At 44.0% G+C, this 113,526-nt stretch overlaps 4 protein-coding genes across 6 annotated transcripts; all 4 read left to right on the top strand.

Moving 5' to 3' along the window:
• The first annotated feature begins 2,982 nt into the window (after positions 1-2,982).
• LOC126541485 (PC-esterase domain-containing protein 1A-like) lies at positions 2,983-33,786 on the top strand. 2 transcript variants are annotated; one of them, XM_050188244.3, is made up of 7 exons: positions 2,983-3,208; positions 3,277-3,356; positions 4,748-4,971; positions 8,350-8,563; positions 13,113-13,282; positions 22,860-23,019; positions 33,472-33,786. In XM_050188244.3, the coding sequence occupies exons 1-7, from the start codon at positions 3,133-3,135 to the stop codon at positions 33,688-33,690; spliced, it is 1,143 nt and encodes a 380-aa protein (XP_050044201.1). In that variant the 5' UTR covers positions 2,983-3,132; the 3' UTR covers positions 33,691-33,786. The 2 variants fall into 2 exon arrangements, with proteins under 2 accessions (XP_050044201.1, XP_054932654.1); XM_055076679.2 differs by lacking the exons at positions 2,983-3,208; positions 3,277-3,356 and adding an exon at positions 3,579-3,783.
• A 6,469-nt stretch (positions 33,787-40,255) lies between these two features.
• LOC126541479 (oxysterol-binding protein-related protein 9-like) lies at positions 40,256-92,302 on the top strand. Its single transcript, XM_050188227.3, has 20 exons — positions 40,256-40,548; positions 40,702-40,752; positions 40,821-40,899; positions 41,055-41,140; positions 41,343-41,447; positions 45,255-45,332; positions 45,847-45,897; positions 45,971-46,049; positions 47,535-47,627; positions 48,444-48,552; positions 54,813-54,919; positions 66,033-66,062; positions 67,432-67,594; positions 71,883-72,045; positions 74,085-74,169; positions 78,997-79,268; positions 84,899-85,021; positions 85,340-85,431; positions 87,574-87,709; positions 91,721-92,302. Exons 1-20 carry the CDS (start codon positions 40,366-40,368, stop codon positions 91,790-91,792), a joined length of 2,157 nt encoding a protein of 718 aa, XP_050044184.1. The 5' UTR covers positions 40,256-40,365; the 3' UTR covers positions 91,793-92,302.
• LOC126541480 (uncharacterized) lies at positions 58,315-60,623 on the top strand. The gene has a single exon (XM_050188229.3). It carries the CDS (start codon positions 58,467-58,469, stop codon positions 60,585-60,587), a length of 2,121 nt encoding a protein of 706 aa, XP_050044186.2. The 5' UTR covers positions 58,315-58,466; the 3' UTR covers positions 60,588-60,623.
• A 3,422-nt stretch (positions 92,303-95,724) lies between the features above and the next one.
• On the top strand, positions 95,725-110,603 carry LOC126541494 (pyroglutamyl-peptidase 1). Of its 2 annotated transcripts, XM_050188260.2 has the most exons (6): positions 95,731-96,430; positions 96,696-96,737; positions 97,205-97,371; positions 97,714-97,824; positions 104,358-104,485; positions 107,761-110,603. In XM_050188260.2, the coding sequence occupies exons 1-6, from the start codon at positions 96,400-96,402 to the stop codon at positions 108,008-108,010; spliced, it is 729 nt and encodes a 242-aa protein (XP_050044217.1). In that variant the 5' UTR covers positions 95,731-96,399; the 3' UTR covers positions 108,011-110,603. The 2 variants fall into 2 exon arrangements, with proteins under 2 accessions (XP_054932655.1, XP_050044217.1); XM_055076680.2 differs by lacking the exon at positions 96,696-96,737 and having other exon boundaries at positions 95,725-96,430.
• Positions 110,604-113,526: the final 2,923 nt, after the last annotated feature.

Below are 113,526 nucleotides of genomic sequence, written 5' to 3'. Positions count from 1 at the left end.
CACAATCCCACTTGCCCCCTTCACAGGCGGGCTTCACCACGTGACCTTCATTATTTGGCATGCAAGAACACGGCACGCATCAACCATCATCGGCACTCTCGCACGCTTTCCCCAGCACGCACGGGATACAGGGCACGGAGCATAATCTTACTGCACTTGGACATTATAGTCATAAAATAAGTCAACAAAGACACCAAGCACAGCGTAGGGGAAATTACTTGTACTTAATATTTGAATTAAAGAATTGGTAAATTAATGGAAGTGGATGAAAAAAAACTACTTGCCACAGGTCGGACACGAACCCATGACATTATAGGGAACATAATGCTGACACCTACGCCAAAAATTGGACTAACTATATATTTGCTTTCGCAATAAAATATTATGCATGACGCTGCTATCGCAAACACCAGAGACCAGCGGTGCTGGGGGAAGCCCAGTGTGCCAAACCGCACACAATACACACGAGCGCCGGCAACGTGTCCCTATACGACGTCCGCCAAAGGCGTTTACTACGGCGTAGGCGATTCGCGTGGCCAACGCCGTAGTAGAGACGCCACCGTTGTCTTCACTCTGTACGGAGCGGTGGTCGAGGAGGACATCGAGACCATCGAGTTTCCTACAAAAAATTTTTGTAGGAAGCTCTATGATCGAGACATCCCTAGCAGCCGCCGAAGAACGCCCCTCCTCCTTCGCCTGATCACCCTGCCTCGCCAACATCCTCTAGGAGGTGTTGGCCTCGCACGCCACAGGAGAGGGCACGCATACGGGCCGCGTTCCTCGCTCGCGTGCGCGCCACTCCTTCTCGCCGCTAGGCTCCACCCACCGCCGCCGCGTCGGTATGCTACGCGATGCTATTTTTATACTCTGTTTTCACTCTCTCAGCTCTCTCCCCCCAGCTCGGCGAAGCTGCGCACGTCAAGAGAAACCAAGCGAGCTTCTAACAGCTCCACTGTAAAAAACCTACCAGCATTATACCCTTCAAAGTGGACGTAGAAGCGAAGCTGGTGGGGACGTTAAACGACGTCACACAAGCACCGCCACCACGAGCGACGTATACGCCACGCGCGCAGGCACATGTGCGGGAGCGCCGCACACATCCTCATTCTTCTAGGCCGTCAGCTAAGCGCAAGTGCCTTATTGAACTCAATTAATGTTTAAAAGTAAATTGCTTCAGAAAATGCGTAATGTGCGACTTACACACAAGCTGCAGACATGATAGCATCGAATTCGAATATACGAGAAAACATAACTCTGTTACGCAGAAACTCGAACACGAAGCCGTATTTGGGCGAACCGTGTTCTGCGTGAGCACGCCAAGAAAAATCCCGACCAGCTAGCGGCTAACAGCTTCGCTCTGTAAAATTACTCTGGCGTAGCGCTCCTGGGAGTCTGTACACCAATACTGGCTCTCGCTCATCGCGGACGAGCTGCTGGTGTGGTAGAGCGGAAGGGAATCACTAAAGCTTCTCCATCAGTTTGCGCTTAGTATGGAGGGGTTTTAGGATCCACCATGACGACATCAAAGAGCCTTGGGCGCAACCAAGGCCTCATCAACTTGCCCGTACTTCTATGTACCGGTTTCCGACATGTGCTGTACGCGGTGTTGCAAAATTTCACGGGTTTCGCACCATGCTACGCAGCGTGGCACTTTCGTGCCACGTGGCATTTGCTAGTCGACGCGAAAAGTACAGCGACGTGCGAGCTGTGTCGTTCGCTGCTAGAAATTTAACATTTTTCACAAATTCACATGTGAAATAGAAGCACATATGATCTGTGTCTTCACTCTACGTAACCCAAGGGCATACGGCGGCAACGACTAAGCAACTTGCTCGTGTAGAGGATACCCATATGCACACGACAAAAGTGGCTGGGGTCCACTTGTCGGGCGGAGAGTTGGTTATTGCGCTCGTGCCATCACTAGCCAGTCGAGTCGATCCAGCCCAACCTTTTTAAAGCGCACGTGTAAACGTTGGCGTGTTGTGTGGGTATATAGTTAGTATCCAGTAGCGATTAACCGGATCCCATTGTCTCATCTCTGGCCTCAACGCAGAATGTCGCAATAATCTCAACCCGTCAGTTACGAGTTTTTGTACACAGTGCAACGTAGGGCTGCCTAAGCCCGACTTTGACTCGACTCGGCCCTTTTGTATCCGTGTAAGTGTAGCTGCATCCGACAGGAAATAAGTCAGAACCGCCTCGACCCCTTCTTTCCGTCCACAAGACCGAACGCTCTGGTGAAAGTATGAAACACTGCCGTCACCACGCTGCCAATCATCAAGCGAAGCGTCGCGTCATCCGCTAGAAACATGGCTACAAAGAACTATTACGGCGCAACTGCCTTCCCCACTACCCTGAGAGTAATGAAAATCAATTTCGAAGGTTATGCGTTTGCTGTACTAAAGGGGAAGTTGACGTCATGGACACCATTTTAGAGATACAACAGCTTCAAGGAGACAGAGAGAGAGGGGAGGTAGGAAAGGCAGGGAGGTTAACCAAGCTGAGTCCTAACACAGAACAACTTTAATGTTTGTCAGTGGCAAAGGTTCCTGGAGCTCAATTTTCTTTCACAGTGTGAAATTGAAGAGCAAGGACTAGAAAGCGCGCGTTCCACGGCGCAGCACTATCGAACTGAAGGGAACAAAGGCTGCGTATTTCCTAAACTATACCATAAACTATTTAAACTATAGATTACGAAAACGCTAGCTTAAGGATATTTACGCTTTAATCTCGGAGGCTACGTCAATTTTTTCTTGCAACGGATAGAACCTTTGATGCAGCTTATACGTGAAATCGAAACTGGTGAGACTCGGTAAACCGCAACTGGTAAATAACATGTAACTATTTCTAATTGTAAGCTATTTTTAAGGTAAGTTGAGTTGCTACCTTACAGGAACGCTGCATCTGCCTTGGGTCCTGAGAAATGTTTGCGAGTTTACGTGACGGTATGTTACGTCACCGAACAGGTGCTGATCGCGGTGATGTACGGATGTTCATGATCGCCAATCACCTGACAGCGCGTGCCGCGTGCGTCCGTGTTTCGCGTTCGTTTGACAAGAAGCACCAACGGTCGAAATCGGAGCACGTTTCCATGCTGTTGCTGGTCCCTTCACTGGTTTCGTGTCAGTGAAGATGCCGGCAATATTTATGAGCGAAGACGTGCGCTCCTTGCTTAAAGGCAAGCGCATTGTTTTGATGGGCTGTTCAAGTAAGTACTCGGACCATTCCGTTTTCTTCATGTGCTTACTATAATCAGTGTTGCTCTGCCCCTGTCAGACGTAAGGGCCATCTACAAAGACATGGTTTGCCTCTACCAGCACAACCAGTTTATCTCAAACCAGAAGTTAAAACTGAAGGTAAGCGCCCTTTCAACGATTGAGTACGTGCCGTTCCATATTTTTCATATCTCTTTCATCGGGCTTGTGCTGCTCAAGAACTCGAGCACGTTCGGAGTGGTTTCGTTTTTGGCAGTTGCAAGCACTGGTAGACGGGTCAGCAAGGAAGGGGGTCGCGGTGACGGGTGGGGGATATGGTATGGCTCCCCCCCCCCCTCACTTTTTCCTGATATTTCTGTGTATCAAGGTAACGGGCATCAAACGGCGTGCGATGGCACCCGCCTGCCCACTATGAAACAAGCAAACTAAAAAATTACGCGGAATAGTTTGACTGACGAAGCTAGTAGGCATGCCAACTTGGAGATCTGCCTGGCCCGGCTGTGGTGTTCCGCTGAAGGCGGTGCAGCGGCCGCGTTCGATTCCTACAGCCGCGTTTGGATCGAACGCGGTGAGAATTACAAGAACGCGCGTGTGTCCAAGGGTGATTCCACGTATTCAGTGTGCAACAGTTCGCCGAGGGTACTCGAGCGCGTGCTCGGATCGTGGTACGCGTCCCAATTTCTTCCAGGAGAAAGCGAACTTCCGCGTGCCAGGTCGTCGCTGAGCGCTTTGCGTTTGGGAAACCAGAGATATTTGTGTCGCGTTTTCGGTCTTCATTTGTTTCTTAAATGGCTCGCATCGGCACAAGGTACCAACTGCATTGCACGCAATTATGAAAGCATGAAAGGAAAAAAGCAAGAAAAAGTTTCTTTGTTACTTTTGTGTGTGTGTGTATCAATTCATAAAGCTAACACAAAAATGTATCCAGACTCGCCCTCCCGAAAACAACCCTTTTAGGTGCGCCCTTTAAGGTGACGGAAATAAAAAAAAAAAAAAAAAAAAAGGGCCGAGGTGGGGGGGGGGGGGGGAGGGGGGGGCGGGGCGATGTTAGAAACGAGTTTGTTAGATACGATCAGCGCGAAGCCAGTCATAACCAAGATAAAAACTTGTTGCAGATTGATCAGCTGGTACTCTCCATTAGATTTAGGTCTCCTTTAAAAAAGTGGTGAAAGGTATTTCCAGAGCCCTGCTTTGCTTTGTCTTTGTTAGTCCAGCTGTTGCTCTCGGATGTTAAATCTGGCCACTTATTCTTGCGCTACTTCATGTGCTTCACGCACTCTTACTAATTGTACTGTAGCAGCTAATTCCTTTTATGCTCAGGGACACTTTTTCTCTCTGTGGTTAATGTTTTATCAGCCAGATTTTGGCAATAATATGGAAGTTTAGCGTGCAATGGTAACAAGATTTTTTGTGAGCCGAGATTTAAGAAAATAATTTTTTTTAGGTGTAAGAGAGTGCAGATTAGTTGTCGGCCATTCTGTGCGAGCCTAACTGTCTCTGGCAAATATTTGATCGAAAAAAAACATTTTCAGATGGAAGAGAGTTCCTTTGGAGACATCCTCGTTTGTCACGGAAAGAAGCACAATGGTCGTGATTACAAAGAGGAGCGGTTGTTCAAGATGGACAAGACGACCATCGCCTTCTACTTCCTTACCAGAATCTACAATGATTACGTAAAAGCGATCCTGGCAGGCATGGTCGATGAATTCGTGCCAGATGTAATCATGGTCGGATCTTGCCTCTGGGACATCACACGGTCAGTGGTGCTATGCCATGCATCTCTATTACAAAAAAAACTTGCAGCTAGTTTCATTGATGCAGCAAGCACCCCAGCCAAATGTCGTTGCTTCTGTCAGTGGGCATTGGTCAAGTGGTGTATTAGACCTAATATAGAAGTTCGCTATTCAATGCGTTTTCAATCTGTTACTAGAAGAAATCGAATACTGAAACATTGCCTCATATCTCCGCAAGAGCGCAGCTCCTTTCCCACGATTTTGGCCCAGCGGCTTTGTGGCAGCTGTCGAGAAGAAAACATGGTGCCTTTGCGGCGTGTCTAAAAATAAACTTGCAGCTTAAAATTCTGGGCTATCACTTAATCTCGCATTGCGTGAGATTCAGATAATGATCCTACAGGTGCTGCTCTCGCTTCTGATTTTTTTTATTCGGAGTTAAGTGCTTAAGTATAACAAATTGGAAAAAGCAGTATTATCAAAACCAAGCGACAATGATGGAGGGAGGAATGTGCAAAAGTTGGTATATCATGCCAAGCTGATGGAGGTGAAATGCGAATACACCTGTGTACTTATATTTAGGTGCACATTAAAGAACCCCAAGTGGTCAAAATTATTCCAGAGTCTCCCACTATGGCATTCCTCATAATCAGATCGTGGTTTTGCCACGTAAAACCCCATAGTTCAATCATGCCATATTAATGCTCGCAGGAACTTATGAGGTATTGATTGCACTTTTGTTGACAGAACTATTAATGCCGGGCTGTTGTGTCAGCTTTTTTAATCTCTTAAATGTGGTGGGCCTCTACACTTAGTAGTTGGTTACATGTCACGGCAAAATGGGAAGGTCAGTTATTATGGGGTTCACCTACATGTGCTACAATGCGTTTATATCTATGCAGCTGTTACCTTTTATATAATGTCTGGGGGTAATAAGCCATAGCAATCTTGTGTTATCTAGAACATGAGTTCAGTATGTTGTCGACAGCTCTTGACAGAAAAGACCAGCCTCTGTCACGGCGCGGCGTGAAAACTACGATGCCTGCAAATGTAGCAGACTTTACTTTCGATACTTCAAGAAGTTATAAAATGCATCATCCCTGTTATTCCGCTTACCAGTATTCGGCAGTTAGACAGGGGGTAATGGCCGCTTGTTCTGAATTGTTTTTTTTTTTTTATCATCCACAATAGTGTGCAAAGTCTGGCTACTGATCGAAGATTCTGCTATCCCGAAATTGAAATGAAAGGCAAATGAAGAATAACTAAATGAGAGAACAATATAAATAGAGGGAAAAAATCAAGGAATGACAACTTTTTACAACCGCTTAGATAGAGTGAAAAGAACATCCCTCTAAGTTACTTTTAAAAAATTGATTGTATCCGAGCTACAATGTACTGGGCATCAGTCATCGCTTTTGGAGGTCTCATTATCTCTAGGAAGAGCCAAGTGCATCTCGTCTTTGGTGCTGTCTGCGGCATTTCAAATGCATTTCTTAAACATGCGTTGCAAACCATGGCAGCCTAGCAAACTTGCAGAGCAGGCACAAAGCTACCATAGCTTCCGCAGTGGCAGCGACTTGTTGATTAGAATTGGATTGCAGAGAGTCTTAAAACCAATGACATTACCTCGTCACTATTTGCATTTTGATTTCACACTTGTATCCCAGTCACATCTGCTTTTTAGTACATTTTTGCTTGAAAAAGTTTGCATGAAATTTCCTTTTTTCGATTGCCCGATAATTCAGAAAATTCTGCGGCGCCTTTCCATGCAAGAAAAATCAAACGGTGGCTGTACTTATTTGCATAAAAGGACGAACTTCAACAGAACAAAATTTCTATATAACAAAGTAAATTGAAGATTTTACCGACTTCGTTATATCGAGGTCTAAGTGTATCCTTTTTCCTCTTTGCATTTGACTCGTACCTCGAACATTATCAGGCTTTTTGTCATGCCAAAGTTGCTTGTCATTACCCTTAACGGAATTGTTTATTGTTACTTAATAATTGAAACAATGTTAAGTACTTCGGTGTGAAATTCACAAAAAAAGTTTACCTAGGATTGTCTTAGTCCTGACAAAAGAACAAGTCCCCTCATTGAAATGTTGGCTTCAGCAATATTCCTTATTTTAGCACTGTTAATCACAGTCAACTTTGTAGTATGGCTTGTTTCGTGGAACTTGCGTTTTGTAATTTTTTATCCAATGCTCAAGCTAATTTAATGCATACTTGTTTATGGCATGTTTAGATATGGAATCAGTTTGTTCCGTAACTGTCCTGCCCCCCTGCACAGTAAAATTTTTTTCTCGAAACTATACTTTTAAGTGGTGCACCACCCGTAGTGGTGGCTTAGCAGCTACTATGTTGTACTGCTAAGCTTGAAGTTGTGGGATGAAATGCGAAAATGCCCGTATGCTGTGTGTTGGGTGCACGTTAAAAAAACCCTAAGCAGTCAAAATTTGCTCGGAGTCTCCCCCGCTACAGCATGCCTCGTAAACAGATTGTGGTTTTGGAATGTACACCCCAGAATTCAATTAATTGAAGTGCTGCCCATACTCTGCACCCTTTGCAGAGCTCGTAGCTGTTCTTTAATTTGCACTTGCCATCACCTAACAATGCTGTGTCCTTTTCAAACAGTTGTTTTGCAGTCATGTTTTGTAATACTGCCTCTTTAGTTCCATACGTGCCTGTTTGACTGTTTCGGTCCAATCACAGATTCTGCGTTCAGAGACTTTACACAGGGTATGACTATTTTGCAAATATTTGCTATATTCTGTGAACCTCTTACTGTCTGACACGATATTTTCTTTGTTGAGTGTCAAATAGCTTTCTAAAAATTTCGCTGCTGTGGCCTAATCTGCCTGTGTGTGTGAATTTGTAGGTATGTTTCATATAGTTCTGCTTTTTTTGTGAAGCTGCAATAGTGTGTCTAATCGCTGACTGCTGTGTACAGTCTGAAATGACCCCATTTTTACTTTGGCTGACCCACTAAACCATATGTATACTTCAAGTCAGAAAAAACATTAATATTATGTAACGCCAGCTCCTACCCAAGGCCTGTTAGTCAAGCTGACAGTAATTATTAAGTGAATAATAACGTTCGAGCCTCGTTACTCGAGCCAAAAACACCTTTGTTATACCCATTTTCATCGCAAGCATGTATTCGTTACATGCTGATGCAAGGAGCACTTGAGATTTACATCTTTGTCCAATAATTCGTTACTACGTGTGCTCACTACACCAAGGTTAGGTCAATAAGGGCATAATATTTACGTGCTTGATCGTCACTTTCTTCTTGCGTTAACACTGCCTCCATTGCCATTCCCTCCACGATTGTTTTCTGCACAGGCTTGCCCGTTTTTCTGTCTTGAAGTGCACCCTCACAAGGCCACATTTGTCACCTGCAGCTGGGGGCCTAATGGCGTCGAGGAGTACAAGACAAACCTGGCTGTGTTCTTCACCGAACTCAAACGAATACTCCCGCCAACATCTCTGGTGATTTGGCTCACGGCGGCCCCTCTGGCCCAGGACGTGCGAGGCGGATTCCTCATACCGCAGCTCGAGTTCCTCAAGTACTCGCTGAGATTTCACGTCCTTGAGGCCAACTCCTTCTGCAGAGAGGTGCGCAGTGCTCGTGTATAGCCTCTCGGTAACAAATTGCACTTGGGATGCGGAGGAGAAGGACGAGTTGAACTATACTGGTTAATTGCTCTTTCAGGACGAGACATGTCAATGCAAGGATTATCTCTGTATGCAATATACACCGGTAATAAGCATATTCAACACAAAGAAAAAAAAATACTTTGTGGAAATGTTTTCAGCTTTAGGGGAGCAACACTAGGCCAAACACTGCAAGGGACCCCAAGCCACCTATGGCTTCGTTTGGAACTAAGTTCTGCAGCCGAGGATCTTGCATAGCTCTCGCTCCTCTGATCATGCTCTCACAAGAAAGCAACTCACCTGCAGAACTTCTTTCTCGTCCGATGTCCCTGCACTAATCTAATGAATGGCACTTGCTGCTTGTCATTCAGTTTCAGTGTTGGCCAAAGGCATTTAGCCAGAAACTGATCTCAATACTGAAACTCAAAAAGGAAAATATATATATATATATATCTGTCTGGTGTGCTGCCTGTAGGCAGCACTTGTCCATAAAGAGCTAATTACCTTTTTACAGTACCATAAAAGCCACTCTTATCCTAAGCCATGCCGTGCTAGAAGAGATGCAAGAACTAAATACTAGGCAGCAGTGCAGTGTTGCAATTCCCCCACCACTTCACCTTCTCATCACGAAATAGAATCTGCTCAGGCCAAGGAAGTTATTAGTAAAGATGGGCTACAATGTATTTTTAGAGAGCCAAGGCTGAACTTTGAGTGTTTCCTAGTAATTTTACTGCAGCAAAGTGCCCCAATTATGGGAAAGCATTTTGAAATGCTTGGCGTGGCACTGACTTACTGGTGATGTTGGCTAGATGCAAAATGTTAAAAATTCAATTTTAGTCTGTTTTCCGTTCACTAATAAACGTTTTGCACGAGATTTACGAAAATAGTTTTGTATATTACTCGTTAATACAAGTTGGTTTAGTTTCTTTAGTGTAAGATAAACATTAGGTTAGTCTAGGCATGCTGTTCAAGAACTGAATATTTATTTGACTGGTAAAGATGTAACAATGATTGTAGAGAAAAGAGCAGCAATCTTCACACTCTCTTCACTTTTGTGACTAAACTGCCAAGCCCAATATATTTTATATATTTTCATATATTTGCACCCATTGATACATTGAAAAACTCCCAAAATTTGCTGCATTGAGTAGCATGTGCACTTTCTAATTCAGTATAACCTTTCTATATTACAAATGGTTGTTTTTTCAAATGGACCAGTGCAACAACACAGTATGGTAGAAGTTTAACGAGTCAGTCAATTTGATTTTGTGCAGCATTCGGTTTTCACGGGGACTCTCACTAAATTCTAAATAAACTACATTGAGCTAATGAAATTAATCAACAGAAGTCTGTGTTTTGTGATGAAAGGAGCACTTATAAAAGTATCGTCATTTATTTACGGAAAAAAATCCATAATTTTATCTTACTTTTATCTAAAAGCGATCACTGCAGGCTTACTTTCAAGAGCTTGAATATATCAGAGAGCACTTTCCTCGTACTGTTCAAAACTGATAAACAGGCATGTGCAATTCAGTCTGTGCATCACCTGCAATAACAAAGGTGGCACCAGTGCTTCCTGTATATTATCATGTCATCATCTTCCACTGCATGGTCATCGCTGACTACTTCGGCGATGAAGTCGTCGTGTGTGACGGCACAGCTGACCATGGCGCACCTATAGTCTGGAAGGCTGTTAAAATGCAAACTTTCGAAAAGGAGCCCTTGTTACCTCTTCATCCAAATACTCGCAAATGACGGCGACGAAACACGCAACTTTTGGTCTGTTTTGGTCAGCGGCTGAAACAATGTCGAAAGCTTGCTTGAATACACTAGCTTCCCAAGCGTTTTTATTGCTGGTCAATTCGCAGCTTTAGCTACTAAGACAGATCATCCCTCTCCACAAGCAGTAACAGTGCAAGTTGACGATGCGAAGCACCATTCATTGCTTCCAAGAGACAGTGGTTTGCATTCACGGGGGCCATAGCGGCACATTGGCTGTGGGTCACCTGACATTGCGTGATTTCTGTTCGGCTTGTCAATTTTTGCGTTGTAGAGTGTTGCTCCGTGGAGTGGACCTAGCAGCTGAACTGCTCCCAATCTGCTATTGAAAGATACGGGAGGCACTCTCAATCTCTCAATGGAATAGACTTGTTACGCAAGGAGCAGAAAAACTGCTAGCAGAAATGTTCCAAATCTGCCATTAGAATTCAGCAACAGGGATGCCACATGGTCGCACTTTCTGGACGGTGTCGTTTACATGTGCTTGTGCCTTGGAGTAGTTCAGGTGTCCGCCTTGAGGGAGATAGTTGCGGCGTTCATGGCAAGGAATGTGGAAAACAAAAAGAAACTCGCTTTGAGAGGAAACATGAAACTTTCTCGTTGTCGGTGGTTTGCTCAGGGTCAGCGTCTGTTTTGCGCATGCCACTTTTACTATACCGTGCTTCGGTGGTGCATGGTGGCGGAATCTATGAAAAATAGCTGCAGTGCAGGCCGAGGGCCAACAGTGACATTTGTGGGAATAGCTCATACGGTGACAACTGATGAGTTGATGGGGTTGAGGTTTTCACTATAACAACCTTTCAGAATAACAAACAGTTTTGCATGATCCCCTGAAGTTGGTTACATCATGATTTCACTGTACCCTGTTTTGTACTTTAGGGACTTTATCATGTAAGGATTCCTTTCTTTTCCCCGATCTCTTGCTCATCGTTGGCTGACATGATGCGAAATCCTCATTATCACAAGTGGTGACCACTCAATGTTACGGGTGATTGGAAATGAATACAATCAAAGGGGGGAAAATAAGAAATCGGTCATAGTACGAAAGTGACACATGTATTCTAAGGAGCTGTGGCAGCTTTCTTGCCACATTCACAAATTCAAGTTTATAAATATGCAGTCCTTTATTAAAGCAGTTCTCTTGAAGGGTGAAGTAATGACAACGATAGCAAGCACACGAGGCATGTCCTGTTATGCAGTGCAAGCAGAACCCCAGAGGCTACCAGGCCTTGTATGTATATCCAACGCGACGGTGAGAGCATATTTGGCAAAACTGTGGTGTTAGAGCTCTGGTAGCATTGCACGTACGCGTCCGTACATATGTTGTAAGGTGAGCAGACACGCATTCGGCAAGCGGCATCTCTGGCCTGAAAAGCAAACAGTGGGAGGACACACAGTTTTCCTTCATACCCCCTCCCCCCCTTTCCAACTTTCCAACCGCTCTTAGTGAGCCCCGCTCCCCCATTCCGTGGACGAGCCCTCCCTCTCGCTTCCGTGTCGGCCAGTCTCTGAATGTCTCTCTTCAAGCTGCCATCATTTTACAAAATGACTGAGGGGCACCATCTCGTAGGGATACCAGGAAATTTGCATGATGATTGCGGGTTTGTATGTACAGCGCACTGATTTTCCATGGAGCCCGGCATAACAGACTTTTCTTTTAAAGCACTTGCACAGTACAGCATTGCCAATTATCACCATAACCTGGCTATGTCTACCTCAGGATGAAAGCAGTTTCCCCTGTCTTACACCAGCTGATGTCGTCCTATGGCTGTAAATGTCATAGCTGTGTCTTGCCATCTATTGTTGTGCAATCCTTAACATTGTATCCATTCTCTTGGTTGCCTCTTATTCTGTCAACTTGACTGGCTTCTATCTATCTGCAATACAAATTGCATGACCTGCCTATATTCTCATTGTTGTTAAATATTTTATTTATTAATCTTTCTCTTCTCTCAATAAGCTACCCACATTTGCTGTCCAATGCAAAAATGCTTGCATACTTCCACCATGTGCTTTCACTGTAGCGTCCTCTTCCCCTTTCCTCCTCACAAGCTCTTCTTTTTTGCTGCTTTCCGCATATGCTTTCATCTTTTGCTGTGCTCGTTCGCACGGTTATGCCACCGAGGCTCACCGACGTCACTCAACACAGGAATGGGCAGCTTACGAGCTGCACTTAAATATGAGCGTAACTCTACAGGGTCGTCTTTTGTGTTCACGATTGCGAACGTTGGCACCAGGAAAATGTACGTAATGGGAACGTATCAACAAGGTTCTACTGTACATCCCGTATTGCATCTGTGCTCAGGGAAAACATTAGAAAGATGCCTGCTATTTCACCTACTCCCCCCCACCTCCGTCCCTGTTGTGTCTGGGTTCTTTTACAAATTTTTAACTTGACAGGCTGGCAGGTATGTCTGTTTCAGAATAGCTTGCCATTGGCTTACTTAGTACTTGCTTTGAGGCATAATTGCTGCGAAAAGTTCCCTGCCTATGTTGTTATGATTGTTTTGTTTCGTGTTTTGTGGTTTGTGTGCATTCCTTTAGTGGCAGTTATGTCTCAGAGCCTCTGTTGCGTTGGTCATGTTGCGTTGGTCGTTAAATGAAATAATTGGATTTTACTTTGACTTGTTTAGCGCCTCTTTAGGCACTCTGCCCAGCTAAGGACTGCTGCCTTCCCTTCTGTTGTAACACTCGCACACTTTGGTGCACCCTCCTTCTGTCCACTTTGTAGACAGCCGACAAGTTTGGCATTGATGTGGTGGACATCCACTACCACCTGCGCATGCTGTTGGAGCATCGAGCCAAAGACGGAATCCACTGGCTGCCCCTGGCTGTGCGTCTCTGCACCAATCTGCTCCTCACACACATTGCCCTGTCATGGGGTTCCAAGATGCCAGAAGCGTAAGTGGCCTTAGCGGAAAAGTTGTAGCCTCGTCAGAACATTATTATGCCCTGTGGGTCTTGCAGGGGCAAATCATGTCTGCCGAAATCCCAGAGGAGAAGGAAAGCTTAGGAAAAGGAAAATAAACCTCCACCCAACTTGTAGCACAAAGCTACAAAGGAAATCCTTATCGGTTTCACAGAAAAAAAGCTTTGCAGTTTAAAAATTCGTCCTGGTCGAGAGATCGATACTGGGACCAACGCCTCTCTGGTGGGGTCGCTCTGCCACTTGAGCTAACTGGGAGGCTTGCCAATTGCAGTGCAGGGCGAATTAATCTGCAACTCGAAGTGATGGGCGATGAATATGGCAGATCAGTTCTGTGGAAGCCAGCAATGTGGAGAAAGGTTCAGGAAAGGAAAAATTGACATCCACCTGACTGCAGCGGGAAACTACAGAGGAAACCCGACGCTATAAGAAAGGTCGCCTCGCACTTCAATCGGCTAGCCTCCTGGTTAGCTGAGATGGTAGAGCAATCACCCTGGAAGGGCGTTGGTCACATGTTCAATCCCTGGACCAGGACGAATGTTTGCTTCGCATACGCAGATTTATTTTCGAGAAACCCATATGAATTTTCTTTGCGGCTTCACGTTACAAGTGAGGTGGATGTTCTTTTTCCGTTTTGAAGTGAAGCTTTCTTTGCCGCTTCTCCTGACTTTCTGGGCACTGGTGCTCCTTTGATGGTCTTGCCTCACATGTCGCTGGGTTTCTTCCAACACCACGAGATAGCACTTGCATCCACCCATCCTAGGACGCATCGATGTCCTCCTCACCCATCACTCCATACAGGGTGCAGTAAACAGCAGCGCCAGCCTTGGCGGCCGCTATATCTATGCCCACTTCTAGGAACGCATAGCCAGCGCATGTGTGTATGACTGACTTGTAGGCAGCACAGAGTCTTGTGAACAAAAATACTGTGGAAGGGCATACTTATGTGGTAATATTTAAGAAAGTAATAATTTTGATAGTTTACAGTCAAGTACACTACCGTATTTACTCGCATAATGATTGCACTTTTTTGTAAAAAAATTTGACACAAATTCACAGATGCAATCATTACATGTATTAAATTTCTCGCGAAAAGAAATTCTTTTTTTTTTCTTTTTTTTTCTTTTGCATCCTGCATTTGCAGAGGGATGACAACAGGTCAACAAACAGGCGGCTTCCGCTGTAACAGTGCGGGACACCCAAAAAAAGAAATGGTAGCCAGCGGAGCAAGCCGAACGCACCGTACGCGATTTTTTTTTTTTTTTTTTTTTTGTGAGTACATTACACGCATTGAAAGTTTCTTCTGTATCAGTAAGAAATAATATTGTTAATATTGGCAAGTTTGCAACAATAACATAGCCATGTCCACTTTGAGGGGACAGAAACAGAGATGGGCGCGTTTAGCTGCCAGTGACATAGAAACACACGGCTGGCATGCTGCGGAAACTGCGGCATTTGTCTTCACTATATCCTAATATGGCACGTCTTTGCTAAGGTGGGCGAATATCCTAGCTGTGTTACAATCATCGGCGTATGAATAGGGTATACTTCTAATGTATCAGTGTAAATGTGGCCACTATTGTTGCCGCTCGCGATTTGTTGCATGCCCACGAGTGCAGACAAGAAGAATCGAAACGCGCCTTTTTTGTTGTTGTTGACCAAAACCATTATGTAGCCTAAAAATAATAAAGCCAAGGTAAGTTTGGTTGTAGCTTTTTTTCATGGAAATGCGGAAAGGGATGAAAAGAATGGAATGGGGCATCTGCTTAAGAATGTTTGGTGCGTGCAGACTGCTTGGTATGTCTTCGAGAGTCATTGGCAGATGGTAAGCGTGATCATCATTAGCCAGACTTGGCACACGACATATCACTGCGACAAGTTCAGGGTGCGATCATTACACGGGAAAGAAAAAAAATAGAATTTTCACGACAAAAGTCAGGAGTGGGATTAGTATGCGAGTGCGACCATTATTTGAGTAAATACAGTATTAAGTAAGCTGCCTCACGGGGTCATGTCGTGCTGTAGCTTGAGATTGTTTTGAAATGTGTTATGACCACATGCTGGTGTGATAATTTTGTGTACCATCCAACAGGAACTAGGTTGCATGACACCTGCTGTTTTGTTCTACAGGTGGAAAATAACGCGCTTAAGCATTCCTATAAAATGGACAGTCGAATGTCAAATGACCGTATTACTAGGCGTTGTTGTTCTTCAGGCAGATTTGCACAATGAAGCTGTATTGCTTGGAAACAAATGCTTATGCTGCAATAGCAATAAAATTCCTCCAGAAGATCTTGATAGTAAAAACAACTAGTCAATAAATGACAAATTAATACATGATTATTGTCACGTAGTTGCAATCTAAGTACACATTTTTATCATGTACTGTCACTTGTCACACTTCGACAGCGCTCTTCCTACCAGAGCATAAACTAGGAAAATGAGCTTTTAACGAATTCAAACAAAGCAAATGGCAACATTACTGTGCGGCTTAACTTGACAAGTACGTAGAAGAACGGAATAAAATGAACGTACGAACGAAATATATATTCAAAAGGATAACAAAAGTAAAACAGATAAGTAAAAAAAAGCTCAAGTTTCGCCTTTATGGGTGGAACACGTTAGCATTAAAAGATCCCTCACTGCTTCTAACGCTTCCCCACAACTGCAGCTTATGTAACCGTAGTGTACAGCGGGAAACACTGGCTGCGAATGCCATGCACGGAAGCGAGCTTTCTGGTAGAAACGTGGCCTCTTGCGTGGACTGCAAATGCGTGGAGGCGAGTGCCATCTGGATGGTGGTGTTGCAAGGAAACGAGCTCGGTGCGCCACTCTGTGAATAGTAGAAATGCTGGAAAAGGGGTTTGTGCTTTAGTTTCTGCGTAACGAAATTGCATATCCAAATTACAATCCAATGCTATCATGTCTGTAGGTTGTGCGTAAGTTGTACGTTAAGATTTTTTTAATGCATTTTGCTTTCAGAAATCCTTTAGTTCAGTCACGTATTCATGCTACCTGGAGGGCCTGTGTGGTTGGGCATGCGTGGTTCGGAATGATTTTTTGCTCTGGACGACGAGTGCTGACGCCAGATTTTCTGTGGCAGAGGGCACTTCACGCTGTTCTGTTAAAAGTGAAATATGTGTGAATTGTGCCAGTGTGTATAAAAATCCGATTTCTAACTTCACTATAGGCTCAGTCCTGCTGAAGTCTTGCTAGCTTGCCTGTTAGGTCCTTTCCCTATGACCTGACGTAGGTGCATGCGTAGCCTCAGTGTGCCGTAGTTTAAAATGAGCAGCACTTTGACGTTTTCTTCGTGCAGTTGTTGCGGACAGGTTCCTTCCCGTGCACTTTTGCCTGCATTCCTACTGCGCTTTGGTAAGGCCAAATTGAAACGTGGCAAGCATTTACCTCTCGACATGCGAGCTACGCATGGAAATGGCGGTTTTGGTGGCTAGAGCTCAGTCAAAGAATGCCGTCACCCTGCATGGAGCGGCAGACGAGGAGTACATCGAGGCACCCTGCACTTCCTTTCCTATGTGCAGGTGCTTGGCAGTGGAAGTAGCATGCTGGGCTGTGATAGTGCAACCATTACAATTGTCCATAGCCTGAAGAGAGCGCTTGAAGCATGCTGGTCAGTGGGCTGGCCAGTATGCAGACTTGCTGGACAGCAAGCTCACTTTCACTGGGCAGCTTACTGGCCAGTATGCAGAAGGAGCATGTAAACGCACCAGCAAAATGGCTCCAATGCGTGCACTCCGTGTCGAGGACGCCCAAGCACGAAAGAAGCTTTGCGCGGAAGAGCAGTGTCTTTGCCACGCTGCCAAACGTGGCTCAGACTATGAATGTATGTATATGATATATACATGCGATTACAATAACGAATTGAATTACGTACAGCCCCATAATTATATTAAATCTTAACACTTCTGCCACGATGTGATGTGACGTATGAGGCAATGATAATGCTCAACCCTCTTAGAGATTATGAACAATGACGCACAACAACACCTCAAGCAAACATGTGTGTTCTGTGAACTACGCAGACTAACAGCAGCAGTGCACACAAGGTAACATTTAACATCAACTCGCCACTCTCATATTAACGTGATGGTGTTAAGGGCCCCATGTCACAGCAAATTGTGCGTTGACTGTCCTATTGCAAAAAGTACTGAACCACGCATACCTAACCACGCAGGCTGTCAATGTAGCGCAGAGGCGTTACTGAACTAATTGAATTTCTCAAATAAGATGTGCCAGAAAAATTGTAAGCACGACTTACACACAACCTGCAGACATGACAGCGTCGAATTGTAATTTGAATATATGAGAAAACATAATTCTGTTAAGCGGAAAGACAAATCCCTTTTCCAGCATTTCTACCATTTATAGAGTGGCACGCCCAGTCCCTTACTACACCTCCATATGGCGCTCGCATCCGTGGCTCGCACAAGAAGCCGTGTTACTACCACAAAGCTTGCTTTCGTGCATAACGTTGGTCACCAATGAGTCCTGGTAAACAGATTATGGTTATATAAGCTGCAGTTGCCAAGAAGCATGAGAAGCAGTCGGGGATCTTTGAATACTATCGCATTGCACCGTTAACGGTGAAGCTTAAACGTCCTCCAACTTTGGGCTAAATGCTGAAGAAATCACTTATTCACCACGAAAATCACTGCTAATTATCATCAATCAAAGCAAACAGCATACAAAGCTTCGGTTATATCGATTAATATAATGCATGAGATCCGTATATTTTGATAAGTCTTGTACTGTTCCGTGAAGTGTCAGTTGGAGTAAACATTCACTGGTGCACATGAACAATCTCAATACGAAAAGAAAAGAAAAAGTTTGTTCTATGATATTTCTGGTCCGAGACGTCTTCGCTTGTGGAGGTGGCATTCCGTGATGGTAAAGTGAAGATGCACAACAAAGGTAGCAATACGGGCTAAAGTAAAAGCTCGTTAGCTCACACCACTAATTCAAAATTTTGGATAATTCAAGCTAACTGGCATAGTCTGGCCAAGCTCCATAGAACTCAATATATTAGAAAATTTATTTTGCATGCAAATGGGATTCACCACAGATAATTAAAACTGTGCGACACCGTGACTGGCTTATGGCTTGCATTTACAGTCACTTTTTCAGCTACACGATATCTGGTGTGGCGTACTTATCAATCCATGCCCCAGCGATAGCTCCTGTGAATCTCAAAGGCTATGCTTTTATGGACTGCATGCACAGAAGTGAATAAAGGAGCTGTAATTATGTGACAGCTGCCCAGTTCTTACATTTATTTCTGCATGATGCAAATGGTTAGTTGCATCAACATCGACATTGGAGCATGCAGCTGATGTGGTGTGTCAGGCAACTCTCAAGTCGCAAAGGTCAAGCAAGCAAGATAAGATGTGCGTCAGTGGAGTTGTCTGTAAGCGAAAATTTCCGTATATATTTAGGTACATGTATATGCCATGCCTTGCTATATGACCTGTGGTACATGCAGGTTATATTGCCATTGCATTCTATCACTAAAGTTGCTCTTGCCTTGTCTTGCATTCTTGACAAAGTTACTCCTCGGAATTTTGAGAATGGCAGCCCACAAACAAATTTCATAAAAAAACACCAACAGCGCAAGCCTTTTATGTCAAATCTTCCCTCACTTAAATATTAACAACGTGAAACAATAACAGAAACCTGAAAATGGTGTAACTTTTCTGCCGCAGCTGCGCACTACCTCTGGGATTGGACCACACAAGAAGCCGTGTTTCTGCCAGAAAGCTCGCCTTCATGCATAGTGGTTGCCACCAGCATTTTCCAGTAAACATTACGGTTACATAAGCTGCAGTTGCCGGGAAGCATGAGAAGCAGTCAGGGATCCTTGAACGCTATCGCACTCTTATAGGCGAAGCTTAAGCGTCCTCCAAGTTTTTGTCGTCTTTGTTGTGTCAATGCCCCGTTGTGTGTTGTGGGACGTTTCCATGGTGGTGGCAAGCCCACACTGTGTGTGCCACCATGTCTTTGTCACATGTGAAATACCGAGCAGTAGTGGACCCAAGGAGAACGATCGCGTTCCTTTTCAGGTACAGACTTCAAATTGTGTGCTGTGTGCCTAATCGAACACAGCCTGAGCAGAGGCATGCGTGGCATGCACCCTCGCTGATAACGCCATTGTGCCAGTACAAGGCGCAGATGATAAGTCCGGCTTCATGCTTGTGCGTTAAAATCTGAGGTCTGTACATGAACTGTTGGGCAGCATGGACTTTGCGGTTTGCGTAAGTGTGAACAGCTGCGCCGTGGTCTGCATTGTCTTCACAGACGATGACATTATTGCCTAGGTAGTCAGCAATGACAACGCAGCGAGAGGGGACGATAATTATGTGGATGAGGAAGAGAAAGCTCTCATGTGGCCTTTGTTATCGGAGGTGATGGAAGGACTGAATTACACACTGCTGTTCTTCTGTTAGGAAGAGGATGAGGGAGATGCTTAATGCCTTCTGACACATTCCAGCTATTAAAGATAGGCTTACAGCGATCGCTTTCAGAGAGAGAAAAAAAAAACAAAGCAGGAAACGATCGCAGGAGGTGATGCTTCCAGAGGTACTCCCATTCCTTTTTCCATCAAATATAGTCTTCTGTGTCTCACTTTTATTAGGATGAGCTTCATTTAATTCATTGGGCATCCCCAGGAATTTCAAGTTAACAAACTTTTATTGTAGAGAGTCTTTTTATCTTCCTGGGTTGCTCTAAAAAGTCGAGGAAAGCATAGATCGACATGCTCATTTCAAAGGCACGAGTACAGTCAAACCCAGCTATATCGAACTCGCAAGAAAACTCCTATCAGTTCGATATAGAGCATAATTCGATATAAGCCTGCTAAATAAGTGGATGCCATAAAAGCACATACCATTTATAAAATCACTTTATTGATGAAACTAGCTTAGTTTCTCATGAAATAGTCCTGCATTTTCTTCTGCTTTGCCAATTTTGCTGCCTGCGACGCACACACTTCCCCACATTGTCTAAGGAGTCTGAGCAGCTGAGGCCGCAACCTTCCACATTTGCACAGAAGCACCGGACTAGTGCGAGCGCACCATTCACTTCGGAGGATGTGGGCAAAGGACCGTCATTGCTTTCCTCGTTGTGCCTACTTTCACTTGTGCTATGTACGATGTCGGCAATGTAGTCTTCGTTTTCAGGCTCTCCCGGGGTCGCAGCACCAGCATTTGCTCTCACAAACTCGTCTACTGTTGACTCGTCAAAAGCTTCTGGAAATTCTGACAGCTCGCTCCAAACTTCGGCAACGGCTGCGTCGCATTCATCAGAATTTACAGTAACCACCGAGCACGCGGAAGCCAGCAAGGCTGAAGCAATTTCGGATGAACCACTCGTACACGGCCGTGCGTACGCGTCAGGCACCACGGGCACTGGGTTGCAAGTTTGGCTGCTTTAGCCCTAATCTCCCCTTTATTCTTAAAGATAGTGCTGAGAGTGCTCCTCAGAATCTTTCACTCTGCAGTAACATCCGATTTCTCACCGCGTTCGACCCAATTTATGATTTCGAGCTTTACGACAAAAGGCAAATTCTGCCACCTCATCACGGCAACACTGCGCGAGAAGGTCCACAAGGCGCACAGACAATGAACCAGAAAAGCAGCGAGGCAACTCGGAACTTTTGCCGTCTTGCACGACGAGGGTACAAGAGCCTCTGATTGGCTGTCTGAGAAAGCGCTGCAGGCACACCAGGATCATTTTTTGCAAAGGGGTGTCAACGGCTCGCCCAAGCAGCCCTTTGGGGCAATGAACCACTCAACGAAATCGGGAAATGTATTTGAAATTAAAATTTCTGAAACTTCAGAAATTTCAGACTACTTCAGAAATACTTTGCCGCAAAAAGTAATTCAGTGCTTTCAGCAGAAGAGGGGTTATTGGCATTCAAAGGTCGTTCATGAACCCTTGCGCGGCGCTCCCGCTCAATCCTTCGATGCCTCGCACTGCAAAGATTAGGGCGGAGCAGGGCGAGCCCACAACGCTTCGCCTTCTGCATGTCACTGTGGCGTGCAGATCAAATTTGATTTTGGATGTTCACGTAGACTCTAATAGTTCCGATTTTGGCGCCTACGATGCGCCAAACACTGTTGTCCTTGGCAAGCCTCAGTGCACTCAGCGAGCGGACAAGTAGTAGCACCCTGCAGCGGCCACAGAATTTAGGCTACATAGCAGACCGCAGCTATATGCAACAGCAATGCGTATGCACAGAGTTTGCTTTGCGTACGACAGGGCTTGAGTGCATGCTCATGCTCGTACACTTCAGTCTGGACGTGCTACATGGCACGGACCAGCTTTGTTCTGCACCAGCTTGACCAACAGATGGTAGCCACGTTCAGCTTGTGCATTTTGAAGCGCTGTCAGTAGACTGCCAAAACATCGAGCCAGGAGCAGCCAGCAGTGAGCGCGCTGGCAAGCATGCTTGTGATCTGATTTTCATGTCATTGAGGCTAGTTAAGTGGCTCAAAGCCAGTCAACATTAACAAGACCCAACGGCTATGACACTCATAAGCAGTCTGGAGTAAGTTTAATTACTACGTGGGTGGCCACAATGCAGCGTGACCAGACGACTGTCGGCTTCTTCCAGAAGTACACAATTGTTATAGATCGAAAGCAGATATGTGATTACTTCAGCCTGTTTATTAAACTTTGTGAATAAATATACACAGTAACAGTAGGAAGAAGTGCACTGATCCAAACACTTTTCTTGATTGGTGTAAGCTATTGGCCAATAGCAGCCACATATGGGAATATGCTGTATCACGAAATATAGTGCCTGAAGAGAAGGAGCAGGCTCCTGTTGAAAAGAGAGTGTTTGAGAAACTGTGACTTCGCACACTGTTTGTAAGCTTCACATGCTGCGCACGACTTCCAAATTTGGCTTAGATGTGCACAGCATCGTATGCCATTCGTGGGCTGCGTTTTTTCGCCAAGCCCGAGGAATAGTTCAGGATCCCTTTAAAGCCTGTTGGTCGGTGACTTGGCCTCTTCATTTTTACAGAAGGACATAGTAAGAGAGTTTCGCAGTATGATAAATGCACAACCTAATTTCATGTGTTCTGGCATTGTGACCGAACAGGCAAGTGCAGATGCGAGCTGCAACTGCCGCGGTGGCTTAGCAGCTATGATGCCGTGCTGTTAAGCAGGAGGTTGCAGGATCAAATCCCAGCCACGGCAGCTGCATTTCGATGGGGGCGAAATGAAAAAACGCCAATGTCCCAGGCGTTGGAGGCACGCTGAAGATCTCCTCGGGGTCAAAATTAATCGAGTTCCCCACTATGGTGTGCCTCATAATCAAATTGTGGTTTTGGTGCATTAAACCCCTGAATTCAATTCGGGTGTGAGCTTTCACTCATTTACTTCATCAAAAATTGCTACATGGTTCCATGGTAGAGTCTTCTACTTAGTGCACCTTATGGCCATATAGTGAGGTATGTCAGGCATTCTTTTTGCCTCCTTTGTGTACGCACTGCCCACTTTTTTTTTTCTTTTTTCTTTTTTTTTTTCTAGTGGGAAATTCATCACAGGCAAAGAGAGGAAGGTCATGCTGGCTGACAAGAATGGTTTTGACTACACGACTGACGAGGACAGTAAGGGCGAATGTAGCAGTCTTCCTGCTGAGCTCTCCTTCAGCACCATCCTTGGATGCGACGAGGAAGTGAGAAAAGAGGTGAGCTACAAGTGCACCACTGATGGTTTCATGGCAAGAGCTACAGAGTCTCCTACTACGGTCCACTTGCATTACTTTTACTTTGACTGCAATTGTTTCAGTTTCTCAGTGAAGGTCTGGGCCGGCGGCCATGCAATTCTATGGTCCCAAAATTTCATTTAGATCGTAAAATTGGCCTTCGCCATATAATTGGAACTTGACTAGTTGGAACACCCGTGCTGGACCCCTATGGTGACCCTAATGGTGAACCCCTTACTGGCAGCGTCTGTCTCGGCGAATCTTAGGGGACAATGAATGCATTGAACATTTTATTTATTTATTTATTTATTTATTTATTTATTTATTTATTTACAGACACTGCCAGCCCTTTCACAGGGCTAAAGCAGGAGTGGAGTACGAACATTTACAAATCAAATATTTTGTACATGGAAAATTGTACATTGAATACAAAAAGGGACAATCAAATAAAATAACACCGAGAGGTAACAGCATTAACCGCTGAAGATAACATAGATACAAAGTAAAGTATATTACTTACAAACAAGGATATCTCCAGTGTGTTTTGTGAAGAACTCAATTGATGAGGATGAATTGGCTTCTTTCGACAGGGAGTTCCATTCTTTGATAGCTCTTGGAAAAAAGCTATACTTGAAACAATCAGTATGAATAACAGGGGACAAATAAACATTGAATGATGATGTCTAGTGGTTTCACCGGAAAGAGTTTCAAGGAAGTCTGTATACCTAATATGAACATGATGATGAATTATTAGGTAAAGATATTTAAGTCTTTCATATTTAGTTCTAGCCTGTAATGTCGGTAGGTCTGCCTGCACACAAAGTTGAGAAGGGGAGTCCATCCGCCGATATTTATTGAATATGAATCTGACTACCAGATGCTGTATTCTTTTGATTTTTGATATAGCTATAGCAATGTAAGAGTCCCAGACAACCTTTGAGTATTCAATTATAGGTTTAATTAATGTTTTATAAGCTAGACGTCTTGTTTCTTAAGTTGCGAATGGTAAATTATGCCTCAGACACCAGAACGACTTGCTAACCTTGGCACAAACATACAATCTATATGGTGGTTCCAGTGAACATCACTTGTGAAAACCATGCCAAGATACTTATGCTGCTCGCCTCTTATAAGTTCAAGATTATTAATAAAATAAGAGTAGTTTTAGGTAATTTAACTTTCTAGAGACTGTCATAACTACAGTTTTAACGGGTTTAGCACCATTTGCCATTCATCACACCATTTCTTTATCTTCTGTAAATTTACGTGTAATTTATCCTGGTCTCCTACTGTATCAATTTTATTGTATATAATGCAGTCATCTGCAAAGAGCCTGATGGAAACGTCTATTTCATTCGGGAGGTCATTTATAAATAAGAGGAATAAAAGGGGGCCCAAAACACTGCCTTGGAGAACTCCCGACTTAACACATGAAATCTGAGACCTTGTACCACTAATTTTGACATTGCTCGCGAGAAAGAAAATAGGATGAGAACCATTGTGTAATAGAAGCATTTTTGAACATAGCATCAATTTTTCCTAGTAGTTTACGGTGAGACATTTTATCAAATGCCTTTGCAAAGTCCACGAAGATCATATCCGTCTGTCCCCGAGAGTTAATAGTTTCTGAAAGATCAAGCGCTAATTCGATGAGCTGAGATGTTGTGGATAGGCCTTGAAGAAATCCATGTTGGTGGATAGATAAGTTATATTCATTAATATAATTTAACAGATGTTTCGAGATATGTTCAAGCATCTTTGAACAGGTACTAGTAATTGATAAAGGGCGATAATTTGCTAAATTGTCAGCACCGCCGCTTTTGAGGATAGGAATCACTTTAGCTTGCTTTCCATACCTTTGGTAAAAACCGCTATGAAGACCGAAAAATTAATGCACAATGTTTAGAATTCCATTCGGCGTATCGATAAAGAAACTCGTTAGGGATGCCATCGGGTCCAGGGCTTTTCTTTATGTTCAAATGAAGCAAAAGGTTGAGCACACCTTGTTCAGGAATTTTAACGTCAGCAATAGGCGGCCTGTCAGATGGAGATTCAATACTCTGCATAATACCGTTATCTTTTGTGAACACAGATGCAAAATAATCATTGAAACTCTCAGAAGAAGGGTGCCCCTTAGATTGTGTCGTTGAGCAAGCATTCGATGATGGATTAATATATCTCCAAAATTTACCCGGTGCTTCTTTTACAAATTTTGGGATTGTGATGCCAAAGAACCTTTGTTCGGATTCTTTCACAAGTATCTGAAGATTCCTTCCAAGACATTGAATGGTGGATTGAGTCTGAGTGCTAGAATTCTTTTTATATTTTACGTTTCCGTTTTGTCTCTTTAAGTGTATTATTTCTCTAGTTATCCCAGGGCTTCTATTGCTAGTTTTCTTTATACGCTTAGGTATATACAGCTTTATAGAAGACATGACCAAATTAGCAAAGTACTCCCAGAGACAATCAGGACTCTGATTATGCATATAAAGTTCAGAGAATCTCTCATAAGAGTTCTCTAGCAATTATAGAACCCTAACATCATCAGCTCTAGCAAAGTTTAACAACATTTTTGTGGGGATGGTTGACAGTGTTGGCGGAAAGGCTCAAAGACGGCACTACAAGTTTTTGGTCCGAGATAGCATCACTGGACTCACAGTCGGTTAGTAAAGGCAACAGGTGATTAGACACGAAAACAAGGTCCAGGATAGATGAATGAGCACTGATTCTAGTATAGTCGGTAACCACCTGGTTTAAACCAAAACAAAAAATTGTGTCGTCTCCAGTTGAAAATGCCTATTTTTGGCCTGCCCTGGGAATATTTTCGAGCAGTAACTGTAGCTCACGATGTCTGATTACAGTATTTACCCGACTTTAATGCGGACCATTTAGCATGTGTTTTTTCAAGCATGTCTTTTGTCAAAATTGCCTGCGCGGTTGCTGTTGAATACAAAACTGCCGTCGTGGTATTCATATGCTTTACCGCATGAAACATGTGTATTGCGGCAAAGCTGACTGTAGGAAGCGGGCCATCGTTCTGCAACACGTATCAGACCTGTGGCCCTTTTTCTTGCTAAAAAATTGGGTGTGCATTAGATCTGTACTTGGTTAAGGTGCTTTCATGTAATCTCTGCTTTAGTTTTCTATGTTGTGCACGTATAAAGTGGGCACGCATTTTCTTTGGAGATGTGCAAGTGCTGGGTAAATACTGGCAAATGAATCAGTGGTTTGTTTTGGTGCTTTTTCTTAATCTTGTTTAATTTGACACGCCTGATAATTCGATCACTTTCGTCTGTCCTGTGAGGGAGAGGGAACTCTGTTGCTGTGATCATTCACCTACTATGTGATTGATGGTCAGTACACGTAATTGTCTGATCTTCATGCTTGTGGCTTTAGAATCTCTTGTGGCTTTGTTTACTAAGTAAGCTTTAGCTGCCTCATTGACCTCAATATCAAAGCTGTCCTATTTTTCTAAATGTGCAAGGCAGTGAGACTGAAAACATGCATAATTGCCACAATTTGTCTTTTTTTTTAACACAGTATTTTGTTGGAAAAGTCAGTTTGACAAGTCACAAAGCCATTTGCAGCCAGGAAGACGAAGTTTAGGCAAATTCATGTACGGTGGACCCTTAATTGTTAAACTGCACCTGGTTGGGATGAAGGAAAGGTATGTGCAAAGTGCTTGTACAGCTTAACAGGTGACAAGAAATTTGCAGCCACTTACCCAGAAGAAAAGTTAAGATACATTGAGTGAAAAAAGCATCCAAAGATGCTTTTATTTTTAATTTTTCATCGCACGTTAGTCTGCCACTATGGTGGTCTGGATGAGACAACTGTGGTTTCAAATTTGTTCAGGGCTGGTGTCAGCATCTTCAACAGCCCTTTCTTCATTGCAGACAGGTGCATTAGTACATCCAGCACCTTTACAGCTTTTGTGACTGTCGGGCATGGCACACCTGCCCTTGCATCTGTCTCATCATAGTCATCGTCATTGCTTGCTCCCGGTGATGGTTTAAGTGCAACAGTGCCAGCTGTGTCATCATGAGTTAAGTCCATACACATTTCAACGTTGCTGTCAACATCCTAGAACCTCTGCAAACAGGCTGTCGTAAGCATCGTCCTCAACATCACTCTATACCATGTCTGCAGCATCGCCCATGCACAGTTCAAACTTGGTATGCCTAAAACAGTGTCTGTTCTACTTGCGGGTATGAGTAAGCGAGCAATTCAGGGCGCCGAGCAAGTTGATTGAGTCTGATTTCTTGTTCTTCATTGCAAGTGGGATCCTATGCAGCATGTTCTTCCTGCAGTTTTGCTTCACAGCTCAAATGATGCCCTTGTCCAAAGGTTGCGCAACAGTGGTTGTGTTGGGAGGCAAAAACATTATCTTTATCGCTGAGAGGTTTTTGCATATCAGCATGCAACGACACATTGTCTAACACAAAAAGGACATTTCTTTTCGTCCCAGCAAAAAGAAGAAAATGATCCAGGTGCCTTGTATATTCTTCAAATAGCTTGGCCATCTTCCCTGCTTTCCTGTTACTCCTATATGGCATGCCCTATGGCAGTTCGGCCACCTTTAAAGTACCTTAGCTTACTGGACTTTCCTATCACCAAGAGAGGCAGCTTTTCACTTCCTGCCGCATTCACAACAAAAGCAGTGGATATTCTTTCTTTGGTTGTGTATAATGCCTGCACAAGTTTCCTCTTTGATTGCGAAAATCCTTTCTGGCAGCAGCTTGTAGAACGGCAGCTTCGTCAACATTAAATGCGTCGGCGGCGAAATAGTTTCCCAGAAACTGGAGAGGTTGCCCATTCTGTCAATTCTCCAGAACCAGTGTATCCACTATTGTGCCTGGACTCGACCCTTGCCCTGATGCCAGAGCGGGTCTCAAATCTTGACAGCCACCCAATGCTGCAAACGAAGCCCTCATGCTTGAACTGCAAGGCAGATGTCTTGGCTTTTTCGAGCAGTAGGGGCCTGGCCCACTGACGGGAACGTTTTAAGATGTTGCTCTTTTGTGAGCCAAAGCACCGATGCCTTTTCGTTATCCGGATGCATCGATTCCCTTAAATGACACCTTTTGACATTAGCAGCCATATAACTGTCCAGCAGTATTTCTTGCATCCCACACGCTGTGACCCTTTGTCAATGGCAGGTACTTCCCCAGCTAATGCTGATTTCTTTGTGCCGTATTCTATCCTGCAAATGATATCAAGCTTCTTCTCGATGCTGAGGGTTTGATGCTTCGGCATCTTGTCGTCCTTTCACACATGAAATGTGCTTACTGTGCCAGCATAAAAACCACATTAAGCCCTCGGAGAAAAGCCAGTGCACAAAAAAAAAGACGACTGAGAGTGTTGCTTCTAACAAGATGAATGATAGCATCGAACAAGCGATCACATGCTTTGGGATGCGGCCAGCACCTTTCGCGGTGGACACTTGCTATGTGCCGACAGCACAGCTGGCAGGGTGTTTGAACGCCTCCGAGATAGCATGCGAAATTGCACTCCACCTCAGAGATTGCACACAAGTCAAACCACAGGCCGAGCTGTGTGACCTGCGCTGGCTGTGTTTGATCAAGGGTGGCAGTGCAGCGACTGCAAATTCCTTGCGCGTCTGTTTCGCATGCCAGCTTTACGTGTTTTTAAGGAGAATGTGCTATTTGAATCTGCATTGCCCCGAAAATCTCACTATGTAAAGAAGAGCTACGCGTTAACCAACAGGTATACGATAAGGCACTGTGGTTTAGGCAATCGCGAAATGCATCAAGTTCAATGGCAGCACTGTCGGGAGATTCAGTTCGGCTACTGTTAAAGCAGAGCTATGGCATAATCTGGTATATCTTAACGACGTTCCACTGTGCTCACTATTATTCCCATGCTAGCTGAACCGCCATGATTGCAGCTCCCACAGCAGCACTCCTTACTCGTCTCTGTCCTTCCTTTCCTACTTTCGTGCGCCATGCAAACACCTCGGTTATAAGGCTTCCATAGACATTAGTGCCAGAGTTCCTTCTAGTAATTTTTGTAGGAAACTGCATGGCGTTAGCAGCCGTAACTTCTAAAATAAGTACACCTTTATTTTGGTTGCCTTTTATATTCTGTCCCTACCCACTGTAGTTCTTACGGGTGCTTTCTTGTTTTCCAGAAGAAGTTGACTGAAATTTGCTTACGTTAAACTTCGTTTCATACTTCACAGGTGATTATGCAGAATCTGCGCAAGGTGTTTGGTCATAGGAACGTCACTCTACTGTGTTTTTGATCTGCAGCACTTTCTGCAGAATGACTGCGTAATTAATATACCACAGCTAAAGCTTGTGGACATTGGCTTACGTCAAATTGCGTACGAACTTCCGTATCTTTGTGCCACCTTTGTCTGTACATCCACCTTGCCTGGTTGAGGAAGTGACCAGGCTGTCTGCAAAAGATATTTCTATTTGATAAACCTGTCACCCATGTCAGCCCCGAACACTACATTAGAGAATGTACTGGAGCAGGTAGGGCCCTGTGACGATTACAGGCTGGCTGATTTGGCTTTGGTTTCCACTCAGTTCCCCATTGTAATGACCTACATACTCATACAACACCATGAGATGCTACATTGCAGGCAGTAATCATTGTGCACTTCACTTAAATATTGTAGGTGAGAAAATAAGCATTCAACTAACTTTTTACTTCCCGCAACCACCACTACTCCACCTTTCTGCTCAACCTTGTACATTTTATTCTCTTACACCTGCTCATCATGATAATGTACAAGCGACAGTTTTCATTTAGCACTATGTGTTATTTCATGTCTCAGATGTCATTATCTGCTAATTATTATCTGCTAATTAGAGGTGTGCGAGTGCTCGAATATTTGATTTTGAATCAAATAGCGAATGCTCAAATAATTCAATTCGTGAATCAAATATCTGTTATTCGATTTCTCGAATGCATTCAAACTTCGATGTAACTGAATTTGAGGTTTTAGTTTTAGTAGTAAAAAATTATTTCATGAATGCCCAGAACATTCCTGGTAGATATTGTCTTGTCAGTGATCACTTCTAAACAAATCGCAAGGTCGGGCCATAACAGTGTTCTTACGAGTGTCTGTGCATGCGGTGCAGATCGGGCTGAGCACAATGCATCAGCCTGGCTCACGCCATCCAAGATTTGCATTTTGCACTGCCCAGCGCTGTAAATCTTGGACACTATGGCTGACTGTGTTTGGTGATTGTAGCCGTCATCAGATGGCACCCTCACAATATAGACAAGTGCAAGAAGACACGGAAGGGAAGCAGGGGACGGGCACCTATCTGCCCTCTCCCCCTAGTGCGCATGTCTATCCTCCTCTAACCTTGCTGTACAGTCAACCACAAAAGTTCGCAGACTATGGCATGTCAGAAAACGTCAAATTTCTGAGCTGCCTACAAGAGTAGCTGGGAAAACTGCACCTCACAATGTTGTTCTCATATTCGAGTCGATGATGGAAATGGGAATATCAAACTGCATTATGAGGTTGTGGAGATGTACACCTTTACCTCAGATCCCGTGGTTCATGAAATGTTGTGGTCGACTGTAGATGTGCATGGCTGTCTACAGTATATGTGGGCCATGAGCCGTATCGTTGAGGTAATCTTTGGCAAAGAAATATTGCAGTTTCGCCGGAAAGGTGTAGCATTGATGGCAAAAGTAAAAGGACAACTATGCGAAGTAAGGTTTGTAGCTTTATTAGTGTCGCACACTCACTGACAAAGATCACTCAATGACCAAGAACACGCTGTCGCAACGTGAGGGACCGCCAACACTCGACACATAGGAACAAAATGCGCAGGAAGGCACCAAACATCTCGGCTTTTCTTTGCACTTGCCGAAGATCACTTCAAAGATACAGCGCCTGGTCCCGCACATGGACAGCCAAGCACAGCTACAGAAAGGGTAGAGGAGACGCGTATGCTAGGAGGTGAGGGCAGATAGTTGCGCATCCCCCCCCCTCTTCTGTAGCGCGTTTTATCACGTTACTGCGTGTTTGCCCATTCCCCATCCCCCTTGTACTGAGGGTATCGACCCTTCTCGTGTTTCTCCGAGCGCTTCGAGCTGTCGCCTACCCCGCAGCCTCCGCAAGTCGTTACGCCACAAATGGCGCAGCGTTGTTTCCTGCTTACTGTGTCCCAGTGCACGTGCCTCAATTGTGTTTTGCCGCTTGAAATTTCATGTGGAAGGATGCTTGCAAATAACCTTTCCCTCAGGTGACATTTCCATAGTAATTTGCTAGATTTACCAGCTGTACAGGTTTTGAGTACATGCTTGAAATGGCCAAAAACTTTGTTAAATCAAAACCGTGTCACGAAGTTACTTTTTTAACCGAAAAAAGAAATACACATATTTTGGTGGAACTAAGATCAGGAAATAAAAATAGTTTGTTACATCGAGGTTCATTATACCGAGGTTTGACTGTATTTGAGGTACCTTCGGTGAATGGCCCAGTTGTAGTTGGTGCCCTAACACGCACAGTGTTCCCATGGTATGTAATCTCTATTGGCACAAGGTTCGACCAGGCTGACTGGACCTATCGAAATGATTTAAACGCCACATGAACAGAGGGAACGTATGGAAGTATGTTTGAAAATCTGGCCGATTAGCCACTGGAAGACATGCTGATCACATCGGATATGCGAGTTCACTGTTCACGTTCAGATTCATGCCATTTGGAGCTTTCCAGACCACGTATGAACTGGGTTGTTATTAGTGCTGGCGTACTAATATGGTCTTCCGTTTACTGAGAGTAGAGCGTATTAAATACCTCGATTCATAGATGGCCAAGTTACTTATACTAGTTAGCAAGATTGTTGTAATGTGATTAGCATGGTGACGATGTGCAGCACTGTGTTTATTGCCCAAAATCTGCAAGCAGAAAAGTTTGTCAAATTTTCTGATATTCAATATTGGATTTGAAATCTGGTATTTTCACATCCCTGATTGTTATAGAACTAGCTTCTGTGTGATGAAAGCATAAAAGCATAAATATACGAGCTTGAGCAGTCAGCTTCAATTCTGCAGTCACACATTCCAAAATGTTTGTTGTGTATAAATTAAATAATAACTGTTGTGTTATGTCTGTGTACCAGGCACATAATGTGGTACCAACAGAAGAATGCTGTTATCCCTGCCGCCCAGTTTTCAAGAATACCATGGAAGTTCTCGCTGGAGCACCCAGTACTTTGCACTGTCTTCTGAAAGTGACCAAGATCAATACTGGGGCGTACTCCGGTCTTCTTTCCTTGTTCTTTTGTTTCATTGCTAAACATACCTTTTTTTAAAAAGTTGTGCGAAATGTTTCTGCAATAATTTTGTTTCTGAAATCTCATCGTGGTTTTCATCTTTCAATCAAATGCAATGGCTCATACCCGCATAAGGCAGAGGCTACAATCACTTGGAAAAGTGAAGCGAACAGTGTATACATTCTTTAGAACGACACATAAGACATACAGAACAGCATACGTTTCAATAAAGGAGCTCAAAACTAGCATCTGAACAACATAATTGATCATAAGGCACTCCTGCGCCTACATGCAATGTGAAGCATGTGGCGCTCCGCACATACATTTCCCGGTAAAGATTACTGTTGCACAAGCTTCGGCGGCGACGGCAGCTTGACTGTAGCATATGAAACAGGGAGTGACATAACTACACTTCCTTCTTTTACACTTTCGTACGTAAAAGAACCCGCCTAGTAACTTATTTGTGTTGTGACGGTGCTATGGGAAAGCCATGTATAGTGAGGACTCCTGAAGAGCAGTGCGCATATGAGGTGCGGCAAATTTCTCTTCTGATACACTCTTTGTAGGTGCACGAAGTAGCGGCACAGTCCAAGTCGCAGGCCATTGAAACGTCTTAGGCTAAAGGTATAAGCTTAAGTAAAGTGCATGTGAATACCACCACATGAATAATTTCAAGCTACGTCGCAAGGGCTACCCATTCTAGTCGTTCACAGCTTCATTGTCTAACCACCTTCACAGTGTGAACTGGGGACCCCCCCCCCCTTTTTTTTTTGTGAACTATTGGGTAACATGCATGCTTTCAGTCAGCTGCTATGAAGTTGCCCTGTCCGAGTTGGCAGGTTGCCCTCAATCTCCAGGCTTCAGCTCTTTTGCCTGGCCATCCTCACAACTTTGTTGCAAAATAATTTGTTTTTTTAGCTACAATTTTTACCTTTTCAGGCTTTGTTTTGCTGAAACAAAGCTTGGTAAGTTTCTTGTGACATATTGAGAGCATCTGAGTGTAATAGAGCTTTCAACACTCAAATTCGCGTTCTTTGAATCCACTAGAGACGCAAGACCTCTAGATAACAAAAAAAAAAAGCCATTTGCTGTGTATGTATGCCTTCAGTCATCAGGGTAGGCTTATGATTCACTAACAATTCCAACTTTGTCACTGGCTTCTGCACAGGTAATCAAGAATGCCATCGAGGTCCCACCATCCGAGCGACCGAAAGCACGCAGGGGCAACTGGAGGGCCAGACGCTTCAGTGGGTTGCATCCCTTTCATGCCTCACGTCAAAACGAAAGATGGCAAGGTCCATGGCAGCCTGCTTTCCAACGTCAAGGACCAGGACCATGGAACAACCAAGGCCAGCCTGAGCCTGATAGCCAGAGCAATGGCTTCTAGCGAAACGAATTCAGGAATGTGTTTCGGGATACGATGCAATACGCCCTGCCAAAGAATTTAAATATGAATGTTCATGAATAAATGGTTAGGAATAAACACGGTTTTGCGCCTAGGTTGTTTTATCGATGCCCATTTTTTAAAATTGAGATCGTACGAGTAGGTATCTGTGTACAGTAAAGCTATGTGTGAGTGCTTAGAGTTGAAACACGAGTACACACACGTGCACACACACGAGAACAAACAAATTATACCGAGCCTTTTGTTGAGCTTAGTTGCTGACTCACAAGTACTACAGGAGCCTTGAACACATCGTGGTTTCTGAGGCTGCATGCGCAGATGTACATAGTGCAGTTCAAATCTGTTTTATCCACAGGAAGTGTTTACTTCCTCATTACCGCTCAGGCGTGGATGTGCGAAGGCGAGCTTTCTGGCTTTATTTTTTTGTTTCCTCCACACGGCCGGTGCTGAAGATGTGCGCAGGTGAGTGCCATCTGGTGGTGCTGTAGGAAACCTGCGGCACACCTGATCTGCCGTGATGGGTTGGCTTATTCGGCACAGGCCGCAGTACCCACGGTCACGAAACCCAGCAAGGTTCACAAAGAAAAGCTTTGCTTTAGTCTCCTCTGCTAGTCTTTTGAATGTTGAGACTGTTGCTCACATTTCCATGTGCTGCCCTTGGCTCCTACTGCAAGTGGTGCCTGCGTCTGGCCCTTCCACTTGTTCTTAAGGGCAGAAGGCTTTATGCATATATATGGTACATGTGGCTGGCTTCATGTTTCTGTGGCAAGCCGAGAAATTCCTTCGCAGCTTGCATCACGGGAGGCATAGATAAGAGGAGCCATAGGTCTTGCGAGAGAGAGAGAGAGAGAGAACAACTTTAGTGAAAATGCCTGCAGAATCGGTTAGGCTCCCTCCACGCAGGGAGGACAAGCTTTTACCGCGACGCGGCCACTACGTCAGTCTCGTGCATTGTGCTCCTCGAGGTCTTGGTTCCTCGCTACTTCCGCGGATCCGAGAGGGCCGCCGCTCCCTTCCTGTCTTGCGACAAAAAATTATTTGAAATCTTTACTCTTTGAGGTAGAAGCGTTAAGTTTTGGGCAAATTGGTTGTACATGGTTCTTTGGAGACTTTTGCATGCACAAAGACAGGACATCGAATGAAGGGACACACATCATGTGCATGTTGTGTGTCTCTTTTCTGTCCGAAGTCCTGTGATTATGCACGCAAAAGTCTCCAAAGAATCTTTGACGTATGATGCTGAAAACTTGTGCAATGTGATGTTATGGGCTTCAAATATGAGGCCCTTCATCATTTATCTGATTTGGTCCTAATTTTACACAAGCTTCAATCTTGTGAAAAATATCAGTTACTCAGATTTCACTAAACAAGGTGTTAATGGCTTCCATATGATTCAAAGATGCTGTGAGAACAACCTTGTTGATCTGCCTACCCTAGAAGTTGTGAAAGTGAGTTGTGTTTTGTTTTATGAAATAGTAGGACTTGTCAAGCTTTTGAAACACAGCTTTTTTCCCACTATCCTTTGCCACTTATGTACATATTGGAGTGCATAAATGTGGTGCAATAAATAAACTCGAGAGTGTGTTTTGCTCAGGTTTAACTTTGAAGTCTCGTAACCTTCAAAGTGAACTTTGAATGGCCCAAATAAAAAAACTGAACAGCAAAGCATGTCGCATGAAGGCACAAAGAAAAGTAGTAAAGCTTTATTCGCTAGTGCTTCACAAAAATATAAGCTATAAAAAAAATAGCAAAACATGAAAGAAGATGAATAATTTGTTTAGCGCAAAACGACAGAGACAAGAAAGACGACAGGACAAGGCGCTACTCTCAACTGACATCATTTTATTGCGTCACTCCTTTATAGACCGCTCAAACCAGAGGAACATGCGCAGTGAGACCCATGCGGTGGAGCCACCAACATCCGATTCCAAGAGCGCACTCATGCGACAGAATCCAAAAAACCAAATTCAGCGCTGTACAAGGTTAAGGAAGGCACACTAATGCACTGTGACCCCAATGACTGAATGAAAAAAGCTTCCGATAACTCTCGGGCGGTGGTGTCACGGCTCTTTTTCAAAATCGTGGTATCACGAAACATGGGTTTGCACTTGCATGTTTTACAATGCTGAGCCAAATGGGAACCGGTGCCTGTTGGTATGGATCGCTCATGTTCTCTAAGGCGCTCGTTAACACAGCGGCCTGACTGCCCTACATACACTTTGCCACATGACAAGGGAATCTTATAAACCACACCGACTCTGCAATCTACAAACTTCACGTGGTTCTTTTCACAATCAGGTTTTTTACTTGTTTTAGAAGTACGGCTGCACAACATTGACAGTTTCTGAGGAGCGGAAAACACTACCGGAATTTGATATCTAGTGGCGACATTCTTTAGATTGTGAGCCACTCTGTGGCAATACGGCACAACTTCAGGCCTCTTCTTTTGTATGATGCGGTTACTTTTGTGCCGCTTCCCTTTCAGTTTCTGAAGCAATACCTCCGAGACTGACGTCACCACCACACTTGGGTAACCAGCAGCCTGCAGCCTATTTAACTGAGCAATGAAACTCATTTTCGCAGAGTGATGACAAGATTTCATTAAGGAAGATTCTAAACACATCAAAGCAATGGCGCGTTTCACAGTCTTTGAGTGCGCAGACGCGTAAGGTAAAAGTTCCTTACGTGCACGTGGCGAATACATCCAACAGGCGTGGCCTGTTTGTAAGGAAAGCTGCAAATCTAAAAACTGGAGTTTTCCGTCCCTAGATAGCTCATGTGTGAAAGTTAAACAAATTATTCATGGATTCGCACCAACTAGCCCGCCAACGCATTGTGATGAAAGAAGATCCAGTGCTTACGGCTGCTTTTTTCTTGCACGAATTTCGCAGAATATATTTTCCAAGTTTCATGGTCTCCATCATGTGCAGTACTTTTGAAAATTTTGAATAAGATGAAACAGCTGCAAGTACTATTTCGTGTCAGTGAATTTGCAACCTTGGAGAGAAATGTGCTGAATTATATGGAATGCTGTATTGTTTCACTCATACTGGCTTCTTTGCCTTTTAGTTGTCTTATAGTCTCGCATTCTTGTTCTGAAATTTTGTCTGAAATTTCTGAAATATCTGAATCTAAAAGTCTAAAAAATTTGAATAAATTTGTGTACTTTACATTTCTCTTTGACCGTCGGCAATGGTTCGTGTTTGATCTTGTGCCATCATTGTTGGTGATAAGCATCTGGGCAACGGTAAAATAAAACAAAAAGCAACAATTCACATGTTTTTTTTCTTTCAAACCGTAACTTCGGCACTATGTCTATGCGATGTCACAGATTCAAAGTACTGTTTCTTTAAGTTTATGCCATTTTGGCACTGATCAAGTACTGAGAAGTTGCTAGGTTGATCATGTAGTTTCTTTTGAATAAAGCCTAGTCTTTGAAATCCATGATGTCATGGCAAACTGGTATGGGAACCTCGTTGTTAATCCTTCCTTCACTGTTGCATCTTAAGCTTTCCAAGCCTCCTCTCGGAGCAAGACTACTCATTTTGCTAGTTGTAGCATCACTGTCTACTTCTAACTTCATATTTGTGTTTAAAGTCCCTTTTCACCTTTGTTTCCATCCTCAACAGTGGACTGAGCAGAGGTTCAGTCGAGTCTAGAAGTGAATCGGAGAGCTGTGGGAAGATTAGCACTAGGTGTCCACGGGAAAACCACAAACTAAGCAGTACAGGGGGATATGGGCTGGGCATATTCGAAGCACGGGAAGCTCACAGTAAAATCCTATACGAATAACGTCTGAGGAAATTGGACGATAACAGGTGGGCAGCTAAGGTATTTAAATACCTATACAGAAAGAGCGTTGACTCACAATGGCGGAAAAGAACTAGGAAGCTAACCAGTAAGTATGCCAGACACGAGGAGGAAGAAAGACAGAGCATTAAACGACAGGTTAAAAACGTGGAAGGTTAAAATTTGATAAATGAAATGGAAAAGAAGCATAGTGTTGAACTATATCTAGACTGGAAACAGCAGATCAGGAAGGAAGCTTTTTATAATAACTCAAGAGGCAGTGCCCTTCTCTTTGAAGCTAGATCAAGATGTCTTAGAACGCGGAGCTATAAAAAATTTAACGAAGAAGAAGACACATGTACTGTGTGTGGTAAATCTAGAAACAATAGACCACCTCATACTAAAATGTGATGGTATCAATGCCGATGTCGATGCGGCCACAGTCACGCTTCCTGAGGTCCTAGGGTTCAGAGATAATAATAGTCATGTAAATAAACATGCGGTTGAAATTAGCAAAAGGCGATTGAAGGATTGGTGGCTCAAAAGCAGAGAGGTGACATAAGTAAAAGGGTAGGAATACGTATTTAAAGAAAATCGAGAATTTTAATAACACACAGCACAGGTAAATAAAAATAAAAGGCAAAATAAAAAGCTGAGCATGGTGGCAACTGCCATCACCCCATTTCAAAGGGGACGCTCCTACCTTCCATCCATCCATCCGTGGTGGGGTGAAAATGAGTTTCTCCCATCGCCTTTTCTCAGTTACTCGCACTGTCACGCTCTGAACCACCCCCCGACACGGTGTGCACCAACGTTACTAGATTACCTAGTAACGTTGGTGTGCACGACGGCAGCCCACAGCAGCAGCAGCAGCAGTGGGAAAATCGAAGGAAGAGGCAAAGAAAGCTTCACTTTAAAAAGGGGGTGGGTCTGCGTGTGGAGGGGGGGGGGAGGGAGGATAGATTAGACACGGCATGAACAAACATACCAAACGCATGCAATATAGAAAGCGTATTAAGCAAACATTTCATACAACTAACTCTAGCATTGTTGCATACGCCCGGCGACGCGAGCTATATATGCCATCACTCGCATTCGTGACTACCGGATGCCCTCCATATCCTTCTGGTTAATCGTGCTCGTTTCGTTAATCTAGAAAAAAAGAAAGATCATGAGCATAGGTGCCTTTAAGGTATCTCGACCTTGTGAGACACCGCTGTGTGTGCCGGGGTAGCTGCCCGTGCGATCACTCCCTGGCACGCACAGGCCTCAGCGGGCCCCAACCTACAGACCGCCCTACTTCGAGCTTTAATCATCCCCCCCCCCCACCACCACCACTGCACTGCCCCTTTGGGTGCCCTGGAGGTCTTGCGCCGCCTGCTTTATTATAATCTCGGGTGCTCTCCTGAGACCTCCGTTTGTCGGTTACAAGTGCCCTCCAGCTGGGTCAGTACTCGTAACAAAACAAAAAACAGTTTATCGTCGCGACAAGAAAAGCACCCCGCAAAGAAAAAAGCGCTCCGCGGCTTCTGCAACATACCGCGCACGTGCGAGAATTACAAAACGCCAACGAGAAATCTGCCGACCACCGGTTACCGACTATCTGCCGACTATCGGTTGCCATAATAAAACTGACAACTGTCGCCCAGTCCAGCAAGCGTCTCAGGAGCTGGCAATCTCAGTCTAGCAACATGGCGGCGCTCTTGCGGTTCCCGATAGCGTTTTTAGAATTGCTAGTAGGTAGAACGGGGCGTGGCACTTTTGACGGAGCTCGACATTTCTGCGCAGTCGCGAGTAAGAGCGGGCGCGAGAGAGAAAATCTGGGGGCTTCTGCTCCTTGAATATATGACTCAGCCTAGGCAATATGGAGGAGGTTTCTTAGAGCGCGTTGTATTCGTTTGTCCCCTAGACATGCCGGCATTGTGGAGTGCGGTCGAGTTGGTTTATACGCTCCGCCGCTGGCTGCTCGCGCGGTGAGGCAGTGGGCGCGGACGCCGCTTGGTGATCGCTGTGTCTGGAGGGACAATGTTCTGACTGGTGTTGTATAAGTCGCGGGTCGCTTTTTTCGTCGCGACGATAAATCGGATTTTTTACAAGCTACCGTGAACGGAAGCGACGGCGGAAAACTACACCCGTTGGAGGTGAAATCGTTCCGCCAGGGGAGAAACGAGCGCTGGCGTCTAGGATGAAACTTGGCGTGCGGACGTCCATAGTGTACTATAACATGGCCGACGCGGGTCAAATCATAGAGTTTAGGAAACTTTATGGGTCAAATAATATCTCATACATGATCTATTTGGACCCAAGATATTAAACTTATTTTTGCAAGCATGGCGGAGTGCTTGAAACCTGCTTCACCTCCGCTGTGGGTCGGCCCGGTGTTTCATTATCTTCTGGATCGGTCCATGGTCTTTGGTTTGGTCTACGGACATTGATCCGCTAGAAACTAGAGAGTTTCGCTCAAAAATAGATCCCCTGCTGGAAGCAGCTACACAGTTAAGCACGTGCCCTAGCAACGCCCCCCCCCCCCCCACTTTCTTTTTGTATGTGTATTTGTATAAACAGACCATTCCTGCTTAAAGCGCGCATAGAAAACTCACGCTGAAACTGAAAGAGGGCTCACAGTAACAAAGCAGCGTAAATCAACATTGCAGCTTAAGCAAATAATGCGCTTGGCTGAAATAGAAACCGAAACTGATGTAAAGTGGGTGTTACCTCTGTTCATGTGTTAGTCACCCATCAAACCCGAGATAACGGTGAATGTATAGGCGCACGATGTCTGCTCTGTCATATTTTGCAACAGCCGACAATCGTTGCTTTCCCACGAACGAAGGCGTTGATCCCTTTTTGTGAGCTAACGTGGACGTGATGGTGCTCCTGTGCGGCATGTCCGACGATCCGCCTCGCAACCATGGGTGCCATGGTCGGCAGGTGAACATGGCTGCATCAAGTGTCGAAGGACCTCTGAGTAAATGGACAAACGTCATGAAAGGCTGGCAGTACCGCTGGTTTGTGCTAGACGATAATGCGGGACTGTTGTCCTACTACACCGTACGTACTGCTTTTCCCCGTCTTCAGGGCCGTGCGTTCCGCGGCCCTACAATTTGGGCGTAGTTGCATGCTCTCGATGTGCTGTCGCAACGCTCAGAGCCGGTGTCTTATCATTTGCAATGCTTCTTTCGCCGCTTTGCTTGGACATTTCAGTCTAAAGAAAACATGGCCAGGGGAGCCCGGCGTGGCTGCGTGCGGCTCCAGGTAAACGTCATTGCTTGAGCGGTGTCCTATTTTTCGTCTTTACACTGATACGTGCGCGGGTGACGCAGGGGGCAGTAATAGGAATCGACGATGAAGACGACAGCACCTTCACGATTCGCGTGGACCGCAAGATCTTTCACTTCCAAGGTGAGCGAGCCTGGCAGACTTCGCTCAAAGAATGCGGCGCACGTGTCAACGCCTTTCCGCTCACGAGTAACCAGAGCTGTCGCTTTGAGAGTGCCGATGTCGTGCGCCCGTCTTTAGTGAAGACCGTCGCTTGTATTGTTTCGGACGTGACGCAGCGCGCGACGCAGAGGAGCGAGAGCGATGGGTGCGTGCGCTGGAGGATACGATCCTGAGGCATACGTTACAGCGGCAACCGAACACAGTAAGTTCATGCCCATGAAGCTAGATAGTCAACTGTTCTTCTCTACCCGTGTTTCGATATTTTGCATAACACGTTCCTGAGCGTTGCTTTAAGATTTTCAAAATACGGACACTTTTTCTATCCATACCAACCACAGTCAGCACATGCGTTTTCGGTTTTCAGAGGGCAAAGCGTTGCTCAAACAACACACTTGTCTTTTCAGCGTCTGTGGGATCAGACAGGCATTGTGGCCCCGACACAGCACAACTTTGACACCAAGCTCACCGAAGCAGACTCTTACCTGCAGCTTCTCATCGAGCAAATCAGGGTAGGCAGTGAACTTGTTCCATGGTATGATTATTTATTTTCCCCATAGCTGAGATAGATAACACTGGCTTTGCGTTGATGCGGCGCAATGGTTTCACTTTCCACAATATGTAGGGCCATAATTGGATCTTAAACATTATGTGGCCATTAGCGAGAACACTTGGAATCGCGCACTTTTCTTGACAGATGTTAACATGTTCAGGTAGCGTGACAGTAAGTTTCTGCCCCTTGGCAAGTACAAGAAGTTCAGTGTATATATAAGTGACCAAGTTTTCATAAAGATGATGGATTGTGTTTAATGTTGCAAGGGCCATATATGACCAAAGAGTGCCAAACGGCAGGTTTTTGGTTTGAAAAGCCTTTTGAGACATAGCAGCAGTTACCAAATTATGTCCCCATTGGGACTCCTGTGAAACAACTATTTCATTAAGTTATGTTAAAGAAGTCAAGAATAAAGCAAAATGAGCAGCTCCTGTCCAGTATCTGTAATGGTGCCATTTTGCTCTTGAATGGATGGCTGAAATCAGTGTCCAACTGTATAGTATGCCAGAAAAGGTTTAGGTTTTGGCAATGGGTGACCATCCATTGTACTTTTTCATCTTTGTTTCTTTACCATCTGTCATGTCGAGTTGCCGATCCGAGCGACGACGATGGCATCCAAGCCAATCGTACCAGGCAGAAAAGATAAGAAAATAGAATGGATTGTTACAAAATATGGCCCAGAAGTGCACCCATCTCTATTTCATCAGCAGTTTCCTCATAAATGCATACAGTGGCTTCTAAGATCACATTATCCTTAGCTGTCTTTTGCAACTAATTTTCGCTTGGTGTATACATAGATTGTATGCCAGAGGTGCACATGAAATTTACTAATGTTCTCTCTTTCATTGTTGTGCTTTTCTTCCATGATATGTCATACCTAATGACCTCTGAATTTTCCATAGGTGATACCTTATGTTAAGCCTGCTTCAGCAGAACTGTGTATGGCACAACATAGTTCCCATATTCGTTGGTATGCCATCAGGCACTCAGCTCTCTATTTTCTCCTTGTTGTGTCTGCACTCTGCTGTGTCATGTCATATCATGTTAACATGTGTCACACACGCACACAGTATTCTCTGCTCAAAAATTCAAGCCTTTACAATATTAATACACAGGAGCGCACTCGACTCATTTTATTCACTGACTTGTAATGCCACTGATTTGTGTCACTGTCTGCAGTACATAATACTGTCTTGTTTTTTTACATAATTCTCCTATAGTGTTTAGCAATCTCTTCAAGTTAAGGAATGAGAGGTGTACTGCCATTCTTTTGCAGCTGCAATTGACAGATTTTGTGCAAGATAGCATGCTTTGTAATGTGATTATCTTTGGCTTTTATGAACTGGCAACACTTATTTTTGACTGCTATGGCTGTGTCAATATTGTGTACATCTATCGCATAAATATGGCAGAAGAGGCACACAGAATTGCAGGAACACACATATAAGAACAATATCATGTAAAAGTGATACATTAAATTGATACATCACAACAAGGAAAGCTTCACACTACAAATTCAATGAGGTTAACAATTCTAGGTAAGAATACAGAACAAACAGAATAATTTCATATGGGTAGACATAAAACAACTTAAATGACAGAACTGAGAAGGGATGAATTGTGTGGCAAGGAATTCCAATCAGCTATTGTTATAGAGAAACGTGTTTGTACACATTTGTGCGTGTAAATACAGGCTTATCGCTGAGGGTATGTTTGATGGGAGGGCCTAGTTGCGTCTTTGACTATAAAATTTTCTGGATGAATGTCTAATTTTGAGAAGTAGAATGAGTGAAAAAATTTTAGCCTGGCAGCTTTCATATTCATATTCGCTAGCATATTCATGTAAATATACCAGTGTCGAATGTAATGACGTACTTGTTAAATATGTTAACCCATTTAAGCATGCTTCTTCCTTTGCTGGCATCTGTATTGTTCAGCGGCTGACATTCAGGATACATAAAATTACTTTCATGCAATCTAAGAGAGAGAGGGTAGCCTGCAAAGTATTTGTTGCTTGCACTGGCTGTCCTGAGGGTGTACCGGAAGTGTGTTGTTTCCTAGCTGTTTGGGGTGTAGTGGGTGCGGTGTGTTGATAAAAGGACGCCCTCACACTTGGGCAGTCAGGAGATGCCTTATCTATCTCATTGTTTCATTTTCTTTCTTTGTTGTGGCCATAGTGCAATACACGTGCTGTTAAGATGTGCCATAGAAAGATAACTGCTAGAAGCCATGTCAGCATGTTAGAAACAGAGCCTGATTATGATTATCAACATGATTATCAAGCTACTCATGCTGCATATTCATAAATTTGGGCTGGATGTTACTGATGCAGAAATTGTCAAGTTTGTAGTGCATTGCTGTAGGTATGTGTTTAGCACACTCAAGATAGTAATTTGCTTATTTCTTGTCATACTTTCATTGCTCACACTTCCCAATTTTCTTGGTGGGTTTGCGATGTATAAAAGGAACATTTAGTTTTTTGTCACCACCAACGCAATCAAGCTTAGCGCATAAAGAATATGTGCCATGTAGTTCTTTATTGCTAAAGTATGGTCTCGCAAGCCACACGACAGGAAAGTTGGGAAACATCTGGCACGGTTCTGCATATTCAGTGACAGAAAACGCTTATTGCATCGGGGAATTCCGTGAATTCTGCTACACGATAATAGCGTGGTCGTAATTTATCACCATTTCGTGCAGTTGCCCCATATTTCATGTCTGATGTGTGCGCTATGTAATGTATGTCGCCGTGTAGTGTTTATTACGGTAAACAGCGTTCCTTCACTCTTGCGTGCTTACCTGTCAAAAGTGAGCTTAAAACAGCCCAAAGACTGCAAGAATATGGAATATTTACAATTTTAAGAAAATAGCTGCTTCTTTATTTTACAAATTTAAGCGACCTTGCAGCATTCTCTTCACGGATACTCGTTTTCTTGGCCAAAGCTGTTGCTGTGCTTGGTTTCGGTTTCGGATCGACGCTAGCGCTGCGACACTCGAGCTCGTGCTCTCAGGTGGCGCTGCCGCAAAATCGGTTCCGGATTGTTTACGCGCAGAAAATGGTCGATTTGCGGCTCATGTGTAGCGGATTGCATGAGCGTGCTCGCGGTGTTTACGGGGGAGCCTGCGCGGACGTTTATAAATTTCTAACCTAACATCCGCGGTCATGGATCGATGGATCGCCGCCTCGGAAATGCCCTCGTTGCGCGTAGCGCTAAAAGAGCCGGGGTCGTAGTAGTAGCAACACTTGTGACACGGTGCTTGTGACTGCGCGGCGAGAACCAGAGAGAAACGGAAGGAAACGCTAGTGCGTCTGCTCCGTTTTAACAGATAGAGCCGTGCGTTTACGCCACGTGACTGTGCGAACCAATGGGAAGGCGCAATTGTTCCTGCGCGGAAATGGAGGAGGATCTTGTGCCGATGCTGATGGGGGCCGGTCCGCGGCTAACGGTGGCGATCGTGTTCGCTGGACACGCGGTGTGCTGCCCGGTTTTACTTTCCTTCTGGTGACGCCGCGGCGCTCTCCCACGCGCCACAGCCGCCCGTGAATCGGCGATCAAGGTCGCTGCCGTGCCACAATCGCCCGATCGCCGGGGCTTCGACGGCGGCGGCTGCGAGCACCCGACCACGTTTCGTGGCACGGCGGCTTCCCCGCACGACCGCCTCCGATCTGTTGCCAGCTGCAGCGGTCCGTCCGCGATCGGTGCATAGGAAAGTGCGCACAGAAACAGTGACTGTGGCTCTCTTTTCGTCTGTGTCTCGTGGACAGGACTTGGAGTACAGCATCGACAAGGTCGCTGATCCGCGCGAGAAGCAGCAGCTGTCCGGAATCGGGAGCAATGCCAACGTGAGTGCGCACGCAGTACAGACGCATTCCGTTTTCCGATCGGGAACTCCTTACTTCACATGCACTGTACTTGCAGACGCACTCTTGTCGCTTTTCTCATTATTTTATATATTTCCTTGCTGTTAACAGCAGTGCATGAGTGCGGGGGGTTGTTGTGAGGAGTGTTAATTTGAGATTTATTTTCGCGCATTCACGCGATTCGATCCATTAGAAATGCTTGCTGAATTAAGAAGTCTACTTCCTTCAGTCTGCCTCTCTCTCTCTTTCTCTCTCTCTACTTGGGAATTCTACTACAGTGAGCCACTAATCCAAGTACCCCTGGAGCTACCGCCTTTCTAAGATTAACGCTGCCGTGATTTCGTAGAATTGCCAAAGATTTAATGTAGAGACCTTGAGCAAGCCAAAAATGTAAAGGTATACATTGTCGAATTTCTGACATTTATAAATTGCGTGATTTTTCTGCATTGTTTTTTTTTTTTGCATCCATTGTGCAAGTCATTTTTCTTTTCTCCAGGCACTTTTGGAAACGGTCAAGCACACTATTGTGCTGTTGCAGATTGCCAAGGTGAGTGACGAAGCTAGCCTGTTTCAGAATCGGCCTTTTGTGACAAAAATGTGTCTTTTTAAATGTTTGGCAGAACACTGCTCAACCTGTGAATGGGGTCTATCCTCAGCGTAGAGGAACTGAAGAACGGCCTGCCCCGTTAAGAACTCGAGGTACTGTTTTGAGATTCTTTGTGCCTTACAGCAAATGGGGCAAAATACTTCTCTTATTTTGCTCTTTCTCTTGGATTTGCATTTAACTCTTTGTTGCCGCAATGAGAAACTATATGTGTCTAACCATTACTAATAGCTTTTCTTCTGTTAGTCATGTATATGGCACGTGTAGCAACAGATTGGTGGAAGCAGGACGGACCTGTGGTTTTATTATACTTTTTGAACAGTAGCTAGTGCATATTCACATGTGGTTGGCATCAGCTGTTGCTATCATAGTGCTTTTATTTTAGTGCTTTAGCGAGTCTCATGCAACTGCCTGCATTTCATAATATACAAAAGAGGAAAAACCTAGCAGGAAAACTGTTAAATTATTGCACATGCACAGCTTTGAGGATTTTTGTAGGCAACAGTAAAAAAAGAAAGAATCAGCCTTTCAAGTAAAATAAGCTTGCACACTACATGGTGACACCTCCAATTGTTCCTCCGCAAATGATAGCACACATAAGCGGAAGCACCAGAGCCAATATTATGCAAGGATCTTTTTCCATCGATTGTGTTCATTTTGTATCACTTGTCATAGCAAGCGGCCGATACTGGTAATAACGAAGGCTTGGTGTCATGCCAGTCACTGATGAGGGGCAAAAAGAATAGAAAAGGTAAAAAACTGCTACATAGTACAGCTGCACAGTAAAGAGCAGCTTTAAGCGCACTGCTTCAGAGGTGATGTAATAGAAGGTCCTGTGAAAGGTGAGTTGATTGTTTCCTTTGCTAGCCACAGTATAAACATTCTTTTCCAACATAGAAAAGCTTTTGAGACACCACTGCTAGGTGAAATACCACTGCTAAAAACAGGTGAGGTATCACTGCGAGCAGGTTGTGTGCATGGCTGGATGATACCAGTTCATCTGTGACCAATAAACACATTTATTCATTCAGAACAACTGTGCATGATGCATTGACATATCAATCCACCGACATCCTAGCCATCTTCATTAGCATTTCAGCATTGCCACCTTTTGACCCATGGGAGAAGCGTTTGGCAGGCAGTCAGCAGTGATACAAGACACGTTCGAAGAAGCACTGCAGAGTGATCAGTATCGTTTTCCCGTTAGTTCGGCAAACACAGTCGGCCACAAATACTTGCGGGGTATGATTTCCATGACAAATCTGTATTGCTGCTCTGTCAAGGCATGCCTCCTGTATTGTGATGAATTACTGCATTTTGCAAACACTTGTGTTCACAAGAATTTTCTATTGCCGGCTATCTGCTCAGACTTCGTGGGAATTTTGTTCCTTTGCAAATCCTGTGTCCCATAAAATTTTGCAGTTGTCTCTACATGTTTATTAGGGCAGCTATCGTTGTTCAGTTTCAAACTTTTTCGCAAATCAAGTTGTGTTCTAGAGTCTCTGCTTCATGTAGCCTTCACCCATCTTTTTTTTCCTCCCTGGGAAGTGATCTATTTTTGTGCAATGTTAACTATGCAGATGAGGCTGCCACAACAGTGGGCATCCAAGCCCATGAAGTTCCCCGGGCCCTGAGTGCCACAGACCACGAGAGTGGTCCCCCAGACTCCAAAGGTGAATCTTGCTGACAGTCTGTTCTTCCATTTCGTAACGGGCAGGATGCCTCGCTGTTAAAGGGACGCTGAAGAAAATATTAGAGACACTAACAGAAAATCACCAGTGCCCCCAAAAGGCTCCAAGGTTTTTTCACATACCATGGTATACACCACCATATGCATGAATAAAGCTTTACAGCATGGAATACAGTTTCAAAATGAGTATTGATAATAAATTCAGCAGGGCACAAACAAAAAGCCACTTGCTCTTGTACACATGTTGAGAGGTTTGGAACCTTTGGTGGTGCTAGCAGCATTCCATGTAGGAGGACTAGAGGAGGAGGGAAGCAGAAAAGGAGAAGTCGTGCTACTTTGAAATTTATCTAAGGACTTTAAGGCACTGTGAGAGCTAGCATCGATGAGTTTATCTGCAAACAAATTCTGTGAAATTTGCCCAACTGCATTTGTTCTTATGTTAAAATTCAATGTAGTCAACTTTGCTATTCTAACTTGTTGGCTACTATTTACTACTTAAAGATGGAATACTGTAGGTTGCAGCAGCTGTTTTTGCGTTTTCGCAATGCTGGTGCCAATGCCATCCCACATTTACTTGGGTTACAGAAGCTCTATTCTCAGTAGAAATGATGGCCTGGACATTTTGGAGCCTCGATAAATTGCTTTAACCTGACTTTAAATGTTGCCCTTTTGTGTCTTTTGAATGGAGTTTGCATTAAAAGGTGCTCCGCTGCTGTGAATGAAATAAAAAAATAAATTAAAGTTAAACAAGAAGGTAGTTTGCAGGTTACTCGGATGACTTTCCTACTTTTGAATGCAGTGCCACCTGTGTCTTACTCGAGCGACGACGAGGACGAGGAATTCTTCTTTGACACCCAGGAGGAGACGGAACACGTGCCGCCAGTACCCCACCCTATGCCTCAGCCACTGTGAGTTGTGCATGATGCACTCTAACACAGGAATCGAAACTATCATTCCATTAAGATTTCAGCCAAACATTCACATGCCGTGTGCCTTAGTTTTCGGGCCACAGAGTTTGATGTTGGGGAAGCACAAAGTGCTCGTCTACTGATGCCTATAACACCGTAGAAATTTAAGGGGGAAGTTAAGAAATGTCCTCTTCAATTTGAATACAATCAGCATGTCGTTGCTGGCTAAATAAAATAAACATATAATTTAAAAGCTCTGTAGAAGCCTGCAAAAAACTGAGAGAAGTGATGCTATGTAGTGGTACCATGCAAACGTAAATGCATACACGTCATGTGGCCAAAAACTGCTGCATACACCTTAGTTCTATCTGGGTGTACTACATCACGCGTGCCAGAGCATGATGGCGCTAGCCACAAAGTCCTGGTACATACGAGTTTTGTGACAACGCCAGTGCTTTATGTCTACAAACATCGCTCTGATTAACTACAGACTGGAAAAGCAACAAACACACTGAAGATAAGCCTGATACCATTTGGAGATAGCAAGGCAGTGTTGGTAATCACTACAGCACAAGTGCAGCTGATGAAGTATGTTTAGGGATGTGGGAGTGGAGGTGCATACATGCACTGATAACTTATGAAATATTTCCAAAATACCCAAATATTTTGCTATAAGTGTACTGTTGCAGGCATTATGCCTGTAGCCCCTGCCCCTGCACAAGAATATACAGAGTGTGTGTGGGGCTGCATGGTCTTTGGAATTGATGCAACTTGCGATGGTCATCCTGCTGCAGTGTTACATATTTTGGAGGCAATTCATCTGTGGTTGGCCAACATATGTTTGATATTTCTATCGTCTGTCAATGTTTTCATCATCACGAAGCACACAGAGTAAAGGATTTACAAATACAGGAAGACTTACGTTAATTTGACTCCTTTTAATTTGATTTTTTGTGTAACGTAATCCTGACTGAAGGTCCCAGCTTGTGCCCATGCATTTCTTTCGACCAAGGCTCTTATTATTTCGATCCTGAATATGTCCCTCACTGGATGATTCAAACTTTAATTACCATGGACGCACGTGACCCCAATGGAGACAACAAATGTCACCTCAGTGGCTACAGCGCCTGTCTTCGCAGTCCTGAAGGATGGCGAGTCTATTAAAGACAAACTGTCTCCCACTGAAAGCACCAATTTACAGCTTGCCCCAAGCGAAACCAGCAGCTCACAATAAATAGGTACTGTGTTCAGCTCATTTTAACGTCTACCTTTTTTCTAAGGAAATTGTTTGAAAAATTGCCTGTGCATTACTTTCGGGTATGAAACTGAAACGGCATCTGCTGCTTTGGCAATGGCCTACTACCAGAGCCAGCGCCATCGCCATTGTCGCCACCAGATGGCAATGGAACAAATGTTCGTGTGGGTTGGTGACAACGCACCACTTGTGATAAATAGTTCATTAAAAAAGAAATTAAACTTTGTGACAAGTACATGCAAGCACATTCTGCTTTAGTCAAATATTGGTATTGTGGTATGATACAGTATCCGCCTTGTAACAATATGTGAGTAAAATCCATCTTAGGTGCATCTGCCTCTATGTTTTTCGTTTGTACTTCACTACAGCTGACCGTGGTGACACTGGCGCGTCTGTAGGATTTATGGGCTACTTTGGTGTAGGGTTGGGATAGAACTAAAATAAATGTTTATTCTCTCTCTCTACCTTCAAATGTCGCACCAATTAGCCTAACGGTTCGCTCTTCTAAAGGAAAGCGCAGTTGTCACATGCTGCACTGTGTGTGTATGTGTTGTGTGGTTTGCACTGAGATTGGTGTAAGGACATGCTGGCCACTGTTATCATCAGCATTGTTCTTAGATAAGCTCTCAGTAGTACACAATAACTGATGCAGCTCGTTGAGTGATGAAATTGCTCTCACAGCTTGGCTGTGATCTCAGCGTTGTAATCAATCTAAGTGCCAGAAATCAATGGACGAGAACGGGATTGAGAGATAAGTTACGTCAGTAAGCCTATAGGGATTGATGTGACCATGACTACCTTGGGATGGCTGTGTTTTGTGTTACAGTGATAGTTATCGGGGATTCCTTTGTTCAGCGTTCACAGCACTTGTCAAAGGAATTATCATCATTATATTTATCTATCATCATCATGAATTTATGACAGCATAAGATGTAGCTGTGAGAGGTCAACTATATTTCTCCCCACCATATTAGGTCCACTGCATGCAAGCTGTTAGGTTGCCGTCGTTGATGTCAGGCCAGCTATCACAGTTTTGGTCAGCACTTAAAGGGCTCCTCACCAGATCTGGCCATCTTTAGCTGGCAAGTGCCTTGCATACAATGTGCACTAACGGTTGTGTCTGCTAAGTATTAGATCCCTAAGCATTGTGGAATTTCAAACTGAACGCCATTTCCCCTTCTCCTCGCTGGCGCTGCGCTCCCAGCTGGAAAGCCAACGTCAATCGCACAAGTGTGCCTATGTACATGGCCGTGCTGTGATGACACTCAGTGACACGTGACTTCAAGAATTATTCAAGGCAACATCAGTTATTTGTTTAATCTGTTGCTTCAATAGATCAGTTAAAGTTTAGAGAAATAGTAAAACACATAATCGAAATGTCTGTTTTTCTTTTACTTTGTACTGTAGCAAGAGAGATGTACTTCCGTTTCGTCTTCTTGTTCCCATGTTGTACAGTCACGTTGCAGAGAACGAATCTCCTATGCCTATGAAACTGCAATTACTACGAGACTGCTCTGTCTATGAGAACCCCTTCTTTCCACTCTCACCAGCTGCCAACAACACACTCTCTCCTTGTCTCCTGGTACTGTCCCCGTCAGCAGCTTGCAAAACACAGAGAGCAATCTGGGATTACTTTGGACTGCGCTGTGCACAAGTTCCTCTGAAATCAATGCCTTGTATTACGGCTTACTTGGACATAACAAAAACATCTTTTTTTTCTACCATATTCCAGTGCCACAATCATGCGCTTTCATCCTCCGTCACCGGAAGTGCGCCACCCAGCAAAAGCATGAGAGAGACAGAGAAAAAGAGAAAATGTGGGGCCAGTGACATATTCACCACGCAAACCTCCGGCTCTGGTATAGGAGAACACAGGGAATGAATGTCGCTTGCAGAGGCTAGACGGGGCAAGTGGACAGAGTGTCTGTGTTAGCGGCAACACCCACCTTCTAAAATCATGGGTTCGCTGCACTTCAAATATTTTTACCTCTGCTATTGATGAACTAATTTGAAAAATTATTGCGGTAGAAAACTCCTTAGAGGACAGGTAACTACTTGCAGCATATAACCAAATTCGCTATGTGGCATGGTGAGGGGCCCTTTAAGGTTTACCTTTAAATCACCCTCTGCATTTTTTCTACTATAACTTGATATATTTTTTGCAGAAAGTATTTTTCAACTTGTTATTCTGTGGCTGTCAGTAGACTTAAATCGGCATTTAAAGCTGTGGCCCATTCTCAAAGGCAGTCACTATTTCCTGCGGTTTCCTAGCACTCTTTCTCTCATCATGTTACACCTATGCTGTTTACCAATTCCTTTTTGGTCAGCTTGACCTGCCTCCTTTCTTCAGGCTGGCCTAGCTGCATTTTTCCTCCTGTTTCAATTTTTTACAGCTTTCATGCAGATGTAGTTATGGCCCCTTCTCATTGTACCACCGAACCATCATGCTGTCCCTCAAAAACCTTAGCTAAGCCCCACTGGTTCATTCCTCTGCCACTGTAACGGAAAAAGTGTGTAGAAAGTACTTGTTGCATGGAAATTTCAGTGTTTGTGAATAGGGTTTTTGCTCGAGATGGTTTGAAACTTAATTTTGAGCACTTCTCTATAGTATCTTTCATACCTGAAGTGTAGGTTAAGGATGTGTAATTCTAGGAATTCATTTTCTTCCCATAAATCTCAGCGACGACATCCACGACCTCTATATTTTCATAAGTGTGCATGTTCTACTATCATTGTAAAAGAAAATGCGGCATGAAAGTATATACAGGCTGTTGAGATAGGAGATAGCAGATGGAGGACTGCATAACATGTTCTGTAACCAATTACAGCACTGTCTTACCAATTCAGTGCAGTGCAGAAAATGCTAGAGATTGTGTCAGCCAGTCATTAATGAGAGACGGCTTCATTTTCCGCAAAGGGATGGAGGGCCCGCCGGTTGCATGCTACCAACCCGTTCGCAAAGCTTCCATTCAAATGCTGTTGTGCAGGAGGCTATCAAAGGCGGACAGTGGAAAAACCCTTCTTTTGGTTATCTTCTCTGGTTGCGTGATGCATCCCATAAGACCAGATCGCATGCATGCTTGCTCGCTGCTATGCGCCTATGCATATTCTGCGCCTCGCAAGGAATAGTGGATAGTATCTACAAGGGATGCACGCCAGTGCACGTGCATTCCTGACTAGATACTTTAGAAGACATCATCGCATTTTGAGCTATTTATAGTGCTTCAGAATGCAAATTCTAGCTCCAGAGGTCGAAATACGAATGTATTTCTTGGAGCTTCAGTCGAAATACTCCTGCTTTGAATACTACATCGACGCGTCAGTCGCATGCTGGTGTATCGTATGTAGCAGTTAGTCCATCCTTCTCCGAGTCGAATATTTTATATCCAGAAATGAGTATCTTCACGGCTGAGGCGTATGCAGTATTGTCCGCTGTTAAACAAATTGGGAAAATAAAGACACAATAAGCTGTTATATTTACTGACTTGTTAAGTGTCGTCAGATCCCTAATGTCCTTCGCTAAGCACAAAAATCCCGTGCTTAATGATCTTTATTCGCTTCTGTGCACAATGCATATATCTAACGAGCAAATCACAATATGCTGGGTACCTGGCCATAGAAGTATTGAAGGCAACATGCTTGCAGACGAAATCGCCATATCAATGGTCACTAAAGCCACCAACATCTCTGTAGCTGTCCCTGCCATAGACTTGAAACATCTCCTGCGGAAAAAGCTTAGGAGCTATTGGCAACTCCTATGAGACACTGAAACGTCCAATAAGCTGCATGAAACTAAACCACAGTTAGGGAACTGGCCACCCATATCAAAAATAAGATGAACCGAGGTTACCATATGCCAACTGAGAATCAGCCACACATACGGGTACACACTCGTACTTGCTGACTGGTGATGAGCCACCCACCTGTAGTAAATGACGGGGCGCTGACAGTGCTGCACGTGTTGCTGGAATGTGGTGAATTAAAGGTTCTTGAGAAAAAACACTTCCGTTTACCTGACCATCAACAAGTTCCATTACATCCAGCAATGTTTCTTAGCAACAACCCGCACTTCTATGTTAAATCAACATTAGCTTTTTTAAAGGATGCAAGTATGCTGCAGGTTATACACACAAGTGATTCGTAGCACAGCCTCCTATCAGAGGCTTCTGCCACAATAATAGTATTAGAGCATATGCCTCCCGGTTCTTGCGCTAGAGGACCCGGGAAAGGCTTTAGTACTATTTGCATACTTTTATATTTTTACCTCTTGATCACATTGCAAAGTATATTTTATGGTCATAGAATACCTCACTTGTCATTCTCATCTTTCTAGCACACATATTTTACACACTTACACTCTGACTGATTTTAGGCCCCTTCACAGCCATGGTAATCCTAGACTTCATCAACCATTGTTAACTCGCTGTAGCATGTTCTTGGCACTCTTTGGCCAGAACTGGCCTTTGCGTCATTAAAATCCATCATCAATCGTCGATCAATGCAAATTCTGGATTTGTCTACTTTCCGTCGGCCAAGCTACTGCAGGAGAAAGCCGGTCTTCACCAAGTAGCACGGCCAGACTGTAGCACACAAGCAGGCATGTAGTTCAGACCGGCTTTCCATATGGGAGACGTTGCAGGTGGCTGCATAACATAGATGCCACGGCTGTCGATGGGTGCTCCGGTGAGCCCTCTCGCCATCGAGATGCCCAGACAAACGCATGCTCTGATTAGTCTTCATAGGTGATGTGGCTCCATGCATAAAGTACAAGTGCAAGCCAGTGCAGGCACCTATATCTGACTTGTGCAGATGTCTGAGCTTGCACATGCTTCGACGCAAATGAGCTGTTGCGCATGTTCCGTGATTGCACAAGCACCGGCAAGTGTATGTGTAGTCTGGGCTATAGCATTCGCTGCACTCCACGAAGTTGGCAATGTGAAGTATAAATGGCCTCCCTAATCACATGCTCTTATATCCTGCATTTGTGTTTTCTTATTTTCTCCAGTGCTGAGGCTCGCACCACTGATCCCACAAGTGACAAGTCCAGTACAGACGTTATGAGCCTAGCCTCTAGCTCACAAGCAGCTGCATCTGTCTACTCAGTCTACGATGGTAAGACTTCCTTTATGGACCTGTACTATCACACTGGAAGGAAATGGAAACATTGTAAAACAACTTAGAAGTTGCCATATTCACCAGTCTATGACACTGATATGATGCATTCTTGGATGCCTTGTCTTGAGGCTAGAGTGCCTTTAGCATCCTATATGACACATGCTATCTTGTTATGATGCCATGTAGTTAAACACAAACATAATTTGTTGATCTCTTTCTTGTTCTCATTAGTGACCAGAGAGCAGAGTGGTCCACAGATAGCACTACTGGTCCACTAAGATCAAAGAATTCTGTAGTAGACAGCATTGCTGCCAGGCCTTCGTACATGTATGGCATCGTTAAGAGCATCTGCACATGCACCATACTGTGTAATTTCATGTTTTGCTGTCAGCAACCAGCAAGAGAAGTTTATTAGGAATGTGCATTACATTTTGATTCTTATGCCGCGCAAGGTGTCTACCAACCGGGTAAACCGGGAATCCTTGGGGATTTTGAATAGTCTCGAAAAACTCAGGGAAAACTCCAGGAAAGCTCGGGGAATTTGTGTTTCTATCAGGGAAAATTAGCTATCATTTTATTTCAAGGTAACCAAAGTCGCCCTAATGCTGGCTCGAGTAAAAGATAAGAATCATAACGAATTTTCTTTGACGCCATGTCGTCGGCTGAAGGAATTGCCAGTGTAGTTGACAACTGATTTTCCGGACGCCCAATTTTTGGGACATGCTCTATAACGCGGACGGCTTCGCAGTCTGCAACACCACATACCCCATAGAGTCAATGTATAAGAACATCTGAAATTCTGGACGCAAGAACCCTGCGCCGTCCAATTTTCCGGACTGTTTGTCGCAAATGCAGGTCCGAAATGGCATTAATCAAAGCCAACAGAGCCGCTTTGATTATCTCTCCGCCTCTAATCGCGCAGATCCACTGGCAGCCTTAGCCACCACCGCATCAACATGAGGCCTAGCTGCTTCAATGTTCGCTATTAAGGTTTTTGCAGTTCAGTACCATGTTTTTCATTGAAAGATTTCACCACTGTCAGCAATGGCACCGACTCTGCCTTCGTGGTCCTCGCGATTGGCTTCGAAGCTTAGAAAGCACAGCGCATTGCATAATGCCGATTCCCAAAAGGTAGTGTTGCCTCAGCACAGCAACGTTGTACAGTGAAGCACACGTGAAGTATTGCGGTGAAGCTTAACAAGTGTGGAAAGGGGCAATTGTCACGGAACGCAGTATATGTACCTCCTTGGTGTTCCCTAATTATACACGCATACACCCGCCATCTCCTGTCGCACTACGAGCACCGATATGCCTGATAAGTGTACTGGCAGGCCTTCAGAACTATTTAGGATGTGCCTGTGGCGATTTGAGCCCTTAAGGGCAGTAATTTACAGGGGTGGAAGTGGTGCGCCATTTGCGCCATCCTGCTCTAAAACACAATTTTGCGCCATAACTCCGCCGCGCCGGCCACTTCGATGTTTTTACCGTCAAATTTAGCGAAGCCTATGGGTTATTTTTCCTCTCACTGTGGGCTAGCCGATCTGATCCAATCCGATCCGATCCGATACTTCGTGCGAAGCTGTTTGGTGTTGTGTTTGTAAGCTGCTGCCGTTGGATGCTGGTCGCCTGCAAGCCTGGACATGAGCAAAAGTAAGTGTATTGAAGCTACCGAATCTAGAAAATGCTACATTATAGCAGTTATGTAACTTAAATGCTCAGCCTTGAGGGCAGCGCAGACAGGATTGTCTAAAAGCGAAGCTGGGTGGTCATGCCTTGTAGCTGCAGTGGACGAAAATGTGGCGCCATTGTTTGATTTTTCGTGATATATGGTATGCAGTAGAAAACAAGCTAGTGCCACTTGTATTTGTTGGTCCTCGCTTGTCATCAGGTCAGGTTGTCGAGCATCCTAAATTCTCGATTATTTGACCCCCGTTTTCTCATATAATTCGAAATAGCAGCGCGGTCCCAAAGCTTATGGTGTCGGACGCTCGCTAGTTCGCACATGAGAAGGTTCGCACTGGTTAATTATGGCGGGGCCGCTTCGAGGTACCACCCGCGACGTCAGTGATTGACCTAATAGACCTCACCGAACCTGTGTAGGGAACAGTGATGCCCGCACACCTCAGGCGCGTGTGCTATGGCAGGCGCGACTTCTATCGGTAGACCACCACTGCCGAAGTATAAATCAGCTGCATATTTTCAGTTTTGCATCTCTTAAATTCAAGCCATCCCTCCGCTGCCACCGGGCGTGCGCATCGGCCAGTCGCTCCGTTTCGGACATTGCGCGTCACGGGTCGTGTAGTTTTATTTTGTATGTTTACTTTGCGATGGCCAGGTCACGGCGTTCTAACGTCTACGCATCTCTCTCTTGCGTCCACGTGCGTTCTCCGCTCTTCGAGTATGTTAAACCGCCGGGTTTTGAGGACGCTTCACCTCAAGCCTGTTTCACATGCCACCGAAAATGCTAGCGAATCCTGCCGCCGCAGCGGGAAAGCCTGTTTTGAGCCGCTGCGATGAGCGACGAGGTTCCAACAAGTTCGAAATTTTCGCTGCGACGCGCCGCTTAATCGCTCAGTCGCTTCCATGTGAACCTGCCGTCAGAGTTCATGCGGTGAAGCATCCTCAAATCGTGATGGGGCCATTTGTGAATAGGCACCACGGCTACTGCGTCACACTGCGAAAAGAGCCGCGGAGGCGCTTATGATTCTGGAGCAGTTGTACGACGTTCCCGACAGTGTGCGAAAAGCAAAAAAACTTGACCAAACTGCAAAAAATTGTCGCGGTCACTTTGTTTCCATCTCAAATTTACTGCAACAATATTCCAGGTGTTCATTTTATAAAACTGCTGTGATGCAAACTGTTTTCATCAGTTTTTTTAGGGCCATTCGATAATTTGGACTTTCAGATAATTTTAACATGGTTGCTATTTCCTTGAAGGCTGAATTGGCTAGATTTTACTGTACTTTTACATGCCGGGTGGTGTAAGGCCGCACGTGAGCTGGAGCTGTATTCTCTTAACATTCCACTGGTCATTTTGGATCCATTTGATCTTGTGGCATTTGACCACTCGCTCCACAGGAGCCAGCGGTCCAGTTGCTATCCACAAATGCTTGTAAGCTGCGGCTTCATCACCCAACCTGTGCCAGAGGACCAAATGGATCCGACATAGAAAATGGAATGTTGAGAATACGCCCCTGGGCAGTATTTAGCTGTCTCGTGTGCAGTCTAAACTTTCGAGAAAAAAAAAAAACGCTGCAAAGTATTCTACAAACACATTTTAGACATAAATATTTATTCATGATCCTAGTATAGTTGTGGAACTCAAGTGCCTGAAAATTCTTTCGTAGACCACAGTTCCAGGAGCAACTTTTTTTACTCTTTTTCAGAACGATGCACCAAATTCAACGCAGACGTCCTGACCAAAAAGGATGGCAATGGGGACCTCATATCCCTCTGGTGTCGGCCAAGTGCAAAAGACAGTGATGGCTTTTGTGTGCTTTGTAATGTTACAGTGCACTGCGCGCAACATGGAAGCTCAGCAATAATGCGCCATGCAACGTCTCTTAAGCACATCGAAAATGCAAAAAAACATCGGAACAAAGACGGGGTCCTAACCAAGAGCACTACCATCCAAAGCACCCTAGATTTCACGAAGAATGCAGTGTCACTGTCCCTGCAAGAAAATGTTACAAGAGCTGAAACAGTTTTTGCTCTTTCTGTGGTATCCAACTCACTCCCATACACTTTGGGAGATGTGGCAACAGCAACATACCCCAATATGTTCCCTGATTCACAGATAGCAAAAGCCTTCCAATGTGGCCGCAAGAAAGTATCTTACATCATATCTGATGGCTTAGGACCATACTTTAAAGCCAAAGTGCTTGAAGAACTTGCAAAGCCTGAGGTATTCTATACCGTAATGATCGACGAGACCCCAGTGCCCGAGATGAAGGTGCAGCAGCTGGATGTGCTCATCCGGTATTTCTCTGTTAATGCACAAGATGTCGTTGTAGAGCACCTTCAGTCATTTCACATGGGGCATGCCACTGCAGATGAGCTCTTCTCCTGTGTTGAAGATGCACTTAACGAACTTCCAAAAAATAACATGCTCTGCTTCTTCTCTGATGGGCCAAATGTTATGAAGAGCTTGAAGGGTAAAATAAAAGCAGAACTTAGCCCCAACATGATTGACATTGGGGAGTGCAGTCTTCATAAAATGCATAACGCATTTGCCACTGGTCTCAACACTTTCTGCTCTGAGATTGAATGTATTGTCACTGATATCCATCAGTACTTCAGATATGCCACAAGACATGCGGACATCAAGGATCTCCAACAGAAACTTGGATTGCCACAGCTGGAGTTCCTGCGGCACGTAAGCAGCAGGTGGCTGACACTATTACCAAGTATACAGCGTGTGCTTAAGTTGTATGATGCTTTGAAGTCTTTCTTTTCCAAGGCTGCAGAACCAAGAAAATCCTCATCTATAAGGCACAATCGCCTCGCATCTGCATTTTCTGACAACACGCTCCGAGCACGACTCCTTTTTGTTCAGAATGCCGCCCAGCTCTTTGACAAGTTTCAAACCTTTTTTCAGAGCAAAGAGCCTCTTCTTCATTTATTTTATGATGAAATAGTTGCTGTGGTCAAACAGCTGATGGGCAGATTTTTGCGGCAGGAGTCGTTTGTAGATGTAACTGGTTTCCATTTGAAGAATGTTCAAGTTGAATCGCAAGCTAACTGGAAAGTGAAACCTGAGCTTGGCTTAGATACTGAGAAAGAAATGGAGCTTTGGACACCAACTCAGAAAAAGGCTTTCTATGTCAAGACCAGAGCTTTCTATATATCCTGCACAAAGTACCTCGTCTCAAGGTTACCTTTGGACAACAAAGTGCTGTTCCACAGTAGATTTTTGAAGCCTGGTGTAGTAGGAGACCACTACACAACGTCACTGCGCTACATCGCGAATGCCCTGCCACAAGTCATGCCACCCAGCGAAGTATCATCTCTAACTGATGAGTGGTTGCGCCTTTGCTGCGAAATTTCTGACTGGGATGTTTCAACAAATGTTGTTGAACACTGGGTTAATGTGTTTGCACTAAAAATGCCCACTGGCGAACCCAAATACCCAAGACTGGGAAGGCTCGTAAGGGCTGTTCTTTCCTTGCCGCATGGCAACGCAGACTGCGAGAGAGGATTCAGCGAAAACAAGCAGGCGCTTCACCATCGAGCCTCTTTGTCAATAACAAGTGTGTCAAGCCTTCGTCAAACGAAAGCATACTTGAAGCGTTATGGGGGTGACGTCACAAAGGTGCCAATCACTAGAGATCTCCTGAAGTGTGTTGGAAAGTCGTACAGTGGTTATCGCAAACGCGTTGAAATGGAAGAAGAATCAAAATCACGCAAACGGAAATGTGACGAGCCACTGACAGAAAGCAGCGAAGAAAAAAAGCTGAAAGAGGAAAAGGCCACCCTGCAGTGCCGTCTATCCACCCTGAAGGCATTACTTACCAGTGCCGAGGAACTCATCAGCACAGGAGTAAAATCGAAGGACATGGACAAAGTGGAAACTGGAAACGTTTTGCTCGTTGATGTGAATTCCAAATTGCCGGCGGTGCTTGAGCGCATTAGAATGATAGATTCCACGCTGGAATCTAACAAGTAATTCTAACAAGCAAATTGAATGCTGAATAAAATGATTTTCTTTGAGTTTTTTTGTATGTCAGTGTGAAGTTGCAATTATTACAAGTACTTTACTCTAGAAACATGCTCCAAAACACAATTTTTGTGCTCCAAAACATAACTTTTGTGCTCCAAAGCTGCTCCGGAATGGCATTATTACTGCTCCATGAGCTGCTCCAAAATGCTCAAGCCTGCTTCCACCCCTGAGTAAAAGACATGCATTCATTTTTTCGGACTGCCCGACTTTTTGGACGTTTTCGCGGCTCCTAGGGAGTCTGAAAAATTGGACACATGGGGCGAACGCATGGTGAAACGAAAACGAGAATAGAAAGGGCCATCTCATTGAGGAATAACCGGGAAAGAAACTGTGCCGCCTCTTCTTTGAAAGATCTCGAGCTCAAAAAGCAGTGTTGGCTGATGCCGAGGTGTAGGCAACCCTCATCCAAACCAAAATAAACTCTTTAAAGGAGTGAAATGCAACACTGAAGCATATTGCGCGTGCTGAGAGTATATCAGGACATTGGAGGGTGACTTTCCAGCTGCTGAGAGAATCTCACTTGTGAAAAAGTTGAGACCTAATACGAATGAGCTTGCAATCAGTTGACAGAAATAGCTCATTTCAAAAATATTTTCTTCTGTATGCATCTCTTCTTATTCATATTTGAAGATGTTCGACTTGATTTCCAATAAGCTTTACCATTTTTTTCAAGCGATGCTTGTATTGGCTCACAAGTTTCAGTAGTGGTCTGGTAATGCAAAAATGCAGTTGCTCCCAGAGCATAGCAGCTGCTGGAAAAGGCAGTTTGATGAGTTGACAGCTGCGCTGGCGCCAGAGCATGGGTCATTAGCAAGGATTCCAGCTGCATAGGCGCGCTGTCACGTCACGTGCACAACCAATCCGCCCTTTTGCTTCCAGTGGGTGGGAAAGGGCAGAAAAGGGCACTGCGCACTCCGCCGGCTTTATTTTCGTTCAGGTCAGTCTCTGAAAACAGGTGGGGCAGCCATGCTTTGTATGTTTCCCGGAGAAACAGGCAGCCTGTGACGAGTGGTGGGGAAAACTCGCCCGTGAAGGGGCTCGCCGTCGGCATGCCACTCGAGCCATTAAGGGCTAAATGTAGTCCGACGTAGCGTGAGCGCATGCACACATTGTGTCAAATTGACAAGAACAACAGCGTCTATAGTTCGACCAATGGTTTGACACACTGGCACAGGCAAGCTAACTGGATGCAGCCAACATACTCCGACGCTCCCGGTGTCTAGCGACGTTCACCCACGCACCGATAACATCACACTATAAATGCACCCTTAGAGTAGCCGGAGCCCAGGCAATCTGACAGCAATGAGAAGATTCCAAGCTGAGGGAGCGGGAGGCCGAAGCAATCCGGCACCGTTACCTGTGGGTTACGTAACTGTGATGAAGGTCAGGTGCACGCAGGACAAACTTTGCTTATCCCCATTTTCTGGTAGGGGAAGGGTTGGTAATATTTTTTCTAAGATATCTTATTCACTGTGCATTTTACTAACCCCTACCTCCAGTTTTCTGTTTTCAATAAAATAAACACCACTCCTTACTATTCAAACTAAGTTAAGTCATTTTTTAACATGCTTACTAAAGAGTGACGGCATCGGGTGGCATGGTGTCAGCCTTTCTTGACATAAAACAATGTTGTGTGTCACTCAGGGAAGACCTGAAAAACTGAGGAATTTGAAAATGTCAACTTGGTAGACACCCTGATGCGAAAGTTTGAACTGACAAAGTAAGTGCAAGCTGAGGGAACAGTGTTTTATGTGTCTTATTTGGCTAAATAATCCTGCGAGGTGATGGAAGGAAAGATTAAACTTACTGTGCTTCTTTGGCAGACAAGCGGCAGCCGAGCATGTTATGTTCTGGCATGCACAAATGCTTCTCGAATTTCAGTCTAGCACTCGCAGGATTCATCAGGTTCTAGGATAACTGAGGCATCACAGACATGCAGATGTCATGAAATGCTTGTATGATCTTTTAGCAGTGGTAGCCTTTACACATAATCACATAATTTCAATTTGCTTTTGCAGCATCATTGCCCTAATAATGATTGTCACCTTGCGGTCATGGCAGGACCAGAAAAAGTAAATTTTAATTATTTACATCTGAACAAGCTTCAAATTGATAGCCCATTTCTCTGCAAACTGACATTATTACAAACTGCTTCATCAAGACCTTATCGCTAACAAAAATGGGAGCAATGTCTTGTGAGGCATCTCTTGCTGTACATGCTGCAGCGCAGCGGACTAGGATATACGGCCGAATTCTGTTAATTCGATCCTGACCTGACCGACGAAACTGGTTGAACTAGCCGGCGGGTCAAATTAAACAAAAGGCAGGAAAAACTCCAGACGCCGTTAATTCACTTGGCAAATTTCGCCTTTGAGGTTAGCTTCACCAGAATACAACCGTGTTATGCGGTGAAGTATATTAAGCAGGGGAAAGGGGTCATTTTTACGTGGCATAGCACATGTTTTTTAATCTACACGTGCTTGTTTAATGCAGCGCCACATGCATTTGCGTTAATTACCTGCACGCCCGAGCTTGATTTAGAGGATCAGATAAGCAGGTGGGCAACCAGAACAAGCATACTAACTCGTACTACGTCCTGTGGCAGTGGCCATTTTCCATTCTTAGTACTCTTCCCAGCAATTGCATATGCTTCACCACATAACACCGCTGTATTGCGTTAACCATCTGTGATGGTGTAGCGGCCATTGCATTGCACTACTAAGTCCGAGGGCACAGGATCGAATCTCGGCCACGGCGGCTGCATCTTGATGGGAGCGAAATGCAGAAATACCCATGTACCATGTATTGCGTGCCCTTTAAAGAACCCCATTTGGTAAAAATTAACCAGAAGTCCATCACTACTGCGTGCCTCATTATCAAATTGTTGTTTTTGTCACATAAAATCCCAGAAATTAAGTTTAATGGTGGTATTGCAGCAAAGCAGATCATTCAATTTGGAATTATTTGGTGAAGGTCAGTTTTAAGATAGAAATAACGGAAGTTTGGGCCCATGGAAATGTATGGTTGCCAGCCGGGATCAAATTAACCGGAGTGAAAAAATTAACGGAAGTCTACTGTAGCAGCAGCACCAAGGACAGTTAAATTAAGCAGTTGAGGTTGAAGTGACGGGCAGAATGAGAATAAAAAAAGATGAAGATATACTATAAGCATGGGTTTCTCACAAGTGCAGTTAAAAGTAATGGTTGTGTCATAGCTTGTATTCTCAAATGATCACTTTCATCAATATGATCGCTTTGAAGAGTGTGCTACTCACACCTGATGCGTCAGAATGTGCTTGCGATTGCATTCCTGGCTCTGTGCTAAGACAGCTTGTGTTGGCACTATGTGAGGAACGCTGTTGGCTGTAGATGTCAATGCTGCTTTGCCAGGTTATGCGAAAATCCCCTGAAGTGATCGTAAGGCCAAAAGTTATCATTGAAGAATACCACCTGTGTTCATGATGGAATGACAAGAAGCATTAAGCACATGACAATGTGTAGACTTTGGTGATATGTATTGCACACTACTACATGGTCTTGTGCTGACACAGAAGCTCATACATTACCTGGCTCACAGAGGCAGAGCTTGGTGTGGGCTAGCTACCATTGTTTTTTCAGGGATAGCTCCATGAGGGACACATTGCAGTCTGTAATGTAGTAGGCGTAATGTATTTTAGTACTGGTATAATGTAGGTGTAGGTATAATGCAGCTTGTAGATCTGTGGCACACTTTAAATATACGAATGATATGATATAGTAATAATAAATTGTCATAAAAGCCATAGGACTTGCACCCAAGCAATGTAGGTTGGTATAAGAGTGTCTTAGTCACGAGACAATTCCATCGGCATCACACTGAATATGGCAAATCAGTTCTGTGGAATTCCGCAAGAGGGAAAAAGGTCCATAAAAGGGAAAATTGTCACGCACCTAAATATAGCACAAAGCCACAAACATATGGGTTTCTCATGGGAAAGCTTTCCAGTTGAAGAAAAGTGGGATCCCAGACCAGGGCGAATTTTTACTTAACTGCGGAGCTTTCTTTCTGAGAAACCAGTATAGACTTCCTTTGTAGCTTCGTGCTACATTCAGCTGGATAATGATTTTTCCTTTCATGGACATTACTCTGGCCACAAGTAGACTTTCTTATGTCTTATAGACAAAACAAGTAACAGTGCCTTGTGAAATCTGGTGACTTTCTAAACTTTCGGTGGACTATAGAGTTACCGCCGCTCACCTAGGTGCATTTTTTGGTGACTTCTCTTGTGAATTTCGGTCTGATATTTACAGAAATAAATGTTTATAGACCAAAGATGACAATGCAGCTTAAAACAAAAAAGTGATTTTTCTTTAGAAAACCGCGATTTTTCGACCCGCGTCTCCCCTTAATGAATGTTAATGAATGTACTGCGCAGTGGGACGAGGACAAGGATAACAAGGAAACAACTACGATAGGACTAGCACTGTGAATGTTACCCTGGTGATTGCTTGCAAGAAAAGTAACTAACTGTAACTAATTGAATTTTCAATTGGGCCAAATGGGAAAAAAATTATTTCTTGACCGCAAACTAGCAGATGGAGGAAGAGATGTCAGTGGTGGAAAACACCTAAAGTGAACAAAACACAGCCACAGTGAACATGGCCTCTCAAGGTTCTGTTCCCAGAGTGGTAAAGAAGTGGGTGGTTCTCCAGTGTTGCAACATATGCCATTTCATACTTAGCAGGCAACGCTGCGCAAGCTATGTGAGCAATGCCATTGTAGAAGTCTCACACCACACATTTCGCAGTGCAGTTGTTTTTTATCTGCAACGCTTTCTACTGAATAATTAGTTCGTGTATTACAACTACACCACTTGTGGGCATAAGGTGGTGCCAAATTTAATGTTATTTGTGCACCTTAGTACTTCCAACATGCGATTCACTGCGAGTACAAGGAGTGCCCTGTGGCCATTGTTTGTAGAAGCAGGCCACTCCACTCGCTCTGGATTAAATAGGTTCAGGTCTATTGCACAACATAAATTTATCAGACCTAATGCTACACAAATTACATTATGCATACTCGTGTACTCTTTCATATGTGCCGCACGGTATGTGCAGGCAGCGGGAGGTGTGTCTAGACTTCACAGTGTTGCCTGTTATATATGAAACGGTGTATAGCTATTGCTGCCGCTTGTTTGATCTTTGTGCAAAACAACTCACAGTTTTACTATCTCTTGCTATTGCTTGTGTAATGTGTATAAGAAGGAGCAGAGAATTAAGACTACTTCATGAACTGTTGCTCCAATGTTGTGCAAGACCAGGCAATTTGCACTTACTTCCGAGTGTTGTAATGTGGTGGTAAAAAATCACTCATTGGAAACATTCCTCACACGTTCTTGATGTTTTTTTACAGCTGCCTATGAAGATGATGCTGAAGATGAATGTAAGTGTTGGTTTTCTCTCTCCTATATTTGGTCTGTAGTGCAGGCGTTTACTTTAAGGGGCCTCTCACCAGGTCTGGCTATATTGAGCTGACAAGCGCCGTGCATAAAATGCATGCTAATGATCTTGCTGCTAAGTATTACGTCTCTATGTGCAGCAGAAAGAGCTAAATTTCAAACCGAATGCTGCTTGCCCTTCTTCTTGCGGGCGCTGTGCTCCCAGTCGAAAGTCAATGTATCTCGCACAAGTGCGCCTAACTACACCGCAGTGCTGTGACATCACTTGTAGCGACACGTGACTTCGAGAATTCAAGGCAATATCTGTTATTTGTGTAATCTGTTGCTTCACTAGACGAATTAAAGTTTAGAGAAATAATAAAACACATAAACCGATTGCCTGCGCGTTCTTGTTTTACTTCGCGCTGCAGCAAGAGAGATGTACTTCCATTTTGTCTGCTTGTTCCCATGTCGTGCAGTCTCGCGCACTGACAACAAAAGTATGTCATTTTCTACCATGTTCCAGTGCGCAATCATGCTCTGTGAACCATTTGTGTCTGCCTCAGTGTTTGCATAGCACTGACTTATACCGCTAGTCAGATGTTCTCGTGCACAGCACACGAAATCGTGTGCTGCACGAAAGGAGACAAACACAACAGCTCATGCACGACGGCGTCAGCAGAAGTGCACTGTGCAGCAAAAAAGCGAGGGAGAAAAAGAAGGCAGGGCCTGTGACTTATGCGGCATGCATTCTTCGAGCTCCGGTATGCGATAAACACAGGGAAGGAATTTCGCTTCAGAGGCTAGACGGGGTCAGTGGAGAGAGTGTCTCTCTTGGCTGTGGCCCTCGCCTCCTGAAATCATGGGTTTGCAGCACTGAAATATTACTATCTTAGCTATTAATGAACCAATTTGAAAAATTCTTGCAGCAGAACGCTCCCTACAGAGCAAATAACAACTTCCAGTGTATAACCGAAATTTGCTATGTGGCCTGGTGAAGGGCCCTTTAAACAACTCGAGTATACAGAGCATGCTTATTGCTTGAGAAATGTAAAAAATTTTTATTACGCTGACTGTGAGGTACAGAAGAATTTTGCTAAAGAACTACACTATTTGTAGAACATGTTTACATATGTAGTGGCGTCATAGTGTTTGTCATACGTCAGCTGACAAGTAAGCAGCAGAAAGTCACGTGCTCCGAAGTAGTTAAGGAATCGCCCGTGCAGCTTCCTCCAATGCCTCGTATTTGCAGATTCTGTATTATTATATCATCGTGTCATAGACGAGAAAGCTGCTGCTTGTTGCTGTCGCAGTGCTCCTCTGTTAGACAATTACGGCCTGTTCATGATGGGCGATCCCCTCTTGAACACACAGTGGGCTCCCTGGAGGGCCAGAAGAGTGTCTTCTCGCACCTGCTGTCCCAAGTTCGCATTGGCATGGACCTCACAAAAGTCACACTGCCAACTTTCATCTTAGAGCGGCGGTCGCTATTAGAAATGTATGCCGACTTCTTTGCTCATCCAGACATCTTTGTCAGGTAAGAATCTTTACCAGCTTGCCTGACATGGTTCCTAGGTATGGTTCGTACTTGGTGCTTTTGTGCAATGTGAGAATTTCATTTCATTTCATTTTTATTTCCTTAAAGGGACACTAAAGTGAAAAATGATTTCTTCTGCATCAGTAGATTACCATTCTACAACACCAAAAACACCACTCTTACAACGATAAGATGTTTGGTAAGCCAGAAAAAGCGCAAGAACGAAATACGGGTGGCGACGCCTACTTGAGTTCCCGCACCTGGGGGCTGTGACGTCTTGGATTATGATGGCATCTTCTAGGGCCTATTAATTATATGTAGCGGTACAGGTTGACTGCATTGTGTTCTAAAGGAACCAAATATTAAACATGCCAAGTTTCGGGAACCTTTATTCAGCCAACGCGGCCCAAATGCGAAAACATATTTTGGAATCCCTGACGTCATGCTGATGTTCTGGCGCTGGGATTTCGGCGCGAAATTCAAATACTGATACTTGGACCTTCATTTTCTTATCTAATAATCAAACTACTTTTTTGAAGTGACGGCCTGCATGGTTCTCAAACAATGCTCCATTAGTCTAAACTGATTTATTGTTTCGCTTTAGAGTCCCTTTAAAGAATGTGTTGCGTTGTTTTTTTTTACCGGCTCGTTTGTTTCTGCTGCAAATGAAAATTGGCAGTTTTTTCAAACCATCCTTTGTCTGTTGCTGTTTTGCTTTGTAGCATTTGTCTCTCCCATATCGCCACCTTGTACAAGCATTGTCACTAAGTATACTGAAACAACTGACGTCACTTAGGCTGGGGACTTTCTGTACAGTCAAGCTTCCGATATAAGGAACACGGATAGGACGAAATATTTGGTTGATCACGTTTTATTTCAATGGGATGTTCTCCCGCTATAACAACATCGAAAATGCAGGATTTAACAAGATATTGGTTAGTGTGAAGGAAATTTTCGTTACCTCATGCCTCAGAATATAGGTTTGTTCTTGTAGCAGAAATGTCAACTAAGTCACCTACCGATTCCTCAGATGTCTGGATTTTTTGTATCTTCATATAATTTCTGTGGCACAGCCACCTATCCCTAGCATCAATGTAAAACAGCCATAACCAAAATTTCAGATGCCGCACAGTGTTTCAGGCATCAACAGCGCATGTACTGCTGCAGACATGGCGCCCATGAAAAAAATTGCCGCCATGTCGACTGACACAAAGTCGCAACTTTAGTTGCCAACTCTCGACAAAGAACCTAAGCAATGCAGCCAGTGAAGTGGCTGGTGACGAGTCATCGCAGAAAGCTCAGTGCCATTATGTTCGCACTTGTAGACCTTATCGCAGATCGAATTTGAGATCAGACGCACAGGACAGACTGACCGCTGTAGTAGCAGAGTGCGGATCCCCGTGTGGTACCTTCTGTGTTAAAAAAATCTGCTCGCTGTGTGCTTGTTTTTATGTTCATAATCATGGACATTATTGGCAGTTGTGCTTGAGATCTGATGCATGGGCTATAAACTGACAGCTGTAGTAGTGGAGTATGGATCTATCTACATGCAGTACCCTCCGTGTTCGAAAAGTCTTTCAGCGGCGTGCCAATTCTGGCCAGTAACTTGGCTCGGTTGAACCGCAGTCGGCAAGCCAAGGGGCCGATTTTGCATGACAACACCAATCGCACGGTTGATTATTCATGGTGGCGTAGAGTATATGTATCTAAATTATTTTTCTTCCTGTGCCTTGTATCAGCACAGTAAGATGTCAACTGCTCATTGAAATCCACAGGGGATCCTTTGCTGACCCGTTGGTGGCACCGTGCTTGTGTTTCTTTCACATAGGCTTGGTCACAAATTTCTTTCCAATATCTGTGTGTGTGCTTATAACGTATATCGGATATAGTGAAGGTATTTTTCTGGCCGATGCAACTTCACTATAATGAAGTTTAACTACCCTATTTACTTGCATAATGATCGCACTCGCGTAATGATTGCACCCCTGAATTTTGTCATCAAAATTCTATTTTTTTTCCTTTCCCATGTAATCATCGCACCTAGAACTTGCCACAGTGATATGTCATGTGCAAAGTCTAGCTAATGATGATCGCGCTTACTATCTGTCGAATGCTGTCGAATGCTATGTGAACGACTCTTCCAAGACATACCAAGTGGTCAGCACGCACCGAACATTCTTAAGCAGATGCCCCATTTCATTCCTTTCATCAATTTTTGAACTTCCATTAAAAAAAAAGAAAGCTACAACCAAGCTTGCCTTGGCTTTATTATTTGTAGGCTTTATAACGGTTGCGGTCAACAACAAAAAAGGCGCTTTTAGATTGTTCTCGTCTGCACTCGTGGGCACGCAACAAATTGCGAGCGGCAACGATAGTAGTCTCGTTTACTCTGATACATTAGAAGTGTACCCTGTTCATACACCGACGCTTGTAACACAGCTAAGATATTTGCCCATCCATAGCGGAAGCGTGCCGTATTAAGATAGTAGTGCAGACCAATGCCGCAGTTTTCGCAGCGTGCCTGCCATAGGTTTCTGTTAAGATTGAGGGGCTTTAGTTTCTGTCACTGGCAGCTAAGCGCACCCATCTCTGTTTCTGTCCCCTCAAAGTGGTCATGGCTACGTTACTGCCACAAACTTGCCGATAGTAATGATATTATTCATTACTGATTTGGAAGAAAGTGTTTCAATGCGCGTAATGCGCGTAATGGGAAGAAAAGAAAACCGCTTTCGGTGCGTTCGGCTTGCTCTGCTGGCCGCCATTTTTGTTTTGGTGTCCCGCACTGTTACAGCGGCAGCCGCCTATTTGTGGACCTGTTGTCATCCTGCAGCAAACGTTGGATGAAAAAAAAAATATATTTTTCCTTCTCGCAGGAAATTTAACTCATATAATGATCGCACCCCTGTATTTGCATCAATTTTTAGGCAAAACAGTGCGATCATTATGCAAGTAAATACGGTACTAGTATCAGCACAGAATTAAATGCGTACAGCGGAGCCTGCGGTTTTCGGTATATGCTGCAACTGTAACTGTGCCCACTTAAACTGGTGCATATGTGCAGTTAAGTTATGGGGTTCATCGATTGTTCTGCTCCACCTTATCGATATTGTGCCAGGGGAGCGCTGCAAGCCTTTGAATTTCTACAATGCTTGCTAATGGACACGAGTGCTCATAGATTTTGTGCCTCTCACACAAGACAGAGTGTCGAGCCACCAACGAGCACTTTAGGAGAGCAGAGACTCACGTCATATAAGTATGCTGATAAGGTGATCAAGAAAATAACTGCAGGGCACTAAGCTGTGAAACCCCATAACTTAGCTGCACATGTGCAAAAATTTACCATGGGTGTGTTTAGACAGCACTGCGTCTACCAAAAGCTATGTGCCAAAAAACACTCAGCTTATCTTTTCCGGTCCTCCAGAAGTACGTATGCACTGTGTGAAGTTTTCGAGTACAACAGAGGTCGCACAGAGCCTGGAAAAGCACACAGCATGTTGGAGGCAGCACCTGCCACAGTTCTCGTCCCTTTACAGTGCATCTGCTGTACTTCCACCAGTGCATATATCCAGCTGCATGCGGAGCTTTACCCATGATCCTGCATGCTCGCACTTAGCTTGGTTTACCCTGTGCGTTTCATAAACAGTAAACCAGCATCAAGAAGACAGCTATATGGCAGCTGGCTATGACATTCATAGTTTGGAATATTGAAGTTTGCAGATGAGATGCATGCACTGAGAAATGCTCTTGGTACCATTTTATGCAGCAGTCTGCTGACAAGTAGCCAGAGTACCTCTCAAAGTTCTACACTATAGCTTTTGTAGCACTTCAATCTTCAAGGAATGTTTGTGTTGCTGATGGGTTATGCTACTTTTTCTTTTCCTCTAAGCTGCTGTTCTTAGATTTCGAGGCTACTATGCAACACCAAACTATGGAATCCATGCGAAGGTAAATTGGGTTAAGGTGGCTTGCTGTTTATGATAGGTGTGCCAGCCTTCATAAAGGCGGCTTTGTCAAGCTTTATATCATGAATATGATGATATTGTGAAGCTAGAACAAGAATGTCAGGACATATAAGGAGTCTTCCTATCTAAAGACCAGCTAGCAAACCTGAGGCACCCTAACCTGGTTCCATGCACCCTTCCCTCATTGTAGTTAACTGAGAGATTCACCTAAACATTTCCCTGTTAAAAGCTGTCCTAGTATGTCCACAGCCGTTTGTGGTCTCCATTTCTGTATTGCTGCAAAGTAGTCGTACTGAATCTGATGGGACGGCTGGGTGTGTCCACAGCATAGTGGACCGTGACGACCCCAAGGAGCGAATGGTCGAGGTGGTGCGGTGGTACCTGTCTGCCTTTCATGCCGGCCGCAAGAGCTCCGTTGCCAAGAAGCCCTACAACCCAATCCTAGGGGAGGTCTTTCGCTGCTACTGGAGGGTCGGGGACAAACCCGGGGTTTGTGCCCATTCACTCTGTCTCTGTGTTGAATTTTGTGCAGTAGAATTGCAAAGAGTAAAATTGGCAAATGTGAATTGCCTCTAAAATGAAACAACATTCTTACAATTGGTTGGTTTCGTTTCCAAATGATGTGAATACAAATCTAATTACTTCAAGCCGTCCTTAGATTACTTTAACAGCATCTATTGTGTTCTTGTTACAGCACTCCCATGCTGTAAATGATTGCACGGAAGTTCTTGTTAAACTGAAAAAATTTTCCTCATTCACTGAGCTTCAGTTTAGAGAGATCTTGGTGCAGCTAAAATGTAAAGCAGCATTGTAATTCTTCCTTTCTCTTAAGCATGCCTAAGAGTCTGAAGGACAATAAATGCAAGGGAAAAGAATGTTGTGGATTCTTGCACCCTGCTTGTTTTGTTCTTTTTCTACATTATGGCTTCTTTTTTTTTTCATCTGCACATATTCTTCTGAGTGGTAGTGAACATACATGACTGAGCTGGTGTATTTTCATTCTGAGCAGTGGCTAAGACTCATAATGCAGCCACAAGAAGCTTTTGTATTTTGAAAATGTCACTCAACGTTGTGCTCATAAAGCAGACCACATACTTAGCAATGTCACAAAAATACACTGCTTTGATTGCACATACAAGGTGTTTTTTTATTCTGTTGCTCCACAAAATCTTTAAAAATTGCCTGTGGCAGATAGCACCATTCTAATCCTTGGTCTAAATTACTCGATCAGGCAGCCCTTACTTCTCAAAGAAATCTGAATGGTTAATTAAATAATTAACATAATCTTGTTAATTAGCTGTTTAATTATGAACATTACTGCCACTATTTCAATCTACAAATTATAGACGGTGAGTCTGCCAAGCATATTCACTTGGAACAAATTATCAGGACTGCACTAGTTTCGAGGTATTAATCTTCAAATTGTCCAACGAAATGCATTGGTGCTCCAGAGACTTTTGCGCTTCAATGAATGAAAGAATGTTTTCTTTTGAAAAGTAACTGGTATGCCAATGCATTTCGTCGGACACTTCAAAAATTAATACTATCTCGAAACTAGTACAGTCTGCAGAATTCGTTCCAAGTGAATCTGCCTTGAGAACTCACCGGCTATAATTCGTAAATTGAAATAGTGGCCGTAATGTTAATAATTAGGTATATTGATTTCTTGTAGAAGTAATGGTTGCCTGATCAAGTAACTTAGATCAAGGATTATAATTGAGCTATCTGCCACAGGCAATTCTTAAAGGTGCAGCTAAAGAAAGAACACCCTGCACAAATTAGGTCCTTAAAAATTTGGTATTAACAATCATTTTATCGCTGAATTTTCTCCCCCCCATTTTTCATTTACTGCATGTGAAGAGCACAATTCTGCTTCTGCAAGCATCTGTGAGCAGTGCATGCATGTTTATTTATTGTTGCAGTCTACAAAATCATTTTATTTATTTATTTATTTATTTATTTATTTATTTATTTATTTATTCATACTGCAGCCCTCATTAAGGCTATTGCAGGAGTGGGATGAACAACAAACATACAAACATTTATAAACAAGCTTGTGTGAATTGTTTCAGTGGTAGTGAAATGATGTTTTCTGGTAATGAGTTCCAAACTTCAATTGTTGATGTAAAAAAGCTATATTTAAAGGAATCAGTGCGGGCAAAAAAGGTTGAGATATTTAGAGCGCGGTGACTCCTCACTGCTTGGCACACCAAACTTGTCGTTAGAACCAAAATCACAATGTCTCTCTTCTACAACCTAGCAGATTGTCTTTGAAGCCTGCTACAACCTAGTATGCTAACTGTACACAGCTTCTCACTGTGACCATCAAAACCAAAGTTTGAGAGTTATCAGTGGCAAATTTTAATATTCTTTTGGTGCGGCTAGGAGTCGGGACATGCATTGCAGTGATCGAACATGTGCACACTTTACTGTTCTGCACCAGACTGCATGTCTAAACCGTGAAAAAGAAGACTTTTCCCGTTATATTTCAACTTGGTTATGTGACTTCGTTTTCTTGTAACTTGCAGGGTCTTGTCAAAGATGGTCCTGTGCCTTGGGCCACCACTAATGATTTAACCTTCATTGCGGAACAAGTCTCTCATCACCCCCCGGGTTAGTGCCACTGATGTCTTGAGTTCGTACATAGCATAGTGAGGTCAAGCAATGCCTAATTTCAAATGCATATGAAAATTGTTGGTTTGTTGGCCGGCTCGAGTTCCAACTTTTCTTTAACTCTGTATATAAATCCCAACAAAGTCATGGCCCTCATGTACTGCATAGAAGCAGAAGAAAGAAAAACTTCAGCCAAAGGTTCAGTTTTCCTCCTACATAGTATATTTCCTTCATTGCACTTATGACTTAAGATGGCTTACTTGTTTTCGCCACTTATACCTGTGCCACACAGGCATAGAAACATTACATTAAATTGTTAATGCCTTCAGTCTTAATGCCATTCTTGGAGTGCCACATGTGCAAGCTTGTCATTCGCCTAAATGTCGTTCACCATTTAATGCATTCACCACAACTAATTCAGCTGAGATGCGCGTACTCTTAAAATAGTAGCTTCTGGGGTACAGTGCTGTTGCTGATGGAGTCTGCTGTTCAGTATGATGCTTATTGTGGAAGCATATGAGTGCTGCAGTCAACAGCTGTGCTCTTCAAGCACCTTCTTGTCAACGCTGTCGTAACCTCAGTGTGGTGGAGCTTTTTTTTTTTTTTTTGCTCACCTACATATTTTACACCTTATAGCCATTCTTGAAAGACAACAAATCCAGGCTGGGCACATTAGCTGTAGTTCGAATATCGTTGCATTGAAATATTGGGGAAAAGAATTTCAAGCTGTAAGCACGCTCTTATTTTTAAATTAGCTCTCAAAAATCACTTGCTGCAGGCCATGGTTGCTGTTATCACCATCATTGTGTTAAATGACTTTAAATTTGCACGTGTGGCACGAACTCCAGATTAATGTCATTAGGAAACTTTAAGGCATTAACCATTTAATGTCGCTTCTTGTGCCCATGTAGCACAAGTATTAAGGTGGGGGATGTTTCGTCTGATTTCAGGGCAGGCCTGGGCGCCTGAATGGTTTTTCTGAATGAAGAGTTTGCTACAAAAGCAGACAGACATACAGACATCACTTTCATAGGTGTGGTACTTCCAAGGCGTTATTTCTTTGTTGTCTTGTGTTTAGGCACTCCTTTGAGCATCAAGCATTTAGCTCGACTCACAGCATTGGTTGAGGTTGTAATGACCATGTCCTAACAGGCATTCACTGTGAAACTAGTTAGGTATAAATGGCATTTTAATGCATGCTGAACAATAACTGCCTTGCTTGAGCAACTGTTCTAGTTTTGCACTAAATGGTATCTCATTATCTCTAGTTAATTCATCTGCATCACATTCCTCATATTTAAAATAATTGTATGCTGCTTTCTTGTGCATTGTTTGTCCCAACAATAAACACCTTCTGCCTTTCCAAAGCACCTTTAGACCTTACAGTGTTCTTCGAGTGTCTAAAAAAGTGGTTAATAACAACATGCACGACTTGGCACACCAATTTTGCCTAATCTTGTCACATTCACTTTCGGAGTCACATGTGTAAGCTTCTATTTTTACTTTGCCTTCTTCTTTAAGAGGAGGGAAGTGGGGTTATTGCTTGATGTTATCTGAAATCTGGCAACTGTTCACCAGTAACATAATTCCTGGCTTGTTTTGGGGCATTTGTCGAGAGGGTTAGAAGGGGGTGTGCAGGTTGTGTACGAAATGTGTTAAGAGGCATTTGGGTGCAGCTTTGAGGAATTGCCCTTCGTATTGCCGCAAAGGCACACTTGAAGTCAAAATTTAGTTATAAATGCTCTTTGCATTGCTGCGAAGCGATGCAGTGCTTCAACAGATCAGCTCTAAAGGTGACAAAGGCGTTTCTAGGGCCTCACTTCGTGCTCAAAATGAACTGGTTTGCTTTTGTGAAGATATCAATCTTATGCAGTTATTTGTGGAGGTTACACTCGCACTTTTTTTTGCTGTGATAGCAATTATATGAGCACTCCAAGCAAGTTTTTGCCATCGTCGTTGCAGGAGGGTCCGCATATATTTATACCTACGTATGCTATATGCCGTGCCCTGCTATAGGCCATGCTTTATATGTATGCGGGTTATATTGCTACACTATTCTGTCACTAAGGTTGCTCATACCAGGTCTTACATTCTTGACTAAATTATTCGTCAGCATTTTGAAAATAGCAGCCCACGAATGAATGTCATGAAACCTAACAATCACAGTGCATGCCTTTTTATCTTAAATCTTCTCAGACTTTTAAACATTAAAAGTGCGAAAGAATATCGAAGCTCAAACCTGAAAGTGATTGGTTACTTGTACAGCTCTTTACAGGCAGCATAGCGGAGCCTGTGCGATGTCACTACAGGCCTTACACAGCGAAGTAAAGCTTTTAAGGGTGCCAGAAATTTTCACGCACTTGCATGTATTGCATTTGCATTATTCGAACCCGCACATTAGTCAACGTCTGATTTTTTGGACTCCCTAGAGACAGCAAGAATATCCGAAAAATCAGGCAGTCCGAACAAATGAATGCATGCGTTTTACTACCCCCAAAGGCTAATGTCGCCACAGGTACATCTGAAATAGCTCTGAAGGCTTGCCACTACACTTATAAGGCGTGTTGGCGCTCGTATTGCAATAGGAGATGGCGGCTGCACATGTGTTTATTTAAACGGACCCTGAAACGATTTTGACGATTTTGTGCAAACATACCGAGTCGTTAGTGTAGGTCCTTCTGATCGTTATTTTATGCACCTGAGTGCCCTGCAAAAGCCTGTAATTTATTAAAAGATTTTAAAAACGTACATCTCTATTGATTGCAGCATATCACTGGCTTAATTTTCAGCCGCCCCTGACCATTTGACGCAAGTTGCCCTAATGACGCGAGTAGGGCAAGCTATCCAATTGGCTGCCCAGGGCGTGTCAGCAATAATTTTTCTAACTTTATGGCGAACAAATGTTGTTTGTAATAGTTGGAATGTTAGTTAATTTACTTCTATAAAAAGAAAGTAACAGAAAGAGCATGCACAAGGACAATTTCTCAGTACACTTAAGCACTTCTGGCACAAATCAAGTGTCGTTTGCTTGTGTTACAACATGCTCCGTGTTGACGAGAGCTTCGTGGGCAGTGTTGATCTGTCTTTATTTTGCAAGCACCATGGTTTGGTTTGCTTGTTACATTGTGGGCCGCAAAAATAGTGACTGTCAATATGTTAAGCTGCGACATCACGTCCCTCTGCAAGGCAGCAGACGAGCAGAGTGGCTGCACCGCATCGGACTGTCGCTATCTGATCAGCGCCAGGATTTGCGCATTTGCGGCTGTCACTTAACGCCGGAGGATTACTACTAGCATAGTGTTTTACGGTGTCCGGTATTCAGGTAAATGCAAGGGCAAGCGGACTAGCCTTATCCATTTGACCATGGCGTCTTACGGGATGACCAGAGCCACAAATGTGAATGGTCTGCACAGTGCAGCCACGTGGTAGCAAGAGCTCAACCAAGCACAGTAGCTGTAACGAAGTGTATTCTACTTTGCTGCTGCTGTAAATTTTCCTCATGAGAGTAATCATGAGCACATTGTTTTTCTGAATGTTTTAAATGTTTTACACTTGGTTAGAGAAATATTAGCTCTTTGTTTGACTGGTTAAGCTCTGTGCCACCAGGTGGCTGGACCATGCAGACCGATCTAAAGAGACCGATCAGGCCACTCAAGTTTGCCTACGCTGAAGCTCCTTCATCAGCTTGAGTTTATGCCTCCACCCATCCGTCGAAACGCCTATCTCGCCTGTGATTACCGGAGTACTGGATACGCTCGGCGCTGCGACAAAATGCTCGCAACGCTTCGCTGCTCGCTGCTTCCATAGCTCTCGCTTGGGGTCGACTGCCAAGCAGCTGGTGGAGAGGTCGGAGAGGCTTCGCGCGCTTGCTCCTAGACAACTGGAAGCAGATGACATGACGAGCCATTATTACGCAGTGCCAGTGAAGGCGCAGCTAAGCCCTGATCACTCGGCGAACGAGTTGAGGAGAAAATGCATGGGTATGGAGAAGGGTTGCTTGTAATCATCCATAGCTCTCTTAATATGAGATGCTTCACACAAATTGTGGTGCGAATCATTAACTGTAGCTGTACCCTACGTGTATACAAAATTTGTCCGAACCGTTTCAGGGGCACTTTAAGATACGTACCGTGCTCCTTCCCACTCTTGGTATGCTTCACTGCATAATAGTACTGTACTGAAGCAAGGCTGACTTTTGGGAACAGGCATTATTTAATGCAGCCATGCTTTCCGAGCTTCTAAGCCATTGGCGAGAATTGCAAAGGCAAAGTCGGCACTATTGCTAACAGCGGCATATTGTTTCAATGAAAACACAGCACTGAACAACAAGAAGCTCATTAGTGAATGTCGAAGTAGCTAGGCTAGGTGGCTACGGCTGCCAGCATATCTGCGTGTGAGATAGTGTTGCACGGAATGGCGTTCCATGGAAAAGCATTGGTTCCAAGGAAGCGCAACGCTAAACCTGGCTATCACAGTCATTTCTTCAGCTTTCTGGCGAAACTGCAAGTTTTTTCTTTAACCTACAAGATCAGGCACCCCAATTACACGTAACATGTAAAGAGGGTACAGACTATATTGCCACCTGGTGTAACAATGCTTCTCATAGAAAACGAGGGAATTCAGGGCCTGCACTTTCTCTGCAGTGGTTTCACATTCACATGCCATTGTCAGTGCTAAGTGACCTGAATGAATTAAATGTCCTGTCATACAACTTTGGATAATAAACTAGGGCAAAGGATGTGCACGAAAATACGGCATACTAAACTTTGCATGTTTGTGTGCTTGTGTGTGAGTCACAGAAACAAAAGAGTGTCTCCTCTTTTCTAGTGTCTGCCTTCTACGCTGAACATGCAGCCAAGGGCATAGCATGTTGTGCTCACATCTGGACCAAGTCCAAGTACCTGGGCATGAGCATTGGTGTGCACAACGTGGGCCAGGGCTGCATCATGTTCCTACGGCATGACGAGGAGTATGTGGTGAGCTTCCCCAGCGGATATGGTCGCTCCATCTTCACCGTGCCCTGGATCGAGCTGGGTGGCACAGTTGAGATCACTTGCCAGAAGACAGGCTACAATGCTGTCATCCATTTTCACACCAAGGTCAGTGGCACTCTTCAGGCATTCCCGTTGTCAGCAGTGAAAGTGCTTTCATTTTTTCTGGACAGGGGAACACATATTACTTTTACCTCTCGCCGGTATGGCTGCATTGACACTATCCCATGAACTTCACTTGAGAGGCAACTCGTTTCACATGTAACACAGGAAGATGTGTAAGCAATAACTGTTCGAGACAATGCAGCTCAAGATACCACTAGTGAAGAAACAAGATGACAGTGCCGTTACAGTGACCTGCCATGGTGGCTCAGTGCCTGTGGCTATCTGTGCTACTGATTAGAAGTCTCAGGTTTAATTCTCAGCCACTGCGGCTGCATTCTTGTGGGGGCAGAATGCAAAAACGGTCGTATAGTTGGATTTAGATGCACATTAAAGAACCTCAGGTGGGCAAAAGTAATCTGAAGCCCCCTAGTCTGTCATAGCTTGTGTGTTGCTTTGGGACTAGGGGTGTGCAAATATCACCGAATCAAATCGAATAGTGAACACTTGAATAATTTGATTTCTCAAATATTTGATGTGTCCGGTGACTCAAGCAGTGCCACATTTCGCATGCGCTGTGGAGGCCCTCGTGCTCAATGCTGCTAAAGTGAGCGTTTCACTTCGTTTTCGGTGCAAAATGAACGCCGAGCGTGCTGCAAATGGGCTGCCCCGGCTGACGTCGTAGCGGACTCGGCGAGCACTCCCAAACGTCAGCCCGATGCAGAGATTGCACACACAAAACACCCCTACGCCGAAATTTGCAGAGCGGCGCCGTGTCGGCTGGGGCGAGCTCTATCACTACAAGGTTCGTCCGGGTCGACAGGGCCCATCGCAATGATAGTGGGATGCTTCAACAGCTGTAAAACTAACCTGCATGCTCAACCTCAGGACCGGGTACTAATGAGCCACCGTACGAACGTATTACCGGCAAGCATTCCACGATGGCATATGGCCCATTACCACATAGGGCAGCACTGAATTTTCGTCACGACCACGCTGCCTAGGCCATTAGGCCTAATCAGTGCTGCTTCAATAGGTGTCAGCGAATAAAGTTACGATTTGGCACAGAATCAACGCCGGCCTATTGGCAGCAGGCACGTGAAGCTCGGAAAACTAGCAATCCGCATCGTAAGTAAAAGTGCTCGGGGTGGCAGCAAAACTGTTCGCAGCCGCCATCTTTGTGGCACATGGCACGGCAGCCTCTTGTTCCCGACTCCATTCGTAGGCACATCCTTTGGTGCGTGTGGGTGCATGTGTGTGCATGCGTGCACATAGCTTCAAATGACACGTCGCAAGACTAGTTTTGGAATTACACGGCGGGCACCAGTGTCACGACCCAGTTACGTGCATTGGCGTGGACGCCGGATGAACAAGGCGGTGAGAGCGTCGCGCAAGCTTGCCATGGTCTTGCAGATTTCAAAATCTTTGACAGATGGCAAATCACGCCAAAGCTGACTATGAAATGCATGGATGGCGCCTGCTCTTGCCATCAGTGTCATCTGTGCACAGAGCGGTGACCGACTCTCGTGATGCGCTGCCCTTTCTTCTGTCACACAAATTGACCTTACAATAACCCACCTGCCATAAAGTTGGAATAGTCTTTCTGTATTATAGAAGAAACTTGGAAAGCAGAACTTTCTATGCAATAAGTTAGTTATTGCTGCAAAACACAGGTCCACTGCTAAACTGCGAGCCTCATTGGTATTTGGTACAACAGAACATCACTAATTCATTAGTTCTAAAAGAAAAAATGCACTTGATTCTATTCAACAGAAATTCAATGGATCAAAAAGTATTTTCCAGACCTTCATATACTGGTACTGAGCTGTAGTCGGTGCTGTCACAATAATTTGATATTCCCTTTAATAAGAGTAGATTATACTGTATACCTTGATTTCTACGTACCTATGTTACTGATAGCTCGCTATGCAAATCTAGGAGACTCCCAAACATGTGCAGCGCCATAATTTCTTGCCCAAAATTTGTAAGCATTAAATTTTATTTGAAGAATTTTCTGATATTCTATTCAGTATTTGATTTGAAATGTACTATTCGGTATTTGCACACCCCTAGTTAACACCGCATGAGTTAACTTAATTTGATTCTGATTACAGTGTTTAAAAGGTGCTTAAGTTTTATCTGTTGTTTTATTTTTATTTTTACTTATTTTTTGTATAGTGGAGCCTTGTTATGTTCCTTGCTGTTGAGTTGTCCTGGCTACTATGTCAGGTCTTCGCAGTGTCGAACTAAGCCCCATTGAACCCCATGTACGTACTATGTTCCCATTTGATATGTAGGACGATGAGCAAAACGAGAACAAGGTGAAGGCAGGAGCCAACGTTTCGACAATTGGACTTGTCTTCTTCACGACAAGTCCACTTGTTGGCCTTGACAAGGCCTTGAAGGAAACAAGTCCACTTGTCAAAACGTTGACTCCTGCTTTCACCTTGTTTTCGCTGTGCTCATCGTCTTGAATTTCCATCTCCCACCTTCACTGGGCTTTCCCATTTGATATGTAGCCATTCTGTACTGTTCCCACATCTTAGGTTGCATTTCAGCACGCCAGTCACAGGAATTTAGTGGTACAGATGGAGATTTGTTCTCGCACATTGCAACAAGCGATCGAAGTTTGCAATAAGCGACCCAAAGTGACCGAAGTTGCACAATCCAGGCGCTGCAAAAGTATTGGAAGAAAGCGGGCAGTGGGCAGTTGGTGAAGCACCTGAAAAAGGGTGCATTGGTTAAAGCATACTAGGAATTAACCATGCACACTGGGCCAAATCCATTGAGCGTAGGGCTACATTTACTTTGAGGCCTTCGACGGTCTCATTTGAGTTGCATAGTCGCCAGTTCTCTTTAATCAGCTTTGCTGCACTAGAGCTGTGATATGCGGTGAAGCATACCAAGATTGGAAAGGGGCCACTGTCACAGAACATCGTATGTGTCCCGTGCACATGCTGACCTCGGTCACAACACAAGCACTGAGACATCTAATAACTGCGCTGGCAACCATTCAGTGCCGTTTATGATGTCGCTGTGCGAATTTGCACTCTTCCTCACTGCTATGTTTTTCCTGCTGTTACTTTTCTTTTCCGTAGTCCTTTGAAAACTATATTAACAGCGTTCTACTGTATTACGGTATTTTTCTACCTAACCAGCATTACTTAGACTCATGAGATGCTTACATAGCAACGAAGCAAAATTGGGCTATTGTGCATTAGTTTTTTTACAGTCCTGTACTAATTGCACACTTTACTTCTTTATGTATTTATCTGTTTTTGTAGAACTTGTGCTTCTAGGTTTTCGACTTTAAACATACTCTAAATAAAATAAGCTACCCCTAGGAAAGGTGTGTGAATGCATTTCTGGGCATCATTGCCTAAATTTGTTTTTTTTTAAATGTTTTTATACCACACTTCTTTTGAGTAGAGTTATCAGCAATCAGAATAGCTGCCACCTCCCTCACGCTTGCAGTCTGTTACGCCTTTTAGAGTTTGCCAACTACTGCACTTGAAGCAGTGTTTATGCAAAGCAGTGCCTGCATTGCTCCATCCTATTATTGTGCTTAGATTTGGTATCGCGAAGGCCTCTAAGATTGGGCTGTCATGTTGCCTGATCTCATTGGACTTATTATTGATAAACATTCTCCACCGCCAAATAACTCCACCACCTTATCAACCACACAATTTCTCTCTTCTCAGTTCTTCTGGAGGCACTCCTTAGCCATGACCTGCGAAGAAATATGGACAGTAGCCATCAGTTTTATCGCAAAGAAACGCATGACACGAGAGAAGGCACACAGGACACAGTGCTACCAACAACTCCTGTGTGCCTTCTCTAATGTCATGTGTTTTGTTGTGCTAAAAACTATTAACATGCAATACCAACTAGCCCACCTGTCTGTTTTGTTGAATAAACTTGATTGGCAGGCATTTCAAGAAATTAAAATAAAAAGAGGCGGGCAGTCTTTTGAGCAAAATTGTAGGCTCCCTGGCAAATTTACATGAATAATGTTTAGCTCTGGTGTTGATGAAAGCTTTGTCCAGGAACTAGGCAAGTTTATTTACCATGTTAACAAAGTTTACAGGGCTCTTTTAAGAAAACTAGTAGCACAACTTCTTGCTGAATAACAAAAAAGAAAAGGAATAGCTCATATGCTTCTTCAGAACAGCTGGTCTCGCTTGCAGAGACCAAAGAGTAAAAATGCTGTTTGCATGACACACAAGTCATTGTAGTTGCTAGGTACTTCATTGCAGGCAACCAGGTTTTCTTACCGTGTGCTACAATGATTCGGGTTCTGTTCTTTATGACTCACAGCCCTGGACAACACTGCTTTACAGCAGTGACAACCCCTGAAGAGCACCCCATTGTCTGAAATGAACAATAGAGATGCCGACAATAAATGTAGCCGGCGTGCTGAATCTGAAAACTTGCACAGATGGAGAAGCAATGTTGTGGGGCTATTTCTGTAGGCAGCACTAGGAAGATGGTTCAAAAATTATCACATTTTCAGTGTAGGAATTATATAAACCAGACTACAGCGAAATAACAACTAGTTCCCATTTTAACATCAGCATTCAGAAGTTTTGTCAATTTCAACGAACTGCATCTGACAATATTGCCTCGCATACGTGCACAGTGCTGTCCGTTGTGGACATTTGGATGGTCATTTAGGTATTCCTCCGTGGCTGCATTTGTGCTAAGTGCCTTGATAGTCTGCATGCATTCACACTTGCCCGTGATGAAACACTTCCTGTGTACAGTGCACAATGTCTTTAATGAGTTTAATCAGTGCCAGTAACACTGTCTGACCAGAATGACCAATTTGCTGAACACTGATGCTCTTCTGCGCAAATAACAAGAGTGTAGTCATCGTCCTTCTCACCACAGCTGCAGCTTAATAAGCGCAGAATATTAAAATTTGTATATCCAAGACAGGAGACAAAGCAAACTCGTTTTAAAGGTTCCTACAAAACAATGTGGCCAACAGTAATAAGCAGTGATCGAATAAGAGATGTCACTAGAGCAAACACTTCAACAAGAGGACTTTCTTGGTCAAGTCCCACCTTGATAAAGGGTGGATAAAAACATTCAACGCAATGTGCATGAAGCACTACTATAATGAGAACTCCGCAAATAAAACTCAGCCGAGAGAAAGTAGTATGGCCGGATTGTCATCTTGCATTGTTGTGACCTCATAAGCAGCAACATTACACTGGGAAACATAACGCAGCAGCACTAAACTCAGCGACATAACTGAGCGACACACTCAGCGACAGGTAATGCTCTCGCATTTACACATCATAAGAATTTCTTAGGTGGCCCCATATTTTTTCCGGATCAACTTTGTAGGAGTTTCGCAAAGAATTTTAATCTTATGTCCCATTTTTAATCATCTCCCACATTAATATACAGTAGTATATTCAGAAGGTCTTGAAAAAATATTTTAAACCTTAAGTAACTGCTATTCAGTTCAAGTATGAAATTAAAAGTAGGGTGTTCAATTGACAACTTGTGTTTTTAGTTTCGAATAGTCACTCACCTATTACCTTAAGTGAAAACTTAGCTTAAGATATAACATTAGTGCAGCTTCTATTTAACAATAACTAAGCACAGGAATTGTCCTTTTTCCACAGCCCATGATTGGTGGCAAGAAGCATCAGCTCACAGCAGAGGTGTTCCCTCCCAATGAGCGGAGGCCATTCATGACTGTAACCGGTGAATGGAACGGCGTCATGACGGCCAAATACCCAAATGGCGTAAGTTGGAGCACTAGATTCCCTAGATTCCGAGCTTTAAACTCGGATGTTATTGCTGAGTTATCTGTAACTCTCTTGGAGCTGCTGTGTCATTGCATTTAAACCAATCCTTTAGAAGGAAACCTATTCACTCATTCACTTTTTCTTATTTTTTCATTGTTCACTAGTCATGAAGCAAAAAGTAAAGTTCCCTTCATATGTTCCCGCTATCTATTCAAACAGATTTTAACTGCTGAATTATATCCAAGCTCGAAAACTATTTGTAAGCAACAGATGTTTATTTGTTCTGTTTTGATGTGTGTGCCTCTGATCTTGCAGGATCAATCTGTGTTTGTGGATACAACCGCTTTGGCAACCACAAAGAAAATAGTGCAACCAATTCAGCAGCAAGAGTCCTACGAGTCGCGCAGGTGAGCTGTAGCGCTAAAATCTGGTTGTAGTTGTGACACTCGTGACCTCTCTCTCTCTCTAATGGCAATGCTGGCTACTCATTTTCAAATGTGCTGTCAGATAGTGCTATGCAGAGCACCACTAGCAGCCGCTCCTGGCTTCCATTTTATGTGCGTTTAAAATGTTGCTACAAAAACCTAGTTCTCTAACACCTTCAAGCAAAGCAGCAAGCATGCAAGGCTTTATAGGCAATGACCACTTTGGCCAACAACAACAAAATTTATGCGGCTCATTTTTATTTCTTTTTTTTTTTTTTTTTTTTTTTTTTTTTTTTTTTTTTATGGAAGGAAGTTCTGTTCTTTCACATGGGTGCGTAAAAGCATTGCACCCTGCACAGGTTTTTTGCTAGGAGAACATATTGTCACATTGTGACAGTGAAGAACCTAATGCTGCCAAAAGTGTGAGTTAAGAATCCTAACACTTTCGAGCATCTTATTAGGCTAGTCTCACTGTAAAACTGTGAACCACATTCTAGAAATTTTGGGTGTATAGTGGAAACGTTTTGCTGCATGCAATCAACTTGATTATAGTGATAATCTAAAGGAAAATGATCACCTGCAAAAATGAAATGTGAGGTTGCAAATTTTTGTTAAATTTGCAGCCTCTGACAATTACACACTTTAAATGCCTGCACTTCAGGGGGCTGCTTTTGACCTCCATCACTTTGAGGTCAAAGCTTTTTGTTTTGTCTTTGCATTTGAATTATCGGTTTTTGTCTACAATATTGCCTCATTTGCATTTCATCTCTCTGTGATAGCGCATAGACCACATTTAAATGAGGCAGAGGTTCACAGAAAGTTGAATACTCGAAGTGATCAACAGTTGTCGAACAATGGATGTCTATGGAGCCGATATCCTGACAAAAGGACTTGCCTTGGTTAGGGCAAATCCATTTGTCGAAATGTTGGCACCAGGGTCATCTCTTGCTCAACCACTTTTGGCATGTGAGCTATCTCTGATACAGAGTACAGCATGAGCCGCTTATAACGCAAGTAAATATAGTCACAAATTTCTGCACTATAACTAAAAACATTTTTCAAAGGCTGTGCACATGCAAAACATGTAGACCAAGCAGCCACGAGTGTCCAGGAATATGAGCATATGACCGAGATGTGCCCTAACTTTCATTTCTAAGGTTGTTCCTCTGCTTTCCACCCTTATATATATGTTCCTACCCATACATGAATACACAAAGATCCGGCGCGAGCTGACGCGCACAGGCTGAACTGATGCCAGTGCACGTGAAGTGTGGTTTTGCAGGTGATCAACCGTCAACTACCACAAACACATACAGCAAAAGATTTTAAGCCCACGTAGTGGTAGGAACGGTGAAAGCTAGCATGTAGACAACTTTCTGAGCTGATGAATTTGCGGAACACAGTTTAAACTGACAGCATCACGGAGTCATGGGCGAATGCAGAACGCACTGACGGCCTCGATTGATTTATCCGCGGTGATGGGATTGTAAAAAAAAAAAAAACGAACTTATCTTACTTTAGAAATTTGTTTTTCCCGCCTGCTCGACAATTCAGTCATCTTTTAGACCTGGTGTGTGTCCAAAAATATCATTTGGTGACCGCATTTACTTTCCGCACAGACTAAAGAGCCAAAGAGTGACAATGTGCATGCATTCACTGCAGACCGCATGCCGCTGACAAGCAGCCGGAGCAAAAAGCTTCTCCGTTACCAGGGCGAACCGTGCACGCCCGCTGAGGCAGTGTGCTGCCTCTGCGCTTTTGTTTCTCCCCCTCTGTCAGATCTATGTTTGTTTGTTCGCTCCGCATCCTCTCTTTGTCCTCGGAGCTCCGCACCACTCTCCCCTCAGCCAGCGCACCTTGTTGAGAAGTGCACTCACTGGCTTGCTTGTCTGCAGAATTTTCCGGCAACTGCATTATAACCAGTATTTCGTCTTCCTGTGCGGCTGCACTATGAGCAGTATGTGTGTACTACATTGAGTTCTATGGGAAGATTAACAGGGAGTCAGAGAAGATCGCATTATGTCCAGTCCAGCACTATGAGCAGTTGCATTATAAGTGGTCTGAGCTGTAGTGCATCCACTATCCTGAAAATGTGCTTTTTACTTTGCTTTCTTTTTGAATTAGGTTATGGAAGGAAGTGACTCTAGCCCTGAAAAACAAGGATGTCAACAAGGCAACAAGCAGCAAGACGTTTCTTGAGGAGCAGCAGCGCAGGGAAGCCAGCGAACGACTGCAGACTGGCCAGTCTTGGAAGACAAGGGTGTGTAGGCAACAGTAGTGTCTGAATTGGAGCTTGTTAGTATGGCTTTGGTGTTCGAAAGAATGGCAAGAAAGTGAGACATGAAAAAGCAGGCAGGACACAATGCTGACCACCTGCTGAAACACCTGTGCCACTAGAATAAAAGGTCTATATTTTGCATCGTGAAGCATGCATCTGCCAAAGGCGCGAGTAATGCACAGTCAGCTTTGCCGTAAAATTATCAAGCCAAAACCACAATGGTGAACGTGACGCCGTCCTAAACGGCAAAAAGTGATATTATCTAGACACCTTATGTATGAGCGCCTAGGTTTCCTCTTGTGACCTAGTTGTCATTGATGGACTGCTACCGTCCATTTAACTAAGAACAAATGACAGCGGCTCGAACAGGCATAAGCAACTGCACGGCCATTACACATAAAGAGCCTGAGAGCGAGAATAGTAAATTAGCTTTTCTTTACTATAGGTATCACCTTATTAGTTTAAAACATTTCCAATCACGAAAAGGTAGTTTAAAATTACTACCTATACTGCTTTCAATATTAGTTTATCTTAACTTTAAGTATTGCTACCGAGGCTACACACTTTGGCAAAGCAAAGTGAGTTCACCAAGCGCACTCGCTGGCGAGTATGTTTTGCAGCGAGGGTCGCTAAGCGTTCCCATGTGACAGCCTGCAAATGACATTAGCAGCGAAGTGCACTCACTCAAAATGACGCTAAATTTGCCTGTGTGACAGGGCCATAACTTACGCCACGCTGACATTAACTGGATTGTACGTTCAAGGTGAACCAACTCACCCAAATCAAGTTGTTGCTGCACAATATCTAATGCTAAGAAAACATGGAAAACCTGTATGGGTTTCCTTTGTAGCTTTGTGGATGACAATTTTTCCTTTCATAAACCTGCCTCCACTGCAAAACTGATTTGCCATATTCACTGTCCCTTTGCTTTGAGTTGTCGATCAATTCTGCCTTGCGCTGCACTCTGATAGCGTCCTGGTTAGCTTACATGGTAAAGCGACCTCCCTGGAAAGGCATTGGCCCAGCTATCTATCCCCGGACCAGGACGGATCTTTATTCAACTGCAAAGCTATCTGAGGAACATGTGTTGGTTTCTTTTGTAGCTTCGTGCTTCATTCAGGTGGATAACAATTTTTTCTTTCATTAAAGAGTGAAGCAACAGCCTAAGAATAAACACACATGGATAAAGAAGGCCTTTGGGAAATTAACAGTGATAGCATCCTTTCACTCAACCACTGCAGAACATGATTTCACCAGTTAAGGCAACTGTGTGCTATTTAGTAAGTGCAAAAAATCCAACAAGGTATTTTGTACGCTGAATGCCTTTTTGTCTTTGGCATACAGTAGAAGCTGGTGGATGCAATCGTGCCTGATACGAATTTTGGGATGATACGAATATTTACAAATTTCTGGCCCATGTTCATTAGCTTATAACTTGCGAAATTTCAATGTTGCAAACTGCTTTTCGTGCCGTGGCAGATGATACAAACAATTGAGCTGGCACACAATCCCCAGCAAAGCAGGTGCCAGTAGCACCAGGCACTGGTTGTTTTCAGGCTGGTAGAGCTGCCACACCAATGTGCCATTCGCATTCCTGTTGCCAGGGCAACCTACATCACACAGCCTTGGTTCCCCCCTCCTTCCTCGAAAATAGCAATGGAAGCTTTTGCTTTTTGGAGTATCACGCAACTTGTCAGCCATTTTCAAACATCTTGTAACTTTATCAAAAGCTTGAAATCACACGTGACCCAGTCTTGCTGCGTCAGCAAGATCGGTGGCATTCACTTCGATGGACAGCTTTATGTCTGTGCACATTCCTCAGCTTCAGTCATATTCAGCACCTGATGAACTTCTCTACCTTTGCATCCGTCAGATCACACAATACAAAGTAAACAAGAAAAGTATTCCCTTATCTTGCACAAATCATGTCCTTATCACCATCAGGCAGCAGCTAGAATGCAGCAACGTCAGGAACTCAAGGTAACCAGGCAGTTCTTAAAATGTTGCATCATAACGCACAAAGTGCGCAGCTTGCTGCTGCCAAAATGTGTGTGAAACAAAAGCCCCACTGATTCAAATTTGTGCCAACCAATAGGAGTGCTCCCTGCATCCTACATGACTGCAATAATGAACTGCGATACTAGTTTTCCCCTTTTGCACTTGCTTTTGTTGCTTTTATTGCTGCATGGAGAAATACAGCGTTATGGCTGTCTGAATCTCCAAACTCTTGTGTTTACTCAATACCAAGATGGCTGCACTGCGTCAACAGAAAGCCACGCTCGTTCAATCAGCAGTGCGATAACACCTGCCAAAGCAAGATTTTCTTCCTGATTTCGAAGACAACACACTAAAAAAGTGCAGTTTTCTCAGATTCTGCTACATATTTTTTCAGAATATTTCGCCATGAGCTAAAGGAGTCTCAGGTTTGCATTGAAAAAAAATTAAGAAATTAGAAATTTTGAGCAAGTCAGCCATTTCATGGCCACTTGGCCTCTTAATTTCCTGATTTCTTAACGTTTTGCGGTCGTACAAATTTCAGGTGATATGAATTCTTGCACCGTCCTGAGAAGTTCGTATCATCAAGATTCTACTGTATACAGCAAAACCTGATGGATACAATTCCATTTCGTATGATTTCCCAGCGTCCAACTTTCGCGATCGAGAACACAAAAAATTACCCACTACAGTTACACTTTTAACAGGCGATAACCCAAACTCACCACTGTTTCCTGCTGCAGGCGGCACTCATAGTAAGCATCATGTTTCACTCTGGCAGCATCGCATTTCAGCATTAACCACCAGCTCGAGTTAGTTCCGATTTCCCGTCACTGTCTCAAAACAATATTTTGTAGGAAAACTACAAAGTGCATCTTGTGCCGTGACATTTCTTGCCTAGTGGACACATCAAAGCTTCCCGCTAATGCTCTTCCTAAACAAGCTGCTGACTTGGGTGGAATTCAAGGAGTGCGAATGTAAGCTTCCTGCAGCTGCAAAAACGTAATGCATGTGTCAGGCTTCATGGGCTCCACTAGCGCCCCACAAGTTGGCACCTCTTGTTGTAACAATTTGTGCAACGCTTTTCATTATATAGATGTCAACTGCGGTTGAGTCTGCCATACCTTTTAGGGACTTTGGGTCATACGTTTTCCCATTTAGTAGGGTTTTTTTCTCGCTCTTTCTTTTTTTAGAACATATGATTAAGTTTCTACTGTATGTAGCCATTATATGGTATTCTTCATATGTCAACACATTGGGCTTGATCAGAGATTTAATTGTTTGTTTACTTTGTTTTACATGTAAAAATGAATTTCTTGTGTTTGTATGAACAAATTCTTGGTTGCCTTTGTTGTCAAGAGCTAACACTGGCTCTTGCATTCCCTGTGCCTCAACCAAGCTTGTGTAATCCCAGAGTTTTCTACATAGGCTTTTTATCTAGCTCTAGCTTTATAACATGCTGCAACCCAACAAAATACCTTACGTTTCAATGTTGGCATACTTAACATTTATGTTTTCGCCCTTTCACTGAATTCTGCCTTTATGCATAATTGGATATTGTTGTTTACTTTCCTGTGCTACTTTTCCTGCTTCTTTTCTTTTCTTTCTTAGTTCTTTATTTTTATGTCACTACTGTTTATTATTTATTTATTCATTTATTTATTACAGAAGTGCACCATTACGAACACCTCGAGCTGTTCATGGGCACTTTAAGAATTGAATGAGTGAGTAGTGGTCACCGACAGTTGCAAGAACTTAATGCATGAGAACCCCTAACAGGTTCCTTTTTTAGCACCATTTTGCATTCCAACACACACCAAATTACTTTAGATCTCAGCGAACGATAGCAGCCCACTTTTTGTTTGGCTTGTTTAATGGGTTACCTGTCTTGATGAATATATTGCCAAACTTGAGGAGTGTGGAAGTCGGTGTCCTGAGAGGAAATCAGCAGTGCTGACATATCTTTTTTCCTTGCTCTTCTCTTCTTTTCCCTTTCAGGTATTCCACATGGAAGGAGAGCACTGGGCTTATGACCACTCACTTCAGAAGCGAATGGGAAAGAAGAACTGAAGACTACTGTCATCTCTGCCGTCCGTGCGTTGCCATGGCATGCCACCTCGCCGAGATGCCACAGTTGGCGAGAGCCAGGCAGACTACTACTCCCAACTACCATTCGTCTGGCATGGTACTTGCTGCCACCAGCCTTTCACTATGCATTCCAGCCGGAGTGCCTCTCACTCAGGACTTGTGAGGTGCAAGCACTTAGCCCAGGCCATGAGTTTTCTTCCCCAGCTTGGCACCCCCCACATGGACGACACTGGGACCCGAGCACAGACCAGCCCGGCCGCTATAGTCGCAAGAATATGGGGACTTTCCACGTTCGACTCGAAATGTACTCTGCTAGTCGCGGGCCTGCAATAGAGGGCCATCATGTGCTACCGACATATATGCAGTGCTCACCGAAGCTGGAACAGTGATTAGGGGCTCAACGGGTGAGGAAGGGCAATTAAAGCCCTCCATGTCGAGCAATAAAAGCGTGGTCTTCTTCTTAAGGCCACGCCCTCCAATCATCTCGTAAAACTGTCTGCGCAAGGCTCACTTATTTGCATTTGTTGGAGTTCTCCTATGGGCATTAATGTATTATGTTTGACCCAGTTGAGTGACAGTATCTGCAGCAGCTTTGCTGTTGCAGCTGCTGTGCAAGTTAACACTGTTGTTTTTCGTCTGGACAACCTACCACAGTGGCTTGGCAGCTTTGCTGTTCTGCTAAGCACAAAGTCTTTGTTCAGTCTCTCACAACTCTAGCTGCATTGCACTGAAGTGAAGTGCAAGAATGAGTGCGCAATAGACATGTAAGGATCAAGGGCGAAAACCTGGAAAGATTGAGGGGGGAAATTTTTATTTTTTTCCCAATTGACAACTGACAAGAACTTTATTGAAGTGACCTGAGGAACTCGACTGGAGGGAGCCGAAGGCTCCCCAATCAAGTTGGTGGCTTCGCCCATGACAGGACCAGGAGGTGGTGACTCTCTGCAATGGCGCGGGCCCTCTGGACAGCCTGTAGTTGGTGCGGGAATTCCGAGCTCTTCAGCAAGGCGTCCCACTTGGACTCGTATTGAAGTTTGGAGCTTGCACTGTACGGGCAGGCACCACCAGAGCATGTAGTCGAAGGAGCAGCACGCATGACCACATTTGGAACATGACTGCGGGAAGTTAGGGTCTATCCAACTAAGCGCTCTGGGGGTGAGATACGATCTCTTCTGTAAGAGCCTGAAAGTAACGGCCTGAGCCCTGTTCAGTTTCGGGCTGGGACAAAATAGTCAAGATTTCCCCATGCAGTAATATATACCTGCCATTCTGTGCTGTGCAGCATAGAGTTCTAGAAGCTATGACAAGAAGAAAGCAACAGCACAGTATTTAAGTGTCTACGTTGTAGCTATGCTTACAGTTTCGTTTTGAAAACGTAGCAGCCTATGCACTTTGCATAGCAAGTGCGTGAGAAGCTTCATAACAAACTCGCAAGCAAACATGTTCAAAAACTCGTCTATGTACAATCATGTCTGAATGTGAAAGCAGCTGCGATCTATTCTAATGTTAGTGTCCAGTGAGAGTGACTCGGACCTGTGTGGCCTTTCTCATTTATCAGATTAGCACTATTTAATAGAAGAGAATAAGGCGTTCATTCCAAATCGTTTTCGTGTTCTCTGTGTAATTATCAGATGTACTTAAGGTTAATTATTTTTAATTGCTGGAATAATAACTAAGCTATTTTTACTGTAATTTAAGTTTTTCTCTATTTCCTAAAGAAACGCTTTTTTTTTTTCGTCCCTCTTAAAATTTCCGGAAATTTTGCATGCCTTGTGTGCACATCTCATAGCCTAGATATAGGCTTGGGGCCATGAAGCATCAACCTGCAACATTGGATGTTTCAAGCAATGACTAAATGTCGCTCCTAAATTAAAATTGAGCAGTACAGATGAGAGGGTAGATACTCAGTGCTCGGCAATTCAAAGGCGTTACTTGGAGAACATGGCTGCCGGCACTTTTCACCTCATTGGTGAATCCTGGATCGAGGCACTGAACTAATCCTTTATCGTATACAATGAAATCGTGAGCCTTTGCGATGCACTGCGACTGTATTTGACCCCTATATGACCACCCAGCACTCACCGGTGGTGCAAGAAACAGACCACCATGCAGTTAGAGTATCGCATTTGAATCGCTAATTACTGTATGTACATGTGTGAGTGTGTTTTCCATAAACATTATTTGCGGCAGTGGGCATAAGAAATTAATCTATGGCAGTGTTACAGCAATGTAGCTGGCCATAGAGTAAGTCTTTTACACTAAAGCAGCTATTTTGGCTTGTTGATTAGTCGTGATCAGTAAATAACAAGCAACATGTAAAGCAAAGGACAAGAAAGCACTTTGCGTGCTTCTCTTTTTCACGTCCCTTGTTCTACAAGCTGTTTATTTACCGATCGTTTTTTATTAGAAAACTGCGCAGCAAGTGCAGCACTTGCCCCGTGCACCTATGACAGTGAGTTGTCATATTATCCATGCAGCTAATGGGGCATTGCAGTAGAGCTAAGACTCCAGCAGTAAGCCATGTAATTGGATCATTGATGAACTTTTTAAGAATTGATGGTAGTGCTCATGTAATTGTGTGATGGGCCCTCCTCGTAATCTTAAATCTAGCTTTCTTGTGAGGCAGATTGCTAAGCTAATGGCAGCGCAGTCATTTTTGCAATCTGTACACACGGCCAATTTGCTTCTCTTAAGGCGTGGAAAGTGTAGACATGGTTCTTGTGATAAAACCATGTGCAACCACATGCCTCAGCATGTGCAGCTAAAACCTCATGTTCATTTGAGCCACGACTGGTGCCACCATCACCAGTTGGGCAAATGTGCACAGTGGCTAAGTGCAATTGCGAATTAGGAAAATGGTATGTTGAAAGGGCTCAAGGCATGTCCACTTCAGTTTGAATCTAACACCCATTTCTGAATCTGCATCCCCAAAATGTCTTGCGAAATACCTTCCCATAGTGCCCTTCTTCCTCCCCATTTTCACATAAACCTGTTCTTGCATGCTATGAGAAAGCTACATGAAGCAGTATCTTGTGGCAGGATTTGGGAACACTTCTCAAAACGGGTTCTAATCTTATGATTCTTGCTTAATTGACGTGCTTTGAGCACTCATATGTGCTTCAATTCCACAACAACAATGTATTGCTCATAAAGTAATTAAAAAGTTCATTAGTTAATGTTAACTCGAATGCCTAGTTTCACAAATTATGTTGCCAAAGATCACTTTTGTCGCTACAGTAATGTCTTTTAAAAGCTTTCTTTTGATTAGAACTCTCTACTAAGACATTGGATAAATAGCGAACACTGGTGCCTCTTATTAAGAAATAGCCCTTGATTGCGGCTTTTGGCATGTGAAACCTCAGAATTTAATCAAGCCCTTGATTACTGCCGAATTCTACAAAGTATTTGAATTATATATTAAAGCAGTAGTCTCTGCATACAGGAAGCCAGAAATTTATGAAATTTCTGACATTTCTTAGCGCGTGTGCGGATTACACCACGCTTAGCCATAATTGATTCCTTCCTCACTTGTCGCAGATTTTTTTTTATTTTCTTCGTAGCTTATGACAGGAAAGCGTCATTTTTAGTTTCCTTGATTCGCATGAAGCAGGATATAAACTTTTAAATACACACTGTCTTATTATTTACGCGCTTTGCAGTATCGCATCTTGTCATTTAGCCGCATTTTCGTCACGAGCTGGAAACTGTGTTACGGTGTTACACGCCGCACTTTTGATAGGGATGGAGCCCGATGCGGATCGAAATTCTCGTACGCGATTTTCTCCCTCCCGCGGTTTCGCGAAAATTAGTCAATCTCAACCGAGAAAATCGATCCCGATCGCGATCGAAACTGCGCCTGTGACACCCGTATTAGCAAGTACCCAAAATGCTGCAAAGAAGGGCAGAAATTTCGACTTTCAGGAATGCCATATTGCGGCAGCATTAATTTCGCATCAAGGTGAACGTACAAAGCAAGGAATATCACGATTTATAACTTCCTTGCTCCAGAGTAGCGGACGGGTGCTAGACGCGAAGTGTCACGTCTCGTTTGTCGATGTCAGGCTTCTCAACCATAGGTTCGTTAGCTTAGTAGCAGTATTAAAGAAAGACCACAATTACTGCGAGTCAGATTTATATTAGAATTTAGGAGGCTAGGTCCGCTAGGTTTGCTTCATGAAATCTGCGTGAACGAGTGACACATTTTGAAGACGAACTGACAAATACATCACACAAAATGATATATCACGGCTTCAGTTACTTGTAGTTGTGGCAAATGTTACAAATCATTTCGCACGTAATTTGCGTTAATCCAAGGCCACCAAAAGCTTTGGTGTAGGAAGTGCAACGAAACAGTTATTTGAATTCTTGCGCTACTGTTGACGTCACGCTATTCCGCTCTGGTCAACTCCTTACGTGAACCGCGTGAACCACTTCAACATTATTTTCTCCTGCAGTTTATCTACTGCTATTACATCTAACCTGACCATCGTGACTGTTTATGAATACAGACGGCAGCACATATCTCGCGTATAAACACTTTTTTTTTTAATGCGTTTGTAGTTCCCGGCGATTTCAGTTTCGAATTTGCTATGGCGGCGGACAGCAGTGACTCGATGAACGGTAAGTTTTGTTGGTTTCCGCTAATGTCTTTAGCACGAAGTTTTCGCCTCTGAAAGGCTTCGCAATTTCCAGAAGATTCTATGGTATTGCAACGGAACTTTTTGTGTAAGCTAGACAAGCTGCCAGCACAACTTGAGCTTAGTTGTCACGCTCATACGTGACTTGCCGAACTTGCGTCAGTATTTCAGCGTCATATTACGACGTCACCACAAATCCCCGAAAGAGTAAATATCCCAAAAATCCATGCCTTGTTCTCTGTTACCAGGTGTGTGCCTGCCTGAACACGAACCGACCGTTCTCCTGACAGGTGAGCCTGGCGAGGCCGCTCCATCAACCGTTGAGCACGTGATGTTTGTTTTCCTTATGGCCCCCAATTATCCGGCAATAATCGGAGAGGCGTTGTACCTTACTTGCGAATTTGAAATCGTCATGGCCATATTTATAACACAGTACGTTTGCATACGTATTTCTGTCCGTGGTCTTAAACGCCCGAGGCCTAGCTTGTTTTTCGACGATCACAAAGTGTTCGACACGCATGGTCAAATTTGTACTTTGCTTGGAGCGATTGTCATGACCCGCAGTACTCCGAAGAAGTGCGTTGCGTTTCACAGGGCTTGTGTTTTGGGGAGGTCCTGATGGCTGTTGACGGTGCGAGTTGTGGCGACTCGAACATTGCGATCGAACTTCCTTGGGAAGCATTTATGATGAACAATAGCGTCATCTTTTCCTGATAATGGTATAGTGTACTTGCGGATTTTGTGCTGGTTCCTGCAGGGTTCGGACTGTTCCGTGACTACGGCCACAATTCGAGTAATGAAGTGGTCAAAGCCCTCGCCAAGACTGGTATTCCTGGAACGAGACTCGTGACGAAGGAAGTTCCAGTAGAGTACGATACTGTTTCAAGCGTGGTGCCTCAGTTGTGGGAGGATATCAAGCCTGATGTGAGTCTGGTTGTAGAACTTTTGCATATTGGCCTCTCGAACTGGGGACAAGAATAAAAATATGTTGCTTGCTAAAACTTATTATGAACCACTGCACCTTTCTGCCAGCTGTTTCCAGTTCACCGACATGCTGCTTTCATTCATTAAAAGGAAACAAGCATGTTGAATTTAAATGTCGCATTCTTATTGCTATGTGCTACTAGAAGACGATGGTGTTGACCCTTGGATTTAGTGGGACGCACCCATAAGCTGTAATTGATAAGTCCAAAAGATGTTGCATATACCACATAATCTAGATGCTTAGAGGCCTGCTTTCATGCCATATGACATTGCCCTTTGCAGCTTGTGGTCCACTGTGGAATGAATGCCACTGCCCGGAACTTGGTTGTGGAAAACCAAGCTTACAATGGCAGTTATTGTGCTGCTGACAACAAGGGTGCCACACCTAAACAGGTGACATATCTGTGATCTCTGTGCTGTTCCTTTGCTGAATTGACTGAGCTCTCTAGAAAGCTCCAGAAAAGCTTCACACATACTAAATCATGAAATTGAATGGGGAAGGAGAGTTTAACCATGGCAGCATCTCAAGACTGTCTATCAATTCTGTAGAATAAATCATTTTTGTTGTTATGCTATCAAGGAAATCTGTAAGTTTGTGTTTTGCACAGCTATGTAAAATAGCAGAGTCATGCACCTCTGCCAAGCTAGTGCCATTAAACAACTAGCCCTCCTCGGCAGTTAACTTGTGATGGCACAGTGGCTCCACACTTTTACTTTTACATTTTAATGCAATCTACCAACAACTGCAAACAGTTCCACACAAGGAAGATTGCATTCCCCACAAGTAGTCTTCGGTAAAAATATCAGGGCTGGTTTGTTAGTAATTCATACCGTTGGTGCACAGTGCAGGCAATGCACCAACTCAGACATGAAACAGGCAGCACAAGCACAGACTTCCAACCTTCATTTTGAAAGTAGCACACATTTGTGTAGGAACATGATCACATCATGTTTGCAGGAGGCAGCTGATTACAAAGCTAGCATGTTCACATATGCACTGTGGCATTAATGCGAAATAACTAACTGCTATTGCAACTAGTAATGCTCACTGTTGCTTCTAGCTACAGAGGTAGTGAGGTACATGTTAGTTTGAAGAATTCAAGAATTGCACCGATAAAAGAAAAGTCAGTGCTTCAAAAGGTGGGATCTGTATTTGTCACACAATCCCACTCTCGCTCCACGTATTCTAGAATGTTCCTCCTCTCGGCCCTCAACCTTGACTCGAGAAAGTCGATCACAGCTCCACCCCTCGACAGACTTGGTCACTACTCTTCATTGAGGCTGCATGGCAATTTTTGAGAAGTGGGGCATCTTTTTCAGTCAAGGGGTGGCGCTGTGCTCGACTCGGTGGAGTGGAGGACGAGCTTCAAGTCGAGGATCGTTTGAGAATATGAGAGCTAGAAACAAGTTGCAATCATGATCACTGGTCTTGCATACGTGGCTTGTTTTGAGTGTTGTGCACACCCTCTTCTGTTATAATCTGCTCCCGCTCATGGCTGTCAGCTGATTGCACGTATTTCATAAGGGTCCATTTCCAAATCAAAGGTTGTTGGAAGTCATGCTGATGTCAGATCTCTGCCACAGCAGTGAAATTGTGGGCAGAATTTCATGATGCATCTTGCAATTTATTATGCCTGCGACTTTGAGTGGCCAATACGGAACAGATGTAAAGGCAGGGATAAAATTTAGTAAACCACTGGAGCAAGTTAAAAAAAAAAGATTCATGAATGTACTACGTGCTAACACAGTCTCTTGTGTCAAATGAGAGCTTGCAATATAGCTTTCTCCCTGGGGTGCCAGTTGCTATGTATCGGTTGCACAATATTCAAGCCACAGATAATGCTCTGATTTAAACTTGTAGTATACCCTTCAGTCACAGCATGACTGCAGGTCTCACCACCATCCTGGAGAGATGCAATGCTGCTCAAACTCGCTGCACAGCTTCCAGATTTGCTGCAAATTTCTGTCTCTGGTCATTCTGCTAAACACATTACAGGTAGTACTGGCATATATGCTCTACTTCATGCATAGCAGGCAAAGCTATGAAGGCTACAAGAGACTTTTCTTACTGCTTGCATTCATGGCCAAAAGATAATGTGTCATAGAAACCAAGATACAAGGGGCACCTGAAACGTTTGCGGCCTGACCTCAACGTAGTGACCGGGGGTCGAAATTTTGCAGTCAATTCTCGACATAGTCTCTCTTGAGGGGTATGCCATCGCTCTTGGAGTTTTATTATTCCACTTTCTTAGAATCTTTCGTTTGCTCCTCCAAAAAGTCTTTTACGGCATCCATGACTGCTTCATCAAAAGGAAAACGGCTTCCACCAAGGTGCTTTTTCATCTGTGGGAATGGGTGGTAGTCTGAGGGAGCCAAATCAAGGGAATAGGGCGGGTGCTGAAGCAGGTGGGAACCACAGGAGGGAATTGCAGCCATTGCAACAGCCAAATGTGTGAACTGGCGCATTGTCCTGGTGAAACAACACCCCTTTCTCGAGCATCCCTCGCCATCTTTCCTTGATTGCCGACCTCAGAGGACGAATCTGAGCTGCATCGTATTCCCTGTTGATGGTTTGACCTTTTGGGAGGAATTCCAGGAGAATGACGCCCTTGCAATCCCAGAACATTGATGCCATAACCTTGCCAGCGGATCGAACCACCTTTACCTTTTTGGGACAGAGGGAAGTGGGATGTTTCACTGTCTCGAGGCTTCTCGAGACAGTGAAATATCCAAGCTTCATCCATTGTAATGAATCTCTGCAGAAAAAGATTAATATCAGCTTCAAACAATTGCAGATTTTCTGCAGAGGGAAGTTCTCTCAGACGTTCGTTCTCTAATATCAGAAGTCTGGGCACCCATCGGCCCAAAACTTTGTGCATGTTCAGGAGCTGTGTTAGGATATGGCCGACCCTGTCCACTGATATGCCCACACATTCTGCAATGTGCCGCTGTGTGACGCATCGATCAGCCATTACAATGTCTTGCACTTCTTGGACATTTTCATCTGTGCATGCTGTTGAGGGACGACCACTGCGCACAGCATCTTCAATTGATGTCTGGCCTCGCTTGAAATCGGGAACCCACTTTTTCACCATAGCATAAGAAGGAGCATTTTTCCCTAATGTCTCCAGCATGTCCTTGTGAATTTCTTGTGGTGTCAGTCCTTCTTTCAGATAGTAATGAATGACTGCTCGCTTTGCGAATATCTCTATTTCCATATTTCAGCTTCGTGACCTTGCTTTAAACCACTGTATCTGAAACAAAGAAAAGAACAAAATAAATCCAGACTGCTCATGAGACCATTCAAATAACTGAATAGCATATTGCATTGCGAAGCAAAACCATGCGAAAAAGATTTTACGGGCGGGCTGCGAACTTTTCGGGCACCCCTTGTATCGCTATGCATCATGTATTTCCATGTAAGGTTAAATCTCATGCTCTTTTATTTCAAAATATCATGTCGTAATTACATGAAAGCTGTCTAAGCTCTAACCTATCTGTGACTGAATGAGCGAAGTGACATGTTCATGCAGCGGCCACAGTGCAAAGCTTGCACTTGGGACCAAAACCATGAGCGTGCACAAATAATATGGGATTTGATGTAACCTTATATCCACAAGTTATAGTTGTAATACGTATTCCGTAGAAAGTGTTGCAGACCAAAAGCAACTGTCCTAGGGAAATGTGTGAAGTCTATGACAGCACTGCTTCTGTAGCTGCAGTAATGTTGCCTTCTGTTTGTGTTAAGTATGAAATAAAGTATAGGCATCTATGCAGGAGCTGACCTTAACATCTTTTCTTTATTCCATTGGTGATATGCAGAATGTAATCTCTACTGAGTTAGGTAAGGTGAGCCATCCAAACAGCAACACTTGTGTCATGCTTATGCTGGCAAGATTTTCCTGTCGGGGCAACATCATACAGACATATATGACTATAATTACTGTAACATGCAGCAGGTGCCAGCCGCTGGGTTCACAGTTTAATTGGAACCTAGGCAGGTAAGACAAGATACATGTGCTTGTCTCGAAACCACACTGGTGCAGCTGCAGATGACATAGTGAGGCTTTTGGCCCGACACTTCATAGTCCACAATGTTTTGTCCGCAACTGTACACCATGTGTGTCCTTTCTGTTCATCTGTCTTACATGGTGATCAGCTTTGCTTTTCATTAAAGGTGTGTGAATACCAAATATTTTAATAAGAATCAAATTTGAATAGTGAGTGTACAATATTGAAGAGTCAACCACAGACACATATACTTATTTACAGCAGTAATATTTATTTCTGTATAATTGAGTACCACACCATTACTGTCTAGTCAAAACTAGTCTAGTCAAAAGACAGTCAGGGACAAAGAATCAGTCTCGAACACAAGATTACATAAAGTGCATGAATAGCATCTCACAATCTTTAGAGCTGGTTGCAAACAAGCTTTGTAAGAATGAAGTGCTGCTATATGAAATAAAACTTTACAAAAACACTAAAGAAATGGTTGCCAAAAAAAGGTCGAAAGTTTTAGTAAAAGACAAAAAAAAACTGCACTTGTGTGCTGTAAAGACATGTTAAAAGGGTCAGTTCTAAGAAAAAACATCTCTGGTCGTAGCGTAAACAATAAAAATTGCACAAATTATACTGCAAAAAACATTAAATGATGTACTGCAAGCAATACTTGCAGGTTGTCATGTAGGCTTCTGCCGCAAGAGGAGGAGGAGAAACATTTATTAAAAAGAAAGGACAAGCAGGTGTCGTTCTGCTTGTGTGGGAGGCGCCCTTAGTCCAGGGCTCCTGCGGCTCTTGCTGTCTCCCGGGCCCGCCGCACCAGTTGCTGCTGGTTACGAGGGTCCGAACTAGTCAGCACGGCCTCCCACTGTTCGGGTGTGGGGTTGGGTATTTGCGGGGCCGCCTTCACGTTGGGGCACGCCCATGTGGTGTGATATAGGGAGGCGTAATCATTACAAAGGGGACATTTGTATGAATATAGTGTAGGGTGTATTGCGTGTAGTCTGCATAAATGGGGGTAAGTGTTGGTTTGTAGTTGTCGCCCTGTTACGGCGTCTTCACGTGAGAGGGTCTTGTGTGGAGGCGGGTATTGTCGTCTGTTCAATCTGTGGTGTTGTAGTATAGCGTTGTATTGTAAAGGTACGGGCTCCATGGATGCGGCCGTATCCCTCTCTTGTGGCGCCCGGGAGGCATGAGCTCGGGCTACAGCGTGCGCATGCTGATTTCCACGGAGGGACTCGTGTCCTGGAGTCCACACTATTTCAACGTCCGGGAATTGGGAGGCTTGTTTGAGGAGTCGGTGGGCGATTGAAGATATTCTGCCTCTCGCGTAGCTACGGCAAGCTGCCTGGGAGTCAGTAATAATTGGGACGTACTCGTTGGTTGGACTAGAGGTGATGGCCAAGGCGATGGCTGTCTCCTCCGCTACGAGGGCGCTGGCAGTGCGGACCGTCATCGAGACCACCTCTTGTAGGTTATAGTCGACAACGCTGGCCGTCATGGCTGCTTTTTGGGGGTACTGCGCGGCATCTGTGAACAGTGTGGTGGGGAGACTGCCATATTTTGTCTGTAGAGTTTTTTGTGCGAGCTTGGCGACGATCGGCATGATGTTCCGGGTGCATGCTTCTGGGGATAGGGGCTACCTTGATGTGTTCCCGGAAGTTGGGGGCCAGATGGATTGTTTGTTCGTGGCCTTTGCCGTGTGTGGGGTAGCCTAGGCGCGCTAGGACTGTTCTTCCTGTTGGTGTGAGGGCTAGTCATTCTCGTTGGCTTGTGAGGTGGGCGTCTATAATTTCTCTTATAGTATTATGGACTCCTAGGGCTTCAAGCTTGAGTGTCGCTGTTCCCGGTGGTAGGCCGAGCGCTTGATTGGAAACATAACTTTCATTATCTATCTCGTTGCTGCATTCCTTCAAAACCATTTGTCGTTTCACTTCTGATAACCTTCGATGCCTTGTTTAGCAGATGGAGAACAGTTACAATACTTTCGCAGTCCTTTGTTGCAAAATGCCTGGTTAGTTTCAAATATTCAATAATACTGAATAGTTCCTTTTCAAATACGAATGGTTAGTGTGTAATATTAGATTCGTGTTGGAAACTTCAAATATTCTCCCTCCCTTTTTTATGTTTCATGCATTGACCTCACCATTAGGGATTTATACATAGCCCATTTCGTTACATATATCAATCCCTTTCATTCTTGTGTACCCTCCTGTAGCGAGGGTCCAGAACAGGGGAAATAGGAAATTCGCAATAATATAACAGTTCTGCTTATAGGGATATTTGACTTGTTGCTCAGTTGTGCCAGACCAAATTCAATTTAATTTCGATTGTCTCTACAGCAAAAAATCCTGATATTAGAAACACCCAAACCTAACAAACCTGCTGTAACAGCAGGGGTGCTATTGCTTTTCAGAAACATAGAACCCTGAGGATCTGCCAAGGTGGTAGAGAGTTAAGCTTGCACTGCACGCTTACGATAAAACTTTGGTTTGTGCCATTTGGTTCATTTCTTGAGTATAGGCAGGTCAGTGCTCCAAAAGCACAAAGCAGCAGCACATAAAAAAGGACAGGTGCAGCATGTTGTACCAGAACGTGTAATAAATTTTGAAAGAATATTCAGTCTGTCATCGTAGCTAGTGCTTTTTTTTTTGCGCACTTCCTCTTTCTTTCACTGCCATGATTCGGATTAATAATCCACACTATTATATGCATGCCAGTGTGGATAATAATTTCTAAACATGCTTTTAGTTTAGTTGTGATGCAGCCTTCTTTGTAGCAGTAATGCACGGAGCTACTCTACTCATGGTACAACTCACGATCTAGCATTCTAGTCGTAATTGTGAAATTCTCTTGTGTGATACCTTTCACGGAACAAATACTAACGGCAGAGTCATTTTCTCTCAACCGACCTGATGCTTCAGGGCCTATGCTGTGGGGTGTCTCCACAAAACGAGCGACTCCGCACCTGCTTTGACCTCGTTGCGTTGACCAAGAAGCTTAAGACAGCCGGCTGCCCTGTTCCCGTTGAGACTTCAAATGATGCTGGCAGGTAAGCAGTGTACCCAGGTCTGAATGAGCAAATGCCTTCATTTTCAGTTTTCCTTCCTCTCCATCACTCTGCAATTCCTTCCTCGCTCTCGCTCATCCTTGCAACCTAAGGGGTAGTAAGGAAGAACATTAAGTTAACCTCTCGTAACCAGAAGCGCCCCTTTTGACAACCTCTGATGTCGTTCCACGAAATTACTATGCACTACCGCGAAGGTAGACAAAGATACCCCCTCCACATAAATCACTGGATAAATTGCAGCAAGTTACCATGAGTCAGTTGCAGATTGGCTCATTTGTCAACCCATACAAGTGCTCACTAATATATCCCAGCTGCTTCTCGCCTAAATGCAAAAACTGCCACGCCCATAAGGTGGACCTGACACGTACGGTCGCCAACCGTTTATTCGGACCTCACGGGGACTGCGGAAATGTCCGAATAAACAGGTGTCCGAAAAAGCAGACCTAGAAAAGAATCCTTTATTTCCACGCACTTATTCGGGCTCGGCAGTAGGCCTGAAGAAATTGTGAATGCGCCATTGCACGTTGTTCCGTTTACGCGCAATCAAATAAGCCTAAATCTCGGAGAGGGTTGTACGGTCACTATAGGCGGCTGACAGCACAGTCACTGCTTGTACACGCTCCGCATGCGACGGCAGCATAGCACATGGTCCGTCATCTTCCGACTCGGAGTCATTGTCCAGTGGTGCAGCACAAACCTGACGAATGATCTCGCCGTTGTCGAGTTCTGCGCATGTCAGTACAGCAGTGTCAGCACCTGTGAAACTGTCAAATGAGCTGGTTTCTGGAATCGCATTGAAACCACAGCACAGGTCTCGGCAGAACAATTTCGGCGTTAGTAGGGAGCACATCGGAAGGCGACAAATCCTAGGCCTCCCGGCACCCCCTTGCCGGCATTCCCCAGCGCAGTCTGCGCGGGCACTGTCGGCGCCATTAGACACTTGACGCGATGTTTCCGTATGCCACTTTGGATCACCGCCACCTCGACACTTCACACAAATGCAAACACCACCACACCATCACACTGACACCAGTGGCACAAACGAAAAATGTGGCCTACTCGTATGTCGTGCAAGAAGAAAGAAATTAGCTGCTGGATTGTCTTGGCATGGCTTACTAAGCTGAGACCGGAACTCCTGTGGCCATGAACCAGGCAGAAACGATGATGATGAGTAGGGATTTGCAGTAGCGCCACTTCGTGGGGCAGCAAGGAGGCTCCATTCAAAACAAAAATGGCGTTCAGAAAGTCGAACCGTGCACCGGACAGAGTCGGTGCATGGTGCTCTCGATCGAGTTGACTCAAGGAGTGTCCGAACTTTCGGCAGTTGTTATACATTATGGTCTATGGGGAGAATGGTGGTGCTGCGAAGCAGATCGAATAATCGAGCATGTCCGAATTTTTGGAGTCCGAAAAATCAGTCGGCGACTGTATATTGAGCAGCAGCCTAGGGCGAAACTCCAACTTAATAACACTTCGGACTGGGAGGTAGTGGTGTCCAGCTCAAATCCCACAGTCCAGCTGCAGGCCGTCAACTGGGCTTTAGAGATCGCCTAAAGTGAAGAGCTTACGGCCACCTCACACATCCTGGCAGAAGAAATAACCCAGTAATTCACATAATTACAGTGTCAAGACAAAGAAAGACGTACATCGACCATGTAAAGCTTATTAAAAGATAGGACGTTTCGGCTTCCATATGGAAGCCTTGCTCACAATCATAAACGTCTTTTAATAAATTTTACTTGGTGCACATCGTTCTTTGTCATGTCTCAACCCAACCAGGTGGGCTCCCGTCTAACTCTCGACTACAAGACAGTGTCAACCACCAAATGTTCTCTGTGTCTCATCTCGCATGTTCTTCCTTCTTTTCTTCTTCTTTTGTCCAATTATTGTTATTCTCATGAACAGACTAATGCTGCCATTCACTTTTTGCTAGTTTCCGAGCTCATTATTTGTGTCATTTAAACGTGAAAATGGTGCATGTTCTAGAGATTTATACACCATTGTCTTCAGCACTTGTCAAGAGCACCTTCCTATGTCATCTATTCTGCATGAGAATGAGTGCATTTTTACTTATATGCATTAATATCTTCGAGGATGAGGCGAAGATTTAAAAGACTTCCAAATGCTGTGTATGATGGGACTTAACTCAAACATCATTAGTGAAAATTGCAGAAGCTTCACAGCTTTGTTCTTGGTGTTCACATTGGCTGATGGTGCTTAACACCTCAAAATGTAAGTTCATGTGTATCTCTCGGAAACAAAACAGCAGCATTTACCCCTATTCCTTTAATTCATTGGTCCTCTCATCCACAGATCATTTACCGCCTTCTAGGCTTCACAGTATTGAACCATATCACCTGGCCTGACTGCGTCTGACAACTTGCAGCTGACTGTTCAAAATCACTCGGGTTTAATCAAAAGGTCCCTACCATTGTCACCCACTTCTATTCGCAAGCTTACCTACGAAACATTCACCTGCACTAAACTCGAATATGCATCACCAATTTGGAGCCCTCAGCAGACTTACTTTATTAACACACTAGAATCTGTACAGAATCTGGCTGTGCAATTTATAACTTCAAAATACGATTGGCACACAAGTATGACTCGCATTAAATCTTCTCTTAACCTCCTCTCTTTGTCAACTCACTGCACGATTGCACAACTGTGTCTTTTTCACAAACTCCACTACTATTTACCCTAGCTGCATAACACACTTCTCCCTCCTCACCGCACTTCCTGTCGACTTTTCAACTGCTTGAGTGTACAGTGTCTTCATGGAACTACCACTGAATTTCATCAATCTTTCCTGCCCATCACAGTAGAGCACCGGAATGAGCTGCCACAGTCAATAGTTAATGAGTGTGATGGCCCAAAATTTAAGCAGTTACTGACAGCCCATTTTCAAAGCTAATCACCTTGCTCACAGCTATGCCCATTTTACCTTTTTTTTTTTTTTTTTGCCTTCCACGTGTACACCATTTTTCTTATCATGACTACTCTTTATTGTTATCCCCCCCCCCCCTTTTGTAATACTCTGAAAGGGGCCTTTAAGGTTTAATAAATTATGATGATGATGGTGATGACAATGTATCTCGCCGGTTGCCACTTGGCGTGCTCTCTTTATGCTCACAGCTCGCAAACTGCAATGCACTCGGATGATGACTTTACATACAAGAGCCCAAAGGGAAATTGGGCTGCATGATTGTCAGCTGTACATATCATGTCTTCATCCTTTCTTTTTGTGTGTTCTCAAGGTTCCTGTGCGAGTTCATCTACTTCACCTCACTCAGGATCAGTCCTTGGACCGTATTCATCCATGTGCCACCTGTAGATGAGCCCCACAGTGTTCAGCAGCTTGCCTGCACTGTCAGCACTATTGTATTGGAGCTCCTTCAGCAAAAAAAGAGTATGGGCAAGTTGTCTGCTGCTAACGCGAAGCTTGACCAGAGTCAAAGTCAGGAGAAGCAGGCTATTGCAACAAGGAGCAGCAGCGAAAGCAGCTGATGTGCATCATTGTATGTATTCAAGCTTTGTAAGATCACAGTTAACCGCGTGGGCATGTCTCTACAAAGTAGTAATGCTATGAGCCTGGAACCACATTGATTCATTGAATGAGCGCACGTTAAAGAAAACGTGCCTTGTACTAGCTTTAGCGGCTCATTTCGAGATATCTTGTTTTTTCTGACAATTGAAGCCTTCACAGAATGTAAAAGGCATTGCTGTGCAGCTTTTTTAAGCTCCGTAAGGTACGAAACCTACTGTTGGAATCATTATTCTTTTATTTGCCATTGACCAAGCTTAGTTTTGGCTTGAATTTCATGTGCTGTGTAATTTAAGGTATTATTAATGAGTTCATTGTGCTATGGATGAACTTGTTCACCTTTAGTGCAATCTCTACTTGAAAATAGATGGCACATGGCACTCCAAGGCTGGATCACAGTCTGCTTCCTGCAACTACCTCTATTAGCTACTGAGTTCTTTAAGTGTTTAATCAGTCACCATCGACCGGACTTTATGGCATTACTATTTTAAGCTTCAAATAGAGTTTTCCAAGTCCGTGGCTATCACTGCTATATGGTGCTAAACAGCCTTTTTCCTGTATCCATGTTTCAATATGTTGTTGCACACAGTTCAGCATGTTCTCATTTGATGCTGGTCAAATTTCTCAAGTCAGTGTCATGAAAAGTTTCCGATTGTATTGTGAAGAGACTGTCCCTCCAGTATAAGCTTTTACTGCTTTGTTAGGTCAGGCCATGAGCTGAGCTCAAGATAGAGAGCAAGCCAGTATCTCGCAGTGCGGAGATTACTGAGTTACAGCTTCTGTCGTTGTTTTATACAAAAAAGAAAAATTGATAAAGTAAGTGTGTTCTAGGCTTGCATGAATGTTGGGCTATGATGTCATGTTGTGTGTGATTTTCAGTACACTAGGCATACATAAATGTTGAATTTGAATGTATGGTTCATTTTATGTACACTTGGGTAATCTGATCTCATCTATATCTCTAGTATCACAAACTTGATGGGCTCTCTCTCTGCCTTCAGCACTCACTAGACAGTTTTCTTTTTTTTTTTTTGTGTGAACATGTAATGTTTAGTATGGGCATATGTTATAAACTTTATTACAGGGAACCTACTCACTTTACTTATACTTTACTTTTTTAACTCTATTGTGCTTTAGATACTGCACTCTGAAATTGTTATGTACAATGGGGGGCCCTACTCTTTTATTTCTTCAGCTTTGACTGGAATAAGCGGTGTTAGAATATTTTACTAGAACGCTGGTTTTATTGTACCTTATTCTCACCACATTTGTATTCCTATGATTTGGCTTTTAATTAACACCAAGCTCAAAGGTGTTACTAGTACATTTTGTTGCTGATGCCCATGTTTGGCTTTTTCACCACCATAGGCCACTAATACCCCTGTCACACTGGGTGTTTTAATGGCATTCGGTGCAACAAATGTCATTAGCCCGTGGAAGTGCTACACTCGAAAAATTAATGTCATTCGGTGGCGATATCATTGGTGATCACCTCAAAAAAACATGGCGACTAAAGTAGAACAAGATAGGTATAAAGTGCTTGCATAAGTGCACGTAAAGTGCTTGCTGATGCCTGATTAACCAAAACGTACAACCAGGCGCCCTAGTGTTTACAATATGGCTAACGAGCAGAGTGGCGGCAGCATGGGCGGCTGCCAGACGCTGCTGAGCTGGAGAGTAACAAAATTTTGCGACAGCCTGCCGTACAGATTTTGCTTCTTTAAAGTAACAAGTCCATTAAAACACGGAAAAGTTATTATTTCTTTAAGAGTACAGCTTTCAATTTGCAAACACTCTGTCCTGTTTTGCTTTGTTTCTGGGGTTGAGAGTACACATTCGCTCTGAGTGCGAAGCCGAATGAGTTTCTCAAACTCATTCGATTGTGGAAGTTATTCAGTGCTAATGGCATTAAATATCACTGTGTAGCAGCCAAATAATGTCATTCGATGCTAATGCCATTTGATTCGAATGACATTAAAACGCCCAGTGTGACAGGGGTGGGGTATAAGGTGCTTTGCCAGCACATTTAAGTGCTTGTTGTGCATTACACCCTAGCTGAGCTTACAGCTGTCAATGGATGCATCGAAGAGATGTTGCTGACAGTGTATGGTAGCAGTGTATGGTGGGGCAGATAACAAATTTTGTGAAGGAGAGTGCAAACTATTTAGGGAAAAGGTATTGGATATTTCCCGTGTGTGCATTGGCGATGGTCTCTAAATTTCCATTATGCCGACAACTTCTCAAAGCATTTTCATTCAAAGTGTGCCATTATGCTCTTTGGCATGGTCACAGGAGTTTGTGCACCTTGTGATGTGACCTCTTGAGCTACCAAAGCATCTGTGTGTTTAACCTAGTCTGTTACTAACGAAGCAGTGTATGAAGCTGAATATTATGTGCCACATGCACATGTTTTATTCTTTTGGACATCCTTTTATCACTTGAACGTGTATCTAAAGGGTTTTACTGTGTGGACATGTTCTAGAAAATGAAGCTTTTTTTCTATGCATTCCTTTCATGGGGCAAAATGAAATAAAGGCTCTCATGTAAATACTGCAAGAGTGCTGTTCTGTTGTGATACCTTCGTATTTGCGACACCATATGCGTGGTTGGTGCCCATTTCATTTTAAATTGTTTGCTTTTGTACTCGTATTTGTACACACAATTCAAAGAATGTACCCTAAAGAATTGGTTTATTTTAGGCAAACTTGTGCCCAATAAGCGAACCACCAAATGAGTCTTGCTTTCAGTGGGCTCCATTTATCAGTTATAGCTTATTAGGTAGTGTCTGTATGTTTCACCACAAGACAATGTGTGTAAAATAGATGCTTTGTCGTAAAACAGATTATATTGCGATGAAGCATACTGTACCATCGTAACTCGCCACTAAACATGCCCGTTGTACGACTGGCCCAGAAAACAATGCAGCCACCTCTTTCCTAATGTTTGGCGAGGAGGCAAGCTTATCGTATAGGCTGCTGGCGCTGTTTTATATCAGTGATAGAAAATGTTTATTATTCTGAAACTATTGAAAAAATTCAGAGCCATTCCACTCTGTGAAGGTGGATGACCAGTGGAGCTGTATATATGGTGATGAATATGTTGATAATAAATCTGTTGATTGAAAATAAGACACATACCACAATGAATTTCGTTTTTCACGATTTTTTTGTTTTGTTTTATTAATTTGCATGCTCAATGCGTTTTTATTTATTTTATTTTATTTTTGACCTCCTTTTGCTTGCTTTTTTGGATTTGCTATTTGGTCACCAAGGTGACTATCGCTTTATGATCGCTATGATATACGGCCAGTGGCCCTGTGGCGACACTGGAAAGGTTCTTGGCTAATGTGAGGTCTATACACGACCGGTGACACGTCGTGGGCACACCGATGGTTGTGTAAAAAGATTGAATGCCGAACCTTCCCAAGAGAAACGCCACGAACCACTTTCCGTCTGGCCGAGACACGTCTGTTGAAATCGCCCGCAATTACTACGGGTGTGGAGTCGGTAGGGGTGATCCAACCAAAGGTGCATACGCTCGGCGTTTGCGGCACGATCTTCCTCCATATATTACGGGCCGCCCGCCGTCGCCGCGCACATTCCCGCTTCTGTTCACCGCGCTGTTCTTCATAGGCGCACTTTTCTTCCGCAGTCCTCGCCGCACGCGGCGGCCTACCCATTGCACAAGTGGAAGGGAATTCAGATAAGGTTACGTGGTTTCCCTATAGAGCAGGTTACGTCAAACCGCAATCCATACTGAAGAGTGTCTATTCCGGTTTTACTTTTTTTATTACGATATCTTTTTATCGCTACATTTTCACACTTCTGGCGATTAAGCGCAGCTGGGAAATACCCGGCGATACGCTTTTCCTTTATGCTTTAGCTCGGGGGTGGCCGCCATCTTTTTTGCCTACTCGCAGAAACCGCCATAACCGAGCGTATAACAGCTTCGCTGTAAAATGTTCTATATTCGCTTCCTGAACACATAATTCGATTCCTATCCGATTCGGCCTCAAGATTACTTGCTGTTCAAAGCCTAGTTAAGCGACTAGTCAATCCAGCGGCGGCTTTGTCCGCGCGCGCGCGTAAGTGCTGCGGGAAAGCGAACCTTAAAGGGGCGTGGCGTAATGATCAGCCTCTTTGAATGCGATTATTGAGACCATAATGCGAATAGTATTCTTTGCCTGCTTCAGCCGTTTTGCGCCGATCTATCCGTCCGTCCGTACTCTTACGCCGACCCAGTGGTCCAAGTTGTCTTAACAGCTTGAGCCACTATGTATATGGTGGGCTCGTGGTCGTTGCATCGCCATCATTCCAGCTTTGTCGTCCAACACTGGTCATGCTGTTGTCATTACTACGTCGTCGTCATACAGTCGTCATTCATTCGTTGTCGCACCGCCAGTGGTGCGTCGTGGTCGTTCAATGGTCGTCATTCCAGCTTCGCGATTTGACTTCGTGCTGTCGTCGTCACGCCTTCTACTCTGACCCAGGGGTCCAATTCGCCCAATACCTTAGGCCACTACGTACGTGTACGGGTTTGTGTGGACTCCGGGGTCGTTGCACAGTCGTCGTTCCAGCTTTTTCGTCAGACTCTTATGAGGCCTTCATCACGCCATTGTCGTCGTGCCGTCGTCGTCACGCTGTCGTTTCATCATCACTTCATTGACGTCATGTCCCATTGTCGTCATGCCGTCATCGTCATACCGACTCCGTCGCTCCGGCGAAGTAAAATTTTTGGTCATTGTACCGTAATCGTACTGTCGTCATTCAATTGTGATTATGCAAGGTACCACACGTAACTTGAGCCAAACATTAAATATATGCAAATGCCGCGTAGCTGGACAGAACCAAGGTTATATTGTTTGCCGTCGCTTGGAGATACTCATTATTTTTTTTCATTCCGCCTAATTAGATAATTTGTCTTAATTAATCAACTTATGATATCATAATTAGATGAAAAGTGACAGTGAGAAAGTTGTAGAGCGGCTTGAAAAACTCCCGATACAGCTATATATATATATATATAAATTGCATAATATACGGTTGTATTTATTCGGACAATGTGTCGCAACCTTCTTCGTAATGTCGCGTACATGTGGTTGCCCCTAGGGTGCTTCAATACCACGTCTCCCGCCCTCACTGTACCCACAGGGTCCGCCTGACGCGTCGCTTGAATGTGGTGCTTGTGCTTGCTTGCCTCAAGATGGGAGGGGCGAGGGGAGGTAAGAACCTCCTCCACGCATTGTCTGGCAGCGGCGGGGGCCTGACATCCCAGCCGCGCCTTCAGCGGATTTCCCGCGCCATGGCTTCCTTCGCCATTTGCGTTCGTGTCCGAAATAAAGCTTTACGCTGAAACATGTGCCACTGCCCCCGCACGTCACGTGGACGAAAAGCGCGCTGCTCCCACTGTCGCTTCGTCCGCCAGTCGTCCAGCGCCGGATCCTGTGTCACGCGTTCCGCTGTCACAGCTGCAGAAGGAC

Source organism: Dermacentor andersoni, chromosome 2 (genome assembly GCF_023375885.2).
Source record: "Dermacentor andersoni chromosome 2, qqDerAnde1_hic_scaffold, whole genome shotgun sequence".
In the NCBI taxonomy this organism is placed as follows: Eukaryota; Metazoa; Arthropoda; class Arachnida; order Ixodida; family Ixodidae; genus Dermacentor; species Dermacentor andersoni.
The sequence above is the reverse complement of the archived record's forward strand: the minus strand, read 5'-3'. Positions and strand labels throughout refer to the sequence as shown.

What these genes read in the sequence shown, in the direction of transcription:
- LOC126541485 (XM_050188244.3), top strand. Translation starts at nt 3,133, where the DNA reads ATGCCGGCAATATTTATGAGCGAAGACGTGCGCTCCTTGCTTAAAGGC. An exon ending in TGTTTTGATGGGCTGTTCAA is followed by an intron (nt 3,209 to 3,276) that starts GTAAGTACTCGG and finishes TGCCCCTGTCAG; the next exon opens with ACGTAAGGGCCATCTACAAA. An exon ending in TGCCTCTGGGACATCACACG is followed by an intron (nt 4,972 to 8,349) that starts GTCAGTGGTGCT and finishes TGTCACCTGCAG; the next exon opens with CTGGGGGCCTAATGGCGTCG.
- LOC126541479 (XM_050188227.3), top strand. Translation starts at nt 40,366, where the DNA reads ATGGTGCTCCTGTGCGGCATGTCCGACGATCCGCCTCGCAACCATGGG. An exon ending in GAATCGGGAGCAATGCCAAC is followed by an intron (nt 45,333 to 45,846) that starts GTGAGTGCGCAC and finishes TCTTTTCTCCAG; the next exon opens with GCACTTTTGGAAACGGTCAA. An exon ending in TCATCCATTTTCACACCAAG is followed by an intron (nt 79,269 to 84,898) that starts GTCAGTGGCACT and finishes CTTTTTCCACAG; the next exon opens with CCCATGATTGGTGGCAAGAA.
- LOC126541480 (XM_050188229.3), top strand. Translation starts at nt 58,467, where the DNA reads ATGCGCCATGCAACGTCTCTTAAGCACATCGAAAATGCAAAAAAACAT.
- LOC126541494 (XM_050188260.2), top strand. Translation starts at nt 96,400, where the DNA reads ATGGCGGCGGACAGCAGTGACTCGATGAACG. An exon ending in GGGAGGATATCAAGCCTGAT is followed by an intron (nt 97,372 to 97,713) that starts GTGAGTCTGGTT and finishes TGCCCTTTGCAG; the next exon opens with CTTGTGGTCCACTGTGGAAT. An exon ending in AGGGTGCCACACCTAAACAG is followed by an intron (nt 97,825 to 104,357) that starts GTGACATATCTG and finishes CTGATGCTTCAG; the next exon opens with GGCCTATGCTGTGGGGTGTC.